Genomic DNA, 144,179 nt, shown 5'->3' on the forward strand with positions numbered 1-144,179 from the left:
TGCTGACATGACTACTCAGGTTAATTTCAGCTTTCCACTGTCAACTCCCAATGCCCACATTTCTGTCGGCTGCTTTGAAGTAATGGAAATGCTTAAGAAAAATAGCTTTGCAGTTTATCTTGATGATAATGGATTTATGATGTAATCCAATGAGCTTTACTGAGGGTAAACGTAATAACAAATGCTAAAACATTAACCTATTCAACTAAAATTAAAGGGTTGGTTCACCCAAATTACAAAAAAAAAAAAAACAGCATAAAACTTAAACTATCTGCATGGCTACAAAAAGAAAAGAAGAATGTGAAATGTGCTATCTGAAGGCTTGTTGCAACATGATGCATGACTAAACAGCTTGACCTAAAATGACTGTAAGCAACAGGCGGTCTGTCAGGTAACAACATCTGAGGAACTGGGGGAAGAAATAACAGGCAGGCCGCAGGTCGCACACAAGTAGGCAAACAGGTTTATAGTAGGTAAAAGGCTAGTGGTTAAGAGACAAAAGAAATGAAGAAAAGGCTCAAAGACAAAGTGGAAATATACTTCAGGCAATTTGGCAAAGAGCACTGAACTGCATTTCTGTGCGACTGTCTTTTTGCTTGTACTGTGAGACTCTTATATTGTCCTTATAAGACTGTTTTAAAAGGCTGAAAATGACAAAATTATCTAGCAAGGCATGTATTCTATATGCTGTATATATATATATATATATATGTTAGGAAATGGAAAATGACCTCGCAATGTCAAAAAAAACCCCATCATATTTCATTTAATGTAAACAAATATCTGACAATTAACAGCTGACAACAAAACACTCTCATCATTTCCAGGTTTATTGCAGTTGTAAAGCAATCATGAAACAAACCAGCACATACATATAACAGTTGGAATAAAATTAAAAAAAACAAAAACAAAAAAAAAAACATTTAAATACAATTACACGCAGATGAGGAAACAATCATTACTACATTAAGAACATAAAGGAAATGTTACACACCTAATAAATAACATGCGTACACATAAAAAGGCAGTGAGGTGGTGGCAGTCATGGTGTGTGTGCATGTTTTAATAAATTATATCAGTGTGGCTACATTGGTTTTACAAAATTTAAGGCTTTTTAGCTGAAATTTGAAAGATCTGTAGGACAGTAGATAGTTTTGGAACAATTATCCAATATGAGTTTGAAAGACAAAACCCAAATGCAAGATTGATAGATAGGTTTGTAAAAGATCTAAGAAACCATACTAGTGATTTTGCATGTTTTACCCAAATTCAGTTTGTGTATACTTTACACTATCGCTGATACCTTACATTACAGATAGAGAGTTGGTCATTTAATTTGCAGTTTTCCTCTTCAGAGAGAACAGAGGTTGTGAAAAAAAAGTATCGAAACGTTTTTTTTCCAAACCACTTTTGCAGCATTATCAGCAAGCATGGTTTCTAAACAATGACAGAGCCAAGAGGAGGACGCTGCCACGTGTGCGGGCAATGGTCAAGCACTTGAGTCACGCTTGAGGAGCGACACAGAAGCAACGTAATCATATTTTGGCAAAAATGTGACTATGCTGAGAATCTGGATGGACAGCAGAAGATTGGACGATGCTACAGGAGCGGTTTCAAAACGTTTTATAGATATTTTCATACTTTTTTGCATTGTGAACACCTGTTTTCTCTGTGAAAAAAAAAAAACAGCCTTTTTCTAGGCTGAATACATGTTTGAAAGCCATCAAGCACAAACATATTGTGGCACACATACACATGTAAATGCACATAAAGATACACACAGTAGTGCCTGCACTAAAGCGCTTTGGTCTGGTCAAGTCTGACTCTGTATGGAGATGCACAGTCGAGCAAAAGATTCAGTCGGTCAACATGAAAAGGCACTAAGACACTCTACTACCTCACCTGCACTGAGAGAGACAGAGAGAGACAGAGAGAGAGAGAGACAAGTATGCAGGACTGGTAGTGTGTGGACGTGTGCGTGTTTCTGCAAATCTTCCATCGCTGGGGTCCATCTATCCCGTCATGCGTCTTCTTCCGAGCGTTCGTCGCCCCTCAGCCTCTCGCGCTCTCTGTGCCGCTGGATGGCTCGCCAGATCCGGCAGAGGACTCCACCCCTGAGAGGAAGAAGGCTTATCAAGACTCTTTGATATATGATGGTTTAAAACATTTCTCTTTCAGATAGGAAGACGTACTTCAGCTACTCTTGGAAGCCTTTAAATTCATCATATACTCGTATTTTAGGTCTTATTTTAATTCGTTTTTAGTTTAGTTCTTCCCTTGATGCTGCGGATGCTATAATTTCTGCAGTTCTGTTCCTTTTAAAATCTCTGCAGCCTTGCTAAAAATCTGCAAGCTACAAGTAAAAACATGCCAGCTCCCATAAGCACCTGCTGATTTTGCATTGAGATAGCCTGAAGCTTTGTGAGACGTGATCTCTCCAAAATACCTATTTAATAAATCATGAAACCTTTGTTGAATTGAAGCGATCAGAAAATAAGTGACATGAGATTTTTTGTTATCCTGTTCAAGGCTGTATTTCTGTTACTTGTCTTTCCTGTTCTATTCTGTACACGCGACATCTGATGCGCAACTGTCTGTCGGTTTTTTAGGGAGTTTCTCCTTATTGGAATCGAGAGTCTAAGGACAGAGGATGTTGTGTTAATGTACAGATAGTGGAGGTCAGTGTCAAGGAAGCAACAGTGAAAAGTAGCTTGTCTTGATGTTCCTTCCTGTCAACTTTAGTCATGTCAGGACACACAGATACGAAAGAGAAGATACCGTAGACGTAGACAGCGGAGGTCGTCTTTGGTGACGTCGTTGAGAATGTCAGTCAGCGTGTATTCTTCCAGCACAAACTGCCATATAACAAAGAGAAAACAACTGCTTTCAGTATATGCCCGGGTGGTATGCTCAGAAATAGAAGCTGTGGACAGAAAACCAACAGATATTCAACCTTATCTATAGCATCAGGGTCTGCCCCCTGCTCTTTCAGCCAATCGGTGAGCTGCTTGTCCGGCTCGTGGTCAGCAGGGATGTGGAAGATGGAAGGAGGGGAGATGTCTGAAAGAATCAAAGTCGGAGAATGAGACAAACAGAAGGCAGACAGAAGAAAAGACTTGTCTGTATACCAGTTAGTGTTTACCTGGTGGTCTGTGTCTGACTCTGACCAGCTCCAGGTCGTGTGTTCTCTGCTGCAGTGTGGCCTTCAGGACCTGCTGGTACTCCTTCTCCTTTTGCAGCAGCTCCTCCAGCAGCCTGCGGGAGCCACCACATCATCAGTAACGTTTATCTCTCACCGGATAACATTTTGACATGTTAACGTACAGGTAGTATATAATAAAATGAATGTCCTTGTGGGGTCCAGGTTTTTGTTGACCGTCACGCTGTCATGGCTTTCTGGGACACTTGAATAAAACATCAACATGTTGTGGTGAATGAGTAACAGGTGTGTGGGTGGAAGCTAAAAGGCAGCAGGTTTATTTAATTTAAAAACGATACGCTTCAACCTACAAAAAGCACATTTCGAGAGACATCCTACAACTCTAATGTCATTTTTGAGTCTACCTCCCTCTCTAATGGACTCAGGGATTATCTTAAAGCCAATTTAGGGAATCAGGGTTAACACCATGTGTAGTTTTGTGATGCCTGGCCATGGAATTTTTATGTACAGCGTTTATCTTTTTTAATTTCAACATAAACAAAAAAGATCTGCAGGGACATTTCCAGTGGACAACAACAAAACAGGTGTCGCAGTTAATGAATCTTTGTATTTGTAACCAGCGAAGACTTTGTTTCATATTTCTGCTGCGGCTGCCAAAACATGATCATATCTTTTAGGTTGGTGGGAGAATGTTTCATTTCCAGTTGTCCAAGACACAACAGACCTCTCTTTGAAAATATTCTCAGTAATATTAAAGCATTGTTCATTTCTGTGGCTCCGGTACTGAAACAATTGGACCCCCCCCCCCCCCCCCCCCCCCACATACACACACACACAATAAATCAAATCTGCTTGTTTTTGTATTTCAACTCTTTTCAAACTAGAATCTTGGCAGCATATTCTCAAAAATATAGAAACTGATCTTGTGTATCTTTAAGGTTTTAGGCCTTTTGACACCATTTGTCCAAAGTATAAATCCAGATAATATCCTAATTTACTATTCCAAATGTTGAATCATTTCTATGCACTTTTGTATTGTTCTGTATTATTGTCCTACTTCTGTTTTTTTCTTTCTTGTCAAAGCTCTGTTTTTTTCTTACTCTTAAATATTTAAATCATTTACTGGGTTAAAAAAGATGTATTAATAAAAATACATCCTACACATCTTATTAAAAGTAATGTTAAGATAGTAGATTAGTGCTTAAATGTGCTAAAGTAAACTTTTCCTGTGGAGGTTTGCCACTTTCACTTCACTGCTATGTGTCATCACCCTGGAGCACTTATGACACAGCCATCTATTATATGCAGCTCTCGAGCAACTGCATTCGTAGCGTGCTTGTGGGTGTGTGTCATTCATAACTTCCTGTCTGAGATAGAAGTGGAATTTATAATCATGTGCTCCAACCACACAATGGAGCGTACGTGCCAGTACGTGTTGAAATCTTTGAAAGACACTTCACCTCTCCACGAGTCATAAGTGTTGTCAAGTGTGTGTATTACTGTGTGTGTGTTCGTGCGTACCGGTTGGTCTCCTGTTTGAGCCGTCCCAGCTGTGCTCCCAGTTGATGATGGGAACGCTGGTGCTCCTGGGAGAGGGTGGAGTTCAGGGTGCTGATGGTGGAGGAGATGGGGTCGGCTGTCGTTCCGGAGTCGTCGGTGCTCGGAGCTAAGACCGGACCGAACTCTACCTCCTCTTCATCCACCTCGTCCTCCTTCTCCGCTCCCTCGCACTCTGACGCCGGGCCGAAGTGGGTCTGCAGCTCTGGGGGTGACAGTTTGAAGGTCAAAGCTATGACCGATACGAATCTATAATTTCTCATGACATTATATGTATATTTAACCCTGATTTTTTTATATATAAATGTGCAGCAGGAGGAGGACAGGAAATTATGTGAGCCAAAACGCTGCGTGTGTCCACTAGATGGCGGTAAAAGCTTGGTCCAGGCCGCAGCCATCTGACCGGCTCACCTGGTATGAGGATGGTGATGGCGGCCTGCACGGCTCGGCGGATGATGTTATCCATGGCAAACATCCAGTGAGGTTTAATGTGATGATTCCTTAGGACTTTGTTCACCTGCGAAAAATCACACGTCACGATGACGGATGCAGATATTTAGACTCATAAAGATACAGGATACAATACGGGATAAACTTTAACACGCAGACAGTCAAATCAGCTCTGCTGTATGTGTGAAAAAGGGGTGGAAGATGTTTTATAATTATTGGCATTTGTTCATAATTCAATAAGTTATATCTGAAACGATTTATCCTCACATCAAAAACAAAGGTTTGTCAGTTTTTAAAGATTATTCCTACAGTTTAGTGTGAATCACTGTGGATGAGACTGGAACATTCTGCTGGGTTTTCATTCATAGTAAGACACATTTGGGTCGAAAATACAAAATAAAAAGCTTGATACTTTATAGAAAAATCAGGATTAGATAAACAAATATATGTCAGTTAAATATGTACTTAAATCAACTTCTATTTAATTTGTTTTAAAGTGTCTGCTGTGGAAAAGCTTTCTAATATAAACTCCTCTTTCATTTCTATTATAAAATCAGTGTAAAATTCAATATGTTGCCAAATTGTTAAGATAAATGAACACTAATTTGTTATTGTAGTGCAAAATCTTTTCACTTTTTCAACTTTCCTTGCACTTAGTGTGTCTGCACTGCATTCAACAGCTCTTTAATCAAGCCAATTTCCTTGTATATCAGTACTTATGCCTGTAAATACTATGTGTGTTTTCCAGTTGTGTGTATGCGTGCGCACACTCACCGAGTCCTGGAAGCCAAAGAGCACCAGCTGTATCTGATTGATGGAGGTGGAGTCGAAGTCCAGGTCCAGCTTGAGCTTGGAGATGGTTGCCGCCATGACGCGCCTCTCGGGGGAATGGATGAAGTCTCGGAGGATGCAGATGATCTGCTTGATGTGTTCGACAGACAGCTGGAGCTCCTCGCTGCCCTACATGTTCATACACAAACACATTTACAAAGAAATCCAGTAGAATTTTAACAAAGTTTTGATTTGAGCTTAATAGGACCATAAGTATCAATATCTCAAAGTAAAGTCTATTAGTCATAAATATTTATGTAACTGAATGGGTTTACTTTAGATTCAGTACATCAGAACACAAACTACAAAGTTGAAGATGCTGCACATGAAGCATAAAATGTCCAAAATGTGACTTTAACGCCATCATGTGGCAGTAACAGTAAAAGACAGTGATGGACAGCAATACCTACTATTTTGCTTACATACAAGTTTCACATAGGTTCTTTGAATCAGATTATTTACAGTCAACAGTGCAAGTAAAGTGTGCTAACGGGTTAGGAATCCCACTGGAATTGATCCCGAAATGACTCTGATCTCACAGAAACTGGCTGCATTTTACCTAAAGTCATGTAGTCACCACATGCAATGTTTGACTTTTATTGTTCATTTCCTTCATACTGAGGAAAACAGAGCAGAGGGCACTAAAATCATAAAACATCACCTTTTGTTGTCTGATATTTTTAAACAATAAAATTTAAATCAGGCCACTAAAAGTACAGAGAGTGGAAGAAAATAAAATTCCCAACCGTAAAATAATCACAGATCTCTGCCAGGTGTGTAATGTCAACAAAGCGGCAAGATAACAAAAGCAGGTATTTATTCATCTCATATCGTGCCTAACTTTTGAGGATCATATCGGATATGGAATTAATCTGCAGATGCTCTGGTTCAAGATGAGACTTTTCTATGGATATCAGTTTTTGAGCCACGACAAAGGCTAAAATGTGACCTGCAACAGACTAGGTTAGCCTTGGCTTTAGTTTAGCTGATTGCCAAATATGCCTTTTGCTATGTTGTGACACACATTGTAAAATGGTGAGGACTGCCAAAAAGACAAAAGTCTAAGCTTTATGATAGGCTCATGAGGAACTTATCAAATTTTATTTGAATTCACAACACAACTTGCTGTCAAGGTAGCAAAATTTGGCACCGATTGATCTAATTGTGTTGTCCCTTGTGGAAACAAGAGTCCAAACTGAAGCAGCTGCTGATCACTTGCAGCCCCTTCTGGACGGTTAAGACGAAAATAAAATAGGTTTTTCAAAAACTGTCAATCACCGCAACCATGAGAGATCCTTGAGCATACAGTCATCAATATGCACGAAATATATTAGGCTGATGGGTGCAGTAGTATGCCAGAATAGCTGCGGATAGATACACACACGACCAAATGCATGATCCCCTCCAGGCTTACGACAATAAGATGAAAAGGGTGAAGTAATCAAGAAGAAGAGCAAAACACTCGGATCCTCAGGCAGGGAGTTTCAGAGCTGAAGGGCCCTGACATCAAAAGCACCTTTTGTCTTGAGCCGAGAGTTAGGAACAGCCATTAGAGCTGTGCCTGATGTGCTCTGGCTGATAGGGGAGCAGCAATCCAGCAATATAAGTAGGAGAAAGCCCTTTAAATGCTTTAGATGTGATCAGTTAAACCTTAAAACCATTTTTAAAACTGAGTGGTAACCAGTAAAGAAGGCCAGAACAGGGGAGATATGATCTTGTCTTTTTGAATTTGTTAGAAGCCTTGCAGCTGCTCTGCTTTGTACTTTTTGTGTAATAAATTCATGACTATAATTAGTCAAATAAGTGGTTTTGTGTAGAATTTGTATGTTAATAATTCTGATGGCATTCCTTCATTCCTGTAATAATTGTTGTCTAACAGTGTGTCTCTCTTTCATACTGTTAGGAGTTGCCGCAGTTGGAAAATCCTTACACATAGGAAGAAGACAGCTTACAGATCAATTTACTCACAATTTATTTACTTTAGTGTATTTATTCAGACACACACACACACCTGGATGTGGTTCTCCTTGAGGTTGGAGATGACCTTTTCCTGGTCTTCATTCAGGACCTTGAACAGAATCGCCCTTCTCTCGCTGTCCTTCTTCAGCAGGAACAGACCGCCGTCTCTGTCCTCAGGGGAGGGGGGGACACTGCGGTCCTCTGATGCTGAACCCTCATCTGGAACACTGCGACACACACACACACACACACACACACACACAGAGAGTGATCTCACAGGGACATAAAACAAGGCATGGAGTACACAACTGATTTACAACAACTGTTCAGTCTATTTACAGATACAAGCCTCTCCTGGCTACTATGTGTGCCCAGGAAAGTGCAGAGACAGCATGAGTCAGCGCAGCATGCCGCGCACGCATGTTCGCTCGCACATGTGTGTGTGTGCGTGTGCAGATGTGCGCGTGCTGGTGCGTGTGTGCTCAGCCGCCAGCAGAAGCTTGTAAAGTTATCAGACCTCATTATATCAGTGTTATAAAGAGCAGTGGAGCGCACTGTGAGTACAATAAGGCCACCTGCCATCCAAACACACACTCTCTCATACACACACACACACACACACACGCACTGCACATTCATTCACATCTTTTCACATTGCACATACTGTCTCAGTAGCATTTTGTATGCAGCGACAAGAGTTTTATGTTTGGATTTTATTTATCTTGAATAATGACAGATGTGTAACTCAAATGTAATAAATGCAAAAAGTCTAAAGTGTAAAAAAAATACACAAACTGGGGTTAATACACACCTCAGGTAATTGGAGTTGGGGGGTTTGAGCAGGTTCCCTGAGCCAGAGCTTTTCTTTTTCTGGAAGAAAACGTCGTGTTTGGAGTCACAGTCTGGGCTCACTGAGCCGTGTTCACTGCTGCTGCTGCCGGTGGCCTCGCACTGTAGCTGCACCGGCAGAGAGACGTTGTGGATGTAGTCTGGCCAACACACACACACACACACACACACACACATTTAGAAAACACACACATGAGCAACTGACAACTCAAATTTATGAAATGCTTTTCAGGCCGTATCACATACATTTCAAAACTAATCGCTGAATTTTTAGAGCACTGTGGTTTCAACTTTATACGATAGCGACTAGAAACATCACTAAGTAATAAAAACTAGCCTTGAACACTGAGCACTTTTATCTACTGTTTGACCATGATAATCTGTTTTTCAACTTAAGTTAAAACATGAAAATCAACTAAATTAGACAACAGCAACATGTAAATGTAAAAGAAACAAATATGTTACATCATTGTTGGGAGGGTGCATTGTATATTTGTGTGTGTGTGTGTGTGTGTGTTTGTGTGTGTTTGTGTGTTTGTAACCTGATGGTTTGAAGGCGATCTTGCTCTTCTTGCCTTTGGTGTTGTGTCTTACAAAAGTGTCTCTGAGCAGGTCGGAGGCGATGGCTCTCTTGTGAGGGTCCGGCTCAAAACATCGCAGGATGAACGACTTTGCCTCCAGCGACAAAGACTCTGGGATCTCTGGGTGGATCTTAAACATACCGACCTGTAACACAGATTTACACCAAGGAATCATGGCCTGGATGCTCGTTAAGAACCGACTGACAGACAGTTTGGAGATCAAACAAAAGATTTACAGGATGCAAACCTTAAACATGGCCGCCTGTGGTTCCCCCAGCTCATGGAACGGGGGTTTCCCAGTGGCCATTTCTATAATGGTACATCCCAAGGACCAGATGTCAGCCGGGGCCCCGTACCCTCGAGGGCCTTTATCAATGATTTCTGGAGCCATGTACTGCAGAGTACCTGCAGACAGAGAAGCAGAGAGTAACCTTGAAATCTTTCCTTATAGATAAGAAGAGGCAATCAGGTCATTTAGCACGAGTGTCAATAAATCTTACAGTAGATGTGTGTCTTTCTGGACAGGTGGCTAAGACTGGAGCTTTGCTTATCTCACTGGAGGTCTATTCCAAACTTGGACCCCTAAGGGCTAAAACCAAGTCAAACCAAGTAGATATCTTTCAATGTTGCAGTCTTTTTAATGCCAAAGTCCCTGTTTTTGTTACTATGCATCCATCGCAGCTCAACAGAGAAACTCTGTCCGAGGAAACAGAGGGCATTTGATGCTAGAAAGACTGTAAATGTGGCAGATATCCACTTGATTGACCACTGAAGCCTCATTTAAGCTTCAGATAAATGCATTTTTTACCCAAAATGACTGGATTTTGGCCCCCATCACTTACATTGAAATCACATTTGAAGGGGATCTTTTAATAGACTGGATGAACAACATTTTTAGTATTCATAAGGACACCTGACTGCTGTTTTAAGACACACTTGAAAAAACTGCAAACCTGTCCTTTAAAATCTGGAGCTTTAACAGAACAGGAAAAAAAAAAAATTCAACAAATTTTGAAGTAGATCAAAAGACTGAAGAAGAGATGTTACGTCCCAGGATGTGAGCTCTCACTCATTAAATAATTTATGTTTCCTTTGGTCTCTAAGTATTTCGTCTGCAGTCAGTAATTCTGAGCAGATTTGGCATTCGTGGTCTGGCTGATGTAAATAGTGAGAGACAGAGAGAGCTATAAAAAGGAAAAGAGGAGTGAGGGAAGCAGCAGAGGAGAAACAGATAAGGACATACACACACACACACAAACACATACACACACACACCTGCTAATGAAAGATAAACACCCTTCTGCCTCTGCTTGATTAGATAATGTAATTACACACCTCACTGGCAGCTGGAGAAGACCAGATGGCCAATGAATGTGTGTGCCCCTGTGTGTGTGTGTGTGTGTGTGTTCGTACATGCAACCTCTGAGTGTTTCCATAGAGGCTGATAGTGCCTCTTGACATTTTGAGGGTCATTTGATATTTACACTCATAGTCTGAGACGGGAGCATTTCTATGATTCCATTTATGCAGCTAGCAGACTGAATTACTGTCTGCTTATGAATGACGGCACTTTATCAAACTGGATTTGTCATGTGTGTAGTTTCTCTGTAATCCATTACTGGAGCAGTTTATCCATTTTGTTTCAGACAAGTTGTTTAGTAAAGCTTCTTGAGGTGTTTTTTCCCCAAATGATTTAGATAACTTTCCCTTTGTTCCCCCCCAAAATTTTAGGAATTTGATGTCAATTTAATTTTCACCAGATGTTCCTTAAAGTTCTAGTAGGAAACATTTCACTTGAGCAGTGTGTTCATGAGACATTTATGAGTAGATTTTTAAAGGCCACTCTTGGGAAATGCTGCTAATAAGGAATAAATGAACAATATTTGAAGAACACCAATGGTTGTGATTGTAGCAAGAAGTGGTCACAAGTTACCAGTGAATGTCTCTGTACAGGGGTTGACTCCAGCCAACCGCTTAGAAGTACCAAAGTCTGAAATCTTCAAAATGCCGCTATAGGTGTTCACCAACACGTTGTCACCCTGATGGAGAAACAGTCAGACAGACAGAAAAAAAAGAGAAAGATGGATTAAATTATAATATTCGGACTATAAACTGGCCAGAAGTGGACTTGTTTTGTGTTTTAGCTTCTTATTGTTTCCAATAGTGGAAGAATGATGGTTAAACATCAGCGTTGGGTTTTGAAAGCTGCACTTTGTACCTTCACACACAGGTTAGTGTTCCCGGACGCCGGTGTTCAGAAATCTTTGCTCTTGAAAAATCAAAACGTCCGCATACAGCAAACATTTGACTTGTCACAGCAGGAAGAACACAGGTGTAACTAATGAGGTTACTGATGGCTCCCACCCAGCGAGGCTTTGTACTGAGCCGACATTTTGACACGTCATGGTAAAACAGGTAAACCACAGGTGGAATTAATAAACCAGCTCCAGGGCTCAGCTATTATTACTATTATTAGCTATTACTATTTTTATACTAGTCTATGGCTATTATGCATGCTTGCTCGCTGGCATCGCTTACTGGGACTTACTGGGACTATCATTAATATAATTATAATTTATACCTGAGTTTTAATTGCTATGACATGTCAGAATGTCTGCCAGGAAAAAGGCCGATTGTCTGGTGGAAGGTCTAAAAGGAGAACATACAGTCATCCTCCTCCATACAGCTGCACATCATGATTGAACTTGATAACACAATTTGTTAGTTCCAAAAGCCCATATTTATATAACTACAACTGCAGCTATTTTTGAACTATTACGATAATTGATTAATCATTTAATCATCATATGAAAGCAAAAATGTCAAAAATTCCCCAGTTACAGCCAGTCAATTGTGAGAATTTGCTGGTTTTCTTAGTCTTATGTGCTAGTAAATTGAATATATTTGGATTTTGGACAGTTGGTTGAACAAACCAGGCAATCTGAGATGCTATGATGGACTTTTTTCGCTGTTTTCACATGTTTTATAGACCAAATGTCAAACTGAAAATTGAAAATTGTTGAGAAAATTATCGGTAGATTGATCACAATTGAAAATAATCGTTAGTTTTAGCGCTTTATATCTCATTTACCCTTCCATCAGGTGTCCCAAATAAGTCAGGCGTGTGTGTAATTTATTAAAATCTTGCCTGAAGCTTCAATGAAAAGAAAGACTCATCCCTACATCACAGTGACCATGCACCACAGATGTGTTTGTTGTGAGAAGGTGTTGACCTCCGTCCAACAAATTTCCATGTACCTTGATGTCTCGGTGGACGATCTGGTTCTCGTGCAGGTACCGGAGCCCCTCCAGGATCTGTCTGGTGTAGAAGATTATTGTCGCCTCCTTCAGTGGACCCCATTTAGACCGAAGCAACGCTGACAAGCTTCCTGGAGAAAGGAGAGACCTATCATGAAATGGGAAGATGACCAAGCAGTTAGAGAGACCGCCCGGTAACCAAGAGGTCACAAGAATCGATCTCTGTAATAGAAAATCTGTCCATCATCGTCTCTTTTTGTTTCTCTTTGAGCCTCAACTGAATGCCTTTTATAGCATTTATAGTGTACTTTATATAGCAAGAGACAATGAGTAAACGGTTTTCTTTCTTACCACACAAAATGATTGTATTAGTACATATAACTCTGTCTGTTCCATGATCTCTTTTCCCTCTCTTGTACAAACACACCTCCAGGCACTTGTTCCATGAAGATCTTGATGTATCCGTTCTCAGAAACAGAGCCCAAATACTGAACAATGTTCCTGTGCTTCAGGTACTTGTGAAGGGCGATCTCTTCATGAAGAGGCTGAGAGTACCTGATTCACAGAGAAAGAGAAACAGAGACAAAGAGAGAAACACTTTTTTCCCTTCATTTATGCGGGTAAAGTTTGATAATCGTGCTTAATCTGTTACGGCATCAACCTGCTTCACATTATCATCTATACACAGTTGTCTGGTACAAGCAACGTCTCTGAAGGATTTTGTGAAGTATCAACTATCTCTTAACCTTTAATCTCATCTGGTTTTAAGTTACTCTTTAAGCTACTGCCAAGAAAACAATATGACACAAGGTTGACACTATGACACTATCTATCATAGTGTAGGGGAATGTTAGCAGCTCTGTCCTGCTCTTTATTGGATTTAGGGGACGTTTACACTTGAGCAAAAATGTTACCCAAAGTAATATTACCATTTTTAAACACACTGGTTAGTCCTCACCCTAAAAGCCTTTACCCTTCTAATGTTAAGAATGAAAATATAGTGTTTGAAATATGAAAATACGAGCAAATGTGAGCTAAACAGTTAAACAAATAACATATGATCTGATATTTTTCCTAATCACATTTATAATATCAGAAGAACAAGCCTTGGTCTTTTAGTTATGTGTTTATTAAAGATCCTTTTATAAGATTCTCATTTTAAAACAAGTCATCTGGAAACATTAAAAAGTCAGCCAGTTCTCAAACAACTAACGTTATCTTAATTCGCTAGCTAGCTACAACTGCCAAATCTGCCAGTGACATTTCAGCCGGCAAAATCAACCATTAACCGATTGATTGACTAAGAATTTCAAGTACTAGCATTAGCTAAACCTGCCAGTTATTACTGCGAATGTGCAAGAACGGGCAGCTTGACAGACGAAGCAACGGTAACTGAGGAGGTGGATCTTAGCAAACAGTCAATTCTGTAATAAGAACATAGAAGAAAAATTCAACAGCTTTTTGAACGTGGAACAGGCTCAACTTTGGCCAGGTCAGTGTTGCCAATTTAACGTCTTTCTCGCTAAATTTGATGATTTTTAAGACCCCATTAGCCACTTTTTTTTTCTTTTTCAGAAAAGCAGCTAGCATCAAATCTAGCAAATTTTTGTGCAGACCTTAACTCCTCTCCTTGGAGGGAGTCACCAATAGTGCTGCAATGAAAGATTATTTTCATAATCAATTAATCTAATTGTTTGGTCCATAAAATGGCAGAAAATGGTGAAAAATGTTGATCACTGTTTCTCAAAGTCCAAGATGACGTCCTCAAATGTCTTGTTTTGTCCACAACCCAAAGATATTCAGTTTACTGTCATAGAAGACTAAAGAAACCAGAAAATATTCACATATGAGACACTGGATCAAAGAATTTGGACATTTTTTTCTTATAAAATGACTCCAAATGATTGATGAACCAACTAATGGTTGCAGCTCTAGTCTCCAATATTCCTCAGTGAATTAGTGCTAATGTGGCTCTCTGGACTGACTGTGTTCAGTGGGTGAGACAGAGCAGCAGCACATTCAGTGGTCCAATCATCAGCCAGAGAGAGACATGAATGAGCTATATATATATGGCGTCACAGATATGCAAATTAGCATGTGACATCATCTAGCAACTTTTCAGGCAGGTTTTAGCCACTGAAAATAGTTGGTAACACTGGACCATGTCATCATTTTTCCACACAACCACACACACACCTACCTGCTGTCTCTCTCAGGGATTTCTTTGATGGCGATTCGGACCTGGTTGCTAAGGTCTCTCCCAGCGTACACCACGCCATAGGTGCCCCGCCCCAACGCCACCCTGTCCCCTGTCTCATTGGTGTCATACTCATACTGTAACACACACACACACATAACGATGAATACCCAAACATAGTCAATAATTATAAACTATAAAGATATGTATTTACTGTACACACACACACATCCTGACCTCAAGTGTATCTCCGTCTCCTTCCCCTTCTAGCTCTACAGCATTCCCCGTACCATCAGATATCATCTCTTTCACCATGGAGCAGAACCTGAAACGCACAACCAGACATACGTATTACAACATATTTATTTCTAGTTCACGGCCATCAGGTCATGTTGCGATTCCATCACTCACACGATACAGTACAAAACACAAACACAGACAAACACACACACCTACACAGACACATCTAGAGGTGTGTGTCCTCACCGACCGCACTGCTCCTCAGTGGAGAAGTAGATCTGGAAGTCGTCGGAGTTATCGTGGACGTAGAGGAAGCAGCAACGCTCATCAAACTTACTGATACTACAGATAGAAGAGTCAGGTTAAATTAAGATGGGTTTTTTCCCTTTTCTCGCTGTTTTTTGATATATCTTGTCACATTTGAAAAGAACTACAGTACGTCCTTTTCTGTGTGATATCAACTTTGAATTTACTCTAAAACCCTCAATTAAACGTTTTACTGTACAAGTGATAACAGTTTTTCATGTATTTTGGTCTTCTGAAACAGGATATAACTCTGACATGATGATGATTAATTTTAAAATTCATGTGACGTTTTAGCTCATAATTAAGAGTTACCATAACACCTCTTCTGCTACAATTAACCCAAATAAGGGGTCCCTCTTCTCTCTCTCAGTCAGGTAACTTCTAAATATTTAAGCAACTACACACAATCTGTCCAAAGTGACTTGCATTTTCATACCTTATGCCTTTGATGGACATTGCAGTGAAGTTCCACTCGTGGATCCCTTTCTGTAACACATTATTCACATTTACTCAGATGGGTCACATGTTCAACCAGGACTGAAGTGTTAGAGATCACTATTATAGTCTCATAGTCTAAAAATCTAAAAATGGATGAGGAACAGAGGTAGGGAGCATCACTTTTGGATAAATGTGCATGTGTGCAATGCTATGAAATACTGTGGTAAAGAAGAAGAAGGACAGGTGGACAAGAAGATGATGCTCTGACCGTCTCAGCCGGAGAAACATGCCAGATGGAGACATTCTTCTCTTCAGCCTCATTGTTAATGGACACATAGGAAGGCTGGTACACTTTAGTTGGCTCCAGAATCAACACCTGAAACAGAAAGAGAAATACAATAACGGACAGATGTGTTAGCATGAATCTCTGAGTATCTAATCCAACATGTTTTAGTGTGTATGCGCGTGTCTTTGTACAGGAAACCGCAGTCGATTGGTGGTGCCCTGCGTGGCCTCAACGATGATGTCCATCCAGAAGTTGAGTCTCTCCCGCTGGGGGGAGTGTTCGACTGTCTGCTTCTTGAACCTCTGGATCAGCTGCAGGTTCTGCACCACCGACCGCAAATACCTGAAAGAAAAAACACAGAAGGAAACAAGAGAGGAACTGGTTAATAATATATCATATCTTGTGGATCTAACTCATAAACGTGTCTGCATTAAAAAAAAGGGTATGATGATTATATATCCAAATCATTGTTGGGGATTATTTGGATTTTTGTGTCATTACTATACATATAACCAGGCAAAATTATGGGTTTTTCAAAATGTGATTTGGCTACCTGGCAATTATCGGAGCTTCCTAAGTGCCCCAGTGGTCAACTAGCCACTGGTATTTGAAAATGGAGAATATAAGACTGGCTAAAACACAATTATTTTGATAAGCTATTACATATATTTAATTTATTAACTGGGTTATTTAGGAAATAAAGTAGATTAAATATATTTTTCAGACCGTAAAATGTTTTTTTGGTCAGTACCAAGATGTACCACACTACTGTATAAAAACAATACAGAAATATAAAAATGATATGAACGTCTTTACCAGAGAGGTGGCTTGAGTTTGAAGAGCTTCTCGGCAGCCTGAGTAGCTTTAGGGATATCGTTAGCTAGCATGCTAACAGTGAAAAACTGGCCCACGTCCCAGTAGTTATTCATTTTCTCCAGGGAACCTTTGCGCCCCAGCAGACTGTTCAACCTCACACCTAAGACATACGAGTGGGGAAAAAGTGTGAACATATACTGTAACCAGGCTAACAGATCTATTTTATTCTATATTGATTAGTTTAGCAACTAAGTACCCTTAGCATGCTTGCAGTATATCATTCTTCAACACACAACACAAACAATGAACATATAAAAACTGATCCAATCCAATGAAACTGAATCCCTTAAATTTTACCTTAAAATTACAATAATTTACCAATTAATAATGATTGAATTAAGGTATTTATTAATAGGTTTTTAAGGGGATTATTAATGTATTTAAATAGGTGTTTTGATGGATTATTTGCACAGTTTAAGGTGCTTTTAAGGGGCAAAACCTCTTAAATTGTTGCAAAAGCCATAAAAAAACCTTAATTTATACCTTAAAATGCCCTAATTTTCTAGATTTAAGGGTTTTTAACCCCTTAAAACTAAACATAGGTAAATTATGGAGTAATTAATGGTATTTTAAGGGATTCTTGCTTCATAGTGAATCACAAGTATGTATTTGAACGTCCAACATACTGTCATATACGGTATATGGCAATAGTTGAAATTTTTAGACATCTAGATGTAACTATTGTTTCAACAACATTTCAGTGACTATATTTCAAAATGTATTCCTAATTCACATTGAAATATAAACACTTAAATGCTGTTGAAACAATGTTAATAGATAACTTAGACGTGCACATTTATGCTGGTTTTAACCTTGATGCCGACACACACACAAGTTTACAGTCGTTCCAGCTCTTTAAAACTATTCAGCCGTAAAACAAATCGGCCACTCTGCTCCATAAAACTGAACCCAAACACCTCTGAAAGTGAAATGGAGCTCAGTGTAAGTTCAAACACGAAGACTATCTGTTACTCATTCATTCATCTCATTCCTCTCTCTCTCTCTCTCTCTTTCTCCCCCTCGTTTCTCCTGCTCTCGTATCAGCTGATATTCTCTCTCACCTTCACTTCCTCCTTTATAAATATGATGACATCACAAGGGGGTCTAATCGACAAACACTTCTCACTTTCATCTACCATGCATGTTCGATAAAAAAATAATTGTTCACTTTTAAAAACAAATCAAAGTCTCTCCTGATTGAAGTGAGTTTGGCGCAGACAAATGAAGCAAAGGCTGTGAACAATGGCCCATTGAGGATATGTTGACTGTTCCAGCTGGACTCGGTGCCTGTGTGTGTGTGTGCGGCTGAACAACGATCAAAGGGGTGTCAAGTTCAGAAGGACCCTCTCACCTATTTTCCTCAGTTCAATGGAGCTCTCAAACTGTTGGCCAGCAACTATGAGGAGGACGGCCAGGTTGATACCAGAGTAGAGGGTAGGCTGCAGCTCAAAACCTTTCCTGTACCTAAGAGGTGATAAACAAATAAATGGATGGAAATTTACTCAGAATTAACTCAAACCGCACCCTTTGCAGTGAGTTCTGCTTGCAAAGAGGTGGGATTTAATTATATAAAAAGCATCAAGTTGTTATGAGAGGAATCAATAGGAGAAGAGCAAAACATGAAGAGGCATTCAGGTGCATTGTGTGTGTGGTTTTTTTCACCACTGTATAGCGTTGTCCCTGTTCTTAGTGTCTTTGCAGTCCGAGTCGAGGAAGATGTCCTTGTAGATCCGTCCACAGAGGCAGAACATGTCTGGCGCCGGGTGTTCGCATGACTGCAACACCTGCAGCATCACTCTGAGAGCCTGCTCCCTGTCACCAGGACTGTTTCTCCTGCACACGTACAGATTTATACATTAAAACCTGCTGTGTCACATTTTATTTCTTAAGTTATAACGAAGTGACTGTGTTACTTTTGCTTTGGGGAAAATTGTGCCAAAAACATTTAAAGAACCAAAATCTGTCATATAATGGTTTGTATTTTGGCTTCAGCTGCACATACAGAGGTATACATGTCTGGGCACAGCCGTTATTGGTTTTTGACTACAAGTGAGGAAAAAATTAATAAACCTTAAGTGAGGGATCAATAATGTTTACCTTATCAAAAACAGAGGCTGTGCTTAAAGTAAAGTGGCTGATTCAAGCAGTGGAAAGGGAATGTGACTTTATCATTTGTGAATTTAAAGGGAAAATAGTCAAGATATTATTAATTTTGCATTAAAAAGAGACCAGAATATGAGTTCATTAAAACCTAAAAATAACGGGCACATTCCTCTTTCTTGCTCATGAGGGAAAATTAGTATATTTTGGCTTGGAGCTTAAAAGTTGGCAGTAAAAGCTTCCTCTTGGCAGAGTATTCTTGGATCCTGCTCCAGACTTGAGCTTGAATCCAGCGGAGGCATGACGTTACCTGTTGAGAGCAAAGGAGTAGTGGAACTGGATCATAGGCTGAGTGGCCAGATCACAAGTTGGCAGCATCTCCAGCGTCTGCACCAGTTTCACCATGGCGTCATAATCCTAAGATAAGGACAAATAATGTCACACCTTTCACAAATATACGCTGGTATGATTTCTGACGGTGCTGTTTATGTCAGTCGTTCTGCTAATTAAGACCGCGTCATGTGTGTTTGTACCTGTATGTCTCTGTAGGAGAACAGCAGGTTCATGACGATGTCCTGCGTGAGGACCTCGGTGTTGTCGATGCGGAGTTTGATGCGGGAAAGCTCCTTCGCCAGCTCCTCTCCTTGGTACTTCTCTCTGGCCTTCCTGATGTCATTCAGCAGGGTGTCCTTAAAGGAGGCACTGCAGCAGACAGACAGAGAGGAGAGATAGGAGGAGGAGGAGGAGGAGGAGGAGACAGACAATTTAAAGGAAGAGATAAAAAAGTCTCATGATGACATTGATAATCGTGATGGTAACGATGACAGGTAAAGACATGAGCTGCTCGTCAGTTTCAAGACTGATCTTTAACCCTTTTCATATTTTAAAGAAACATCTACCTCATGACACTAAAGCACTGCAACAAAAGAGCCACTAGTGATCCAACATGCATTAAGTTGTTTGGAAAAATTTAAATACCCTGCACAACTATAATCCACCCACACAGGTGTTAACACTGTACAGACTGCTCTTATATTGCACCTGTCAAGGAAGCGAAAAAAAAAGGTAATACTGCATTCACGTCATAGAGGTAGAAAAGATTCTTATGTTTACAGCTTACGAGCGTTCACGTCACAGGACAAATAATATTTTCAAAATCCAGTTTTCATTTGTTGAACACAGAAAAATTCTTTTTTTTTTTTTTTTACAAATAAAAGACAAAAATCTAATGAGACTCAAAAAATATCTAATGAGATAAAAAAAGAAAAGTGTGAATTCTGTTTTTACTTGTGCATGACAGTGTATTTGTGTGTGTGTGTGTGTGTTACCAGGATGTGACGTGGATGTCCTTCAGCAGGCTGGTGAAGCGGTCGGTCAGGGGAACGCACAGCGGCCCCAGCAGGTTGTCCCAGCTGGGCTGCATGTACTCGCTGGCCCTGCGCTGGGCGTCGCTCTCACAGCACATATACTCATGGTTAGGAGTCACTATGTAGGGGATGAAGTAGTAGTTACCACTGGATGCCTGGACAGAGAGAGGAGGAGGAGGAGGGGGAGGGTGGTGGGGGCGGGGGAGTTAGTTTACATCAGGAAAAAGATCACTTTGATTTCAGTGTGAGTACCGGAGGGACTTTTAAAAGCCTGGTGTCAGTTTTTTTCCGGCTGTATATCAGATAAACACACACATGCTGCAGGATGATGCCAGGCGTAAAAGGAGTCCAGGCGGAGAAAGACAGTAAGTGGACGAAGGGAAGGAGAGAGTAGGGATTAGAATGATTAATGAGGATCAGGAGGAGCGCATCGGCACATCACTGAGATTGTTCGATGGTATCGTGATATCAGCAAAGGTTAGCACAAATGCTACGGCTGTTAAATATCCAGTAGGGCGGGAACTAATACACACAAATACACACTGCAACTCCACATCTTTGTATTGCTTCTTTTATTCTCTTTCCTTCTGTTCTTTCTCATCAACTTTCCTTCTGCATTGGACGATATGATTCTTCATCCAGTCTTGTGTTTCTGATTTACAGAGTTTTATCTGCACAAATAATCCATATTGTTGTTTTCCATGCATACTAAACTGCATTGTGGTTAAGAAAATGAAACTTATTCACACTCGCTGTTTGTCACACAGGATAAGTATGATTTATTCTTGTCTGTCACCTTCATTCATGTAACATTATTTTTAAACTATCAGTAATTCTTAATACAAGTGTTGAGATTACCACTCCTATAATTACATAGGTTGCTTTGGTACAGGTGTTTTGAAACATCCTTCAATCTGGGCTGAGGTACAAAATATTCTGTCATTTAATGAATTTTAAAAATAGACTGAATTTTCATAAATTAAAAGAAATATTTCTGGTTCAGGTACATGGTTATTTACATACAGTGGAACAGCTTGACAAAATTCATCAAAATCTAACAAAATGGTAAAAGTCAAGCAATCAGTAGTACACAGGTTTAAAGGGAAGCAGCTGAACTGAACAAACAAGCCACTGCACTCATATTCATGCTATTTTCCGTTTCCTTTTCATCAAACACAGGATTAAGTGATAAAGATGATCTACCTCTACCAAAGTTCAACCTCGCTTTGAAGTTTTTTTTCTGAATGAGGGAAATGTGAGCACGACGTCCTCCTTGGCGGAACAGAGCATCATAAATTTTCATGACCCTCTGCCCGCAGAAGGTCAAGAGTGTCAAACTCGTTTTATCCTTTGGCAGTTTGTGAGTTGCACATTGTTAAGGGGGGTGGGGGGTGCACTGGTTATTCACACAACATCCCTCAGGCGGGTCAGTCTTTAGCCCCTCCTCTCTCTGGCAAACTGGGAGGAGCTATTTCAGGTGCCTCTGGTTCCAGAAGTAATGGCTCACAGTTGGAGCATTTCTACAGGTCAGACCATCAGTACAAAAAACGAACTGCGTTAGAAAATATCTGGTTATTTGATAAAAAGTTGAAGCCAGTGTATGTAAATATTTCGAGGTAGCGGTTAACTACGACCCCCAAGGTGCATTTTTGGCAAGAAACATCCAATAACAATGCTTGAAATTCTGTGATGTGCGTCACTAACTGCCAGCAGAAGCTAAAGATTAATGTTAGTTATTTTCGGCTTAATTAAAATTTTTCATTAATTAAAATTCCTAAACAAAAAACAAATTTCTCTGAGCTGATTATCTATATCAAACAATTCATTTATTCTATAGCTGAATGTACTAACAAAAAGCTGTAAAAACATATAAAACTTGTAAGTTTCACAACATTTTCATGTAAAAACTTCTTTTCTTTCACTATTTTAGTATCATTGGCGTATTTATATATATATATATACGAGTTGTATACACGAGATGTTTTTTTACTTGATGTATACTTGTTGTCTATCTCAAAAAAGTTCTTTTAAATAATAAATAAATAAAGATCATATTATTGAGAAAACTGAAAACAGAATCTGCAGCTTCAATCAGTTCACTTGTTTTCAAATTTTGGTTCAATTCTGGATGAATTCAGCAACTCAGGCGCCGTGTTTTGTTCACGACAGCAGCGACGAAACGTTTTGAATTTGCTGCTGACTGGCCTTTGCTCCATAGCAACCATGGCCGAGGCTCATGGGTATTGTTGTATAATTGAGCCGTCCGAGCCAAAACGATGGACAACGGAAAACAAGACTACTTATAAACAAAGTGGAAATAATCAAAACTGATGGCCATAACTTAACCCATATCATTGTTACATTATCTGAAAGACTCAGATAACGTTTGAGAAAAACACTTCCAGGAACCAGCGGCCCCTCCCGCTTCTCCTCTCTATTAATATTAGTCTGTAAGGAAATCTCCCAGCATGCTTTGGTGCAGCATGGTACCTACTTTATTGCGCAATCCAGAGCCTCTGTATTCTGGAGGCAACTGAATCCAGGGAAAACCTAACACTGGAGGACAAGTGGCCTACTCCACACACACACACACATACATACATACACACACACACACACACACACACACACACACACACACACACACATATACACACAGAAACATCATACGTACATTCAAATCAGTTGCTTGGAAGAATAGCTGCTTATATTACAAGACTCTATTTCAGGAGCCTGTCATGTATGTTTTGTGTGTGTGTGTGTGTGTGTGTGTGTGTGTGTGTGTGTGTGTGTGTGTGTGTGAGAGAGAGAGAGAGAGACAGAGAGAGAGAGAGAGAGAGTGAAAACATGTGCATAAGCATTCCTGCATGCATTTGTGCTTGAGATGACGAACGGCACTTGTCACAAATATAATTCCAAAAATAGCATAATACAGTGTGCGCACACAAATCACTTTGGAACACACACACACACACACACACACACACACACACACAGAAACTTACTGTGTTTTTCTGTGCAACCATGTCCTGTTAGGAGATCAAACAAAGAGCATGTAAGAATGGATTTCAGGGCTGGACAGCACTTAACACTGCCACATTACTACATGAAACAGCTGTTTCCCTCATGGCAGCACAGCGCAGGACTGTACCACACACACACAAGTCCGTAAATAACTTAGTGGATCACTTTGTTCTAAGGAAGCGCGAAGGAATGGCATCCAGGAACTCTGATTACAGATTCAAAAGGGATGCGTGGGTGTGTACCTTGAGTGACTGGGCAGTGTCGGGGTCAGTGTCGTGGTACAAGATGACGTTGTTGGCCATGTCGAAACTCTCCCTCACGCCCAGATGGTAGAACAAGGAGGGCTGTCGAAATACATCGCTCATGTCCACAACCGCAATGTCTGAAGGGAGGGAGAAGAGTCAGATCATGGGACAACAAAGAGGACATACATGGTGGTGACAACAATCACATGTCTCTAAGGTCACATTTTGACATAAATACAATCTATTTCTTTGTGCAAATAAGCAGGAGACGTCCTCCTTCAACCACACAGACTTTAGCGAAAGTTTTGCACGCTGAGGTCTGTAGTTTTATTTCTCAAATCATCTGTCATTCCCACCCACCCCCCCCACACACACATACTTACTCATAATTTCCTGGCTGTCATTGCACAGGGTGTCAATTGAGACGTCAGCTGTTCACATCAGCTGGTCACATCTATCCAATTGCACGGTGACACACCTTCATTGTCGGCCTATCATCTTGCAACTGTCTCTTTAAATACGTGTTCTCCCTCTCTGCCTTTAGTGCTTTAATGTTGCCGTTATGTGGGCCCCAACACTTCCCCCCATCACTGCTCAGCCTTTGCAGATTCATCAGTTCATCACTTCATCAGCCTTATCAGTCTCAGTGGAAGTCATTAGCCACCACCACCACCATCAGTGTCTGGACTCCATGGGGGGATTTATCTTGCTGCTGCTCAGGATTGATGTCCCTCAATTAAGCCAAAGACCTTTAACAAGACTTAATCATCTGTATAATAAACAATTATCTTGCTTCATTCGCTTGTGTCTCCTTATTAAACTTGCACTACTAGACCCGGGTGTGCTATTATGCACCTGACCTCATTAAAAGTGGCAATGTCAGCAAAGGATTTCACAACAATAAGAATATAAATTGTCAAAAAAAATATTTTTATAGACAGATTGAAACAACAAAAACACAGCTGGCAGCTCTTTGCTTGCAAAATGTCATAATTTATATTCTCTTTTTGTTGTTTCTACCTTTTTCCCCTAACTGCATTTTACATTCTTAAAAAAGACAGTTGAATATAATCTTTCCCCGGAGGTTGTATTTTTCAGGTTTTGCAGACTCCAAAGGAGAGACACAACACTCAGCATAGCAGCAAATGATGTGTGTAAAGAAAACAAGAATTGGCTGGTGTGCAGAGATAAAGAGACACATTTTCTTACTGGGGCAGCCTTCATCTCAAGGCAATAATGATATACCTACAATCTACATCCAAGTATAATGTACTTAAAGTGTGCATGAGTAGGCATAAACATCCTGTGTTTTACAAGTGGAACAACAACATATCTATTCCAGGTGGCAATGAAGATTATTTTGATTTTTGTCAAGTCTAAATTGAAAAATATTTTTGGTTAAAGCATCTTCACAAGACTACAACCAAGCTAGCAGCCCTGTGAGGCTATGCTATAGCTTTGAGCTATAAAAGCTAATGTGAGCATGCTAACAAGCTGGTGTTTAGGAGAAGTGAGGTCCACCACATTTCCCCTCTTAGTTTAGTGTGTTAGCATGCTAACAATTGCTAATTAGCACTAAAAAAGCACAGCTGTATTGATGGGAAGGTCATTAGTTTTGTAAATGTATAGTACAGAGTGAAATGCTGACCTGATGATGGCGCTACAGTCATTTTTTAAAACTTTATTTGTATTTATGTTTCATAAAAGCAATTTGCGAGTACTGCTACATGCAGATCGCAAAGGGTGTTCATAAATGATTGTCACTCACAGACTGCAGATAAATTTGTGTGTCCTACAGTCCTCACACATGCTTATCCATGGGTCGCAAGTGTATTGTTTGTTTTTTTTGATTAGTTAAACATGTAAAAATTAACACAAGAGGATATTATCTCAGCTTGCATGTTGTGAATTTTGTGAAACAGGCCACAGTATCACAGATCACTTGTTTTTAATGGGATTACCTAAGTCATTAGGCTTCATCTCTGGGGACCATGAATGTCTGTCTGTATCCAATTTCATGAGAATCCATCCAATAATTGTTAAGATATTTCAGTCTGGACCAGTGGTGGACTGACAACCAACAGATTGGCATTGGGTCCATCCCAGTATCCACACCTGATATTGAGCTCTTAAGTGTGCAGCTATCACGTAATATTAATTAATCTGTTCTTCTTGGGACTGATAAGACTAATATCGCTTATCTAATACTGTCAATATAAATATTAAAATTCATTATGTTCCATCCTTAAATGTTATCAGACAGAAACCATTCAAAATAATATTGTGTTATGTCTCTTTTATATACAGTAAACCTACATCCTCTTAGATAGTCTAACTCTACTTAATTACTTTGTATTTTTCCTCTCAGCTCCTGAACGTACATTTTTATGACTAACATTGTTTGGTTGATCCAACTCCTACTTCAACAAATCATCTGAACTTGACAGCACCATGTACAATCAGTGTGTCCCAGTGAGCTCTGATAAACCTCCACACCCTTGTGGTTTGAACAGGCACTCAGGTACTGGGACAAGAACTGGAAATATGTCACACAAGTAGTCACTTGACCACTTAAAAATACTGCCATTGCCATCCCTAAGGCCATGTCGCTAGCATGGCTATGAATGCATTTGAGCTCAGCAATCTAATAATCAGATATTAGATTAAGATGGACGTATATACTTTATTTACACTTAAATACAGGATTACCACTTCCAGCCTGCATGCATTTTATCAACTACACCTGTGCTTTACCTGCTCTGACAAGTCAAAATAATGTCTGCGGTGTGAAAAGATTCAACTCTCTAACAACTGGCTTTTTCTTTTTTCTCAAACTACCCACATATTGCAGTCATGCTTTGGCGATACATCAAAACAAAACCTGTAATATCTGATCTTATGGCTCTTTGGCTCCACTCAGTTACTGGATTTAACTGGTCTAAGTATTTGTGAGACTAAAACTTGTATCAGCAGAGGTGTGGACAACATCATAGCCTGATATAAATAGTTGGCAAATACAAACTTTTGATAGAAGCTCTAGTTTCACGGCTCCAATCAGAACAGGAGCTATAAAATGTGTCGGCAGCTTTTCATGAAGGTGACAGACTGATGAAATATGTGAATGAAACACACTACTATCCTGCTCATGTCACATGCACTATTGAACTTTAAACATCATAACAGCGATGGAAAGACTAATTTACCCATAATCTTAAAACATACCCAATAATATAACTTTATTTTGATGCTGGTAATAACTCTGCAGCTTTGCTTAAGTAAATTTTAAATGCAGGACTTTTACTTGTAAAGAAGTATTTTCACACTGTGTTATTTTTACTTAAGTAAAAGATCTGAGTGTTTATTCCACCACTGTATTGCTACTTTTCTCTAGAGCTGCAATGATTAGTCAACTGATCAATAACTTGGTCAGTAGAAAATAAACTGCCAACTACTTGCCAAAATTGTCTGGTTAAGCTTCTTAACTGTGAATATTTTCTGGTTTCTTTAGTCTTCTATGACAGTAAACTGAATATATTTGGGTTATGGGCTGTTTGTCGAGACAAAACAAGACATTTGAGGTTGCCCCTTTAGGGATACAGTGATTTTTCACCATTTTCTGACATTTTATAGACCAAACAACCAATTGATTCATAGAGACAACCAGTAATGGAAATAACTGTTAGTTGCAGCCCTACTTTTCTCTTTGACATATTCTCTCTCATGCACACCACTATTCTCTCATTAAAATTTCTTTTGACATACCTCAATTCTCTCAAAATCATTATATTTTATGCACAGCAGAACAGTATTACATACACTGTTAGGTATAATGATGTATGATGGTGTGTGCGAGGTTCGATGATCAGGTAGATATAGGTAGTATGTGTGGGATTATGAGAGAGAGCAAACAAGTCCCCTGACGCTATTTGTTGAGTTTATAGTTTGCTTATATTGAGTTATAGTAGGATAAGTTAATATAATAATAAGCTTATGATAGTAGTGCAGAATAGACTTATACGTCCAAACATTTTTTACATTCCCAGCATGACTTTGGTGACTAAATGGTCATGACATAGGTTGCATTCAGTGAGTATTTCCCATTGTTTCAACAGCATTTCAGAGACTATATTTCAACATGCAGTTGGGACTTGCTTCCCTGATTTTGAAACAACTTTTGTGTAACCGAGGCGAGTAAAAACGTTAACTTCTCTAACTAATTTTAACCTCCTAGACGGCTGGTTCCTTTGCAACAAACTACCAAAAACACACCTGCGTCGTAGAAACTATCCAGCACTGATGTTTCTCCAAAGTCCAGCCTGCCGAAGGTGACGGTGGTGAGCAGTGCGCTTTCTGCGTCGCAGGCCCTCTGCAGACACTGCAACGCTCCGGACTCCGGGCTGCTGGCCATCACGGACTTCAGCCCGTCGTTCAGGACGTACACGACCCGCAGGGAGCGCTGCTTGGCCGGCGGGCTGGGACTGGACATCTCGCCCCTGTCCCGCTCCACCACGCACACACCGGCGGAGTGCTCTCCTCCCATGTCGACGACCTGTGCGCTCTGGCCCGTTTCCATAGCGAGAGCCTGGCTATTGTTATTGCTTTATCTCCTTCCTTCTCCGGTTACTTTCCCCTCTCCCTCCCGTTAATTCCCTTGCTCTGTTTTCTCCTCCGTCTTGTCCTCCTCTCGCTCACTCGTTGCGCACCTGTCGTCGGTGGAGAGGAGCGCGTCTGAGTTTGTGCCCCCGCATCTCCGCCTCATTAACTCACATCATCTGCCGATTATCTCGCACCAAGAAGTCCGCTTCACTCAGACTGGATCCGACTAGATTACTGATCCCCGAGAGAGGAGGAGATGTGGAAAGAGGGAGGGGATCGAAATGCATCCAGAAGTTAAATTATTCTCTTTTGGTTCTTGCCAAATGGGAGATTTCCACCTTCATGTACCGTCCACCGTCTGAAATGCTATCGCCGTCTCTCTTGGTTGTCTAAATATAAAACTGTGTGTCCTTCTGGGTCCCCCCTCTACCCGAAGACACATGCAGCCAAGTTATTCTCAGTTATTTCCACTTCACAGCAAATCAAATCAGCAAAATTATTTCTTTTCATGGCTAAAATGTCACCTGAAGTGGAGAAAAACGGAACCAACTCTCAAGCGCAAGCTGTCTCAGAAATCAAATTTAAATCACAGCCAGAAAACACTTTATTTGTTCTTTGTTTCCATTGCATATTCCAGCAGAAAAGGGGAACCGTATCTCCATACAGCCTGGATCCGTTACGCACTGGCAGCATGTGCTGCACTGACTGCCAGAGGCCATTTATCTATCACACCCTGACAGATGTGTCCATGCGCTCCCAAAACAGGACCAGTAAATGCACTGGTTCTTACTGGACAGAAAGGGTTTTTAATGTTTCTCTTCTACATCATCATAATCACCATTTTTTATATTGGAGTGTCTCCCTTCATTTCTATTCTGAAGTGAGAGAAATATGTAAATGATTTGTTCATGGTTTAGGATAAAAATGATGCTTTGACTGACTTTACTTAAGGATAAATGTATCTAAAAGAGGCTGAATAGACTTAAATCCTCACATGTAGTAGCACTGGACTCTGATTGGACAACAACAGCTAATTCACATGAGCTACAACTGCTGAGTGGAGCCTTTCTAGATTAAATAACACTTATCAGATGGGAGGGATTGAAGTATCCTTCAGTGAATAAAGATCAAGTCTTCAAACTTCTTAAAAGGAAAGGAAGAGATTTTAATGTTCACTTCAGGATCTTCAGTTGTAAATGAGGATTTGTAATGTCAGTCCAACACCCTCCAGAAAAGCTTTGAAAATTGTTGAGACCTTATTTCCTACCATGTATCTTAAAATAACTTTTGGTTAGTAGTTGATTGATGATTTAAAGTGGCACTCAGCCAGTTTTACACATACAGTGTTCTGCAGCTCTGCAGGGATCTTTCCATAGTTCAAAATCAGGGTTATGTATGTTTGAGCTTGAGAGTTACAATTTTTAACAAAGCTGTCATCACAAACTAGAGCTGTGGGGTTTAAATAAGTGAGTTGCATTATGGGAAATGTAGGATCCAGTTTTTTTGGGAGCTTGACTTATACTAGGGACTCAATCCTGCATTAACTGATTTTTTGGCCACTTGGAGGGCAGCGGAAAAACAGGTAAGAACACAACACTGACATATCATCACCTTTTAAGTTGATATGTTGAACTTGTTAGCAAATAGTTGCTTATTTACACATCTAGGTGTTAGAGAGCAACATTATCATCTCATTAGGAGTTGAGCGCTGTTTGGTCTCTACCAACCGTTTGGTACTGAGCAGATAGTGTACAGTGGGTTTTTATAGCTTTTTCTCTGAAAACAGCTGCAAACAACACTATGAGTGATGAGAGTGAACCAAACCTGCTATAAATTCACTATAAAGCTCCGTAAAGCCCAGGGGAGCTGCAGAGTCTGGGTCTTGTTAAAGGAATAGTTTCACATTGTGAGAAATAAGTTGTTTTTTGCTGAGCGTTAGATGAGAAGATCAATACCAATCTCATGTCTGTAGTTTATGGAAGTGCAGCATTAAATTGCTGGAGTACCCCTTTAAATGTTTTCTTATTTTCCTCTTAAGTCAAAGGCTGGTGATCTTGATCTTACCTCCTCTGGTTCCACTGTTGTTTCCTGTTGCAACATATTTATTAAGTTGCTCATAATGTCTTTTCACACTTCTTATGCTTATGTTGTTTCACACCGACACAGAATCAGGCTCTAATAGGCATTAATACAGCTGGCACTTTTTATATGAAAATGTAAAAATTGAAGGTTTTTCTAAAAAGATGTTGTCAGTATCAAACCCTTAGATGACTAAAAACACTCTTGCAACAGAACGGTTGATTGAAATGGTGTCTTGTTACACATATTCACTGGAATTGTATTTGTTTTAAGTTACATAATGCTGAAAATAATGTTGTCATACGAGTTCTGCAGAAGCCGTTAAGACTGAATCAGGACTTTCACTACTCCTTTTGTTCACTCAGACGCTCGCTGACCTGAAAATGTCTGGTTTCAAGCTTTTTGTTTTTTTGGTCTCAAACACACATCTTACCGTTCAAACATGTTTGTCATTTTAACAAAATATACACACATACAGTACATAATAGCATCTTTATTACACTGAAATATAAAAGTATATATATTTATCACTATCCTGGAGAGAAAGGACCAAGTCAAGAAAACAACTTGTCGCCTCAGTTGTAGCAGTTTTCTCCTTGTCATACGAAAAGACAGAAAGAAAGAAAGAAAGACAGAAAGAAAGACAGAAAGAAAGATTTGGAGTCAGAAACAGGAAGGCCACAGTGACGGGTTGCCATAGATTCTGTGCACATTTAAGGAAGGGAGGCAAACAGCCGTACATGCTACCTCACATACAAACGCACACACACACACACACACACACACACACATTTTTCTCTTCCTTCACCTGTGAGGACTTTTCACCGACTACATTCCTTAAACTCCGTCCCGAACTTTACCCTTCACCCTACGGCCAAAAGAAGCACCGGAAAACATCAGGTGACCTCGGTTTGAGTGTTTTTTTGGGGATGTGATGCGACCAGCACAGCTGTTTTATAAGATTTCCAGAGGTGGCGCAAAAGTGCATAAGTCAAAAAAGTAATACGTTTGTTGTTGTTTTTTTCCCAGAAGGCAGCATTATTAAGTTGATAATATCATAAATAGGTGTATTCATGCACTGATTCATACTTTAAATACATTTTTAATTTGCAGTCAAATGTCAAATGTGCAGTCTTGAATATCAGTCCGTCATTTTGTTTGTTTTTTCTTAGAGTCAGATGAGAAGACACTATTAATAATCTCATCTGACTCTCAGTGAGTGTATTTTCCAAAATGTCGGACTATTCAGTTAAATAGCACCTACAGTATCACAACTTTACATGTTGGTTAGATTTATTTAAGCTAAAAGAGCTAAAGAATCCTGATGTGCTTATGGGTTAAAATGTTCATTTCTCAGCAGGTAGAATATTTGACTGCAGATTAGAAATTTATGACATGAAGAAGAGAGTGAGATATTGTCTAAGATTGGGGAAATATGCCTGAATGTCAGTGGCTGATGCTTCAAAATCACCCGCCTGCAGTACACCATAGAAACATCGAGCACAGTGTGTCAAACAGTTACCGTAATGCTAATGATGTGCCTCAAACATCTGGATTTGATCATAATCTTACATCTAAACCCAAATCCTAAACCTAAACTAGACCGTGGAAGAAGTCAGGACCAGCCAAAACAGTCTCACGTTGCAAAAAAAAACAACAAAAATTGGTTATCACATGGATGGAAATTCACACACATGCACACACACACACACACATGCGTGCGCACGCACACACAGATAAGAGGCGAAGGCCGCAGAGTGGACACAGAACAGCACAGAGGTCGTCTGAACCAACCGGGCTACGGAGGCCGAGTCCCAAGTTTCCTTCACGCTCAGAGAACTAAAGTACCAGTGAGGTCACCACGACAGCCGCAGCTCCGTGTCAGCGCTCTGTAACCATGGCAACGCACAGCGACAGGCCCGAGGTCAGCCAGTACCAGTGGCACAGCAAGCTCCGACAAGATAGCAGTAAACGTAACAGAGAAGCCTCTTTGAAAGAAAAATAAAATACTGAAGTAAACACAGGATAAGGCGGCGTCATGGGGGAAGGAAGGTGGCTGATTCCATGGTGCTGTGTTGTTGCTGATGCTGTTCCTGATGATCGTTTGGCACAAACTTTTGTTTTGGCTGAAGTGACCCGGCCAGCAGTGAGAATGTTTTCGAGTGCTGGCCTCAGATGTGGTAATCAGAGTGCGACGATAAGGATGCTTTAGCTTTCATTTCCCCAGGTTCTTCTTTATGTGCTCTACTTCCATCTGTAAAAAAACACAAACAAAACAAAAAAAACAAAAAAACAACTGATTAGTCTATAACATCTCAGAAAATATTGAAAAATATGCATGCAGAAACCAAGATGACTTCAGATCGCCTTTTTGGTCCAATTAATGGTGCAAACCCCCCAAATATTCAGTTCACAGTGATATTAAACCCAGAAAATTTGGCCTTTTTTACTCAATAACTGACTTAAATGACAAGTGTGTAAGATTTAGTGCCATCTAGTGGTGATGTTGCATATTGCAACCAACTGAACACACCTCACCCTCCCCTTCCAAGCATGTAGGAGAACCTACAGTGGCTGCGAAACTTGCAAAACACACTTAAGGCCCTCTCTAGAGCCAGTGTTTGGTTTGTCTGTTCTGGGCTACTGTAGAAACATGGCGGTGCAACATGGCGGCCTCTGTGGAAGAGGATCCGTTCCCTACGTAGATATAAAGGGCTCATTCTGAGCAAAGAAAACACAGCAATAAACACAAAATAATCTCAAACATACATCTACTCTGTCACGTCTCACCTGTAAACTAAGACGAATCTTCTTCTCCTCGTCCAGCGCACTGGCCAGCTGCTTCATCTCCTGCCTGAAACACACAAACACATCAGCGTTACGACTTACACAGTCACTGATGTGTATCACACAAATACACACATGCAGGTGGTACGTTTGGTGTACCTGTGCTGGTTCTTCAGCAGCTCTACGGAGGCCCTCAGGTCTCGCAGCTGATTCCTGAGTTCCTCCAGCGTTGGCGGGGTCACGGGCGAATGCCGGAGCTCGGGGGAGGGGCTTAGACCCGAGGAGGAAGACGGGGAGGCGGGGCGATGGCCGGAGCTGTTTGGCGGGCTCAGGACAGAGGGTTTGGTGGGCAGAGGTGCTTTAGTCTCAGGTACCTGAGGACAAATGGAGAAATAAACACGTGTCATTGATTTGAAGAATTCTCCTCATACATCTCAGATCTAATCAGGTAGTTTTATGAATATATAGCTAAAATATATGTGTATATGTGAAACTGTCATTTCGAAGGTCAAGAATGAACTTTCAGTCTCATTTTTTAAGCCAACATGTAGAAGAAGTCTCTTAAAGCACTCAGAAAAAATGGAAATCTACAATTTCATGACAACTGGGCAAACTCTATATGCTGAGGAAGATCATGTGATATAATTGAAAGCTCCAGAGCAGCTACACACTTGTGGTGAGATTGTTTTGCCAACTGAAAAACATGCACATTTTAAAGCTTGAATTTAACCCAGAAAAACTGTATTGCCTATTGATTATCAGTGAATGCTTCTTTACTGAAACTCCTCTGTCGGCATGAAATATAAACTTAACCTTCTAAATATTGATTATCTCCATCCATCTTGTCATTTTGTCATCTGTCTACAGACAAATTAACATCTACTGTACCAGAAGGCACAGTCTGTAGTTTTAGCTCTGCTCAGAAGCTTGAATTGAAAATCTGTGGTGTGGCGCCCTCTGCTGGACAAAATCAACACAGCATGGAGGTGCAGTGCAGGTGGAGGTCTTACAGAGTAGATGGGAACGCCTTTCCTCAGGGAAACGTCTACAGATCTGGTATGGACAGACTCGTGCTCGTCCTTCCGTCGGTCCCTCTCCTTCCTCTCCTCCGGGGCGGGGACGTCGAGGTCGATGCTGGCCAGAGAAGACTGCAGGAGAGACGGACAAGAGGAAACGTGTTCTGACTGTGTGGGCGTCTTCGGTCTTCAACAGACAGATACAGACTCGATTTAAGCTGAAATTAGCTGATTAATGTGTAATTTTCGTCATTGAGGAAATGAAACAACCACAAAACATCAACTGACGGATATCTTTCCCCAACAGAGCCAAATAACTGAATGAAAATTTATCTTAGTAAAGAAAAGCTATGAGACAGATGAACTCAAACTGTTCTCAACCAAACAAAACACACGGAAATAAACATAAATCCTACAATTTACATTCAGTCATAATCCATTAAAGCAGCTTCCTCCCACCTCCCTCTGCTCACATGAAGAAAAAAGGCTTCACTAAGCTTCATGTCACAGTGATTAACAGCACAATGAGTTTCCCACACATGCATAGTACACCAACATGTCTCTTCATCATCACCCAATGAGCATCTGAATACTGCAGCTATGTCCCAGTTCTATACTACAGATTGTGAGAGTTTGTACTACTGTAAATATACATTCATCTACATTACAGTTTATGAAAATGTATTATAGTCTACTGTCTCTGCAGGTAATACACAGATATCATATATCATCATTGCACTTCATCATTTTGTAAGAACAGAAAGTCATGCAAATGTGATCCAACGGACATCAATCAAACCGCAGCTTTCAACACAACAAAGATATGTTTTTTCTTCTTGTTCCTTCAGTCGGATGTTTGAGCTTCGCTGTGCACAATGATGTTTGTGCAGAGTTCGTTTTCACATTCATGTGCTGAGAGTTTAAGGCTTGTTTACCTGCAGGGATGACGTGTGACATCACAAATAGTTCGGAGCCAATCGCGGTCCAGTATACAACTTACACAAGTGTGATGTGGAAACTTGAAGCCTCCAGTTCACAAACACTGGGAACGAACTTTTCAGTGAAGTAGGAGACGTGTTGTGTCCTGCAGTTAAACTTCTTAAATGAACAATATTTACATATTCATAGATTCTGGTTTTTTTAATGAGGGAGAAGGAGGAGATGTATTTTTAAGGATTTTAATGAGGTAATTGAACATGTTTGTAGGGGATCTTTAATTATCCTGCAGCTGTTTCATCACTATTAACAACTTTTAAAACTGTTTTTCACCTGTAATCTGATTCATTTTGTCACATTTCCAGTGTGGAGACACTAAAAACTCAGTATGACTCAGTATGTCATGTAGATAGAATTGGGACACGGCTACAGCATCAGATTATATATAGCTACGTTATAATGACACACTCACAGGTGTGATGATCTGTGAGCGAGGCCGGCGGTCTGTCACTCTCGGCCGTGACGCCGTCGGATGACTCAGCTTCTCCGTTGACGACACCACGGCGTCCAAGTCCATATCTGCAACACAAAAAAAACCACCTGATTCTCAGCTGCTTCAATCTCACCGATGAGAGAGAGCGCTCTGACAGCTACTGAGGCACCATATCCTGATCTGATTGGCCGATGCTCCCGACTTTTCAAACTCACCAGCGTCATGTGACCTGTCAGGGGCAGAATCGGGTGTCGAAGCCCCGCCCTCAGACTTTGGGCTTTCACACCTGAGCAGGTAAACCATACAACAACGTTAGCCTGTGTACGCTCAGGGGTTATGGCTGTTTTCTGACTGTGTGTGTGTGTGTGTGTGTATAAGTGTGTACTGACGCTAGAGTGGGTGGTCTCTCGGGGCGCCGCGGGGGTTGGGAGGAAGAGGAGGAGGAGGAGCTTGTCTTTGGGGGGAGGGGTTTCTTGGGAAGGATAGACGGGAGGGAGGGCTTGGGGATGTCTCCAACCTTCACCTCTTCACCTACACACACACACATATATATATATATAAAAAAATCATACACAAGGGTGTTCAAAAGGAAAAACACACGTCTACGGGAACGTGCACACACACACACACACACTCACAGCCATGCATGAGGCAGGAGGAGTACAGTGATGAAGGCAGGAGCCACAGCGGCAAAAAGAAACCGACCCAGGAAAGTGGGCCGAAGCAGGTTGGAAGGAGAAAGAAAGAAGAAGAGTCCTGGGTCGTCAAGGTGTTGCGAGGGCGGAAAAGGAAGGAAAAACAGTTCTACAGAAGATCAGGCATCGAGGGGGCGGCGGCAGTGTTTGGAAGCATCGTTATGGCCTGTTCTTGTTTTATGAGATGCAAGAGATGTGATGTTATGATTAGAAATCAAATATTTCATTTTCCACAGGAGAAAAGCTGCCAATAGGATGAGAAAATGTATTTATTTATATTAATTCATTCAATTTGTGAAGGTTTTTAGATTAGCTGCTAAACACAACAGGAGTTTATACTTGTTTAAAAAGAAAGAAGAAGGATTATTTTAGGGCTGCACACTTTATCATTATCATAGATGATGCAGATGACAACAAAATGTCAGTGTTGACTCATGAACTTAATCAAAATATTTAGGAAATTTGACTTTTTTGTAGAGGAAGCACAGCTCAGGAACATTTGAAAACTCTGCTTTCAGTTTTAAACTTTGTAAATGTTTAAAACTCTGAATAAAGTGACTTCCTACAGAGTTAAATGATGTGTTTGTCATTGTCTATTCAAGTGTGGATTACTCAGGTTGGAAGTATGGCAGCATTTAAAAAATTTAAATAGTTAAATAGGGGTCATGATTATTATGTTAAATGGCAAAAATGGAAATCATTTATTCCACATCATTTATTTATTAAATGATGAAACTGCGTACAGTTTTTGCCCTTTTTTAGTCATGTTCATGTGTTTACTCAAGTGCAGCCTCCCTTCAAAACCACTTCTTTTGAGTTTTTATTTATTTATCTGCTTCTTGCTCCACCCTTCCCCTTTGCTTTTCTCCTTTGTGCTTTTATTTATTTCCCTTTTTCCCTCATTTTCTGTATGAAATAAAAGCCTAATATACAGTACACCCATGTGGAAAATAACACAAACTATAAATTGCAAATAAAAAGTAATTATTTCGTAGTTTTGTAAATAATAAGAGCATCGCGGAGACAATTGGTAACTTCTGTCTGAAAGCAGCTGTAATGTCGGTACCAGTGTCTGTCGAGATCGAAACCACAATGCCCATCACTTCCTGTTACACACAGACAGATGTCGGCACCGCTTCTTCAATCAAAGCTTTGTTCTATCAACAAACATGCCTCAAGTCTTCTTTCTACTGGTCTTGCACTTGTTTCTTGACAGAGACCTAATGTTCTGTAGTTTTAGCTCAGTTTGCAATTAAAAATAAAAGGTCAAAAAATGAATATGAAGTGTGTTAGTTGTAGTGTTCTGCCTGTCGTCAGGTGAACAGTACAATCGGTAGAAAGCTGAGAGAAGCTGAAGTGAGTCGAAGCAGATCGCGGTAGGCTGAGCGGGGCCGAAGCGGTCTAGAATGTACCTCGATCCTGGTCTCTCTGTGGCAGGTGCTCGGGCCGCTCAGGAGGAACCTTCTTGACGTCCGGCCTTTTCTCTACAGGTCAGAGTTTACAGGTTTCTGCTTTGTTTGTTTGTTGTTGTTTTTTAATAAGTCTCTGTGTTTCTCTGTCAGTCAGAAGATATAAATACAAGAGAAGAGAAGAGGAAACGCTGGATGTTACCTGTTGTGTGTTTGGCTGACGGTGCGCTGGGAGGAGGCGGTTTCTTTGGTCTCTGGAAAGACACGAAGACACAGAAACGTTACGAAACATCACCTCAAGAATGAACTGTATCTTCGAGACTTTCTAGACTTCCAAACTCACTCCGATCAGACAGCTTCTCTGCTAAAATTACCTCTTTTTCGGCTTCTAGCAGCTTGACAAAGTTATCTGGGAAGACACCTTGCCTTCCTCCGATCTCCCCCATCCACCAGCCTGCGTCAGCACAGTCCTGGACAGACAATGTTTGGTGAAATGTAATTTAAATGCTTTCTAGGTGTGTTTAGTGAGCACCTGGATGCAAATTGTGCCAGCACAAACAAATCAAATGATGCAAATGATGCAAACATACAGCAGACACACCTGCATGGGGAACAAAATAACACAATAATAAATATACTGACTGACCTTGGTGATGATGTTGATGATTTCCCCTTCTTTGATTGACAGCTCATCTTCATTTTGTGCTTCATACGGAAAGAGGACTTTACACAGCTCCCGCCCTGAGAGCCAATCAAATTAAAGACGAAGTCAGACAAAACATAACGAGAAACTTCAACACAGACAAAACAAGACAGTAGAGAAGTAACAAAATCAATGTTTGCAGTTTTTATAGATGTTCGTGGAAATCAAACATCCTTTTTTTTTGTGGGAAACACTCAATTGTTGTGCTTCCTGTTGCAAGGAGCTGATCACAGTAATTTACAGTAAACAAAGTCGACTTGTGACGACATCTCAGAAAATCTTCAATTAATAGAAAGTTAAGAGAAAATATACAGAAATATAGAATGTTTGTGTTAAATAGGTTTTTTAAAAGCAGAATTTTCCCCTGATTTTTTTTGTTTGTGTTGATTTTTTAGATCACATTTGACACATTTTTTTGAATATTACAAATAAATCTTGTCTTTTGAGACAAAAAATAAATAAATGAATAAATAAATAAATAAAGCTCAATCATGATGTATTCAGTAAGTTTGGTTGCACAATAATGTGACTCATATTCACACTACTGTATGTGTGTTTTGGGACCTCATGGCTTTTATACAGCTTGTACAATACATACAAAAAGAAGCATAAAAGATGATTAAGTCATTCTCTGGTTTGATCCCATTTACTTCAAATCACACACAGCAGAGACGACTGAGTTCACATTATCAAAATATTCATGTTTGTGTGAATTTCCACTTCCAGCTCCCAGATCTTGGATAACAAAGCTTTCCACCAGCGCCTGAAGGAAACGTTTTCCACAGCGACATTACAATAGTGTGTATTAATAACAAACAACAGTGGAATGAAAGGAAACCTTCTGCATGAAAGGTAGGAAATGATGAAATTACTGTGGTATGCTTTGTGTTAGTTGTAGTTTTAAAGGTTTCTTTGGCTTTTTATCGGACTGTTTGATTTGAGGCTGTTGATATGTAACTCTTAGTGTGTGTTTTGTTTTGAAGATATAACCTCACCTTTGGCTTTGCTGTCAGGTTCGGTCTTCATGGTGTCAGCGGTGACACTCGCTGTTTTCCCCTCGTTGGTCTGAGTGACGGACAGAAAGATGTTTAGCTTTAAAACCTCACCCTCACATGCACTTATATCATTTTGTAATGAGTGGTGTTTGTCTTTGGTGTGACCGTTCTGATTCAAACTGGGACTTCCTGAGTGTAACATGCAACCTCTCTAGAAAATAGCGTGTCCCAGTTTGATTGAGCTGTGGTTGGTGTGGAGGTGGAGAATGTGATAAACTGACATCTTACGCAACAGATTTCTCCCTCTGTGATCACTCAATGAACTGTTCTTACACTAAAACCTGCTGCTGCTTCAATTCCATTATAGAAACAATTTATCACAATACAATTGCTGGTAATTAGCTGGAATTAGAAGTGAAAAGATACATCACTAAACTGATCTCAAAAATGCAACACTGCCCCAGTTCATGCCTCAAGCTAAACATCCAATTTTCCAAAAATGAATTACCCTGTGATCTTTTAAAGACCCAGAGGGCCAAAGTTGTTCTTTGTTATTTCAAAGATTGCCAGGTTTATAATAATTGGATGCTTGGATCTGTGACTCCAGTGTAATGTTAATACATGAGAGGCAACTTGAATAAAAATGAGCAAAACTGCTGCATACTGTCTCGCTTGTGTTTTCCTCTGATGCACCTGTCACATTTTCAGGTGTGCAGAGACTTTTTTCAATTTTTGTTATTTAACGTTAGTTAAGGCAAACACAACATTATAACATTTTGTATTTTTTTAAATGTCCTTCAACAACCTTTTCTTTTTTTTTAAATCATATTTTCTGTTTATTTGGATTCTCATTAGTTTCTACAATGTGGTTGCTAATCTGGTGTTCACATAAAATCATAATAATAAAAAATAAAACAGCAATTACTTGAAAATCTTAATAAATGAAACAGGACGAGTCAAACAAAAACGCGCTAAAAATGAACCAATTTCACAAATAAAAGGGTTAAAAAAAAATTAAAACCCAAAAATAAACTCTCATAAAAACAACAATTTAATGGAAATAATGACTCTCCAGTGAACAGCGCGTTGTCCCGCAGCTCCAATCTAACCGGCTAATTAGAGAGAAGATGAGATCGGATTTAGCACACAAACCAACAAGCTGACTCGATGATGGAGTGTGTGTGTGTGTGTGTGTGTAGACGGTTTAAAGGGGTCGTTGTTTTCCGGCTGGAGTGGATCCCTCGACGGTGTTTGTGGAACCGGGGTGGTTCTTCCACAGGAAAAACACACACTCAAAGGGCCCAGTCTGTCCCGAACACACACGCAGCTCTGTTCGGCCGGGAGAGAGAAAAACCGCACCGCCTCCCCCCGCCGGCTCCACTACTCTCCTCCCTCTACACCCTTTAGCTGCTCTCCTTCTGTCCTAATGAGACCCATGTGGTGCTACGAGCGTCGAGACATCATTACAGCATCGCAGAGAGGATCACATGCTGCTGGGCCTCTTATAGCTTCTAAAGGCAAATAGTGACGCAAAGTTTCATATTAAAATTAAAAATGCTTCCCTTGAGAACTATTTCTCCCCCTTTCTAACCCCTTTGAGATATCTTGAGCATGTAGGTTTATATATTGTGACTCCTAGTGTGAAATGAGAGCCAAACCTTTATTGACATACAACACAGTGGACAAGGATCTCAATAACACAGCAGTAAACACAGCTGTGGTCAAGAAATGTAACATGTCACCTCACACATGGTTAAAACTGTAAACCAGCACAAAAATGACAATGTGTGTGTTCTGAACCGACACATTAACAAATCTGAATTTTGCGACATAAAAAACGACCCAGTCCAGCACTAGGCATGATGGGAAACGAGGGCCATGTTAGGAATAGGTGCATAAACAGAGGAGAAACGGTGCAAATGCGTCAGGGAGATGCGGTGATTAGCGACAGCCTCTCGTTTCCTGTCGTGCTTCAACCATGTGTGAGGTGGCTGTTACATTTCTTTACCACAGCTGTGTTTACTAGTGTTTTGGAGATCCTGTCCCCCTGCGTTGTATGTCAATAAAGGTTTGACATTGCTGAGAGCCGCTTCCTGTCTCTCATTCTGCGCTGTTCACCACAATAATGTAACAGACACTTATTTGAAAAAGTAGCTAGGTATCTGATCGCTTGAATTGCAAAACTAACACGTTACGTTAACTCGATACACGCAGCTGTTTCAGTGTCATAATCCGAATCTCCACCTGCAGAGCAAAGTGTGACCAGAGGCAGGAAGTTTAACGGAGTGGTGTCACTTTTCTGAAGTCGCCCTACTGTAGCGTTCACAAGGAAGTGAACATCAACCCGTTGAAAGTGCAGCGTCCACTTGAAACAACCCACTAATCTAGCCACTTAGCGACGAGTTGTGACATTTGCTGATGTATATAAAGTAACTTTTATTGATTCTTTTAGTTGTCTAACCTTTTCTTGCTCGTGCTATGACATTAAAATGCAGAAAACACAAAATTATTCAGCCTTTTTGATGAGGAAACAAGTCCACATCCTCCATATCTCGCAACTTTAACCCAGTAAATGATTTATGTATTTCACTTCCATAAGCTTGTGAGACACAGATAAAAAAAAAAGAAAAGGTCAAAACTGACGCAGCAGAGGCCGAGACAACCTGACTTTTAGTTCCTAGTACGCGTCTAGACTTACACACCTTGGATCCTACAATTCCCACAATGCAACTTGATAGAAAACTCCATACACTATTATACAAAAAATTCCCACAAACACACAGCAGTTTCTCTGCATACAAATATTTCCAATAACTCAAACCATAGGGGGATTTGATGAGACTTGGAGAGTGGTGATACCTCCCTTACAGGGTTGGAAAATATGAAAAGTTAGTTAAAATACTCCTTATTGGTAGTGACTGTAAAAACTTGTATGATGAAAGTTTCTCACTGCTAATCACCAGTAAAACGTTTTTCTTTGTATATTCTTCATTTTTCGCGTTTGCGACGTTTGTTCTCCCAAGTTGCGGTCAATAATCCGGCCTTAAGGATCCACTACCCCCATTTTAAATTACACAGTAGACCTTTTTTAAACTGTAGACTCAACTGATCTCAAGGTTGAGTGACTTTGACTCACTGCAAAAAAAAAGTCAGGTGGAAACACTGAAAACTTCTCCTTTTACTGTCATGATAGCTACGTATATGATTTATTTGTGGCTTACAAAACATAAAATTCTATGTTTCCCTGTGTGTAAAAGGATAAACACAAAACCTAGAGAAAGATGCTGAATACGGACACGAAATCAACCCCCGAAGAATCAGTATCAGCACCCACAATATACACTTGAGCATCCATGCAGAACACTGCTGTAGCTGCAAACTGGGAACTCACCCATGCACACACAGCTGACCTTCTAGTTTAAGTATAAGGTTGACGTGGCTTCGCATGACTCAGGGCCCCCCCGCCACCCACCCACCCACACACCCACCCCACCCCACCCCCCACCCCCCCCATCCTGAATGGAGAAGCTCTGCTGTCACCTCCTCCAGAGCCTCATTAGGGAGCAGAGAGACTAGTCTCACCGTAAAGCAACATAACAGCCTCACGCTCAGCAGGACAGGCTGCCAAACATCCTTCAGAACAAACATATCCCTCACATCTGTCTGCAGGAGCTACGGGACGTCTGATGACTGATATAGCAACATCATGTGTCCCCAAATTGGTTGATTATGATTTTTTTTTGAGAAACTGAAGAAGAAAATGTATCTTAAGCTAAATAAACCTGTTAAAATCCCATTGGATTAGCTAAAAAAAAAGCACACGTCACAATGCGAGAATAAGGGCTTTTCTTCTTTGTTGATTGAAACTGTCCATTGTGTTATTAAAGGGTTAGTTCAACTTAATTATAAAGACGCTTCAAAGAGAGATACCTTGAAAGTTCTGCATGGCCAGAAATCCCTACTGTAGTTGTAATTTTGGTGAACTGACCCTTTAATTTCATATCAACAAACTGGACTTTTTTTCATGGGGTTTCCCCCCAAAAATCTACCCTTGGTAGGATGAAACAGCCTCTGAAACTGTATTTTCATCATCAAGAGACACAAAATGTTATCAAAACCCAGACTCCTTCTTATTTTCTCTTTATTATTAGAAAACTTCACCTCTTAACTAACACAAACTACACCAAACCCAAGACTCTCATCTCACCTCGAGGAGCCAGACGACGCTACCCACAACATTTACAACACTGTCTCGTTTCACACTCAGCTCAGCGCTCGTGAAGCAGACAGAAAAGAAAAAGAGTGAAAGAAAAGTGAGAGGTTGAAAGTCAAATAAATGAAGAGAATGAAAAAAAATGACATGAGAGCAAGAAAGGGAGGAAGAGAAAGCTTGACCCTACCGTCCTCTCCTCCGTTTCCAGTTAAACGCAGACAGACGGACGAAGCTTTTGCTATATCAGCGTAGGCAGCAGGAGACAGTGTGTGTGAATATGTAAGCGTCAGTGAAAAACTGTATTACCTCCCCTTCTCTCTCCCTTCTCTCTCTCTCCCTCTCTCTCTCTCTCTCTCTCAGCCCCGTGGAGCTCTCACTTCTGCTTTGCTTGCCAAATCTCTGCAGGGTGTGTGTGTGTGTGTGTGTGTGTGTGCGTGTGTCTGCCAACATTAAACCACTTCCTGTGCTGTAGAACTGAAACAGAGGAAGGGGCGGAGCCGTGACTGGGAGTTTCTTACCCCACAATACAATGATTACTGTATCAAAAAATGTGTGAAGAAAGAGCAGTTTGTGTGTGTGTGTGTGTGTGTGTGTGTGTGTGTGTGTGTCTCACCTTGTCCCCCTCTGAGTCCGCTTCCATGGAGCGAGGTCTGAGCTTGATAGGCTGGTCTTTGAAGATGTCACCAAAGCCGAACCCTCTGATCTACAGGTGGATTGAAATGATGAAGTGAAATTCAATGTGATATTTAAAGGAAAACACCACCAAAAACACCTAAATTTTGAGCTTTAGTACATTTCAAATGCTCATATTGTCCCAAAATCTTCCTTATCTGAAAGAGAAATATCATAAATATTCTTATTTTAAATATGGAGTACCCCAAGGTTCTGTTCTTGGCCCTTTGCTAAGGGTCAAGAGGGCTATGGGCTTTTCTCTCTTTATATTTCCAAATTATTTGCAGCCATAGAATTAATTTCCATTGCTACGCAGATGATACTCAGCTGTATGTGCCTAAAACAGGCTGATGATTATACTCTGGCCTGCTTGGCTGCTGTGAAAAATTGCACATAAAGAAATTTCCTGCTTCTAAATTCTGATGAAACTGTGACGCTGGTCTTTGACCCGCCTCGACACAGACACCAGTTTGATTAGGTGACAGTAACTCTTGACAACTGTGTAAATTCATCCAATAATCTTATAATCTATAGCCTCTGTTTGGACAAGCACATCACAGATTATCACCAAGGCTCCCTTTTTCCATTTCCGCAACAGAAAAAAACAGTCTTTCCTGTCCATAGCTGACGCAGAGGATCTGTAATCTATCTATAGTAAGGTTTTGTTTTCAGATCCTTCAGAAGGCATTTTGACCTTATTTGGTGCTGCTGCGATTTGCATTTTGTTGTCTGCGACCTTGAGCAAATGTGTGCGATGAGCGTAAGCTGCTGGCTGCATTCGACAAACACATGCCGTGGATTTAGCTGTATTGTGGCTGCTGAGAAGTCATATACAGACAGGTGACGAATTAAAGGAAAAATCTGAATAAATGCATGTTACAATCTGCGGCATGTATAAAAATGCTGAGCAGGTCCAGTTGATTCTGATTGTGTATCAAGATGGCAAAAGGAAAAGATCTGCTCAACTGTCTGGTGATTCAACAGGAACAGTGACTAAAGTGACATCTACATTTAGAACAATGGGACAGACGTCAGTAAATATGGTCAGAAATTGTGGTTGATGGGGAACATCTGATGCTTGTGCATTAGTGCGATGTGTAAGGAAAAACAGAAGAGCAACTTTTAACTCCTCAGGTGACCGAGAGTGTCGACGCAGGACAAACCGCGTCAGCAAGAACAGTCCGTCGACAATCACATAGAGAGGGATGTTATAGTAGGGTGGCAAAGATGAATGCACATTTGAGAGTTCAGTGGTGCAAAAACCTGCACTGGTCTACAGAGATGTGGGAAAAAGGCGATATGGGCAGATGAGTCATCTTTCATCATATCCTCGACAAGCGGGTGAGTGCATGTGTGGCGTTCACCAAGAGAACAGAACAGGCCTGAATGCTTGACCCCTACAGTGAAGGGATCCAGTGGCTCTGTTATGCTGTGGGGGGCATTTTCCACTTGACCCCCTAGAGCAGGGGTGTTCAATTAAAATTCAAGTAGACTATATATATATATATATATATATAGCATATAATAAAAGTGGCCTAGTAGTTGTATTAATGTCTGTAGTAAACAACTGACTGTCAAATGAAATAAAGAAATAATATTTCAACAATATTTATTGTCAGTTTTCACGTTGAACTGAAGAGATTATAAATAATAAGTATTCTAATAATAAATAAATGTTCTTTTCTCATTTAAAGTTAAATAGGGGCTGCATTTAAAATACAATACATAACAGAGAGCTTATGAAAAATGTGCATCTTAAAGTAAAGTGCTTGATTTTATAAAAATGAAATAAAAGGTGCAGCTTAAGTTTCCCTTTTTCTTCTTTTTTTTTTTTTTAGCTCCATTTCACATCTGAACAGTCTCAACCAGTTATATATACAGTTATAATAAACTATCTCAACACATCTTAACAATTGAACAGCTTTAACACCTCATTTTTCTTTCTTTCCCTCTTAATATCTCACACTCCCCCACTTTCTCTTGTTCAGTGGGAGAAGTGAGCTCTAGTTTGTCCTGCCAGGATTTTAAATCTGAAATGTGTTAGGATTCTGGTGGATTGATCGTTTATTTTCATTTATTATCATTTTTATTTTTCTGTGCCTTTAGTTCGGATTCGGGTGGGTATCTTTGCTCAAAAGATTTGTGCTTTGTCTCATAGTGGCGCTTCACAATCGCCACGGTCTGGGAACATATGAACTGGTTTTGAACTGTCTGTGGGAAGGATGAACATATAAGAGTCTGTCCATTCTTCGCTGTCTACTTCTCTCTTTTTAGAGCACGCCATGTGAAATTACTTTTCTCTGACTCACTTACAGATTTGATTGGCTGAGTAGCATCACATGAAATGATTTACAATGTATGCAATTGGTCTGTGAGTTTCCTGGACCAGTAAACCAGTGCCGTATAGACTAGAAAAGCTGCACCAGTTAAAATAGAAACACTCTGTTAAAATTTAATAATTCTCAATATTTTATCGGTAATAGTTCCAAGTCTGGATAGGACGGCGTCTGGGTTCAGACCCGGACCGCCTATTAGTGATCTCGACCTTAGAGGGAAGGGTCACTGCAAATCAAAGTTGTTCTGAGTCATCACCTTCATCCTATGATGAAACATTTTCTATCCTGATGGGAGTGGTTTCCTCCAGGATGACAACACCCCCATCCATGGGGCACGAGGGGTCACTGAATGTTTTGATGAGTATTAAAAGATGTGAATCATACGCTATGGTCTTCACAATCACCAGATCTCAACCCAATGGAAGATTTTGGACCGGCGTGTTAGACACGCCCTCCACCACCATCATCGACACCAAATGAGGGAATATCTTTTGGAAGAATGATGTTCATCCCTCTAGTAGAGTTCAGAGACTTGTAGAATCAATGCCAAGGTGCACTGAAGCTGTTCTGGCAGCACGTAGTGGTCCAACACCTCACTAAGACTCTTTATGTTGGTTTTTACCTTGTCACCTGTCTGTATATAATATAGATAAGTATATCTCAGCTCACTCCTGTATTTTTAGCCAAAATATCACTAAATACACAGCTTCCATTTGTCTGTCTTTGTACACTATATTTTCTCACTTTAAAAGACTACTCCACAGATTCTCAGACCCTTCATTCAGGTCCTTTAACACTGTCAGACTCATGTCGGACTTTAACACTTTCATACATATTCAGTAGTACTTCCTGTGACCTTTAAACAGACTTTGATGTGTAAAATCACTGGGAATGATTACCTTCTTAGGCTGGATTTCTCCTGACCCCATTTCTGACCGACTGTCCCCTCCATCACTCTCACTGCCTGGGCTGTCCTTACCTACACACACACACACACACACACACACACACAATACATGTTAGTTTTCAGCAGCACTCCACAGCTTTAGTAGGATAAATATTTTCATTATTTTTTTACTAAATGTCATAAAACCTTATCTATCATTAACATTGTAACCAGCACCAGTCCCTTGTTAATTCTTTTATGTGGGTGGGTGACTTCCCACCATCTGACTGGCTGAGACTCACTGGTGCGGCTGCTGCGGAGCTCCTCCTGCGAGGTGGGCGTGTCTACAGAGGGCGTGTCCGACTCCAATTGGATCTCTTTGGTGAAATTGGAGGGAAACATGCCGGTCTTCCCATTTAGAAGTCCCTCCCACCAGCCCTCCTCTACCTAAAAACACACACATAACATAGATTTATACAAAGAAACAATGATTTACATAGATATCCATACAGATAAATACACATACAAACATACTCTGACCCCAAAATGAACGCCTTGCACAAATTCTCTAAAGGGCAGGGAGAAAAAAAGTTTTACTTCTGCTGTGCGCAGGGTCACGTTTAGGTTTAGGGTTCATTTGGTAAGAGAGTCGCAACAGAGTGTTGCTAAATGACGGTTTTAAAACAAGGGCACTTCTGCATGTCAAAAGCATGTTGTTTTCACAATACTGATCAATGCTCACTCTGTGGTGACACATGCACAATAAATATTTCAACAGCTATTTCCAAGGTCAAGAAAAAACTTTCAATCTCAGCTTTTAAGCCAATATGAACGAGAAGTGCTCAGAAAATATGTAAATTTGAGTATCTTCATACTACGATGGCATCTTGGCAACTCAATCTACTGAGGAAGATCCTGACTGGACCTCTACTGAGTGGACCTTGTGGTGAGAGCGTTTTTCTCAAAGTTATTTTCATTTTATCCATAATCTCAAAACTTTCACTACTGATTTACACACTGCCTCGTGTGAATAGAACGGTCTCGTCTCTATCAGCAACCAAGGAGGCAAAACATCTTCTACATTAAGAACCACTCGTATGAACAGATTCATTCACAAGAGGCACCCATGAGTGATTTAAGATAATTTTTTGGCAATTTCCTTATACATGGAATCTTTCTCTTAAGTACAAACGAAATTCAGGAGTTGTCGTTAGAGTCATGAACAGACAGTCTCTGCTTTTCTTCACAAGACTGTCACATCCATTGACTGCCTCCCATCACAGAGCGCTTTGCTCCACAAAGATGTTTTTTACCATCTAACTCCATGTCAGCGCTGCTCTGATCACATGTCGTTGGCAGCTGTATTAATATTTTATAATTGTTTTGGGTTCCCTGCTACTGGCACTCTTATATTCGTTATGTTTTCATTTGTTGATTTCTGAAAGCAGAAGTCGAAGCTCTGCAGCGTGAAATTCTTGTTTTGACTTTTTGGGAACAGTTTTTGAAATGAAACTCGTCAACAAACGGAGCGGAACGTGTAGCTTTATGTGGTAATTTTAGGGGCATTGATTATGCTAATGATCAAATCTCACTACTCTTGAAAAGGTGACCTTTATCAGGCTGAAACGAGCAATTTACGACAAGTTCGGGCACTTAATGGAGTTTGTTTGCTGAATCTGACTTTGAACACTTGCACGAGTAAACCTCACAGACAAAAAGTAAGTAAGTAAATGTTCTTGCATGAGGCCCAATGTCTACTATAGCTTTCATAGAGCCTGAGGATCAATATATCATCAGATAACGATTTGTGTCTCAAATATAAACACATACCATTAACAAACATTTTTACAAGGAATCCTGCAATTGAAACTGAAAAAGAACTGAGACCAAGATATAAACATATCAGTGCTCTCTGTTAAACAAACTATGTGATGACAACACTCTTTCCAAATTACTCATCTTTGGCGCTGCTAATTGTATATTTGTGGTAACCAACATATCTCATTATGAAACAAGACAAACACATTAAAAACACGTACGTTTGTGCGGTTTGGAGGCTGATTTTTTTTTTCCCCACTAATCCCACAGGTTCAGTCCAGTAAAGTGTAATCAATCTTACCTCTGATATAATCTCAATGATGTCTCCTATTTTCAATTCTAGCTCATCTTCATGTTGAGGCACGTAGCTGAACGCCGCTTTACACCTCCGATTACGGATCTGCTCTACTGTAACGCACGCACAAACAAACACACACACACACACACACAGAACAAGAGCACGTACATATTTATGGCTTACATGTGGACATAATTAGCTCATGCACTTATCCATAATCCATGACTTAACAGTGAGCGAACAGGTGGTCACTGACTTACTCAGGGTCTCATGGCTAAAGACTGACAGGTTGACCTTTGACCTTTCAATTGGTGGGCAGTCTCATTAACCAGCTCTGACACCAAATGCTTCCCGCTGGCCTCCCTGTTGTTTGTCTCACACTCATTAACCTGCTCATTACTCTTGACTCACTCCACACCAGCTGGGGCATTAAGGGCTGCTGTACCCTTTGTGTCCACCAGGTGTCACTCCTCCTCATCTTTAATTTAAGGTATCACATGTATGTTGAATGCACGTGTGTAAACAATGAGTGTTAAGTACACGTAAGGCAGTAGAATAGCGAGGAACGCTTGACCCAAATCCTTCCTCACACTAATAGGATATATGTTTAAGCCTGAAGACTTAAAGCAGCCTAATGATGTTGTATGAATATATGAGTGTGTGTGTGTGTGTGTGTAAAGTTCAGTACCTCTCTTGCTCGGCCGTGCGCTGGGGTCGGACACAGGGCTGGCTCTGCCGTTGGAAAGGTCAGATCTCATCATGCTCGCCTGTCCTGCTTCTCGCTTCCCTTCTTTCTTTATCTCCTGCAGAGAGAGAAACGGTAGATGTTAGAGATTGGAGGAGGAGGAAGAAGAGGAGGAGGAGGACGAGGAGGAGGAGGAGGAGGAGGAGGAGGAGAGGTGAGAGAGGTGGAACAAAGGTAGGTTCAGGTGAGAAAATGTAAGTTACAGGAATAGAAATGAGAGATGAATGAGACACAAGGAAACAAAGAGGGGAAAGGACTTAATGAAAGAGGATTAAAGCTGCAAAATGTTAACACATTTTTAATGACCTCTCAAGTGTAATGACTTTATGTATTCATATAACTTGGAGTGGTACTTGACCCATACAGGAAAAAAGTGTCCACACACTGGATTATAGCTCTCAAAAGTCTTTTTTATTATTGACTGAAAAGGGCAATGTTTCAACCTTAAGAGGCATATATAGACACCAAAGTAGTTACATCATGCACAAGTGCCTGAGCAATGGAGCAAGTGGAGCAAATGTGTCCCCATTACTCAGATAGGGGGGGCAAAGTTAAACTTATCATCATACAGTCCCTGCAATCAGGTGATTATATTTAAGCAGCTTCTATCAATGATCATTTTACTATTTTCAGCAGCTGACAAAATCAAGTAATAAGAAAAAAAAATCACACATTTTTGGACCACCCTTTGAGTTGATTCAGTCGAACTCATCGCTGATTGTTTGCCACAGCAAGTCTGACTGTTCACAAAGGTGAGAAACAAGTCATTTAACCAAACTGGGATCATATAAATAGAACAAAGGAAAAGATAGGCTAGCGTATGTTGAATGAACCTGCTCGCCCTACTGACCCCTGCCAAACTCTAAATTAGCTATAAGTGGGATGGTACTGTCATCAAATCGATTTGCGAGTCAATGTTAGCTAACTTTGCCAGCCTGCCCACCTAATGTTACCTCACTGATCGGACAGGATGCAGCTGTGGGACGTTCATGAAGGAGCCGAATTAGAGTCGGCTCTTTTAAGTGTGGCTACATGGCTATTAACAGGGCTGCCAACTCTCACACATTGACCGTGAGACTCACACCATTGACACTTTTCACATGATCTCCATTTCCGCATGCAGCGAAAAATAAATTCATAACGTGAGATACTGTTCTTGATGCATTCTTGGTTTTCATAGCACCCTCAATCTAAATAATCTAGACTAGTGCAGGTGGCTGTTTCTTGACTTAAATCCAAGAGGTTAGGTGGTGTAGAAATGCAGGAAACCCTCCAGTCAGGGTCAGGGTTAGGGGTTAGGGTTAGTCAGTTATGTATCTTTCCAGGTTTCCTCCCCCATTTTAAAACTTAAGCAGACACCCATGACATCATGTCGACATCATCAAAAGGATCTATAACATGGAATTAGCTCATTTAAGCACTTAGTCAACATAAATGATCACAGTTTTATAGGTAAGATTAGCAAAATTGGTGACGAATACGATATATTTTGGACAGAAAACAACATTACCATGACATGAATGTGTCATTAATGAGAATGTAATGATCAATTAAACAAAAAATGTGACAATATCTAATCTATTTTAAAATTAATTTGGCAAAAACAAGTCACTTTCATAACGAAAAGGCCCACAGAGAAAAGACATAATGATAAAGAGATTATGATGCATGAACACACATACTGGAAGTCACACGTCCCACCCAGCTACACACTTCCCCTGCTTCGTTTTCAATTGCAAAGTCAATGTTAATGTGTAAAAATGCTACTACCGCATTACTTTTAACATCAACACCTCTTATATAATATGATGAAGAAACATAAGCTGATCTCACATCTAATTATGTGCTTAAACCTGTGACTAAAATTTGAATAAAATGTTGTTAATTGAATTAAGTCATTATGGAAAGACTAGACTAAACCAAAGATTTTATAGTTTTTGAGAAAACAGTCAGTAAGCCTGTGAATAGTTAGAATATGAATATAAACCTTGAATTTATTAGATTATTTGTTATGCAATAAACTTGCTTATGTATTCATGCAAATGAAGTCTCTCATTCTGTATTTGTTTATCAGGCACTGTGCTCTGCTGTGTTGCGCTACAGATGAGGCTGTGGAGCAGCAGTATTAGATGTCAGTGACCCAGGTGACTCTGACTGTTTACCTGCAAGAGCTCGGACAAGCACATACACACAAACAGAGAGGCGCCCCCCCCACCCCACCCGTCCTTCTGTGTTGCAACCCCTCCCTCTGTCTCTGCTAACTCTCCATCCCCGTGACTTTCACTTGAATCACAAGACGCCATGCGAAACTGATCAAGAAAACCGGAGAGAGGCAGGAAAACAAATACGCTGAGTGACAGAAGAATCAACAAGCAGGCAGATGGGGAGACAGTAAACCAGCAAACATGGAGACAAACACACACACAGACATACAGACGTTCACATTCACACGCTGAGACCCAGAAAACCTAGACATGACGGTTCACATCTCTCCACCACATTCATCATGACACTGTTTCGTAAGCTCTGGCCTGTGGCGAACGCAGCCCAGTGAAGCAGACAGGCCCGGGTATACTGACTCACAGAATCTAACCCCTCACACATTCTCTGGTTGTGTATGGCCTGGTGTGGCGTGAAAGCCTTAATGAGTCGCCAAGGTCCAAAAATATCAACAAGAAAAGATGTTTCCTAGACAACAGCTGAAGCTTATTTTAGGTTAAGAACCATTTTAGGCGCTACAAAGGTTGGGCTCTGGACATTATGCTGAAATAGGTATGTTTTTTGTGTAAAAATTTCCCCAATAAATCAGGCTTAACCGCAAATCTGGCATTCAGCAGGGAAAAGATTCACACTCCCTGTAGTTGAGAGGTCAATTCAGTTCTGACATGGTGGGGTTTGTGTCTCCTCTTCCAGCAGGAAGTAACAGATCATTCTCATCATTCTCTGAACTGCAGAGAAAACTGGACCCACCAACATTAGGTTTCTTGCCTTTCTCCTTGCTGCATTATAACGATTATAATCTTTTGCATTATCATCATTACATACATATACTGTACTGTATATCTGAATATAGGATTTAAACCTGTATTAATTGATCTTGTGGCTACTTGGGGGAACCACAACGAGCTGTAGACACAACACTGACTTTTTAAGTAGTTCTGATGAATGAGTATACAAATATTTGCCTATTACACGCTCAGCAGACAAGGAGCAACATTATCATTCATTTGGAGTAATTTCTGGCTCCCTGATAAATTAAAGTCCATTATTCACTCTCCATTAGGCTCTCTATTAACTCCTGAGGGAAATATCTGCTTATTTAGCTGCTAAATGCTCCACTGAATGTTCAGCAGCTAGTTGCTAACTTTGTCTGCCTTTCTTTAACATTGTTGGGCTCAGACACACACACCATCCAACTCTAAGCCCAAGTGATTCCTGAATGTAGGTTTACCCACCAAAAGTAGGCAAAACTACAAAGCTAGCTAGCAGCTAAGACGTCACAACATGTAAGACAACTTTGAAGTTACCGTGAGGCTAATTTTTACTCATTTGATAAGTGGCTAACTGCCTCCCCACATCTCCTGCACCAAGCTAACACGTCAAGGTAAGACAACCGACAAGTCGACCTCCCAAAATGTAAAAGTAATAGATTAAATGTTAGCTAATGGACTGTTCCATCGATAGAAAGTTAATTATTCTGATAATCAATAAATCAGTCATTTCAATCATGCAAAAGTGCCAAAAATTCACAGGTTTCAACTGTGCAAATGTGACTGTTTACTGGTTTTCTTATGATGAGCTAAATATCTTTGGGTTTCTGACTGTTGATCAGACAAAACAAGTAATTTGAAGACATCATGTTGGATTTTTTTCTTATATCCGACATTTTAAAATCTAAAAAAGCAATTAATCAAGAAATTAATTGGCACATACATCAATAATGACATTAATTGTTGGTTGCATCCCTATTACTCAGATTAGTAAATATAATATAATTCCTGAATTTCAAATTGTAATACCTTATACTACTCTTTATTGAAACAAAGTAATCTGCACATTAATCCATTACCAACAGTGGTTGTTAAGTGCTGGGCAGGAGAACGGTCGGTTTATTAGAGCATTTTCACTGAAAACAGCTGCCTGCTGTCAGAAACAAGAGTAATAAGAGCAGTGAGAGTGAACCAGAACAGTAAAGTTGGGAACCGTGAAACCAAATAATGAGCTTGAAAGATGCTAAAACACTTTATAGGACTGAGGGAGAACTGCTGTGTCGGATGATAATTCTCTGTGAGTTTGTCACTACAAGCCCCTTTCACGTTACACAAAGATATTTGATCTATTGTAATGTAAAAATATTAATTAGTGCAGCTTTAACGTACAGATAATTCCATTTTAGTGCAATTCGAAAGTAGCACCTCGCTGTAGCAGTACGTGACATTATCTACTTGCACAACTAATGCGTGGCAATGCTGGCAACAGATTCATTTAATGTATTAATGGTATGTTATAGGATGTCTGTTAACTGAGGTCTGGTCGGTCAAACTGTTACCTTTCCCTGACATTTGGTGTTTACAAAGTAGGCTAATGCAGCGTTAATGCAGAACCAGGGAAAAAAAAAGACATTGATTCTGCAGCCTGAGTGGAGAATGTCTCGCTCTGACTCTGTTTGCCACATGCCTTCATGTTTCTGCAAGATATAGAAACACATTCATTCAGAAACTCACACGAACAGACTCAGACCCACAGACTGACTAGTGAAGAAAACAACACTTTTAACTTGGAGACTCCACAATGCACAAACCAACCTACGCAAAAACCCACAGCGGCCATTTGTTAGCAGCCTACAGCTTCCCCTTTTTTATGAGTAGTGAAGGAGAGGCGATGTTTACTGCCTGTTAAGCTCTATGCTTCATGAAAAAGCAATGGAACATAACTTCTTATAAGAAAAAAAAAAATCTAAAATACATATGTTACCCATTAAGGCTGCTTGTTTTAAATGATTAATATATTCGAGTTTGAAACTGGAGCCTAATGATTGCCTGGTTTTGCAAAGGAAATCAAGGAAAAAGCAAACTGTACTTTGCCTTTGTAACTACTTGGACTCCGTTCATGCTCGACTGCAATTCCTCCCGTGGGGATATGGAGGTAAACCAGAGTTAAAGGAAACCCAGCTGAAACGAAGGGAGGAAGACAACATGATTCATCATATCTCAACAGGAAACACCTGCATAATGTACACTGCACTGTGTTGTGTGTGTGCGTGTGTCTGTTTATCTGTGTAATGTGTATAGGCCTGACAGCAAGTATGTAGTTTACAAAGCACCGCTATACAGCCGAACGTCGCCTGTGCATCCCCCTGTCGCCAGACCTCTTTGACCTTTTCCGTTCTCCTGGTCACAGATAACGGAAAAAAAAAACAACGTACTGTGACAACTAACTTACACTTTGTACACTTGGTACTTGCTACAAAAAAATATAAATATAGGAAGAGAGAGGGAAGCGAGGAGAGAGCTTACGCCTGTAAAAATCATTGTGAAATTCAGAAAGGAAGAATGACACAACGTATTATTTCCCGTCTTTCCACAAACCTCCACAATTTCACAACTCTTTTCATTGGTCAAGCTGCTATAGGAAGACGACACACAAGCTGATAGCTTGATATGAGAACACACACAGTCAACGTTATAGGTCATGTTCAAATAGGGTCACCCAATTTCATAACAAATACACCATTAAATAAAATATACATTAATTTCAATTTGTTTTTTGCTAAATTGACCAACTTTTCAGACATTCCCTGTCACTTTACTTCTCAAGACTGACTACCAGCATAGCGCTTTGCTCCTTTGCACCATGAAAAACGATGTTTAGCTTGACTCCGAAACCATTTACTGTCAAATCATGAGCATGTGATTCTGATCAGCAACACCTGCTTGTCTAATTCACAGAGATCACATGAACATAAATAGCAAAGCCCTCACTCTGTAGAGCTATTCATGAGGAAATTGGGGAACTTCTAGCAACCTTTTGTGCTACCAACAGCTGATTTCCTTGGAAAAGTCTTTTGAGGTACTACACTGCATCTAGCAGCCATATCGAGGCCGTCGTTCTCATGAGATAGTAGCTAAGAACAGCTGATTGTGTCTCAACATGTGTGCGGTTTCTGATATAATTTGGCTTTAAGATAATATCAGCTTAGCTAGTGGGTCAGACAGCAGCTAACGACTACTCTAGGCTTTGAGAAAACATCAGATTTGCACACTGGCAATGCATCTTGAATAAAGCCAGCAGTTGTAAATGTGGTGCATCATGATGTTATCTGTAACTTTGCTAAATTACCCGACTGATTGCACTAACAATCTCCGGGGTCATCAGTTTGTAACCTAAACTGATTCTTCTCACGCGTTTCACTGATACATAATTAAAAGGAGCCTAACGCTCCTTTCAAACGGCATTTTCTTTTACTGAAAATTCATTGACCTCTGGCATGACTATCTCAATGAGTTATCCGTCACGGTTGTCATGACCACGCATCAGAGGGGGGCTACTTGCATACTGTCACTTCCTGTTGCTTTTTCAACCTGTCGGCCCACATCTCTCATTTCCTAAACACACACACACACACACACATGCATTAATCAGCATTGCAAAGCTTAATGTCACTGATTCCCATAACTGCAGTCTTGTGACAGGCCAGTCTGGTATTACTGCATTACTCACAGTCTCCCTCTGTCTCTCTCTCTCTCTCTCTCTCTCTAACACACACACACACACACACACACACGTAAACACTGTCAGTGAGGCCCATTGTCCAGCTCCCCGGACAGTGAATGAGAACTGTGACAGTCAGTCAGCACAAATAAAGACCCGGCTGCACAGCGAACCACCTGACAATAAACCGACTGCTTTAGTGCTGTCAAGATGTCAAAACACTACGCTCCACTGCCTTTGGCTTGTGGCACTTTTTAAACTTCCCTTCATCGTACATTGAACAAGATACTTCCTTCTTCTCACCACCACAAGCATATGGTATACTATATATATCTACAGATTTTGCATTGTTGATTGTCATAAAGTACCTACACTATGTATCTGATTGACTTTGAGCCTGGAACTTTGACCCAAATTGAATGAATCTAGGATTTTAGAATGACGTCTCTGCAGCTTTAGGATCATAAAAAAATCCCTGTCTCCTAGAAAAAATGTTCATATATGACTAAAGTGCAACTGCAAATATATTTTGCTAGAAAAGTAATGCTGGCTGAATTATGTTGACATAACGGGAACATAAAGGGAATATGTTGTTAAAGCAATTTGGCAAGTTGCAAAAATGCTGATACTTTTCCTGTCAGAATATCTGATCTTGCAGTACAATAGAAACTACAGCAATGTTATACTTTTTAGGGTTATGTTGAAGTACTGGCAGCACTCGGTTAAGGTTGGGGAAAGATCGTGGTCTTGGAAAAAGTCAGCAAAGATTTGAAGCGTAACAAGTTTATTAACATTTAAGAAAAACCACCGTCCACAATCATTTACTAACTTAAACCAAAGTGCTTTTGTTGGCTAAACCTTACCACACATGTGATTCAGGATGCGGTCTCCCATGCCAGAGTCCTGCGGCTTGTACTGAGCGATATACGACCGTAGCACTTACTTCGTTGGAAAAAATACGGCCTTTGAAAACAATCCAGGCAGCGATTACACAACGTAATTGGGAGAACAATTTAGTAGTATATTAACGTAATTTCTGTTTACAGCCTCCTGTTTTTTATTTCTTCATCTGGTCACTGCGGGTGTTGAAGAATTGGGAGTCACAGCTTCAGTACCAAACATTCGGCCTGAAATAAGATGTTGGCGATGGCATACGAAAGACAAAAATGACCAAAAGTATCAAAAGTAATGTTGATGATGTGAAAAACATAGACTTGTTAGATTTGCTTTTTTGTCTTTTGGCTTTATTCTTGCCTGTGTCAGTGTTGCTAGACTCCCCTCAAACCAAGGATAGACTACCAACTAATGGAGCCCCTGCCCCTAAATACACATAGTAGGATTAGTAGGATAGTAGCAACATGACAACATATAAGATGAGATTTCCATCAGAAGACCATCAGAGATTGTGGAAGTTATCCTTTTAATATCTCTGGTTCTATTAGACCAATGGTTCCCAATGTGTCGTGACCCATGGAAACTGTTGCAGGACAAATCTTAAGGGGTTACAAGATGATTAGTGGGACAGGAAATTAAGAAAAACAATGTTCTTCTTGTCAAACTGACAAATGAAGATATTTCTTTTCTAACATTTGTGTGACCTTTTCTTTTCCCCTGTGAAATACTGTATAGTTTTACTTTTACTTCAGGCCTCTAACAGTTGTTCTGATGAGATAATGTAAGAGGTTTAGAGGAAATAAAGTAGACAAGACCATATTCAACTTGTGACAAGGAACTGCAAGTAGACTCTGCTTCATTTTAGGGAACTATGGTATTAGACCATTGCAGACAAAGTTGCAAAACAATGAGCAGCACTGCCTTACGGTAATATTGGATTTACAGGATTGCTGCATTAATGTGAGTACTTTTACTGGTTGGTTATTTAATTTATGCTTACGTTTTTAGTTGAGTTTCCAGAAAATGGACCATCATGATACCAATATTGCGACATAAAATTATATATCCTGGAAGCATCATGTGAAAAAGTAAAGAATGTCATCAGACAAGAGAAATCACACAAACCCAAAGTTCAGACAGACTCAAGTTCAGTTTACTACTTCATCAGTCCGCTGCCTCGTCCAAAAGAACAAAATGATAATAATGATGATAAAGTCTTTGAATGTTGTTGAAGGATTTGGGGTTTTTACTTTATGTGGACTGTGCCTGTTACGAAGATAGGACGACAGTATGAACAGATGGCAAATTAACGGAGTGGAAAAACATTAACGAAATGCATATTCAGGACACGGGAGGTCAGTGAATGGTTTGACCTTTGCAGTCAACACATCTCAACCCAACTGGACACCTGAACATGGGAGACGGTGGAGCCATGAGTTACACACTGCTCGTCATCCCTCTGGTAGAGTTTCAGACAATACTGTATAATCTATCCCAAGGAGAGCATTTTATGTTGGGTTTTCCTCTAATGTGTCTTGATGTTATATTTGGATATTAACAACACGTCCTATGTGTTCGGTAACAAAGAGAACACACGAAAAGGATATTTTACATTTAGACATTGACATTTACATGTCAAAGGGAGGGCATGATTAAAAAATGTATTTGGTTTCCAAAGTTGGTCAGAACCACTCCCTAAATCCATTCTTACTGCAACTAACAATATTTTTGTCATCGATTAATCTGCCAATGATTTTCTCGATTAATAGTTAAGTCTATAAAATGTCAAATGCTCATCCCAGTTTCCTCCAGTCTCTGGTAACTTCTTCAAATGTCTCGTTTTGTCCGACAAACACTCAATACAATGAAATAAAACACACAAAAAGCATAAAATCCTCACAGTTGAGAGACTGGACCCAACACATTTTCATTCAACTTTTATTTTATTTTGCCGACTAATTTTCTGTTGTTTGACTGATCGATTAATCAACTAATCATTGTAGCTCTATTTCTTACCATGGATGTATCATAAGAATTGGATACCAGACTCAAATATGGTGCCTGTTCACTCAAATGAAAACTGCTTGTCTGGTACATGAGCCAAAAATGTTTTAAAGCTTCTGGGTTTGCTTCCATGTTGTGCTGCCCACTCAATATGCACAGTAGTGTCTGCTTGGCCCGTATACTTTACATTGGGATGACCTCACTAACTCTAAAATTATTTTTCTAGGCTCTTCTGAAGCCAGAACAGCGACAGTTCAATTTTATCATCGAAAATAAAATTTGGCATCGAAAACAAAACCTGAACTGAAAAATGAAACATCAGCGTTGAAACACTTGCACTGGAAAAAGTTATATTGGCACTGAAACAAGTTCCACTGAAAAATAAAACACAGGCATTTAAAAAATTACAATCTTATCCAGTTAATATGATCTTTTTGATATTTTTCAATGTCAATCTTCAGATATTTTCTTCATGTCTGTCTTTTTTCAGTGAGTTTTTTTTGTTTTTTTACACTGTCACAGTTTTTTTTTTTCAGTGTCACTGGTTTTCAGTTTCAACTTTATGTTTTTCAGTTTCAACTTTCTGTCACTGTTTTGGAGAGAGAGGAGGGCCTCTGCTGGGTCTACATTATCTAGTATGCCTTGCGGTCCGAAGAAGATATCTGAGGGTGACGGCAACATGGCGGAGATTTAAAACGTTTTCAGGCCAGGAAGTAATCCTGTACGTATATTCCCCATATGTGGTCAGTTTATCCATATAACACCAATTTGTAAATCTGCTGTGATGTTCTCAGAGATGTGAGGAGCTGCTGGCTGGATGAGACCAGATCCATCATCCCGGGAAGAAAATGATCTGATGAACTGATCTGTGCAGCTCTTAAGTGATTTACTGCTGGCTCTAATGTTTCTGCAGCATTTTAATATATGATATAATTCCTTTTGGAAGATAAATGACATATAAGACATACATATAATGGTGGTCTATGGGAAAAAAATGCCTTTTGGGCCGCAGGGGATTTTTAGTGCGAGAGGGCACTGGGGGAAATTTGCAGCATCGTATCCAACTCTCTTATTACATCCAAGGTACTTACCTGAAGATTGAATCAATCTGTGGTAAGTTTCCCTGAACCTCCACCCTAACGTGATCTTAACCGCCTCGATCTCAAGTCAAATTCTGAGCACAAACTGACGCTTCACATTGCAGTATCTCTTCCTCTAATCTAAATGTATTACTCATTTTAACCTCACAGCCAAGGGTTCAACTAGCCGCATGTGATGTAAGCATCAATAAAAAATCAAACACCTTAAAAGACTGTAAACCTGTCAAACGCTTATCTGTGTAGGTGTTACATTGCACTGAAATAGCAGATTAAAGCACAAACAAACATCCAAAACAAACTGTACCGCAGTGACACAATGGAAACTGCCTGTTTACCCTGTTGCTATCTATAGAGGGCCTCTTGTGGGTTTATAGAGCGTATAAAAGAGGAGATAAAGAGAAGATAAGGTGAGGATGGGCTTGTGATTACTCACCCTGACAAAGTTATCGGGGAACAGCCCCCTCCGTCCTCCCAGCTCACCTTCCCACCATCCTCCGTCATCTCGCCGTATGTTCACGATGATGTCACCCACCGTCAGGCTCAACTCATCGTCCTGCTGAGCCTCATAGTCGAACTCCACCACGGCTTCCACTGGACAGACAGAGCGAGAAACACAGAGAGTCGAGTGTGTTACAATAAAACCACACTGAAAAGGTGAAACATCGCAGAGGTGTCACATTCTTCCATATTTACTCTGAGGCACGGCGGTTTTAATTTTGATGATCGTAGTAATTCTATTTATTTATTTTAAAAGTGGAACTGAAAAGGGAAGCCACAGACACAGCTAACCACACGTAACCCTGCTACAGCAAAAACACTAATTTCAACTGATATGCAACACTGCAGAGAAAAGTAAACTGATTTAACTGCTCGTTGGTGCAATTTCGACTCTGCTATGTCACCTGGGAGTACCCTTGAGGTCTGAGAAACTTGTTGAATTCATTTCCTTCCTCATAAAACACTTGCAAACCAGCCGATTTGAATCTAACATTGTTCACATCCGTGTTTGCTAACATGCAGTATTCTTTTATCTTCCCCTTATTAGAACATTGCTACGCATCTTTGTGCATTACCACCACTAAATGTCAATCAGCAAAATAATGTGAAACTGGCAGTAGGACTGTATAGTGCGTCATGCATGCCCAATATAAACAAAACGAGGACGCACTCATGAATGCATAGTGGTCAGAACTCTACTCTACCTTTAATTCCCAACACAGTCTCACATTCTGTGTACAAATAACACTTTCAAACTGCGTGCAGGTGATACGCCAAAGTCCAATTTTACATGCAGGTGATACACCAATTTAACGCTGCATTTTTTACCATTTCGTGTCTCATTTAACACCGTTGGTTAGATTTAGGCACAGAAACCACTTGGTCAGGGTTAAAGAAATATCATGGTTTGGGTTAAAACAGTAAAATGTCGTAAAAATATCCGGACGTGATGTAAAAATGTTTGGTTAAAATGCCCAACGTGACGCTAAAGATCTCTGTGGTGGTTGGTCGTCTCGGACAGTGCTCTCCTGCTGCTTTTGCAACTTTTTGCCAACAAATTATCTACACATCCACCAAACCCGCCTCCTCCTTAGAAGCCAGAAATCACCTTATAAAATAAAAGAAAATTACACTTCCCTCGGAAGAGTTTGCGTATCATCTGCACGCAAAATTGAACTTAGGTGTATGCATCGCACGCAATTTGAAAGTGTAAAGTCGTGTTACTTGTAGAGACCGGGCTGTAATTCCAGTCAGTTCTGCTTTGCTGGACTTTCAATCAGTAACCTACCATCAATAAAACACAATACTTCCTGATAATATCTCCAGGAAACAGACGGATTACACCGTCTGAGCCACTGGGACACTTTTAACGTGAAATATCTGGGTAAGAAGCATTGAGTTTTACTGACGGTAGATTAACGGTGATCGAAAATGGCAAATTTGCAATTAATTAGTGAGTTAAAACAGCGTTTCTGTTCAAAATGATAGAAAATCAGCAGCAGACTGTTGAGTATTAGAGAATACAGTTGAGGAAATGCCAAATTTATCCAGGCAACAGGTAAACATGGAGGAGGTTTTGATCAAACTGCATCAACAGCAAATTAAAAGATCAGAAAACAGGGAGACTTCTTACTAAAATATGATATAAAAACCCCCCCCAAATGGACAAGAAGTCTCTCTCTAATAGTTTTTTTATATTAAGAGTCTGGTTCTCCAAGCAGTTAAGGTACAAAAGACCCCGGCAAATATATAAGAAATTAGATAAATAAGAAAAAAATAAGATGTAAGCTGCTATCTAGAAAAATGCACACAAACACTCTCTTGAACATCGCACACACCAACCCATTCAAACAGACGTCAAAACACCTTGTGACAGCTCGTGCAGCTGCTAATACTTGTAAAAATGTACTGAATGTGTGATATCACATATAGCTTTCTTATCCCTAACCCTTTGAACGCGCACACACACACACACACATACACACACACATATCGACTGCCGAGGCCTGATCCTTGTCTAAACTGTGTGGGCAGCACAAAAGGGGGTAGGGTGGGGGAGTTTCAGGGGTTGGGTAACCATGGGAACAACAGTATAAAGGGGTAGCTATGACTCAGACACACTGGCTTCCTCCCCAAAGTGAGCTCTCCCTCACACATACACACACACACACACACACACACGTACACATATATTCAATACAAAATACACATTAAGTCACAAGTTTTGAGCACCACAACAACATGATGACACTGACCACAATAGAGTATATGACCACACTTATTGTGAAAGCGGTTGCGTTCAAAGTGGAAGGTCAGGGCGTCGCTGACAGTTTACACTGTGGAGAAAGAGGAAGAGTCGAACTCTCACCAGACATCAGTATTAAACAGACAAAGCAGATGACTGTAGTCCAAGTTGGCCTGGTGCTCAGATGGGGAGGATATGATTCTGGCTTGAGATAACTAGTGAGATTAGCCTGAGACGAGACAGCGACGTGGCACAAATTCCGTTTTTTCTTTCTTTCTTTTTTTTTTTTTTTTTTTGAGCCTCAGCTGTGATGTTTGTGGGGAAGTGGCAGATACCATGAGAGTGGAAGTGGAGAGAGGAGTAAGGCGGGGATAGTTCTTCAGTAAGGAGAAGTGAATTGATAGCTTGTGGCAGCTCTCTTGTAAACCACATACTGTACATCCGACTGGCAGAGCAGGACAACGCTGCAGTCCACCCACCCACGTCAGTCTGAAACACATACACTACCGAAGAAGACGACAGCTTGTGGCTCTGCACGGAACACGTATCAGTGAGTGCAAAGGGTGCAAAGAAGGGTGCAGGTTAAAAAAGCGACGCAAAGGTAGTGCCAAATAGGCTGTCGAGAGGAGCTCTGTCTGGTGGGAGGTTTTGCAGACAGAGTGGAAACTTTGTCTTGCAGAAGATTTACACTGGATATGATTTTGTGAAGCAAACAGTTTCAGTTTATTGTCTATGAGATGTCTAACATGACGGGATAGATGAAGACACATCCTGCACATTTCCAGGTTTATATTTATATTCTGGGGCTCTACTGGAATATCTTTGCACGACTTACAGTCTTTATTTATCTTATACTGGCTCTTAACGCGGCTCCTCAGTTCAGCCTCTGTCTGAAACAGGCCGTTTTAGCTCCTGTCTCTTTAAGGCCTCCCTCTCGATTAGCCCAGCCTGTTCTGATTGGTTAGCTTCTGGTAGCCGCCCCTCGGCAGACTTCCAGCGGGTCAAGAGGCTACTTAAATAAACAGTAGTAGCAGGATTTCACCTCTTTTTCTTGTTGTTTACTCAAAATGTCAACTTCTCAAATACATCCTACATGTTTGAGCCAAAATCTGATTCAAAATATGCATGTGAACACGAACACAAACAACTCTTGGAGCAACGCTAGCAACAACGGTTTGGAAAGGATGGCCTTTTGTGGGCCTGTGCGAACAATCTGACGTCAGTTTGATGGGGAAATAAAGGAAACACTGGCAACATCAGAGCAGGCTGGAGCCTCGGCTTCTAGCTTTCAGTGAGCATTTTTACTTATGTTCACCTCAAGTTTCAGAACTTTGACAATGTTTAACACAGATATCCGTTATAACAAAATAACAAAATAACAAAAATTATGATACGTCCCCTTTAAGAAATTTAATATTCTGCAAAGAGAATGCTGGTCGCAACAAAGGAAACAATCTTATTTGTACCAGAAGCCAGTTCACAATGCTGAATTAATTAAAAAGTAATTAATTTGTAATTAAAAACCTTACAGCAAGATTGAAAATTAACAAACATAGAATACAATTTGCTTATAGTACTTTTTTGATTCTTATTTAAATCTTTGAAAGTTGCTGTGCAATTCTCAGACAATAAAATCCCAGATGAACAGTAGTAATGAGGAGAAAGCATAAATACTCTGTTTAAGAAATAAGCGAATGAGACGTTTTTTCAGTTAAGACTAGTGTCCATTAATATTCTTAATTTTAACATTGGATTGAAAAACACTAAATAATAAGTTACTGTGTAATGTGGAAAAGGTCACACATCTGCCCCATTTACACTGCATATTAACATGCAATCAAAATATCTTATCTGTATTGGAAAATGCATGTCAGTGGACTGCAATTGGATCAGCAAGACCACATCCAAGGGTAAATGGGCCGCATTTATATAGCGCTTTTAATCCAGAGTGCTTTAAAAGGGACACTTCAACGTGTGAACAGGAAGAGCCAGTAATCAAACTACCAACCCTGCAATTATCAGACACCTGCTGAGCCACCTCATGGTGGCCTGACCTGTGGCCGGCTCTCTACTGGATACAAGAGCAATATGTAGAGTTTGACCAATAGACTGTATATAAAAATGGACGTAGCGAGACGTGACATCACCCATTGGTTTGCATTGGAGCTGGTTTGAAGCCCAGAATTGCTGCTTACAGTCGGTGCCATCTTTTCCATTTGCTGCCAGGACCTTCCATATAATGAGTCTGGAAACATGCCCCGCTACCTTGGACCGAAGCTAACACTAACTTTCAGGGAACACCGAGTGGTGCAGACTTGGGCTAATGCTAGCTAACTAGCATGGCAGGTATCATAATTAAGTAACATTAAACTTGGTGAAATATTGCGACAAAAGTCCAACTCAGTACGTTTCCTGGAGCCGATGAAACAAATGTCAATCATAGCTGTCAATCAACGCCCACATGGCAGACAACAAAGATACTATTCGTCTTTATTTCTTATAAACAGAGCAATAATTTCTGAAATGACCACCAGCACGTTTATAAGAGGGCCAGAATTTAGCGATTGAGACCATAATGACTCATCATTATTGACTTAGCATTTAATGAGAGAAGTTGATGCTTTTTGAATGTAAGTCTGTTGGAGCCAGGGACCTAGCGGCTGTCAGTGGTATCGCACTTTAAGGGACTTCCGCATTGCCTTCAATTTCAAGCTGTGGTTGTAAGAAAAAAAAAAAGTCTAACAAGTTCAAAGGTCATCCAACACCACCTTTACCTGCTGTCTCAAGCCCTGCAAAAACACGACCCCTTTTCTGGGAAAGGAAAAATAAGTAGAGGCCCTACAGCTGAATCATTTCCAATGCAATCCCATGTGGGCAGATTTGAGATAAAAACACTTATTAATGCCAGGTGTAAATGCAAAGGTCCTGTCATGATGTAATTGTCCAGATAATATCCAGATACAGATCTCATGCTAATACAGAGACAAACCCACAGAGAACCCATCTGCAGCTCTAAAAGGCCTGTTAGCCTGTTTAAGCTCATTGTTTTAAATGATATGGCCAAGCTTGTTTACTGTATGATTCAATCAATACTTTAACTGTAAAGTTGTTTCCAGAAAAAAAAGCTCTAATAAACCCATTGTATGCTACATGCCTAGCACCAAACAGCAGACAAAGTTAGCAACTAGCTTTTGAAGAAAGTCATACACCTAACAGCTTACAGTAAAAGACATTGAATAGTGGAGACCAAAAGACAGAGACAAAAACAGAGATAAAAATAGAATAAATATTGGACATACATTCATCAAGTAGACACAAACACGACTCTAAATTATGCTAACGCTGCTACATGTCTAGTGTGTGAGTTGGCAACTGCTTGCTAATTTTAACTTCTGCAATTTTAAAAGACAGAAAAAATAGCTTAAAACTCAAATATAGCCTCATAGCTAGCCAGCTAGCTTAGTTTCAGGAACATTCTCTAAAAATATGTGGACTATATATTAGTATAATAAAATAGAATTAAATGAAAAATATGTACACATTTACAAGTAATGTTGAATAAACCTGATGCTTAACCAAACTTGAACTTTAACACTCAGTGTTGGTGGTTTTACATTGCTTTTGTGCGCAAGGCTAAAGATGACAGATAGAAAGAAGGCCTTGAAAAGATAGGGGACGGAATATTTTAAAGCCTAAAGACAAAACAAAACCACTCAAGTGGTCAAGACACACACACACACACACACACACACACACACACACACACACATATACAGGAACTAAGACGAGAATGTAGCCTCCTCTGAACAGCTGCACTCAGTTTAGATAAGAGGAAACTACACACACTCAACTCTGCACAGCCATGCTGACATTTCACTGGTTTGCAGCAGACCTGTGTTTAGTTGTGGGTACATTTCAGTGCTGTCGCTGATGATGTCAAGAGCAGCTGTGTGTTTCTGTCTGTAAAACATTCACGCTGGACCGGAGCCCACTGGGAGTGAAACCCACCCACTCAAGCTGTGGATCAGATCACAGACTTCAGCAAATTCTCCCACATTAAAGGAAAATTCCACATGTTTTCTGCTCATCACTGTGGTGTTCGCTTCATGCCGGGAAGTTATTTTGTGACAAAGAGTTTGGAATTTACTGCACTGCCTCAAGCTGCATTTTCTGCATCTAAATCCCAGAATGCCTTTGGATAAGAACTTTGTGCATTCATCTCTTTTCAATGTAGGTGGAGAGAGCAGCAGAGGCAGCGGCAGCACAGCAAAAGCAAGAGAGAAAGTGAGAGTTTTTCAGTTCCAGTTGAGAAAAGTGAAACATACAGGCTCATTGTATTCTCTTCTGTTAAGGTCACTGTCAATAGAGAAACTAAATCTTTAAACTAAATCAGTATGTCTCTTTTTACATGAATGTTTGAGCAAAATGGTATATCTCCAATGACCATTAACTTCGGAGGGACTGAAGGTCACATTTTTAGATCTGACACTTTTTTCTCCTCGAAAACTGCAGGTGTGATGTGTCTTTTAGCCTTTATTTTTTGAGTTATCTACGGAAATAGGAACATTAAATCACCAAAACAACAAAATGCAAGTCTACCATTAACAGTCCTACCCTCCCCAGCCAATATAAAAAGGGCCTCACTGTTTGCTAATTAGATGTCTTTCACGGCATGTAAATACATCTTAAATAAGAGGTTAATCATAATAAATTCATAGCAGTAGGCAACATGGCAATAGACCATTGCTCTTGTGTGATTGTCATATATCCCTCTGCATTGTGTAGGCTTACGCATATCCTGTCACTTTAACGTAACACAAATTAAACACATTTATATTGGAATATGCACCATGTGGGGGCAATTTTAGGTTATAAACAGGCCCTTTTCATTTCCATTTGAGTTGGTAGTAGTGTAATTAAGTGATGCTTATTCACAAACAAATTTGCAATTCATTAAATTACCACAGTGTTTACACACTGCCAATCTGGGGCTTTTGAGGCCCCTAACAGTCTTGGGCCCTGGAGCAGTTGCCCACTTTGACCAGTTGGTAATCCAGCCTTGAAGATTGCGTGTACATCGGCTAACTGTGTGTATGAGTGTTTACCTTGAGGCGGCTGTGCATTGTTTGTTTACATAATGAATCAGTGCTGGGAATAAGAAGGAAGTGAATGATACAGGCCTATTTTGCACCAAGTGCTGCGACTATCTTCACTAATAAGGGCATCCAACTGGTCGAGCAAACATTCATTCACGTTACAAAATGTCAAGTGCTTTGCAGAGCAAGTTATCAGAGTCCAAAGGAATGTCTGAGCATCTGATTAAACAGACAGAAAGTAATCTGAAAAAGAAAAAAAAGGAAGTACCCCCTCCTGAATGATATCCGTGTAATCTTTAGGCCTATATGCTCTGTTTGGTCAATTGCTCGACCATTAAATCTGCAATCAGCTCATTTCCATGTGTGCGGTAGCGCATTGCTGTAGGAACTGATGGCGCGATGATGAGGAGAATGTCACAGTCAGGCCTGTTTCATCGAAGTCAAGAGAGCTCAAACACTGTACAGCACAATGGACAGACAGACAGTGAGTGAATGTAAACGTGTCAACATCTGCAACTCATCAATGTGACCCTCCTGAAATCGCACCCGCGCGGCCGCGTTGCACACCCACGCGCAGAGTTCTAATCTATTGAATAAAGCATCGGAAACGTGCGAAAATATTGTCCAACGTCAAGCCTGAGTGCACCCTTAACAGCTCGGCTATGCATGCAGCGACGTCAGGGGAGGTGAGGTGGAGAGGAGAGAAGAGGAGAGGAGAGGAGAGGAGAGGAGAGGGGGAGGAAGGAGAGAGGCTGAACCCTGCGCGCATCTGGACCGGGCGAATTCCTGCCCATCCAGATGCGCAGAGGCGCTGGAGGCTATTTTTGGGCATTCTCCAAATTAGAAGCTGAAAAAAAGCGTTGCGTCTCACCCATTTATGTCTCCCGGTGCGCTGGTAGTGCTGCTGCGGGCTGGTTGGTAACGGGGAAGGTGGTTGTTTCAGGTATATAGAGGGGGTTTGTACCGGATCGAGCCCCAGCCTCCTCCTCGTACTAGAGATCCGCTACAGCAGCGCTGAAACGGGAGGAGCGTCAGATGAAACCATATTCCTTCCTCTTTTTTTTTTTTCTCTCCGGTGACACGACAGAGGAGGCAGAGCGAGTGCCCAGAAAACGGAAAAAGCGCTGATGAACAAATCTCTCTCTCTCTCTCTCTTTCTCTCTCTCTCTCTCTCTCTCTCGCTCTCTCTCTCTCTCTCTCGGTGCCTTCAGGTGCTGCGCGGAAATTCCGACTTCCCAATTTGCAACGTCTGCGTTTTGGTGACGCAATTTGTGACGGATTTAGAACAGATGGTGGTGACACAATAACCCTCAGTTATGGGGCAGCAGATCTCAATATTGAAAATAAGCTGCTTCATAATGAAAAGTTGTCTTTAGGCTATTGGTTATAATGGCATTTAATTTAGATTTGTTACATTTAGGCTCTTAGAGTGGATGGAAATTTTCTTCTGAAAAAAATGCTAAAATATTGGATAATAACAGCAGAGCAAGGCAGGTTTATATTTACTGTATATAGGCTGTAGGCCCTTTGAAAAACTTAAGAATTCAAAGTGCTTTACTTAAGACATAAAGATATTAAGACAAGATGTAAAAGAAACAAATTAGTCAGAAATAATTACAAGGGCTTATTATTTTAGAAATCAAAATGTTTTACTTTTAAAATATGAGGTGAACAATTAGGCTTATAGGCAAGCAGTGTACATAGCTTTATGATTACGAGGCCTACATGATGATTGATAAATACAATAAAGACTTGAGAGAATTTCGGTAAGTCTCACAGATTAGTCTTCTCTATAAATACAGTATAATATAGTTTATTTTGCTCTCTATTGTTATAAAGTGACTTCTCTCAAATAAAATGAACCAGTAAATTTAGTATCAGTAACTTCTATAACTTTTCTGTGAGGTAGTTGAAGTGAGTTTCACTAAGAATGCCAATATTTCCAACAGCCTTTGAAGGTAGCATCTGTCTGAACTCAAATCCTCCCACCTGTGTAGCTCAAATCTCGCGATAGCCAAGTCAACGTGTACCCAAGTAGCAATAACCACGGCTTGAAATGAAATGAATGTAGCCAAGGTGGAAGTCCCTGAAAATGCAATACCACTGACGGTCACTGGATGCTGCTTCCAAGAAATCCCTGGCTTCAGTAGATTCAAAAAGCCTCAAATTCTCTCATGAAATACTAAGTCAATACATTTTTTCAATGAGTCATTATGTTCTCAGTCTCTGAATTTGGGTCCTCTAAAAAGTGTGCTAGTGGTCATTTTGGAAATTATTGCTCCTTTAATAGTAGTAATTAATTCATAAACCGAGTCACAATATTTCAGTAAGTTTAATGTTACTTGATAGCGATACCTGCCGTGTTAGTTAGCTAATGTTAGCACAAATCTGTACCGCTCGGTGTACCCGGCAAGCTAGCGTTCGCTTCGGTCCGAGATAGCGGGGGCGTGTTTCCAGAGCGTGAAAGGGAACAACCCGCACTCTTTATTTGGAAAGTCCTGGCTCCAAACGGAAAAGATGGTGCTGACTGTAAGCGGCAACTCTGGGCTTCAAACCAAGTGGGTCCATTTTACTACATGACACACCTGCTTGGTTAGGTTTAGACATTAGCAGAGACATTAGCAGTGAGATGGTTAGGGTTTAGGGTTCAGGGGTGTGTGTCATGTAGCATGCTGTTACTGTGACAACATCCAGGAGGGGGGGGGGGGGGGGGCAAATGTCTGATATACACTTCTCCTTTAAACTGGGTCCAGTGCAAACCAGTGGATGATGTCACACCTTATACAGTATATGCGTATACCCAAACTTTGCACTGAGAAGGAATTACAGTAGTATCTATTCACCCTTAACTCACATTGCCTAAATACATTTTTTAGTGTATTATCAGTGTAAACAGATGGTCTAATTGTTTGGTAGTGCACACGCAAAAATACTTTTGAATTTATAGAAAATCTCATCCAACATACATACATACACTCTCTCTCACACACACATACGCACACCATGCAAAGCCCTGCTGCGTTGTCCCCTCTGGATCAAACCACATGCAGGGGAGAAATGTGCTGGTGGCAGCAGAAAGAGGGCGATGGAAGGATGCAGCGATAGGGGAAAAAGATAGATGAGGAATTTAGATTTTTTTTCACAATCCGCTGTCACTGGGTGGAGTACAGTGAACAGGACAAACTGCTGCCGCACAGACAACAAAGACGATCTGATGTGATAAAATAGTACAGCTCAGGAATGTCGTTCATATGACCTCAGATAGTATTTATCTGTAAATGCCTCTCAGGTATCTATATGACGCAGGAGAGAGCTGATACTTGCCTGACCTTTACTTGAATATGTCAATGATTATGTGAACAATATTGTAAATCAATATCTATAGCAACTACCTATCCATTGTGTTTCTCCTTATCTGTTTGTTGCTAAATCCAGTAGCCAGTTAGCTTAGCTTAGCATAAAAACTGGTCTGGCTCTGTTGAATTCCACAAAATACACCTACCAGCAACTCTAAAGCTCACTGATTAACACATTATATCTTGTTAATGTAACCCACACAAAAAGCTGGGTGTAAAAATGAGGTTTTACGGGTAGTACACTTTTAATTTGCAACCATACATTATGGGGCAGCTTTAGATTTTGTCAAAGGATTTTTTTTTTTGCTGAGACATACATAAGATTATTGGACCACTCTCATGTCTGTACGGCAAATATGAAGCTACACCCAGCAGCCAGTTAACTTAGCTTAGCATAAAGACTGGAAAAAGGGTGAAGCAACTAACCTGGCTGTGTCACAAGGTAATAAAATCCGTCTCTATTGTACAGATTAAACAAGCAAGAGATAAAGTGCTAATTAGTGAGTTGGCGGAAGCTCAACTAATCTAACCGTCCCCTTAACAAACAGATATGAGAGTGAGGGAATGAGATCATATAACTCTCTGCATAAAAAAGCCAATAATCTTACTATTTATGAAAATGTTGAGCTATTCTTTCAATTCCAACATTGGATATAAATCATTAAACCACAAAAATCATACAACTTTACTGTAAATTCCATCACAATTTGTTATTAGTGCTGCAAAAAATTTCTGTCCTAAATTACTTAAATCCAGTGTTGGAAGAAATATTCAGATATTTTACCTAAAGGACCAGTATGTAGAAATTAGGCATCTAGAGCCAGTGTTTGGTTTGTCCGTTTTGGGCTACTGTAGAAACATGGCGGGCTCCATGGAGGATGACCAGTTTCCTCTGTAGATATAAAGGGCTCATTCTAAGGTAATGAAAATACAACAATTCTTATTTTCAGGTGATTATACACTAATTAAAACATACTTATGAATATTATATTCATTTCTGCCAAGTCCATTCCACTAGATGCTACTAAATTCTACACACTGCATCTTTAAGTAAAAGTACCAATACAACAATGCTAAAATACTCGATTACAAGTAAAACTCCTACTTGAAAAATCCCACTGAAGTAAAAGTACATAAGTATTAGCAGCAAAATTTTTATATATAAAGTAGCAGAAATACTCAAATAAAGTACCTTAAAATTGTACTTGAGTAAATGTATTTAGTTAATTTCCACCAATGCTTAAACCTCTGGAATGCAATGTCTGCAATGTCTTTGCACCACTGATGCAAAGTGGCATCAAGGTGGACTGATGGAGAGACCATCCTGTCACCAAAATGTCACAGATTTGATCCCACAAAAGCCAACAAATCATTTCATTGCTCCCAAGTAACACATTAAAACCACTACCCGCAGACACAAGTGTAATCTAAAATGTGGGGGAAAAGCAGTATTAAATGTGGTAACTGATCACACAATTCTGCTTCTTCATAGTTGCCATCATGTCCAGTATGTAAGAGGGACAAATTGTTTTCTCATCCAAGGATGGAGGTTAACTCTCTCCAGAGATGAGAGGTAATTTTAACACAAAGCACCAAGGTGACACCATCTGGGACGGTGTTGCTACTGCATGATGTGCTGAGCCCTAGTTAGATTTTGCCACCTACTGTACATGTGGAAACACACCACAAACACACCACAAACGCGCACATAGTGAGAAGTCTCTGTAGTGCAGACACTATTTCTAGCTCTTCTCTCCCTCCCTTACACACATTTGTTGTTCCAGGGCATCTGAAATGTTGTATTCAGGTCAGGTCAAATTAATTTTAGTTACAGTAACTGACTCAAACGGGTGTACGTTCCCACATTTACCACATTATATAATGATTTCCTGCACTACAAGTTTGTACTGACAGATAACTGGTAGGAAACCATCTGCGGGTGCCGTTTACAGAGAATGAGATCAAATCTTTTCCTCCTTGCATACTTACAGAGATGTCTCTTTCACTTTCATCTTCTCAATGTATTGTACATCTCAGCTGGATGTACATAACTCTTTGTGGTCCTGCTGATGAGTTTATTCGCCTGTTTGTCAAAGAGGAGTGGATTGGGGGGGGGGGGGGGGGGGGGGATTAAAGAAGAATGAAGGGTATAGTCAGTCAAAAGCCTTTACTAAACAGGATTTAACATCTTGTATCAACAATTCAGTCACACCTCGAAGGATTTGTGTGAGAAGAGGGTCACAGGTATTAAACAGCTCGTCTCAAACTCCACCCACTGCGCGAAACCACTGCCCACTTCCCCTTTTTAACCGCGAGTGTCCCGTTTCCAACCGCGGGACTCGGGTCGGTTTACTAAAAAAACGGTTACTACTGTTGCCATGACGACGGAGGTTGCCTAGTAACCCACACCACGTTTCAAGTGATCATTTAACCAAAACCATGATCTCCCCCTCTCTGTATTTCACATTATACAGAGTTTTTAAATGTCATGTCGGGAGGGACATTCCCGCGTTGGCTGTTTGAATGCGCACCCAGAGACTTCCACCATCCGAGCCGACTAACTTCCGGGTAGCCCTAGCCTAACTTTAATGGGGATAAAATAATTCTGATAGTGAAACGAGTCATTTCGCGGGGGTTGTGTGACGCTCACGGCACTTTCTCCACCGTTTTACAGTCATAACATTAGTGACGGAGTATATGCAACCATGTAATCTATGACACAAGCACGTGTAAACAGTGTTTTTGTAATTTTACTCTCACTGCCAGAAGGGGAAGACAAAAGTCCCGCACTCCAGGTTTGACCACAGCGTTGCCACACCATAAAACATAAATATTTTTTAACAGTGATGCCTAACAGTTTTGGAAAGTACAGACAAATGATGTTGTCCTGCCGATTAGAGGTGCCAGATTAGTAAAAAGCGTGTCCATGTACACAAATCTATAGATTAAATTCGTGACTATTTCACGAACAGCCGTCGCCCACTGCTGGTACTGCACTTTCATACACACGTATATGTACTTTTTTTCTTTTATATGCTTTAATATTTTTCAATGTAACACTGTATTCACTGACTTCAAAGACTTGTAGGTGAGCTATTTATTATTAGACCAAGTAGGCAAGTACCTGGGGCCCTTAACTACTAGGGCCCATATTGGATATACTATGATGTTTATATGTAATACATAGATTAAATTATGTTCATATATCTTGCATATGTACAGTACTGCAGTAAAAACTTAAGTGAGGATGCTTTCAAAAATTATGTCATGAATAGTTTTTATATATCAATTTATCCACTAAATTATGAATTATACTTGGGGTCTTTGTCATGCTGTGAAAGAAGTACTGAGATCTTTTACTTACATTAAAGTAGCAATACCACAATGGAAACACCACCCATCTCAAGCTCTCCTTTGTCCTTACTACCACAAGACTGCTGAACAAAATATATATGTCATTTTTTTTAATCTATTGGTGGTTAGTGTTATGAACTAGGATGTATTCCCAGTGCAATATGGTTTAATGTGCAATACTGAAGGTTAGTGAGTGCAATACTAGTTAACTTGTTTTATTTAATATGATATTTAATTTATGGACTTTGCCTCCTTTGCACACCTTTGTTCTTTTTAAAAACATTTTTGTTCTTATTCTTTTAAAATATGCTTTGACACTTTATTGGCCACAGGTCATTGTGTTCTATTATTTTAGAAATAGTGTAAACTCTTTGTATGTGTCTGTACATATGGAGATTATGTAACTATACTGTGTATACCTTGTATTTTATGCATATGCAGCTGTATGCACACTTGAACCTAAGACAAATTTCCCCTCAGGGACAATATAGTTTATCTCACCTCTTATCTTGTAACAAATTATGATGAAATTGATAAATAAAATAAAATAATCAGAATAGGTTTTATTGGCCAAGTATCTTCACGCATACAAGGAATTTGACTCAGGTTTCTAATAGCTCTCAATGTACTTACACACAGCAATGTTCAGGAGATACACATGGACATACAGCCAAAACAAGACAACAAGGCTGACAACTGTGGGCCCTCGCCGCGGGTATGGTGCAGGGATGGTGGCGCGGTCCTGTTGGTGTCCTGGGGTCTTCTAGGCTATTGCTGCTATTATTATCACTAGTCATATCTCTATTATTATTGTTATTGTTATTATTGTTGCTGCTTTTCTGTGTCTCCTATTCTGGGTTTGGGTGGCCTCCTGCTTGGGTTTGTCCACAGCCCCCAGATGAGTAAGTCCGCCCCTGCTTCAAGGATGCGTACGTGACAAATTACGACGTGACGAAGGCGGAAGTGCCCCGACCGTATAAGGAGTAACGTTATAGACACCGCTGAGCAAATCTACTAGCAAGAAGGCCAGAAGGCGCGGTGCGGAACCTGCGGCCAGGTGAGATAATTGACTCCAACCGACTATTTATCAATTTACATCGTTTGAATTCCGACATTTGTTGACCTGTATTGTCTTTTACGTAACGGGACAGACGTGCAAGGTGACACGTTTTGCTAACTAACGTTAGCTTAATTAGTGATGCTGCAGTTTCACCTGTTAGCCTGATATGTTGCAGGAAACATATGCGACCGCGTTTCGTCTGAAAATCCATATTGGTGATACAGTAGGGTCCAAAAGTTTGAGACCACTTCCTCATTCTTTTGGACCCTACTGTATACTGACAGAATAACCGGCTTTTTGTTTTAATATGAAACTGATGTCTCCTGGTTTGCAAGTGTGACTGAGTGTGGAGGAGGATTCCTGTCCGAGAACATAAAATCTCCTTCTCAACAATAAAAACTAAGATATGGTCAAACATCCAAAACTCTCCAGATGTGTCTGCAGAGGATTTTCTACCTTCTTTACAGAAGATGCCTTATAATGTGGAGTTATATAATGATGCAACCTCATGTAACCACTCCCAAAACGGTTTATTTCCAATTCATTTCCGCCCAGGGTTATTCCATCAGTTTTTAAGAAAAATAACTTATTGTTTTCGTTTTAGAAAAAAACTTTTGGCTAATGCACATAAACAAACAAGCAGAGGAAATTCTGGGACTTTATCATTTGCACTTAATCTAGTTTTTCATAACACCAGGACTTCAAGGGTAGTGTGACTGACCTACAGGATGATAAAGAAAGAACAGGAAGAGAGACTGATGCAGGATTTTGAAGCCGATATATCTATGCTAGGGCTGCAACTAACGATTATTTTCATTGTTGATTAATCTGTCAAATATTTTCTTGATTAACCGATTAGTTGTTTGGTCCATAAAATGTCAGAAAATGGTTAAATACGTCTGTTTCCTGAAGTGACGTCCGCAAATGTCTTATTTTGTCATCAGTCCAAAACTCAAAGATTTTCAGTTTACCGTCATAAAAGACTGAAGAAACCAGAAAATATTCACATTTCAGAAGCTGGAATCAGAGAATTTGGAGACTTTCTTTAAAAAAAAATGACTCAAAATAATTGATGGAAAAGTCGATGTTGCAGGCTTATAAAGATCAATCTGCAGATTATTTACTCGTACAACATCATCACATTTATGCATTTTAATAACCAGTACATTTAAATTATTTAAGCAAAAAACAATTCTGCCTTTTTGTCTTTTACATTTGTATATTTCTGATTTCATATTTTTTCCCTTTTTTGTAAATAACTGTTGGGCTACTTTTCACAAACTTCTAACATTTTATCATTTAAATGATTTCTTTATTTTGTATAATTTTTTTAGGGCGTTTTTATACCTTTTTTTTTCTTTTTTTTAAATTATGGTGACATTTAAGAGAGTTTACAGGAAACAAGGGGTTAGAGAGAGGCGGGGGGCGCGTAACTGAGCTGTGGAAGTTGCAGTTATGTGCCATGCGTCTCTACCAGCAGGCTACCGGGACACACGTATCATCTAAATGATTAATCATAACAATAACCTACATATGAATCACAAAGGAAAGTGATGGTGTAATGTAGCTCTTGTACTGGCGGCACTCTTTCTGCTGCCATGTAGCTAATATCATACTGGTTTATCTGCTGAGCTATATTTAGCAAAAACCCAGAGGAGAGTTTAGATGATGAAAGGAAGCATGACTGAGCGCTTCAGCTCTGGTATAAAGATGCATGTTCGATTTGTACTTTGCATTGAGGAAATACTCGTTTTCAGATTGTTTTAATCAGTAATAGGCCTAGATAGTGAGTCCAATCAGAACAAACAGATTTCATCCAATCATCAGAGGACGAGTCAACGGTTTCCTGGTTCAGCGTAATAAAGGTCGGTCGGGTGTGTTTAACTGGTCTTGGTGCATTTCTCAACGGTTGCCTCCCCTGCAGCGCTATAAGGAAGAATTCCCTTGAAGGAAGGGAAGTTGTGGGTTGTCAGTTTTAAACAAACATTTCCTTCTCAAGTTCACCTGTGACAATCCTCCAACTGACATATTTATAAAGGAAACAAGCTTAAAATGGCCAAAACAGAGTTATCTTTTGTCATGAGACGCGTAGGTCATGTTTTCTTCTTTTGTTGTGTAAGCATGTGTGTGTAAAGTAAAGGTCAAACCAGTTATTAGACGTCATTTGACATTTTGTATGGAGACAGTAGATAATCCCTTAATGGCAATGAGTGTAGAATTCATTGTTTTTAATCTTTTGGTCTATAAAGTGTCCAGAACAAGTTACCAGACAAAGTGAGCAAATTTCATAATTTCAATGATTTATAACTGTATATTTATTTATTTAAATAAATAAAATAAATTAAAGGAGTAGGACTGAGTGATCATTTCATTGGCTACCAGTGGGATTTATTCAATTATAATATGAAATCATGTTATTGTTTATAAAAATGTGTTTTCCAAATTAATGATTGCAAGTAAAGTTTAATTACTCTTGATTTATTGGTTGGTCTACAAAATGTCAGAATATTTTGAAAAATGTCTAAAACTGCAACAATCAGCAGAAAATGAATCAGCAACTATTTTGATAATTGAATAATTGTCTTATTTTAGTAAAAATGTAAAACATTTGCTGGTTGCAGCTTTTTTAAATATGATTTTGATGTTTTTCTGTGTTATAAATGATAGTAAACTGAATTTCTTTTGTATTTTTGACCACCAATAAGACAAGACATTTGAAAAAAATATTTCACAATTTTGTGAGATTTGATAGACAAAGCAATTAAACGATAATGAAAATAATGGTTTTTGTCTTTCCTGACCAACAGTCCTAAACATTAACAAATAAATGCATCAAACTGTCACAACAGAGAAGCTAGAACTTGACAACTTTTGGTATTTCTGCATTAAAAAATGACTTCAACACTTAATTATTTGCTCTTCAGTCGCTTTATTAGAAAAATATTGTTAATATGTTTTGGCTTAGTTACTTATAATGTGATCATAATATTGGTTTATTTTGTGATGTAGTTGTGTTTTTTGTAAAGGAAAGTCTGTTTTTGTCTAATTTAGCAAATTAAATATCAGACAAATGAATAATTCTTGGCAACAATCATATAAAAATCCAATATTTCTGTAAATCAGTGTTGTTTATTGATTTGCAATGTTGCAGACAGTGACTCAATACAGATGTTAATAGGAAAGATATCTTGGCTCAATGAAGCATACATAAACACACCCACACACTACTCATAACGTGTATAAAGTAAGTCCAGTTTGAGTTTTCACTTGAAGGAAGAACAGTCTGCCTGTTAAAGGAGGAAACACTTCTGACCTGGCAAAAACCCCTGAATACCAGCTCTGTTTAAAAATATGACTCACCCCCTCTCCCTCCCTCCCTCCCTCCCTCCCTCTCTGTCTGCGTCTCTCTCTCTCTCTCTCTCTCTCTCTCTCCCCTTTGGTCTTTTTCTATCTCGCTTTCATCTCCTTCTGCATTCGCTACCTTAATTTGCGGCACACAACCTCACAGTCTGGTTTATACTCTGTCTTCTTAGAACAGGACCAACGGCAGCGATGGATCGATTGAGGTCTGCGTTCAACAGCATGGTGAGTGTTTGTGTTTTCTAACTGGAATTTTTTTTTTTTTTTATAGAAATAGAATAATTTGTCACCTGCATTTAGATTTTTTTTACCTGTTTTTATTATTTTTGTATATATTTTATGGTCACTTTATTGAACAATTTGAATAGAGAGTACAGTGTCTTGCTCCATTTTTCAGCACCTTAAATCAAAAACTTTTTTTTATAAATAACTTGACCTTTGTAACCACTCTGCCGCTCCTGCAGCTGTGGAATCATAAACACGTCGCTCTCCTCATTCTTTGTTTCTTTTGTTTCTCTCTCGTCCAGATTAAAAGCGAGCGCTACAGCAGGTTCACTCTGCAGCACGAGGAGGACGGAGAGAGGCACGTCGAGGTCAAACTGTCCGATGACGCAACAGATGACGCCACGGAGGTCGGCCAGGCGGGGGGCTCGCCCAGCTTCCGGCCGGCACCTCCGCGTCAGAGCCGTAGCTCCCTCTGCTACATGGCCGTAGGAGTCCTGCTGGTCTTTATTATCGGTATGATCTCTTAAGTTGTCTTTCTCTGTTTACTAAATATTAACAGTATTAAACATTTTCTCCAAGGCCAGTATGATAACTTCACATCACTTGTTTTGTCCAACTAAAAGTCCAAAACCAAAAGTTGACAATAAGAGCAGATTTTTACATTTGAGAAGCTGCACCAGTGAATTTTTTGGCATTTTTCCCTAAAAATACTTATACGATGATTGATCTATTATGTAAAATTTGTTGTTTATTTCATCTATATGTTTGACCTTCACTGTTCAGTATGATGATGATGATGATGATGATGATGATTTGAGTTTGATACTATAAGGCTGTTTTGACATTCAGTTGCTAAAGAGGGAAAGTCTTTCTTCTTCCTCTCTTCTTCTTTGGAAGCAATTGTGGTCTGGTGCACTTACACAAGTGTGATGTGCACATACACTGAGAATGAACAACAGCAGCAGCTTTAAACACTGTAATTGAATGTTTTTGTAGGAAAAAAAACAAACATATCTGACACAAATTATTCAAAGCAGGCTATATTTAAAATGTCTTAAAACATGTCTGGAGGATGTCTTTTAATGAAAGGCAAACAGAAAAAAGTTCTAAAATTGTAGATTTTGAAAGGAAGGAAGGGAGTTGAAGCAGATGTAAAATCTTCTGTGAGTTTGTTTTAAATATGTGGTGCCTATAAACTGAATAATGTTTTATAAAACAACAGTAGTATTTAAAATCAGATCTTTTGACACACAGGAAGCCAGTGTAAAGATCTGACAACTGGAGTGATGTGTCTTTTGTTTTAGCGAGGTCACTGTTGGCAGAATTTCATCACTGTTATAAAACTTTTTTTTTGAAAAAACCACTTCTGCTGTCTGCGCCGTGTCTCCAGGATACTTTATCGGTTACATCAGCCACCGTAAACCTCGGGTGGAGCCAGCGGAGTGCAGGACAGGGTTGGAAGGGGAAGAAAGCACACCAGTATATCCCGAACAAGCTCCAGTGGACGCCGCGCCAGCTCCGGAAGCGCAGCTGGACTGGAAGGACATCACTCAACTTCTCACGCAGAAACTCACCACTGAGACCTTCGACAGGACTCTGAGGTAAACTGTTCACCTGCACACAAGAGAGAACACGCCTCACCATGCAAACACTCCATAAGCCTAATAAATAACTAAATCATTTCTAGTAATATTAAGGGAAATATCCCAGTTAAAAGAATAAAAATGGTCCTTCCAAAGTTAATGTTAAATTGACAGACTTTTACTGGCAGGATCAGCTTTCTGTGCAAAGAAAATGAATAACAAATATGTAGCTCAAGGAGAGGGATCAAGTAGAAACTTTTTTTGTTTTTAAACTGATATTTTTGTATAACACTGTGAATCAGCAGGGATTACAAAGGAGACAGGAAGGTTACAAGTGTGAGTGTGCTTCTCCTCAAAGCTTAAAGGATAAAGCTGATGTTATTCTATATTTTTGTGATTATCGACAAATCCCATGAAAAAATCAAAGTTAGCCCATCTCTCAATACTCTCTGACTTCTCTACTCTGTCTGTAGCACTCCGCTTCAAGCCCATTTGTTCCAGCTGAATACAGAAGTTTATCTAGTTAAATGATTATTTTTGATACTAATAAATTTGATTTTGAAGCACCTTTCATGTAACTAGAATATTTAGACTCCAAATGAGTTCAGATTAAGGCGTTTATGATTTCAGGTCAAATTAGTGTTTTTTTATGCTCTGTGGAGAAAGGCAGTCACCAAACTGATCTGCAGAACCACAAAATCTATCTTCTGTCTGAAACCAGCGCTTTGTATCGCTGTGAAACCGGATCAGACTCGTCATTTCTCGTAATGTCATGACATTTTATAATAAAGTACATTTTGTGTTCGTAAGAAGGCTTATGACTCATCTCGAGGCCTTTTCTTAAAAAAGGGGGTTGAAATGTGCATGAAAAAAGTCATTTCAGAAGACTGAAGGGAGACAAACATGGCATAGAAATTTAAATTTTGTTTCTCCGCAGGGACTTTGATCTACCCAGACGTTCAGCCGGCAGCCAAGAAGATACGAGCCTGGCAAACCGCATGTTTGAGGAGTTCAAGAAACTTGAGATGGAGCCCTGGACCGACATCCACTTCGTTCAGCTGCAGATGCCAGACAGGTTGATATATTTTTTATTTTGTACATGATAAATTGTTTTATTTGAGAGATATTGGTAAGTTTGAAACAACTTTTTAGCTTTAACGTATCATTATGAAGTAAATGCTGATTGCACAGTGTAACGGCTGTAGAATAATGACACCGTTAGTGTTCAGATTGGTTCCCTATGAGCCTCGCTTTCACTATGCAGTTCAGTCTGCTATCGGGTACGATCTCCTGGGAAAAGGAAGGATCAATTTACAGCACAAAGGAGGTGTGTCAACCACTGTGCAACCAAAAGTAGTTTTCCCTGGTAGCTTTATCTCATAATTGTTTTATTGCTACATGATAAATGTGGAATATTGCACAAGCAACACATTACTTACATGTGCGTAAGCTACATTTTAGTTGCATTGAGTGCACTACCTGAATAATACCTTGTCTTTTGATTTCTAGAGGGCTTTCTTCCCGTTAGCTACGGTAGCTAAAGGGAAGAAAGCCCTCTAGAAATCAGTTAGCTAAGCTAGCAGCCCTACAGCCATAGAGTACTGGATCAGTATCCAGTCAGGCTGATCTACCCGGTTCACTTTTCTCAACACAAACTAAAGAATTTCTATCAGCTTTCATGTCTCCATTATAGACTAAATTAATGAACAAACTCTCGCTTTCTCTCCTAATTTTTTCTTCTAACGTTACTCCCTCCTCCACCCCGACGCCAACCCCTGCTGCAAACCATGTTATTACTATTCAGTGCACATCATTACAGTAGCTTTTGCTTGTTCCCAAATTCAAAATAAAATTGTGACAATTCAATTCACCTCTTCAGTGAACATGTCTTTCTTTTCTTATTTCCAAAGTGGTGTTGATTTTATTTCTGTTGAAAACGGAAAGTGATCAGGTTGTCTTTGCGACAGCGATGCAGACAATAATACTACATGGAAACACTAGCGGAGGAAAGTCGAAAAGTTGTCTGTTACCACTTTAAGAGATGCTTAAAAACATGCTGGTTTCTTTAAAATGCCACAGTCGGGCATTAGGATGGAGCTATAATCCACTGACTGTAAATGTCTCTGGATCAATGTCAGTTGTGAAACAAAACAAACAAACCAACAGTGATATCCTGACAAGCTTTTGTCCTCTCATCGGCAGCAATCGCCCAAACCGTGTCCTTTTTGGTTCAGACGTCTTCAAGCCTACGGGTTATCTTGCATACAGCGCTACTGGGACAGTTCAGGTGAGTAAAAGGATAAGTGTGTAAGATTTCATGGCATCAAGTATTGAGTTGGTTGCAATCTGCAACCTCACCACTAGATGTCACTAAATCATTCACACTTTTCCTTTAGTATAGTTGACACTTAAATAGCCAAAACTTGAAGGTGTCTGCCTCTTGTTTAAATGTACTCATCACTTACCTAACTTTTATGTATGTGTGTAGGGAAAGCTGGTGTATGGCAACTATGGTCGACAAAAGGATCTGGATGTTCTGCAGAAGAAGAACGTTGAGCTGAAAGACTGCGTGTTGCTGCTCCGAGCTGGAAATATCAGTTTTGCAGAGCAGGTATCTGTGTGTGTGTGTGTGTGTGTGTGTGTGTGTGTGTGTGTGTGTGTGTGTGATTTGACACCTTGGTATGCCTCGTATCACTCAACTAGAAACTTGTTTTAATGTTTGTGATCATGTTTCTTCAGGTAAATAACGCTGCAGCGAAGGGGGCCTCTGCTGTTCTAATCTACCCCGACCCTCAAGAGTACACGTATACAGCCGACACAGAACTCTACGGACATGTAAGTTTGCACACACAGCCTGTTGGGTTCACAGCAAGTCAATTAACCAGTTAGCCAGAGCCAGAATATAGAATTGTATTGCTTTGTTTTTCTTTTTTCTCCCTAATTTCTTGATATTTTGTTTGTTTCCCCCCTTCAGGTCCACCTGGGTTCAGGCGACCCCTACACCCCTGGATTCCCCTCCTTCAACCACACGCAGTTCCCCCCAACTAAGTCATCCGGTCTCCCCACAATCCCAGCCCAGACTATCACCGCCAACATGGCTTCAACTCTTCTACGGTAAGAAAATGCTTCACACCTTGTTGGGGTCACAGTGTAACTCTCAGTGTAAAATGTATTTGGATGCCACTCATATATACTACTATAAATGTACAGCCATGGTGCTAGAAGTCACTTTGGATAAGGGCATCAACTCAAAAGCATATGTTTATTAGATATTTCAGTAGAATTTTCTTGGAAAATTAGACTTGAAGGTAGACTTTAGAGTGATATTACAGCATATATTTGTACATAAACTCTATATATCGCTATATATTGGTTTTGCAAAGGTTTGTCTTTATGATATCTTCCAAAGACTCAGTTTATATGATGTGATGTTTTAGTTAAAGTGGCTGTAATCAATATTTTTTCATATATATAACAGTGTATTAAATGATGTGTAATGAGAAGCATTGTTCGTAGTGATGAATCTACGGAGAATTAGTAGGCAGCTGTTTTCAGTGACAAACTCACTGTACACTACCAGCTCAGCAGCAAACAAGAGCAAAAACAGAGCTAAAAGAGAGTGAATATTGGACTTACACTCACCAGGTGGACAGAAACACGACTCCAAACGAATGATGACGTTGCTCCATAACTGCTGGATGTGGAAATAAGCGACTGTTTACTGCAACATACCCAAACATCCTGACATAACTCTAACCACTTCAAGTGGCCAAAGAAATAGCTGAAGCAGGTTTAACTAATTCTGTAAACGGATGACTGGGAAACAGGCCACAGCTGTAAACCTTATGTAAGTTCTAGTGTTATTTCACCCAATTCCTCGCCTGCCTCTCCGCACCCTCTTCCAGGAAAATCGGTGGCCCCGAAGCAGATGCAAGCAGCGGCTTTAAAGGCGGCATCAGGTCACTGTCTTACAGCCTGGGAGGCAGCGAGAACGTCACCGTCGAGGTGAACAACGTGCTGGTCAACAGGGAGATCCACAACGTGTTCGGAGTCATCAAAGGATTCATAGATCCTGGTAGGACTAAATAATATGAACCATTTTCCCTTCAATAATTCAGAATGGTGTTTTTTGGGGGTTTTTTTTGTTTGTTTTTTTTTGTTGCATTGTACGTCTAAGATATCTTGCACTAACATGTTTTGTGTCTGTGTATGTATCTGCAGATCGCTACGTTGTACTGGGAGCCCAGAGAGACGCCTGGGGTAAAGGTTACGCCAAAGCCACTGTTGGCACCTCCATTCTGATGGAGCTGGCCAGGGCTATTCATGAGATGGTGAAGAAAGGTAACAAATGTAGTACTTTGCATACAGTATAATCACTATCCTAGAAAACATGTATCCCTTAAATGACCACTTCAGGAACACAGCCCTGAGTTCGTAGATCAGGGAGGATGTAAGGCTCTCTTCTTGGTTGTTTTTTTTCTGTATAATTTGAACACTGCAGAGAGGAAGGTGTTTACAGTTACAGTCCCACATATTGTGATTTGTAATAAATCTCCAAACATTCACTGATGAGCTTTAATAAACAGATTTAACTGTTACTCCTATGAAATTCTCCTATTGCAGTCATATTTGCAGTATCAGTAGTATTTGTTCAACTGTATGTTGTAGACTCCCAGTTACTATAAATGTGTAATGTGTGTTTCTTTGCTATTGTTGGTGTATTCTGCAGGACATCACTGATAATGCACCATGTGTGTATCCTTTATTCTTTAGATGGATTCAGGCCCAGGAGAAGCCTGGTGTTTGCAAGCTGGAGTGCTGGAGAGTATGGAAGTGTTGGCGCCACCGAGTGGTTGGAGGTGAGAGCCAAGTAGCTTTTTTTTTTTTTTCAAGGATCTTAAGGAAAATACATGTTTTCTGTTCTGCAAATGTTCTTTCTTATGTCTGCGTTTGTTTTTAGGGTTATATGTCCTCTATTGACAAAAATGTTTTGACCTACATAAGCCTGGATGGAGCAGTCATGGGTATGTACAGTACACACAGTACATCATACATGCATCACACAGCACAGACGCACATATTTCTGTACACAAATATTCAAGGTTGTTGCTGACTTGAGTATATTTTCTCACAAGGTCGTGGGAGCTTAATAGCCTCAGCAAGTCCGCTGCTTTACAGCCTCCTCGGGAGCACAATCAAAGAGGTAACAACAACAAACCACTTCAGATTATAATCTAGTCCTGATTGTATCAGTTGAGTTTGTATTTAGTGCAATTTCACTTTACTGCACAGGTGAAAAATCCTCTTGGTTCTGGTGCTGTGTACGATATGGTGGGGAAAAGCAACTGGGAGGCCAACGTGTAAGTATTAAACCAGCCTATACAGACAGTCTTTCAAGAATTTTCAGTGTCAGTTAAAGTAAACCTAAAACTACATAAATCTAAGGCTGGATATCATTGGAAAAATTCTTCTAGTGCTGATATGAAACCTGAGTTTCAATACTGACAAGGTGCAAGTTCTTAAATGTTACATTTTCTCTCTTCTGTTTGTTGTAGAAAGAAGGAGTTGTTAGACTTTCTTGCTAATAGCTGTGTACGATGATTTTACTCTGTCATGTGTGCAGACTGAGACCGATGTCGGTGGACGACCCTGCTTATCCGTTCTTGGCCTTCTCCGGGATTCCCTCCATCTCTTTCCACTTCATCTCTCCCAATGTGAGTCTTCATTCAAAACAGAAGGGACACTGATGTTACCTGTACAGTGTTTATGTACATTTACCCACAATAAGTAAAAATGAGAATGTTTACATGTACACAACTCTACTGTTGGAGAAAAGTTTCAATGATTTTAAATGAACAAAATATCTTCAAATAAGTCAGCTGTCTCTTTTAATCTCTCTATCTATCTAAGGGATGAGTTAATAATAGGATAAAATTACATTAACTTGCACAGACATTTCGGTTAACTTGTGTATCCTTGTATTGAAATTGCATATGTGTGTGTGTGTGTGTTATGTCTGAAGACTGAAAGCTACGCCTACTATGGTACCAACCTGGACAACATGGATCATCTCAATTATCAAACCAACCAGCGCACAGGTGAAATGACCGCTGTCGCTGCACAGTTTGCCGGTCAGATGGCTCTGCGACTGGTTCACGACCACCTGCTCAACCTGGACGTGAGCAGATACACCAAACTGATCACCAAGGACGTGTCCCTGATCCGCAAACGCATTATTCAGCTCACTCAGGTCCGTCTCTCCGCATCTTTCTTACACGTCTTGCACTCCAGTTTTTGACTGAACTTCTTTTAAGTGTGCTATGAATTTTATAGCTACAGTATATGGACCAGAATATTTTGTGATTTGCTGATGTTAATTTGACTTTTTGTCCTGTAGTCTGGTCAGCTGAAGGGTGTGGATTCCAACTGGCTAAGCCGTGCACGTGGCTCCTTCCAACGAGCCGCTACCAGCATCAGCAACGCCATCGTCAACACTGACATAAATGACCAGGAGGCCTGTCGCATCCTCAACGACAGGATCATGACAGTAAGAGTAATAAGTATAATAATAATAATAGTAGTTGTTAATAATTTATAAAACGACTCGATGGTAGCGCCGTCACCACCTCGGGGACACATGAGTTGGTGTTGGATGTTTAATGGTTATAATTTTTATCGTCCTAGGTCGAGCACACCCTCCTCTCTCCGTACGTGTCCCCCATCGACACTCCTTTCCGTCACCTCGTGCTGGGCCGCGGCTCCCACACTTTGGCGTCCATCACCGAGGCCACCGACATGGAGCAGCTCCGCATCCAGCTGGCCCTGGCCACCTGGAACCTGCAGGATTGCGCCAACGCCATGGTCGGAAACATCTGGGAACTCGACAACGAAATCTAAAGCGGAGAGAGTCGCGAGCGTGTGTGCGTGCGTGCGTGTGCGTGGTTGTGAAATTGAGCAAATGTGAGTAACGAGACACAGGTGGTTGTTCAAAGCAAGCGAACACACAATAGAGCGAAAGAAAAATAAAAAACCGAAGCAGAGGGCGGAGCTCCAATATCAGCACTTAAGCACAAGCTGTCAATCAGAGGTCAAAGCCCCACGCTTTATATACAGGTTTATATTCCGTTATTTTGGGGGGATCTGACTGAACCTGAATCCCACAAAACACCAGGAGGAGAAGCAACAATATTGAACTTGAAGCTAAAACACGTTAAAAAAAAAACAACAACTGTGAAACGGCACCAAATACTCGGAAGAAACTAAACGACAGATCTGCCTCCTCCTCCTCCTCCTGGCTGCACCCCAGAAATGTTGAACCAGTCGAAGCCTTTGCTGTGACCTCTCGCCATCAAAACGCTGAAGACCTTATTTATACTTAAGTTTTTTTATCAGTGGCAGTGCCCACTATAAATATATATCGTTTGTCTTTTTATACGACGTTATCGGAAGCAGTGCCTTCCATAATTATGACGGTTATACTGTCTAATCCTACGGCAGCATCTGCTACACATATTAACTCCTCAACTGTTGCTGACAAAATGGAGCCCGTGATGAAGTTTAAATTTATTCTATTTCAAGTAACGCTTTATTTTACAGGTCTCTTAATTTTGTACTAATTTCCTGGAATTTTACAGAGAAATTTGCAGGTATTTAACACTTAATTTTAAGGACATTTTACAATTGTACAAATTATTTTAAAAAATGGGAAAAAAGTGTTAAGATGGTTAAATGGCATGTACCCACTGAATATATTTAGATTCAAATGTAGTTCTTAATTTTAATAATAACAAAAATAGATTAGATTCTTAACAGTAGTTTAATAGAAAGAAAAAACTTAGTTTTCAGTGCGTAGTTTTGTGTCAGTGATGTATTAGCATATTAGGTAGTTTGTTTAAAAAAAAAAAAAAAACAACTTAAACTTTTTTCTATTGCTTTTCTAATAATTTGTACCAAATTACACCACCCTTTCTGTAAAATTTCCTAAAAATTAACAGTTTAATACCTGCAAATTACTCAGAAATTGTCTTGTAAATGTGTATAAAATCATAGGACCTGTAAAACAAGGCGTTAAATTCCCTCTGCTCTTCATGTCATGCCTTCATGAGATCTTAACTGAAGCAGCTACACAAAGAAAAAAAATTACTCCGGTGGGGCTTCACGCCGCCATAAAATGTTTGTTTTTAAAAAAAAAAATTGAAAGGGAGAAATGAAGAGTTTTTCCTGATTTGACGTCAGGAACTATTTTGATTCGTCTGTCAAAAACCAGACTAGGAGCAGAGAGACATCAGGCAAGAAGATGTTATTTACACACCACAAGCCTAGAAATAAATTAATTGTGTAACAGGGGGAAAAATAAGTAAAAAAAAAAATGAATGCACAAACAAATAACACATTATAAACCCCCCCCTTTTATCACAATGAATTGGTTACATAATTTGCAAGAAAGCCATTTATGTTGCACAGTCTACTTTTGGAGCACTTAATGATACAGATAAGTTATCGGGAGCAGTGCCTTCCATAATTAAAACTCATTATCGGGAGCAGTGTCTTCCATAATGACAAGCAGTGACGGTAGTTTTTGCCTACCAACGTGTGTGTGTTTGTGTTTGTGTGTGTTTTATGTGTGTATTTATCGGGAGCAGTGTCTCTCATATTTCACTTGAAGGGTGGAACAACTTATCGGGGACAGTGTTTCCCAGAGTTTTATACTTGATATATTTATTTGTTTTCTCTTTATTTTTGGATTATATATTTGTGTGTGTGTGTGTGTGTGTTTAGGCACAGTCCTCCTGACCTCCAGAGTGTGTGCGTGTGCTTCTGATTTTTTCCTTTTTTTTGCCTTGAGCTAAAATTTCTGTTTCGCGCTGTAGTTTTCACACGACAGACTCATTTTTAATTTTGTCCTCGACACTCGGGACTGTGTAAATGCACTGTACTCATTATAATTAGCTGCAAACCTGATTTGTCTGTCTAGTTATAGAAACAAGAGATTTCAAGGTAGGTAGCAGGTAGCTTTTTTTTGCGTCGGTGGCTTCATCAGTTTCACAGATCATGTACTACATACATATGAATTCACTCCTGTTGCTTCCCTGATCACAGACCACATGTGTTACCATAACATTTGTCACTGTATGCATGTTACTCTACTGCTTTACAGGTGTAGCTCAACGATCTTACTATACGGATTAGAAAAGATTCAAATATTTCGATTGTAGGGTTTGACAGATGTGTCCGTTTTTGTTTTTAGATGCAGAATAATATTTTTGTATCTAAGCTACTATATTATCTGATATATCTTTCTTCCCATAAAAGTTAGTGTTTTTCCCCTAAATTGTATGGATCTGGATGCAAAACGCTAGCTCATGTTTCAATTGAAGCTCTTATTATGAATCCCATATAACCATATTAAAATTCTTTTTATTTCAACATCTACTGTAGAGTCAATAAAATGTCAGTTCATCATTATTCAGATTATTGGATGTTTGAACACGTTTGGTTGTTTCCTTAGCAGGTCGGTTCTGTTGAGTTTGTTACATCTCAGTTTCAGTTTTTCTTGTTTCTTCCATCTGTTCAAAGAATTAAAACCGACTGAATCATCACTTTAAAAAAAAAAAAACATACTGCAATTGTTTCAAAACCTGCTCAGTTTTCTGTAATTGACAAGTTATAGAAATTATGTTTCTGTGATTTCCATGTTCAACAGAAAGACTAATAAACCCTCTGGTTTAGCATCCATTCATGTTTTGTTGTGATTTACAGTTCATCATATTTGATTCCTACTGTTTGCATCATTTTGTTTGTTTGGTTTTTTTTTTTTAATGTCCAGAAAACAGGAAAGTTAATGAGAATCTAATTGGGAACCAGTAGGATCTCCAATGTTTCATCAGAGCCAGTTCATTTAAGCAACATATATATTTGTATACTTATGGTGGTGATTTAAAAGCACCATTTGCACCCAGTTATACCATTCACCATGTAAAAACAAACAAAATAGTTCAAGAGTCATACTGGGCTCAGTCATCTTAAAACCAGTATGTCAAACAATCCTTTCTCAGAAATATCCGAAACACATATTGATTATCTATCTATCTATAAACACATTGATTATCTATTACTATTTATCACAACTTTGAGGTCTTGTAATCAGTAGGTAAATAAATAGAGAGAAATGGCCCAAGAAGTTTTCAATCAGTGCAATGTGTTGAGGCTTTGCAGCTAAAAATATCTAGTACAGCATTTCTAATTTAATTATCTGAATTACATGTTATACATTAAATACATGAAAAAATAAGAAATTAATATTAAAATGAGGCCTATATCAAAAGTTTAAAATAATGTAAAATTTAAAACAACGTTGTATGACACTTGGTCTGTATTGGGCCAGTGGTTCTCAAATTTTTTCACGTCAAGGACCCCTAAACTGACACAAACTAGACCACGGATCCCAATCTGATTAGACCAGGAGCCCCATCTGATGAGACTTTTGCTTTTAGATGTTTTATTACAGAAAGTACGTGAAACCAAAACAGTCACACATGCTGTCATAGATGGATTTATAATGAAAATAAATAATCCTCCCTTTTTGCTGGGGTCCCCCTGAAACCCTCTCAAGGACTCCTTAGAGTCCATGGACCCCACTTTGAAAAAAAACCTTTATTTTGAAGCCTGAACCTCCAAACAGGAAGTGCCATTATTTTGATAGTTCCAGCTCAGCAGCGGAGCGCTCTGGTTGCGCGTGAGGTTACGCACAATGACGCAGGCGCACTTGGGAGAGTCCCGGAATTATTGGAATAGAGGGAGATAACCATGGAGATAACGGTTCCGCTGAATTTCACTGATTCCCGTTAAACTGCTCGGCTTCACGGTGAAGGACTGACCGGAGGAAGGGACTGTTTTCCCCCCGGAGCTCGTCTTCACAGGTCGGTATGCTTGTGTTTGTTTTTTCTGGAGCGTCTGTAGCTCGTTCTCCTAAAGATGTGCGACATGTTGCACCAAAAACCAAATAAATGAATAACTTAAACCAAATATTTGATCAAGTTTCAACTGTTTTAACTGAAGATGTAATAGTGAGATGTTTTCCAGCGTGACAGACAGGACGTGACTGAGGCAGGCTAATCAGCTTTACACACTGACACTGACTGTGTGTGTGTGTGTGTGTGATCAATTAAAACCTATTCTGCTCTATTCATTACAATAATGGCTTCATATCCTTCCTCCCTACATCCCAGTCTTTCTCTCTGTGCTGAGTGTTTTTCCCCTCTTTTTTTTCATGGACAGATTCAAGTTCAATTAACTTATTTCAAATAAACACATAACAATAATTTAGCTATAAGATAAGAATTCATCTCCCAAACATGATAACATACAATCTTACAATCATTCATACATTAAAAAAAGAGAATAAAAACACTCAATATGACCAATAAAACCTCTACAGCTCATAAATCCAGTAAAATAATGTTGCGCTAGTATTGCACAACATATCAGAATATTGCATGTTTAACATTAGACCAATGGATGATCAGACAAATGAGTTTTTATAACAGTTCAATCTGCATTTTTGTAGTTTTAAACAGTGTCAAATAGTCACAGTGTAGTCAGTTGTCAGTATCAGCATGGTAAATATCCCAGCAGATACATACATGTGTTTGTCTTTATTTAATTAATTAAATATGATGATTATTTCAATGTGGACTTGAGTTGTAGACTTGAAACTTGAGTCAGACTGAAGTCACAAAAAGATTTTGACCAGACACCAAAAATAAAGTCTGTAAAATGTTTTTATTTATTTGAATGTCTCTGTTTTAATCAATGCTGAATCCAATGGAGCCCTGAAAGATAATATTTCTGTGTCTTGTGTGCACAAAATAATAAACTGTGCAAATAAATCATCATCGTCTGCACACAAGATTGTAAAATATCATCTTTCAGGACTCCGGCGGCTCTGTAGGATCCCTGTTTTGTTTTTGTTGGTCTAAAAGTAGTCAAATTTAAATATACTGGTTCCAAAATGACCTCACTGGCCTGATTGAGATCATTAATTATAATAAACTAATGATCTTTGGGTTTCTGACTGTTGGTCAGACAAAATAAGACATTTAGGCTAAAGATATCACCTTTGACTCTGGGAAAATTTAACAGGCATTTTTCACTATTTTCTGACATTATATAGACAAAATGATAATCGATAATGAAAGTAATCGCTTGTTGTATATTTGTAATATTTCTCATGCAGTTTAACAGTGTTGACTGACATGAAAACACATAATGCAAAGGATAAAACTTGACTCTTCTGAGACTTGACACACTGGAGACTTCACTTCAAGATTTGATCTGACTCTAAATTCTCAAGTTTTGACCTGTTAAAATCTACATCAAACGACACACACCTGCATGTTTTTACTAGACGTAAGCATTGAGGGGAACTTGGTCTCAGCTAAAACACTATCAACACAGCTTCAAATGAAAATATGTAAATACTTTGTTATTCTTAAGATCACTGACTTGACTTAACTTGCTCTCGAGAACTTGAAACTTGATTTGAGACTTTCTTTTATTTGACTTGGACTCCTCTACGTCTCTACAACAACGGCTCTGTCTCAGCATCGCCGTGGTGACGGTGTGGGCACAGCCTGGGCTCGCTGTGTGCTTCTGTTACTGTACTTCTCAGTTATTCTCAGTCTGTCAAAGCTGTGTCTCTATTTCGGGACAGATTTTTATTTTTTTTTGGTTTCTTTAAAATTTTGTTGAACAAGATTGAATTAGGGGCATCATTTCTATCATTTCTGTATTTCTTTTGTGCGTTCCAGGTAGTCAATACCTTCTCTTTCTCTCTCTCTCTCTCTCTCCGTGTGTGTATGTAGATGTGGGGTTCGTCCATCCATGGCCCTCCCCAGGTGACCTCCAGTGACCCCAGTCACTCCTGACTGCAGCCGTAATCCCTGATCCACCAGAAGACTTGTGCAGGGTGAGACCAGTCAACATATTAGATCAGACCAGACCATCAACCAATCACAACTGTGATAAATGAGTATTTAGTCTGTACGACCGGCAAATATCTATATATGAACAGATAGAGGATAATACCACTGATAATGCCAAATGAGGTATTATCAGTTCCTCTTTGCAGTGTATCCATGGATGTACAGACTATTATCACTGGTTTATATTGATACTGAGGAAAAGGTGAAAACGTGATGATTTTCAGGCAGGAGTTAAAGGGAAAGTCTTTTTTTCTGTATGATGTCTAAGCAGAATTATGTTTATTCATGATACAAATGAGAGATGATGATATCCTCGGGATGTGTAAGTCGCGCTGAATCTAAAAATATGTGTATCATGTTGGTGTGTTTAGATTTAACTGAGGTGTGACTCCCACCCCCCCTCTCCCTCACCCCCGTCAACTCCCTTACATCCTCACAGTGTGAAAATCTCTGCTGCAGAGAAAACTGGCCGCCTGCCTCTACTGGACCGATCCAAACATACTGTACACGCACTCTGTTTTCTCACTTACTCAGTAAATGATGTATCCATACCATCATCACCATCATCATCACAACAAAACAAAGCAGAAATCCAGAGGTTTCTACATGTTGTCAGTTTTCCAGCAGTGAAATGAGGAAACATCTTCGTAAGGACAGGAAGCTCAAAAAAAGAGTGGATGTGTCACAACACTGGCACTTAAAGGATCGTTACACAATTTTTCAAGTGTGTCTTAATCAACAGTCAGTCATCCATATGAACAGTGAAAGAGATTTTCCAGGTTGTAATCATTCCTCCTGTTCATACTGGCTGTTAAATCCACAGTGTCTGAAGCTTATATGAGTCTTCATCAGTCTGAGTTAGTCACATCAAGTGGATATCTGACACATTTACAGTCTTTCCCTCTTTGTGTTTCCTCAGACAGTGTTTCTCTGTTGAGCTGCTGTGGAAGTATAGTAACAAAAAGAGGGACTGTGGCTCTAAAAACACTGTAACGTTGAAAGATATCTACTTGATTTGACTCATTTGGACGCTGAATCCTCAAATTAGCATCAGATACATTTTTAAATACATTTTTGCACATAAGGAGGCTGCCCAACTCACAGTGATCACCCACACGTCAAGACGTGTGATTGGTTCGCTCACACTACCTAAAAGCATCTTTCATCAGACAGACTTAACCCTTTACGTGCTTGTCCCTGCAACAGCCATACCGGCATTTTCCTCTAGATGTTACTAGGTCTTGAGGTGGGAAATTGGCGGTACAGATTTCCCTGAATATCCATCCCTGCTCCCATTCACACATGACCCCGTGCAGGAAATGTTCCTGAACATTTCAGGCATCGACTGCATGTGTGAAAGGGGCTTATTTTAGCAAATTCTGCAGCCTTGCATCTGCAGAGGTATTGCATATCAAGAGTAAAATATGCTCAACCTTCAAAGAGGACATACTGGAATATCTTTGCATGATTAAAAGTTCAAAAAACACCTTATTTATCTTATACTGGCCCCATCATGAAAGATATTTTAACAAATTTCCCTTTTACCACTCTCTTGTCACACATATTTGAATGTCAGCCGCTGTTGAATGTTCCCTCTCGTGTTACTCTCTGCTTTTACATTCTGATTCAACCCTAAATGCACCAAATTATAGGAATGCGGTTCTCAAAACTGCTGTTTCATGGCTGTCTGTAATTAGTCAGCGGTTCAAGCCTTCAGCGGTTCAAGTGGACAGTAAATCCAGAAACCAGCAGATCCTACATGCAGACTGAATCCACATCTGACAGTAAATCATCAGCGTAGGCGTTTACAGCTTTGACTGAATCTCAGGTGTCTGATGTGAAGATGAGGGGAAAGTAAAGCATCCCTGTGTGCACCACTTCAATTTCAGTCTCCATGCCAGTGAATGTAAGCTAAATATAGCTTCCCTATATTTAGAGCATCGCCCTCGATTAAACACGTGCACACGGAGAGATGAAAGCTCTGATTTTGTGCTCATTTAGGCCACCGATGCACACACACACACACATATAGACATTTATGAAATATACACACACGACCATCGCCACTGCAGTGTATGCACCAGTTAGCCTCTCTTTACTGTTAGATGTCATTAATGGTAACAGCTCAGCCTCCCACTCTTCCTTTATTTCTCAATCTACAGTATTTCTGTCACCCTGCTTTTCTAAATGTCAAATACATTTTAGTCTTTAACAAAAGCTCAGTGCAAACAGTTGGAAAGCTTTCACCAAACATACTGACCGAGGCTAAATTAACGCTGTAATGTCACTCAGATCCACTGTGTACTTGCTCATGTTATCATAGTTAATCTATCCTTAAAGGGCATCACCTGTCAAAGCCCAGCAATGATGTTGATGTGATTTCGGCAGCCGACAACAACCTGTGTCAATAAACTGGAGGTGAAATATCCATAAACTATTATCTAGGATTCATTTTTACAAGATTTAGATAAAGAGAAGTTGAGATGTGGTGAAGAGCCTGCACATAAATATCCCTGATATCCAGTTCATTCAGTCAAGGCCACATCTGTAGCGGTCCTGCAGCTACTAGAACAATCAGCATCCAGAAGTGGTCCTGAATACTGAGACCTATTTTTCTAGCCACACCCTACTGACCTAAAGAATCTTTGACAAGCCACCAACCAAACTCTCTACATTTTCTTTAGTATTAAAAAAAAATCACAAATTAAATGTTTTTTGTAAAGTACCTTTTATTTTAATTCTTGTTCATTTTCTTTAAAGGTACACTATGCAGGATTTTCCTAAACATCAGTGTATAGACTCAGACAAGAATAATCCCTCTCAGTCATCATTTATAACCCACTAGAGGCGTGTGACGGTGTATTTATCTGCAGAGACTCTGCCCTCTGCCTGTATTTTCATATTTTCTTATTATTTTTCTGTGTTCTGGACGTTTCTGGGCGTCAACCTTTGGGCAGTGGGTGTGTAGCCCCCAGCCAATAACAGCGTGAAGGGTGTGAGGTCAGGATTTATAGCGAAGCAACCAGGTTACATCATTGTCTCCGTCTCTCTTCTCTGCTCCTCTCTGCTCTGCTCTCTGTCTCTGTGTCATGAATGTATAAAGAGCTGCAGGTCTGTGTCTGTTTGACCGAGGGTGGGGCTGAGCTACACACACACACACACACACACACACACACACAGAGCAGAGACGCTACAGCAGACAGAATGAAGTTGCATTCACACAAAATTGGGCGATGCGGCACCTTCCTGCAGGGTTGTGTGGAGGTGTGTGTGTGTTAATTTGTGCTTTAGAACGAAACAATCAGAAAATAAGGTTTTATTGATCTGATTCACGGCTTTGTTCTCCCTACCGCTGCTCCCTCTAGTCATTCACTCTCTAGCTCGCTCAACCAGCTGCTCTCTCTCTTTCTGTCTCTCTCTCTTTGGCCAACTTTGAATGTCGTGTTTACACACAGAAACCAACAAATCCTGCTTAGTATGCCTTTTTTTGGGGGGGGGGGTCTAATGTAAGAAGCTATTGAGTTGCTTATGGGAAATGTAGGATCCAGTGTTTTTGGAGTTTGACTCATACGAAGGACTAAAAGTCGGAGTTCTTGGCCTCTACTGCTTCAATTTTCTGTTTTTAATCTGTCTCCTCTGAATGCTAAATTGCATTAGTGCCCCTTTAATAGCTACTTCTAGGCTATAAGTCTTAATATTATATCATAAAAGTAGCAGTAATCTGATAAATTGCCTACCCAATACAATACAATAATAATAATTCATTTGTAGAGTTTTGATACAAGGCCATTAATACGACTCTCATACAACTTGTAAAGCCATAAAGTAGCAACAAGCTGTTTGTAAAACAAGGCTTCAAATGCATCATACAATTATGATAATTACATAAGCTAATTAAAACATTTAACTGCCTCCACTCATAACATAATTAGATACAAAAAAACAGCACTTTATGCTCCTTGAATCCCATTTTCCTTTGAAACACATCCAGTCATTAGTTTACTCTCAGCAGTCACAGTACAAGCCACCTAAAAGTGCCAAAAATGCACTTTATGAATCACTTGAACACCCTTATCACTGAAAAACCTTATTAATGGTGATTATGATTGTTATGTTGATTAACTGATTAATGATTTACTCCATAAAATACAAAGAAATATACACTTAATACACTGAAAAACCTAAAAATATTCAACTGTCAATATAAAACAGATTAAAACAGCATTTGAGACACTGAGATCAGAGAATATTTTGCATATTTGCTTGTTATATAACTTAAATAATTAATGTGGGGTTGTGACTAATGGTTATTTAAATCTGTCGGTTATTTTTTCTTTTATCTGATTAATCATTTGTTTTATAGAAAGTCAGAAAAGCATTAAAACACTCTCTGTATTAGTGAAGGAAAGCATCTCTTCATATCAGTTCAAAGCAGCATTGATGTGACATGATTTGTATTTTATCACTTCATTTCTTCCCTCCTTTAGAAACGTTCTGCTTGTTTAGGTTCATGTCAAGCTTCGCTACCATCTGCATCTATCAAATACATGCCGGGAAACTCTCTCCCTGTCGTTCCTCTTTGGCCTGACCATCCATCCATTTACCCATCCATCTGTCCGCCTGTTTGTATCTACATATCCTTCCCTTCTCTCTCCTCCAAGATCTCTCTCCCCCTCTCTCTCCCTCCCTTTCATCCTCTCGACAGAGCTGCTGAATTATTTAACATCAGACAGTGGGCTCAGCTGCTGAGCCAGAAGGAGATGCAGAAAGAGATACACTAGCTGGAGAGAGAGAGAGAGAGAGAGAGGAAAGAAAGGAAGGTGGGAAAGATGGAGAGAGTATGGAGGTGTCCGACACCGCAGGAAGTCGTGAGTCAGCAGGGAGAGAGAGAGAACCGGTGGGAGGGAAGAGTTTATAGATAGATTTAGGTGATATGACTGGATGGCGCGAGCCGGGAGAGCGGCGTCAAATGCCTCCCGGTGCGTTCCGTGAACGTGTGTGTGTGTGCATGCGCGTTATCGATCGAGAGGAGAAGGTCATGGAGCCGAGAGGAGATTAGCAAACTAGAGTCGCAGCCAGAGGAGAGCAGCAGCGGCGGCGGCGGTGGCGGAGCTAACGCCTCCTCTGAATAGCAGCTAGACAGAGAAGAGAAGAAAAAAAAAAGGGGGGGAGGGGGGGAGAGCCAAAAAAAGAGAGACGAAGCGAAGGACAAGAGGAGCTGTTACAGTATGGGGGAGAGCTATATGTACCAGAGACTCCCCTACACCAGAGGAGAGGAAGAGGGGGAGGATGAGGATGAAGAGGAGAGAGACGGGAGGATGAGAGAAAGTGTCCGGGGACAAATGGTAAAGTCTGAAGTTGTGGGTGGCTGCGGTATGTGTGTGTGTGTGTGTGTGTGTGTGTGTGTGTGTGTGTGTGTGTGTGTTTGTGTGGAGATGTGTCTGAGGGTTCACATGAATATATTTTTTGTCAGATTTTGAGTGGGTGTTGGTGTATGATGATGATGATGATGATGATGATGCAAGTCTTATTTGCATGTTCCAGTGTGTTGATGTGGTCTTACAGTATGATTAGAGCTGCAACTGATGATTATTCTCATCACAGATTCATTTTAGGATTATTTTCTCGATTAGTTTGGTCTTTAAAATGTCAGAAAATGGTGAAAAATGTCGATGAAGCCCGAAGATGCAACCTTAAATGTCTTGTTTTGGCCCCAACAAACAGACCACAACCTAAAGATATTCTGTTTAGTGTCATATGAGACTTAATAAACTAGAAAATATTCACATTTAAGAAGCTGGAACCAGAGAATCAGTCAGCTTGTTCTTAAGAAATGACTCAAAGTCATTATTTGATGATCAAAATTGTTGGCGATTAATCTTCTGTCGAGCGACTAATCGATTAAAGGACTAATTGCTGCAGTTCTAGTCATGATTAATTACATTATCTATTGGTCTAGTTCTTTTTTTTTTTTTTTTGCTTTTTGAAGTGCTTTTGACATTTATTCATTGTATAAAATGTGAAAAGATAGTTAAAAAATAGAAAAAAACAAATAATAATGGTCATCACAACTTAGCAAAATCCAAGATGACGTCTTCAAATTGTTTCCTAAAGGTTTTATATTTATAGGCATGACTGCTTGATTCATGACTTAAAGGATTCACTAATGGTCTAAACTGTTGTTTCATTTTCACCACTAGAGTCATTCTTTATTTATGAGAATCTGATGTTGTTACAAAAAAAGAAAATCCCCAAAAGTGAGAACAAGGCTGCTTTAATGAGCTCTATTAAGGTGAATGAAACGCCAATTAAAACATCATGTGAGTCTTCATAATATTGCATATTTCTTGCATATATTAACGCCTGCTGGCAGAACACAGCTGACTTGACGTCATGTTGAGATATATCCGGCTTCGAGTTTTATTCCATAAAATGTTTTAATGCTTTGAAACATCAGCTGTAAATGTCAGATTCTGGTGTCAACCCCTCAAAACCAAACGAGGACCTCGAAGCTCAAAGCATCTTGGAACATGTAGGAAATCACTACCTGAGGTCCAAGCAGAGAACGCAAAGAAGGGAAAGTGGTTGCAGTGAAAAGGTACATTTATAGTGTTTCATCACAAAATAAGTCTTAGAAACAGGATAGAAGAGTCTGAGGTTACTTTCAACTAATACTATTAAATATATTTATCTTTATAGAGGACTAGTGTGGTGATTAATTTACAGGAAATTGCGGTTGAATGAACATGAAATGCAGACGAGGTTTGACTTCAGATCTGTCTTCAATTTCAAATTTGAAAGCTGCAAAAATAGCAAGTTTTTACTGGGCAGATGCTGCAGAAGTTGCACTGTCATCCAACATATATATATATATATATATATATATCTAGCTGAGAGTCGCTCCCTTACACTCTTTTAGGGGACATAACATGCACACACATGTGTAATGTTGTGTTTTTTATACTGTTATGATGTCAGATGTCTGTGTTAAACATAGGAGTGTAAATCAGAGTCGGTTTAAGTTTGCTGCTCCTCTCCGTTAATGTTAGTCTCTGAGTGACGGCGTAAAAGTATTCACAATATACTTCACGTAAAAGGTGATTATTTAGTTATTCAATCAAAAAATGCTTCCAATCGCTGCCTTTTCTGAAGATGACCTGCCAGATAACTCTAGCCGTGTGCAGGCTGTGGACTGACCAGGTGCTGTGCTGCCTTCACAGTTCAGTTCCGCCTTTTTCGTTCCAGCAACATCACGTTATTAAGTAACATTTAGAAAATCGATTTTTGACATTTGTGAATCGATGCAGAATCGTCTACGTCTGCATTGCAATGCATCTAACGATCCCCCAAACCTAGTTAAACATAGTCAAAGGTCTTAAAGAGACATGAACTGTAAATCATGCAAAGATATTCCAGCAGAGCCCCAGAATATAAATATAGACCTGAAAATGTACATTATATGTCCCCTTAAATAATATATGTCAGGGTGAACATAGTACACACTTAACACACAGTTAGAAACTTAAGCCAGATTAGCCAGTTGTTCTCACATGTGAAACGTGTGTGTGTGTCTGTGTGTGTGTGTGTGTGCAGATGCAGTGTGAGGAGGGGACAGAGTGGCTGCTGGAGCTGCTGACAGATGTGCAGTTGCAGCAGTACTTCCTGCGGATCCGCGATGAGCTCAACGTCACCAGACTCTCCCACTTCGACTACGTCAAAAACGAAGACCTGGAGAAGATCGGCATGGGCCGGCCGGGTAGACTCCCACAAGCTTTTACTTCAACGCTGACACTGTTTTCAAGCATTACCTACTGCATCAAACCCTAACCTTTAAAATTCATCTTTACATTTAATATTTGTCCAAGAAGAAACTGAATTGTATGTGTGTTTTTTGTGATTGTGTCGGTGAAGGTCAGAGGAGGCTGTGGGAGGCAGTCAAGAGGAGAAGAGCTCTTTATAAACGCAAGTCGTGGATGAGCAAGGTGCAGCACCACTCCGTCACACTGCATACAAACATAAACACACATATATATATGTCCTCCCTCAGTTCTTTAACCAGAGCTGCATCATGTCTAAACTATCACATCGCTTGTATTGTCTCTGACTCCCTAACCTCGATATCTTACCACTGACTGAACGAAAGTTTGAATAACAAATGACATATCTACCATTTCAAAAGAGCTACATGTATTCAAATTTTAAACAAATTTCTCTGTAAGATCATTTCTAAGGCTGACGAAGTGGTCACACTTTTAAAGGGTGACTATGTATATTTAAAGAGCATTATAGAGGCAATAAATCTATATATTTTCGTTTAAATGGTCTTAAATAATCAAAATATTTTATTTTAGCTAAACAGCATAGCAGCTTGTTAAGCTCATATTTCAATAAATATCCCTGTAGTTGTATTTGAAAAGAAAATCTGCATTTTCATGACTCTAAATTAAACTAATAAATTAATAATTACACTCTTATTTAAAGTAACATACAGTGACAATGCAGGGTTTCAACATTTTAAAAGGACACAAACACCATAAACCTCTGCTTGTCGTCTGTGACTGAGAAGGAAACCCTGCTGTTTCTGATTCTGGGCCCCCGCAGGTGTTTCCGGTGAAACGGCCCGACGCCGCCGACCCCCAGCAGACCCTCCCTCAGGGGGCGTCGTCCGGCGCGGTGCCGGCCAACAGCGAGTCGGCGGCCTCGCTCACCTGCCTGATCAGAGAGACGGAGCTGCAGCTGTTCGAGCGGCTGGGAGACGGCACGTTCGGAGTGGTGCGGAGAGGAGAGTGGACCGGTCCCAACGGCAGAGTGGTGAGACGCAGAGGCGCACAAGTCAGGAAATAAACATAAACCAGAATATCTCTGTCGATAAGCGACACCACAGACTCAAAGTTAAAGAGTCTGATTTCATACGAGTCATGAACAAACAGTCTGCCTTTCCTCACAAGAATAGACTTGTTTGATTTAAAATTATAATGTCTTAATAAATATGCAATAAATATGATACTGAACAATCAGTCATATTTCGGTGCAGCAACAAACATTTCAGTATTTATTAGGAAAGCTGCCTCAGGGTCTTTCTGTCTAGTATCATGTTGTGTTGCAGCTGACAGTGTAACATCACCTACTGGAGGCTGTAATATTCTCTCCTCTAGTATCTCTGTAACTGTCACATGACCACCTCTCATATCATGGAGCACTTTGCTTTAGAAATACATTTCTAGCACCTAACGTCATGTCAAAGCATTCCCTCTTTATTCCTGTCACACCACAGTGCTGCTCTGACACGTCGTTGGCAGCTGGATTATTAATATTTTCTCCTATATTTGATATATTTTTGTCTCCTAATTCGTGTTTTTACTCTTTGGTAACATTTTTGTACATGAAACTCACCCAAAAACGGAGGGAAACATGTCGCCTTATATGACAGTTCTAGGGGCGTCGATTATCTTAATGATGAAATCTCATGAACGCACGCCTCCTCATGAACATTCATCAGGCTGAAAGGAGCAAAATACGACTAGTTCAGCCCGATTTGGAACATTTATATGAGCAAACCTCACAGAAAAAAGTAGGAAAGGTTCTTTCATGAGGCCCAATATCTAAGATACAACTCGGTTGTATTTTACTAAACTTTTAGAGATGATTGTCTATTTTTACATTGTTGTAATAAGTTGCTTGGTGCTGGTGCTGCAGTTAAAGTAAAAAAAAAGTTTGAATTATTTTAGAAAGAACTGCTCTTCTACACCACCTATTTTGATGAGCATCCTCTTGTCAACTGGCTCAAAGACTCTCAGCATCATTTGGGAATTCGTTCATGCTGTTATTAGCCGAATACGTTCACATATATACTAATATTTGCTGATATTCTCCGTCCCTCTCCGTCCATCTAGCTGTCGGTGGCAGTGAAGTGTCTGAAGGCCGGCGTGTTAGACTCAGACGGTCTGGACGATTTCATCCGAGAGGTGAACGCCATGCACTCCCTCAGCCACCAGAACCTCATCCGCCTGTACGGGATCGTCCTCACGCAGCCCATGAAGATGGTGAGACACGCTCGCATTCTCAAACACGTACACGCACCAACACACACACAGCCTGACTGTAATGCATGTGTGTGTTTATGTGTTTAGGTGACTGAGCTGGCTCCTCTGGGCTCCCTGTTGGATCGTCTGAGGAAGCGTCAGGGTCACATCCTCATCTCCTCGCTGTGTAACTACGCCGTGCAGGTCAGTTAACACCAAGAAGAGAAACAAAGAGGAAGTTGCAGTGATTACACACTCGTTCTTCTCTTTCATTTCATCACATCTTTGGTGCAGTGCCCAGAAATGTGTAATACTTTGTGGCCGGTGCTGCAATGTTTTCTTCCTCATTCTGTTTCAGTTGAAGTTTCTGTATTTGGAAACGATGTCTTTAGTTCTGTGTAACACATCACTCTCTGTAAAAGTCATCACAATTTACAGCCAGTGAAAGAGAGACAAAGCTGACATTACTTATATGAAAATGTTGCCCATCATGACTCCTCTAGAAGAACATAAACGTCTCCATTTAAAACGTCATGTAGTCATTAAGAAGGTTGTTGAAGATTCAAACTCAAGCATCAGAGCCGAAGTCGTGACATCTCGTCCAGACCTGCATCTGTTCCACCAGCTGCTGTTACTAAAAGTCTCTCATTCAGCTTTTCTTTATCAAGCATGTTCCTGCGGTTTACTTTTGTTATTCTGAGACAAACTGGCTCCACTGCAGCATTTGCTTTTAGTAGTTGAAACCTTTTAGATAGTAAAGTAAAACAATGATTCATTATTGATGTCCCACAAGAAATCTGCTGAGGCTGCTTTCTGTTTCTCCGATCGCAGAGCAACAAACCCTTTTATTTTTTAAAAAGAAATTATATACTAATCTTTTTAATTTCATCTTGTTTTGTAAAGAACTTTGGGCTGCATCTTTGCATGAAAGGTGCTATACAAATAAAGTTATTATTACTTTTTTGCATACAAACAACTACAGCTCCCATATCTTTCAAATGATGTGCTGTAATCTGTTCTGTCTACACTGTTCTCTCCTCTCCGTCCTGCTGTTATTACAGACATGTCTGAACTCATTCGACTCTCTCACAGTCTCTGCGCATCAGTTGAGCCGTGATTTTTTAGCCGGCTGTCTAGGGCTTATGGGAAACGCAGTGCATCAAAGGCCGTGAAAAAATCATGATAGTAGATTGTTTTTTTTAAAAATTCACCGTCCTTGTCTAAACATGCTGAGCGAATAACACGACGTATTATTGAGAAAGGTTGTGTTGAAAGGCTGCATGTTTAGTTATTTATGTCACTTCAAATGTCAGCGGGGGCTTGAATGAGGTTTTTTTCTCCGCTGTACACTTCAAAAAACTGATCATATCTGTATCGTTACCCTGTATTCTACAGGCACTGATGATTGTGTGAGCTACACAATATGTCGTAAGTGTCTGTTTAACGTAAATGTGTGTGTGTGTGTGTGTGTGTGTGTGTGTGTGTAGGTGGCGTGCGGCATGGCCTACCTGGAGCAGAGGCGTTTCCTCCACAGGGATTTGGCCGCCCGCAACGTTCTGCTGTCCACTAATGAAACGGTGAAGATCGGAGACTTTGGCCTGATGAGGGCGTTACCCACACACACTGATCAATACATCATGGAGGAGGGCCACAAAATCCCCTTCCCATGGTGAGAGAAGAGAGTCCTGGTCTCACAAAACCACGTGTGGTTTTGTTGTCTGTCGGCTCTAAATCACCAAACACATTTCAATTTTTTTACGTAAAAATCTGACGTTGTTCTCCACAATTCTTTCTCTTTGACATTCTCTCTGTCTGTCATTTGTCTCTGTCCTCGTCTCTCTCCAGGTGCGCTCCAGAGTCCTTAAAGTCTCGTACTTTCTCTCATGCATCCGACACCTGGATGTTTGGGGTCACTCTGTGGGAGATGTTTACTCACGGACAGGAACCGTGGCTGGGCCTTAATGGGAGCCAGGTGCATGCATGATTTCACACACTTCTCCTTCTATAGGATTTAGTACTTAAAACTCATTTAAAACTAAAACATAAGCTATTTAGAAAACAGATGGAGTGCCTTGCAATTTTTAAAATTACTTAATAATCAACTTACATCATTTTACTATTTGTCCACGTGTCTGTTTGCAGATCCTCCACAAGGTGGACGTGGAGGCCGAGAGGCTTTGCAAACCAGACGACTGTCCTCAAGATATCTATAACGTCATGCTGCAGTGCTGGAGCCCCAAACCTGAGGACAGACCGACCTTCATCGCCCTCAGAGACTTCCTGCTCGAGGTAGCGTGCTAGTCAGTCAGAACTAAAGTAAATAAAATATGTCCCCAAGAGAGAAGTAAAGACCGTTTGCAATTACAGATCATTTAAACACAAATAAGGTTCATTGTTGACTTTGGAAGAACAAATTTGAGAGAAAAGAAGTTGTGGTGTTGCTGCAGGTTGACTACAGACATCTTTTTATGCAAGTTAGTGTGATCTGATAATCTGCTTTTGTTTAGAAATGTGTATACCAAGTTTAACTTAATACCTGGTTTGTACTCCATCTTACTTTGAGTCATAATTTCTTCAACCAGTTGCTTTACCAGAACAAACTGTGTTCAGTTCAGTTCATTCAGTTTATTGGACCACAAAATGAAATTCTTTTTGCAAAACCCTGAAAACATAAACACAATAAAAACACAAAACCAGTAAGACAATAAAAGACATTAATAGTGTCAGTGCTATTCACACAATTCAGACAATAAGGGTGCATACATCTGGGATTATTGCACATGGAACAAATGAAAACCTGTTGCACCTGTTGTTTTTGGAAACCTGTATCTCTGACCAGGTTCTTGGTTTTGAATTTGGAGATTTTAAAAGAGGCAATCAGTGCATCATTTTCCCAACACATGAAAAGGGAATATTAATGTTCCTTTTTCATGTGTTAGGAGAAATTGTCAGCATCAGTCTGGTAAATTTGACCAAATAGATTTAATAACAAAAAAACCAAAAACCCCAAATGAATTAAATAGAGGATTAAATGTGTCCTAAAGTAATTTGCTACAAACTGGTGCAACGGGCAAATAAAGGACAATAGTGGAAAGGAATAAATCACAATTACACAAAATGACATGAGGTGATCTTCCATTTGTCTCTGTGATGCTGCTGATGAGTAATTATTCTGGTACTATAAGTGTGTGTGTGTGTGTGTGTGTGTGTTCTTGCAGACCATGCCTACAGACATGAGAGCCCTGCAGGACTTTGAAGAGGAAGACAAGCTCCAGATTAAAATGAATGATGTCATCACCATCATAGAGGGAAGGTGAGTGTTTGACAGCCGACGCATGCGGGCACCTTGAAGAATGTCACAATCCTCCGACTTCGTCATTTCAGCCTCATTCTTGTACACGAAGGAGTATTTTAATAAAATTACTGTTTTTGCTTGTGTGTGTGTGTTTGTGTGTGTGTGTGTGTGTGTGTGTGTGTGTGTGTGTGTGTGTGTGTGTGTCGGTGCAGAATGAAGGTCATTCCTACAAGACAACAAATGCATCTTTTGTTGACACTGGATTCCTTGCATTGTTGACAATAACTGTAATTACTGTCTTGTTACCGGCTCATTATAGTAATATCGTGGCTCCTGTGTGTGTTTGTCTGCAAAATGTGTATGGTGAACTCCACAAGTTAACGAGATAATGCTTATTTACCGTCATTGTTTTTAAGTGTAGTCATGTGGAGGAACAATCAAAGTCTCATTTTACTGGTGGAATAGAGTTGGACAAATGTCTGTGTGTGTGTGTGTTTCCATATGTGTGTTTTCAGGGCAGAGCACTACTGGTGGCGAGGCCAGAACAGGGGAACGCTACGTGTCGGCCAGTTTCCCCGACACGTGGTGACGTCGGTGGCCGGCCTGTCAGCCCACGACATCAGCCGGCCGCTCAAACACTCGTTCATTCACACCGGACACGGAGACACGGATCCTCACAGGAGCTGGGGACATGCAGATCGCATAGACAGGTGAACAGTACAGAGTGATTAAAGTCATCACTGAAGTTTTATTCAAAGAATGTTAGATAGCTTCATACGTAATACAATTTTTTTAAAGATTTTTTTTTGTGATTTCCAAATTAACAAGAAAAACATGCATAAGAACACAAACTAATAACCAAACAAGCAGAATATTCCAGTTTTTTGTAAGAAAATGCTGATTTTATAGCGTTTAGTGGTGATCATTTTAAAATGCAGACCTCACACTTCACCCCATACTGAACAGTTCAGTGTTTAACCTAAAAAATAAAATGAAATAACTCTGGAAGCCACTCACACTGAACCTACATTATCACAATAAAGGATATTACTACTGTCTGTGAGTTCAGCTGGTGCCAATAAACAGCAGAATAGTGTAAATGAACTACAAATAGACACAGACTATTAGCTTGGGTTGCCCTTAAAGAAGTCAAAGCAACAAACACCTGTTAATCTAGATAATTATAATACTATAAATCTAGATTTTCCTTTGAAAACTAATGTAAAAATGATTCTTATAATGCAAATTAAATCTGGTGTTCTTTAGCTTGAACCATATGTTCGTAGCGCTGCTTGTACTGTAACTCTCCACTGGAGTGCAGCAGTGCACCACATGTGGTTCCTCAACAGATGTTGTACTTGTTAAACGTTAAGACAAGACTTTTAAATCCAGAGCAGCTTGTAGCGGCTGCAGGAATAGAAACGGCCCTAATTGGAAAGATACGTTTTCACCCAGTTTTACACACAATGGCTTCATGACCTACTTTTTTTTTTTTTTCATTAAATTAGAGAAAATAAAATTTCCTCGGAGAGGTTCCATGAACAAATGTTATAAAATATTGAACCCTTTCTTAGTTCATGTTAGAGAAAAAACATCCAGCTGCCTGCTGCTCCTTAAACTGTCTAAACTGTTCTTCATCTTCTGCTCTTAAAGTGTGATGTAAGAATCATCACCAGGTCACACTTAGATGCACTTGTCACCATCAGGCCTCATCGCCTACAACCTTAACCATGTCTTTATATCCATGTAGTGAGATTTATATATACAGTTACCTATATAACTTTCTTATTTGTCTCTTTTTTTTGCTTTTTTTTTATGTTTTTTTGTTCTTTTGTTTGGTTTTTTGGGGGGTTTTTTGTAGTCCAACTATAATGTCATGCCATTACTGTCATTATCTGTTGTTCTTTCTCCGTGTTTGTATAACCAATTAAAAAAAGTTTTAAAAAAAAGTTTTAAAAAAGCAGCCTCAATGACAGATCAACATCTTAACAAGCAGTGATTACAGTTGCAGAGGTAGGTCAGTAATTAACCTTTATTTTTAGGCTGTAGCAAAGATAAACAAGATGGATTTAGTTGTCACTTGGCTCAGCCTTCAGACAAGAATGTTCCTCATATAATTCTCTTAAATCTGATTTACCTCGTCTGCTCCCCCTCTATAGTCTATATTTGGGAAACCCTATGGACCCTCCTGACGTTCTTGGAATGGACCCTTGCGCGGCGAGACCGACAAAACTCCCCAACCGTGCCAAGAGTAAATTTATCCAAACACTGAAACACACACGCTCAACATATTTATGGACTTTTTTTGTTGTTTTTTTGTATTGTGAATGTCTTTTTTTCGACTTAACTTGCGTATAATGAGCTCATTCTCCTACTGAAGTCCTTCCAAGTCACACTGAATGAAAACAAAGTGAACGTCTAAAATGTGAAATATGACTGTGATATTATTACTCTTCATCAGAGCAACCTCCCCCTCGTCCTCCTCAGCCTGCCGTCCTGCTGAAGAGTAAGTTTCTCTCTCTCCTCTCTCTGTGCTGTCTGTATCCTACAACGTAACCTTTAAATAAATCATTTTCCTGACTCCTGGTTGTTTTGCGTCCAGAGCCGTTCTACGACTCGGTGATGGACGATTACGACGACGAGGACGACGCCAGCGCTTCGTCCGGGCTGAAGAGGCTCGGAGCGTCCTTGGGCCTGAAGCTCAGGCCGTGGGAGGGGTCCGGCGTGCGGTCGGCCAAAAGCGAGGTGTCGCTCATCGACTTCACCGACGACAGCTTCAGCTCGACCACGCCCTCCCCGCTCACGGAGACGCGGCAGCTGGATGAAGACACATTGAAGGTACGATACTCAAGATGTTTCTTATTGTCAACAAATCCCATGTGCAGAGCCAAACCAACAATGAAGCCTGATATACTCTGCTTTCATGTGGGAGATATAGCACTTGTAACACATGGTGCCCAAAGTTGAGGGGTTCAAACGTAATTGGACACTTGGCTACTACATGTGTCTTGGGCAGCTGTTGTGTTGTTTATGCACAAAAGAGCTTACACTTGGCTCAGAGTTTATTGAGAGCTGACAGTTGCCATTTAGATTGACGTGGAGTTGTCTGACAATATGAGGTGTAAAGAGGTGACCGAGCAAGTAAAGAAGATAATAATGAAGCTGGGGGAAAAAAAGGCAAAAATCTATCGGAGATGTCAAAGGTTTGTCAATATCAACAGTTGGGTACATTTGAAAAGAAGCAGAACAGCACAGCACAGGAAAACTAGAAAATGTCAATTGACCTGTTAGACTGAGGAGTCTTGCGGATGAGCTGAAAATCAATTGCACAGTAAACAAAAAGAAAAAAAAAAACCCTTTATGACTGCACAGCATGTTAAGAATGCACTCCAGGACGTAGGAAACATGTTTCCTTGTCAACCATCAAGAGGAGACTTCATGACCACAACCTCAGAGGATTCACCACATGATGCAAACCCCTGGTAAGCCTTAAAAACCTAAAGAAATATTATTTTATTTCACACTGAATGTGCTGAAGCCTGAAGAGCAAAATATATGTAACTGTCTAAATACTTACTGTCTTGACTGTATCTTATTCCTCTGTGTCTGTAGACCTCCATTATCTAAAACCTATTAAAAACATGTCAATGTCAGTCACCGTTGCAGTAGGTGACACGATCCTTTGCCCTGAAGACTTTGAGTATGTTAGCTCCAAAGACTAATAACAGCGATCACGTTTTCAGTCTCCGGAGAGTAGTTCCATGTAGGGCAGACAGATGTATTTAGTACTTAAGTTATTTACACTGTAGTACAAACTCAAGAGGTCGTGATATGTAGCGCAACAAGCTAGCAAAGCTCCATAAACTGCTCAGTGGCATCTGCCATACAAGGAACTACTCTCTAGAGACTGAAAACGTGATCGCTGTAGTAACGTGACTGTAATCTATGTGGTGAAGGAACATCCAATTTAACGGTTCTCAGACAACAACAGAAGTCTACTGCACAAAAGAATAAGATATATCAGGCTTTGGATATGAACACAATACTTAGAGTAGATCAGTTCAGATCAGTAGATCAAAGTTGGGCATCAACACCAGTTACAGACTTTTCACACCTTCTTCACAAGTCATCTGATGTTGATCAGACATGGAAGGATGATGCATTTAGCCAAGATGTTCTGGCAAAATGCATAAATACATGTTTTAATTAACAATTAAAGGTCATAGGGGCTACACCAGTAGTCTCTTTTTTTTTTTTATGACAGCCGTGTGCCAGCAGAATCTATTGAGGACGCGTTTCAATTCGTTTAGCCATTTATCTAGCTAAAGTTGATGGGAAGGATGGTTTTATTTTTTTCCCCGGCAACACGCACTAGTTCACATTTATCCTTACAAACTCCCCCAATGCTGCTGCCTAGCATCAAAGCGTTGAGGGAGGGGGTTTTCTTAGCTTTCCAAACATGTTTTTCCTGCTGGTCTGGGGATTTAAGCTAGTGACCTTTTGATTCCACCACCAACTCAAACACAAAGCAATCTAACAGAGTTTCAGAGCTCTTAAAGAAATGTCCAAAAGCTCAGAACACCCTCACACTGTCTGATCAAGCATTTTTTTTTCTAAATCAAATAAACTTCAGAAGGTGTCAAAATAAAATCTGTGCCGCTAATTAACAACAACGGTTCCACGTATCCTCCAAAGGCATCGGTCCAGCAGCCTTCGGCCTAGAAATGTCAAGAATCTTCCCCTTGGATGCACTCGAGGCGGGTGCAATGTGATGAATTGGCACTCATTGATTGATTATGTACACCTTCATGCTTTAATGGTTTACTTAGGAGTTTTCACAGTAATTCCACATCATATCCTCTGGCTCCCTTCTGTCATCTCAATCAAGCTGCAACTAAATGCTCTCGGGGTTTGGGTGGGGTCTCACAGTGTTGCTTTTACCTGTTTACAACATTATAAAAATGTGGTGCAGGCATAGTTTTTGTACGTTTCTAAGTCTTCACCTTTTTCATGATGTGCTTTATTAAGTGATGTTTGATGTAAAATGAGTGATCTTCTGCCTGAAAAGCCACTTTATCTTCCATATCTTCTCTTTTCTTCTTCTATTTATCGTGTATATGTTAAATAAGTAGCTTTAAAATGTATTGAGCATCATCTTCAGCACCACGGACAGCCGGCGTTAAGAAGCTCTTAAGTACTGCTTTGGGAATTGCGTGGAGGAAACACGCTTAACTTCTAAGATTATCGGGACACGAGGTCCAGTCTTTCCATGTGTCACTTATGTGCTTAAACTGTCCATCATCATCCTCCTCTTCAGGACACCCCCTCCATCCTTGACTGGCCCCTGCCACAGCCAGCTTATGACGAGGTCGCTACAGAGCTGGAGGACCAATCCGTGGACCAGGAGGTGCGGTCTATCAACAAGGGAGTGACTGAAGAGGCCTTAGCCACCCCTGGTGCTGCCATGGCGGGCAGGAGCGAGTCACAATCAGCTGACCTCTTCCAAGAGCTACAGAGAGAGGTAGAGAAAATAGTGAAAATGTCAGTCCAGGTTATTTTTTGTGTCAAACCGACACATATTTCTCTGTCTCTGTTGATGTAGGTGATGGTGAAGCTGCAGGTTCCCATGGCAACAGGTCGCTCCCTCCCCTCCTCCCCCCTTCCTATGCCTCTGGCGCCTATAGGCCCCCACAGACAGATATACCTGCCTCCTTCCTCCCCTTCCTCCACCTCCTCCTTCACCTGCTGCTTCGAGGAGCGGCCGGTGCTGCCACCTCGCAGCCCCGTCCCCCCGCTGCGTCCCTCCAAACACAACCCCTCCAACCGCACCTCCCACCCACAGGCGCGCTCTAGCTCCATCTCACTGGAACTGGAGGACACGCCTCCTCAGATCCCGCCCAGAGATCACGCCTTCTCCCAGCCCGGCTCCCGCTCCTCCTCACCCCTCCCTCTGGTACCGCCTATGTCCTCCTCACCTATAGCCCTGCCCCCTCCTCCCCTCTCCGTCTCCCCTCGCCGGGCGTCCGGCCTCCTGGGTCCCCTCCTGTCCTCCAACTCCTCCTCTTCCCTACCTAAAACCGCATCCCTTTCCTCACGGCTCGCAACTCCGGACTCCTCCTACTCATCCAGCTCCTTACTGGATCCTCTCGCCTTTCGTGAGGGGCGTGGACTTTCCTCACTGATTGACAGCTCCCAGAGTACTGCTCCCGCCCCGCTGCCAGAGCGACCGGCTTTTCTAGAGAGGTGGGTTGCTGATATCAAACACTGGATAAAGGCAGGAACATGATTGTCTTTACCAAACTGTGTGGATCTCCATCCTGCAGTTGTCGAGATTCGTCAACCTGATGGCGCTAGAAGGAAAGTCAGAGGATCAGTGACGTCATTAGAATTCATTGTCTGGGAATGAATGTCTGTTGAGATTTTGTGCCAATATGTCAAGCTATTTCACTGCTGGTGGCAATAGAGGAAAAGTCAAAAGATCACAAAAATCATTAAAATTTCAGGGACTTTGAATGCGCCAAATTTCATTCCAATCCATCCAATAGTTATCAAGATATTTGACTCAAAACCACAAATGTGAACCTCATGGTGGCGCTAGAGAAAAAGTCAGGGAGTCACCAAAGTCATTAGGATTCATCATCTGGGGACCATGAACGTCTCTATAAAAGTTTACTAGTTTGCAACCAAACAGTTGGCTTACTCAGCTAGTTGCTTGGGTATAGGCACCAATGCTGATATGTACAACAGATAATCCAGTGGGATATTTATGTGTTTCTATGTAAATGTACATTTTCTTGGAAAGGTTTTGTACTCTCTGAATCTCTACAGCGGATGTGGTGAGTGCAAAGTTAGCATAACCTATTAGTCAGAATGGCTACAATTAGGAGATCCAGGCTGAAAAATACTAGAATTTCCCTTTATGTTTTGTCTCTAAGTCGTAGTTATATATAGAGGGTGTGGGCTAATATACTGTAAGTCTGGAAGTATTTTTAACATGAAATAGGTGAGACAGTATTGTTCTGTTGGCAGTGATTTATCTTCCACTCAATTCCTGCATGTTATGCAATGAAACAGCTGTGCCTTTTCATTTTGACATTTCCTGAAATACTAGCAAACACTAAAAGATTTTTATCACAGTTTCAAAACAGAAGCTCAGACATCACTCAGTACAAAGTGCTGTTTGACTGACAGACTGAGCTGAGCTAGATCTGTTTCCCTATGAAGTGTTGGTTTAATCCAGCTCTATATATCTATATATATATATATATATATTTTGTGACAGTGTGACGTAATCTCGTCAAGATATTTTCTGTATATATTTGTCTCCTCTCTTCAGTCTGCAGAGGGGAATAAATAGCAGGTTTAGTGGAGTTCATGTGGATTCCAGCAGATCTTAATCTTCTTGGATTCACACATTAATGATTATCACAGCAGTTTATTAGACAAAAGACTAATAAAAGTAAATGGAATAATAAACCAATGGAAACAAAATTGAAACCATAAAAATGCAATAATGAGAGAAAAACAAATTACAGTTAATAATTTTTTAAATTTTAATTTTTGATGTAAAACACTGGACTCACGTTTCAACTTCTTTATGCTTTGATAAAAAAATTAGAATTAAACATTAGTATTAGAGTTTATAAGTCCTTAATCGTCTAGAGACTGCTCACTGTTACATTTTAATATATCCTTTTTTCACCAAAATAATAAAATATGAATAAATATATTAATGCTTGTGAAAGTGAGTTCAACTGTATTTCATGTTTATGTTTAATCAGATATGGAACAGCCAATATGGCGGCAGTCAAGCCCATGATGCAGCAGCCTGGCGGAGCCAAACCCAACTCCTCCTACAACAACAACAATGGGCGAACTGCGGTTCCCAGCATGCAACAGGAGCAGAGCATCACACAGGTGAGCAAGAGGAAAAGAAAATGCACTGCAGCACTTTTTCTTTTTTTGTTTAAATATCATCACTTTGTTTTTGTTTTTTTGTTGACAATGACACATAAACAATACAAACAGTAGCATAAATATCATCTAGCACAGCGTTGAACTCGTACCAAGAACCAAATACCTTTAAATGCTACAAGCAGACAAATCAGAGTCACTCGCCACACTCCACTTCTTAATAACATCTGAAAGCCTCTGATTGGCCTCATTAATTAAATTCACATCCTTGTATCATAAAGTCCTCTGATTGGCTGAACTTTATGCTGACAAAGTCGTAGATGTTGATCATATTCAGACTTTATCTCTTGTTCCTTCGCTGTCTGCATGGATGTTTATTTTTACATTAATCATTTTAAGAAAATCACTGACTTTATGACTAATTTTTTCACCTTGTGGGAGTGAGTGTGACTACATGTTGAACTTCCTCTCGTGTAATTTGAAATTGCAGATTTGATTCATTTTTAAGTGTCTGATTAAGTTTTAAATTAAAACTGTAAATGTGCTTGTTTTGTCATTAAATGGTTTATAGAGTTTGTTTCTTTGTACTAGAAAACAATTTGATTTAAACATCATTTTCTAAATTATTGCTTTTACATATCAGTCAAAAAAAATTAGATTTTTAGCTTTGACATATGTGTGCAGAAGATCAAAAGAAAGTCACCAAACTCAAGAAAGCTTGTATTGGTCGTCTTCAGTAGTCCATATTTAGAAATAATTTTACTTTTGAACTTGAATGAATGAATGCTGAGCACCGAGCAGTCCTACTTTATCATGGTTAAGTGATTCTTCGCCAGTTAAAAGAGTTATTTTACCCCGTACAGCAGTGGAAACCATCCACAGGTCCAGTTATGCGTAAACAATCCATTCATTTGAGTTCCTGACGTGATTGACAGGTCCAAGGAGCAGTACACGGTGTCACGCTGGAGGAGTGTCGGACCGCTCTGCAGAGCTACAAGTGGAGCATCCCTCAGGCCATAAACCATTTGAAGGTACATCTGCCTACATTTTTATTTCATTTATTAGTTTGTTTGTCCGGAGAAATGCTCTCTGATCAACTGAAACACTGTAAATAAGACAGAGTTAGTCTTGAAAGCTAACTGTCTCTGTGTTAAATGTTCATGCAGTTGGCAGCACAGTACGCTTCCAACAATAGCAAAGTAAAGATAAAGAAAGCAGGAGATGCTCTGAAATTCAAGTGTAGAATAGAGGGAGCAATAAAAAAAGGGGATAGGGACAAGAGGAACATAAAAAGAAGAAATTTCCCTCTGCTGTCTCTGTCCAGAAGTTAAAAATGCATCACAAATCAGTTACAACATTTACAGGAGAAAGAACAAATGTTCAGTTCACTCTCAACAACCTTCCTGCCTAAAATCCTCTTCTCACCTCTTGGTTGCAGGTGGAGCAGTTGTTCCGTCTGGGCCTGCGGTCCAGATCAGAGTGTGAAGAGCTTCTGCAGCGCTGCCAGTGGAACCTGGAACAGGCCAGCACACTCATGCTGGACACATACGGACCACACTGCAGCAGGTTAGTAAGACTCCAGTTATAGAAGAAAGAATGTAATTACATACTGAAAATGAGAAGAAACAACTACAGTACAGTACTAGTGGCTGTTTTCAGTCAGCGCTGTCTGCAACAGCTGTTTACATTTGTGCGTCGGACTGTGTTGTTTTTGTTTCAACGTGTTGCTGAGTTTGAGAAACATAATGATGCAGCGATAGTTAGAAAACACTCCCCGAGTCTCTCTGACAACACAACCACATATGGGATAACGATGTCACTCCATCTGCTCTTCTTCCCCCCGTCTGCCCGTCGCTCTGCTGCTTCTGCTGCTTCTGCTGCTGTTTCCACAAAAAAACAAGTGTCAGAGCCCACAAGCTGTCAGAACTACTCTGAGATGCTTTACACTGAAACTTTGATCTCAGCACTGGTTGTCAGATATTTTTATTATCATTGTTTTATTATCATCTGCTGATTATTTTCTTAATTAACAGTTTTGTCTATAAAATGTCAGAAAATAGTGAAAATGAAATATAATTTACTTTTAAATGTCTCATTTATTCAGATATTCAGTTAATATCATGTATGACAAAGTAAAGCAGTAGATCATCACATTAAAGAGGCTCAAACCAGCAAATGTTTTGGCACATTTGCTTAAAAAATTATTATTTGGTAATAAAAATAGTTGCAGATGAATTTTCTGTCGATCGACTGATAAATCAACTAATTGTTGCAGTTCTAAAACAGCGTCTAGGATGAATAAGACTTGAGCTGAAATATTTCACTCATTTTTCATTTTGTCAGTTCGAGTGTGGTGTCTCAGGTCAGTTTTGTTACTTCTCATATTCTCTTTATAAGTGCTTCCCTTGGGTCACATCATCTGTGGACATGGCAATATATCCACTGTACCTCCCTGCTGATTGATATATATACATATTTTTAATTTTGGTTTTACTTAAAACAGCCATAATCAATAATTATTTTATTTTTTGCATGTGAAAAGGCTTGCTTATAGTGATAAAGTTAGAAGTCCTCAACCAGATTTGAGTAAAAAAAATGTCTTCTGGCTTCTTTTGCTGAAAACAGCTGACTGCTGCATCTGCTGATAAGTTTTTTAATGAGAGCAGAATTTATTGGCAGAACACCAAAAACAAACGATAAAAAATCTCTGTAGAGTAAAAGCTATAAGAAAGAACTGGTATAAAGCTAATCCTCTTAGGAAAGAACAATGGTGAACTGGAAAGAGTGGATCATTTAGACGAATAACTGAACTGTTAAGTTATGCAATACCTGGGAATAAGAATGTGCACATGAAAACTGACTTTGTTGTATTTGTTCACTATTGTATTGTTTGTAGTTATATGTGTGTTGTGACCAAAGCCTCTGTGGGTTCATCACTATACAGCAACCCATTACACAGTCATTTGATCCATCAATGAGAAAACAAGTCATCATCTCTCCGTGTGTCTCTCAGGAAGTGATCTCAGAATGACACGCCGAGCGGCAATCAACTACTGACGAGCCACAGGTGTCGCACCGATCAACATACCGACGCCGAACCGCTCCGGATGACTCATCTCTCCGAGGAGCCGAGACACCGCGTTGCTTTTCTTGAACAGAGGAAACATCCGGCGGCAGTAGATGTGCCTCACACTTTATGTACTGTGAATACCTGCTTCTACCTGTGTCACACACACACACACATATGCATGCTCATTATCAACTAACAGAGCAGCTTGTTGAATGAGTCACACTATTTACTTGAATGATTGCTATTTATGTTTTTTATTTTACCTTTTAAAAAAAAAAAAAAAAAAGAGATAATTTATGTTTTTCTGCCGGTAGCTGCTGCAAACTCTTACTGTGAGTGTGAGTTACGTGTCTGCTTTGAATGCGTGCATGTTCAGGAAGTGTGTGTGTAAGCTTTATGTACAAACACTGTAAATCATGCCTTTCTGCTGTTAATGAAGCGATATAAAATCAGGGAAAATGTCAGCTAACGACGTGGTTGTACTCATATGTTTTTTGTGAAAATGTACAGATAAAGATGTTGTATCGTTTATAATGTTTAACTCGAGGTGGATATTTTCGAGGTGAACTGCTGGTCAGAAAATGAACAATTTATCTAGTGAGTGAAGTAAATAAGATGTGGTCTTCTAGCATGTCAGGTATTATTAATGTATCATTTGTGTCAAAGCTTTTGAAGCTTTATATAGGCGTAAAATTGTGAAAGGATTGATGGGTTGAGATTTCTAGTTAAAAAAAAAAAGGTAATAAGATGCCAAAACAAATACGAAGACATCCACCTTCTCTCTCCTCATGAATACAGGGTATTAGAGTTGAACCTCCACAAATTAGATATTTAATGCAATTCAATGTTTCCTATAAAAGTTACTGCTGTATGATAATCATGAATATATGCTGAAAAGCTTAATTGTCAGATTTACTCACATAAGTAGGCTACTGCTGTGTGTGTGTGTGTGTGTGCGTGTGTGTGTGTGTGTGTGTGTGCGTGTTTGCTTAGTGCTGCAGGTAGTGGCTCTTCAGGACATCCGGCTTCATGTTTTGTGCGCACTTACTGATCAGGAGTGTGATCATTGATGAAAAATTAGCAGCCAAACAGAGAAGAACAACAGATAGTCCATGCTTGTAGCTACTTTGGTTTTTAACAGGCCATCAGTTATTGTTGGGTTTGGCAGTTTAGACAAAAAAATCAAAATGTCCATCAGAGATATTGACAGCACACACTGTGGCCGGTTAGCAAAGACGTTACATATACTCGTGTTTCTGTGTGTGTGTGTGTGTGCTTGTGTGTGTGTGTGTGTGTGCTTGTGTGTGTGTGTGAGACATCTCTCTCTCAGTGACTCAGCTGTGTGCTCCTGTAGTCACACTGCTGTACGTGATGCTGACTGCATTAATGACAATAGAGCATCTTATAAATGCAAATGTTGCCTGTTTTATAATAAAGTGAGATTTTTGAGTCGTTCTCTTTTCAGAACAGCTGGTGTTCGCTGGTTATTTATTTAAAAAAACAGTCAACTTAAAGTCTCCTCAAATGTCTATTTCATCATCTGCGTCATACAGACATATAAATAAAGTTTTTTTGAGAATAAACAGAGAGATGGGGTTGGATATAATATAGGAGGGACTGTTCAAAATGGACACGTTACCAAAGATGAGAAGTGATGTGTCTAAACTTTAAACTCAAGGTAAGATATGTAATGTATGGAAGACCAAAGATGACTTAATAATGGAAAAAATTAATAAGTGAATGATTAGATAACATGGTCAAATAAACTGAAAATAAATTCAATATAAGAATATTTCATGAGATTTCACTTATTTGAAACACCACAATTTGCTTTTCAAAGTGAAAATAAATCAAGCCCTTTTTTTATTTACATATAGAATTACCAGTTTAAATACAAACTCCAACTACAGAAATAAATGTAAATGACATTAAAACTTAATATAACACTATTTTTCGATACAAAATTATATGTTTTTCATTTTTATGTATATTTATGGGTTTTTTTAGTGTATTAGTGCATTTTATTTAAAAAAAACTGTTCATTTTTTGAGAATCTCAATTAAATATTGATTTTTTTTTTCTTTTACTTCTTTTTAAATAATTTTCATTTTACAATTTAATTTACAGCCGTCATTGCTTAATTTATTATTTTGAAATTTAAGTCAGTTTTTGGTCTCTATAACTGTGGACACGAACTTGAACTAGAAATACAGCCTCAAGATTGTACGCCTCGGCCAACCAGTCAAGTTGCAGTTTACACCCATGTCTGTCCAGACTCATAATATTTGTAGTGAAGACTTTGAACGAATTTAATAAAAGGTATTAAGTGTTCACATGTTTGATCAATAAAACTGATTCTCATAGAGCACAAAGTTGTAGCCATGACAGTAGACAATAGTTCAGATATGGACCAATTCTAAAACATGGACACTAGAGAAGATCTAAACAATCACCACAGTTTCAAGGTGGGAACAAAGATTAGTGTCACCAAACAGTATCTCACCAAATGTGAGGTATGGCCACAATCTCCCCTTCTGTTCCTGAGTTATGACGTTGAATAACAGCCAGAAAAGTGTTTTTGCAGAACATTATAATGTCACAGTGAAGTTGACCTTTGGCCTTTTGGATATAAAATGTCATCACTTCATCATTTTTATCCTATTAGACATTTGTGTGAAACTTTGCCCTAATTAGCATCTGAATTCTTGAGTTATGGCCAAAAAAACGTGTTTTGTGAGGTCACAGTGACCTTTGACCATCAAAATCTAATCGGTTCATCTTTGAGTCCAAGTGGACGTTTGTGCCAAATTTGAAGAAATTCCCTCAATGTGTTCCTGAGTTATCACGTTGACACGAATGGGACGGATGACCGGATGGACAACCTGAAAACATAACGCCTCCAGTCACGGCTGTCGCTGGTGCGGAGACATAAAAACCATTAAGAAGATGAAATCCAAACTCCGCCAACACATTTCTCTTTGATTACTTTGACAAATACTGACCCTCTCATGTCATTCAATATTGGAATGGTTGATAAAATGGTTGGTTATGTCTTCACTGGTAAGGTAGGAAGTAAAACATAGAGGGTTACAAAGAGTTGCAGAGTTTAAATAAACATGTTTGACTCATACTTGCTCTTTGTCACCAAACATCCTCCAAACAGCTTTGAGCAGAGTGACGGGTTCAAACAGTGCAGGAGTCCTGTCTCTAATGGAAGTCTTGTTTCTGCTTCCTCAGGGATCAAACCTGTGACCTTTCCATTATGGGACCGCCAGGACGACACCCCTCCCTCCCGCTCCCTGTCTCCCTCACTCACTCACCCAGTCACTCACACACTCACTCCCTCCTAAATTGATCGGAGCTGCAGTGCATTGTGGTCTGATTGCTCAGTGTGATCCCTGGACAGCACGGTTCAGCAGCCTGTCTACCCCCGGACGCTCGCTCTGCACTTCTCTGCTACAGGAGTAAGCACTCTGTCACTTTCACTGATGATGCAGGACACACACACACACACACACACACACGCTGTACACACGCGCACACATGCACGTTTTTGTGTCTCACACACACATAACAAGAGGTATTAAGAAATTAGACACTTGCAATCACAAGGTGTTATCATGTTGCTGCTTGATATCAAAATAACCACTGGATGACAGGTACAAATGGTGTTTTCGTGTATGTGTGATGGGGTATATTTTTGTAATGTGAACAAGATTATGTTGTATTTTCTCACAAAATACTGCTTTTTTTTTTAGTGTTTCCACTGGGCTGTCACACCTTTTCTGCCCATGTTTAAGGAATTTGTTGCACAACGAGGAAATGCAGTTCATGTACATGTAGCTCTGGAGTTTTTGGAACTTTAATATCATCAATTACCCTTACTTACCCTTTGGTAAGTGGACCTCTAAGATTTGAGTATTTGAGTACTCCTGGTCTAGAAGAACTGTGTCTGCGCCTGTGAAATTGAGGACCCACTGTTTCAAGAATTACTAAGAATTTCGAGTGGTAGATCTGTCAGTTCGTGCAGCGCTAGAAAGGAGAGCTTGACAGGTGTAGCAACACTAACTAAGTGGGGCGAACTGTCTCTTTCCTCAACCTTATTTATATCCTCAACTGGAGATAGAAGATAAAAATCATCAATGTTGGATTTATCTGGTTTTTCCACTCAACAAAATTGATATAAAACCATTCATAGTGGCCCAGAAACATGAAGATATACCTTTAAAAGTGCATGTATTTAAAATCTTCCCGTTGATACATTGATTTCACCAGGCCTTTCAGACAACCATCTCAACGTCAGACTTGTGCGTCCAATTGACTCCAACAATCGCAGGCCAGACTCACCTGCCTCTGTTCAACATTGCGATCAAAAGGATGGTAGGTCGATTGGTCTGTCAATACTATGGATTGACTAACTGGACAATTGACCTACTGATAACTCTGCCTGTCCCTAGCCTGTATGAGTCTCCTGGACTGCAGCAGCTCGGCACAAACACCCTCGACAAAAGAAATCCACTTTAGAGATGAGTCTTTTCATCACCGTGCAACCGCCAAAGTGCTCTGCGTCATGAATGGTCTCTTTTCCTCCTCTCGCTTTGTTTTGTATCGCTTCACCCGTTGACCCTGAATGACGCAATAGAACTTCATCATCATTCAGAACATACATCACATCACATACATATAATGACAAGTCTGTCGGTAAAGATGTAGTCATTTCCTCAACCGTAGACTAGCAGCACCTTGGGAAAATTACCTCCAAGCTTATCATTATGTCCTTTTCAATTTATCTTGGAAAAAAAAAACCCCCATTTTTGAGCAGATCTCGTCATTGACTACTACTGTCTGCCTCTTTGTGTGTGTGTGTGTGTGAGCAAGAAGAAAGAAAAGTGGAAAAAAAAGGAGGATTAAATATCAATTTTATGAATGACAACTCATCTTTGCTCCTCTTTATATTTTCCAACCTCTGGTATTGCTTATCAACAGCTACCTATTAACTCAAGATAGATTTGTACCGTGAGACAATGATAGGTAAAATTACACAACACTTGAATTCGATTTCCAATTGGCAAACGTTGAAACTCGTTGAACATAATTCAGTGCATACTTCTCCTCCAGGGTATGTTTATGTGTGTGACTGTCTGCGTATGTACCCATTAAGTATAGTTATGCTGCAGAAATTTAAAAAGTGAAGGTTTTTTAATAGCTTGGGTTGCGTCAACAGCATTTCAAAGAATAGCAGTCAGGTCTTTCTTATTGAAATACAGCCATGTAAATGCCTTTGAAGCAACAGTTTTTATGTAGCCTGGATGTCTAAAATACTTTCATTTTTTCAACCAAATTTATCCAATTATATCTGTAATGTAATTTAATGTGTATGCCAAGACATCTTTTGTCCTGTGTGGGTTGTACCTCTGGCTACAGCCTGGAAGAAACATTCCTACTTTCGAGCCCTTTCTGCAGTAAAAAGTCATGTCGCTTTGTTTATTTAAATGTATTGCTAATAGTTTTTTATTACTAAGGAAGGAAAAGGGTAATTGGGGAAGGGCTTTGTTGACTCACAGCAGCTGGCAGGCTGAGTGTCGGTGTTACACTGTATGGAACAAGGGACAAAGTAAATTTGCACTGTAGCCTAAATGTCATGGCAGTGGTACTGAAGGGTAAAGGCCACACCAGCATCTAACTGGACCAAAGGGGCAGTACGTTAAAATGCTGTTTAATGTGCTATCTTGCTGTTAACAAACATTGGCAGTGCCCTTTTCCCTGACGAATGTTTGTTTGGTGTCTCGTTGAACAAACTAAGGTGCAGGACAAGACGTGTTTTCATGTTTGTAAGTTAGATATGAAGGAGACATGTGGGTGGTTGTGTAGCAGGATGCTATCAGGCTCAGTGTGACAATCTGCTCTGCCTATGATAGAGCTGATGTTACTGCTTTATGCAAAGATTTGAACTAATGTCTCCATCTATGTAGGTGGAATTAATGCAATATTAGAGGGCAACATCATGAAAAAAATATATATAACATTTAAATTTCTCCCTTATGGCTTCTGGGTTTTTTTTCTCAAAGGAGAACACAGGATGAGTGTGTTATAGAGTTAATAGCTACGCTGTAGCAGACCAAAAAAAAAATTAATTTAATTACAGACTATGTGACCACCAGTTTTGGCAGCATCCCAGTGTTTTAAACTTTCTCTCTAGTGCAGTACAAATCCTCCCCAGTGCTTCCATGACAAATGGATCGACTTCAGCACCTCATGGCTGGGCTGCCACCCAGTTGGATTAACCTACGGGCACATGAGCAAGTTGTTCCAGCACTGTTTGACTCTATTCTGTCCTTATAGTCAAAGACCCCATTTATACTTGTTATTCCACATGTCTCATATTCTGATCAAATCCAGATGTGATCTAATACAGTTTTGTTTACACTGTGCCACAAACAAACAGGTGACAAATTAAGGAAAAACTGGTATAGGTCTGAATGGTTGACCCCTACAGTTTGCTGGCATAGTTTAGGTCCACTTGTCCCCTTAGAGGGAAGGGTCACTGCAAATCAATCCAAAGTTGTTCTGAGTGATCACATGATGAAACATTTCTATCCTGATGGGAGTGGTCTCTTCCAGGATGACAATGCCCCAATTCACAGGGCACGAGGGGTCACTGAACGGTTTGACGAGTATGACAATGATGTGAATCATATGCTGTGGCCTTCGCAGTCACCAGACCTCAACCCAACTGAACACCCATGGGAGATTTTGGATCGACATGTTAGACAGCGCTCTCCACCACAATAATCAAAACACCAAATGAGGGAATATCTTCTGGAGGAATGGTGTTCATCCCTCCAGGAGAGTTCAGAGACTCGTAGGATCAATGCCAAGGCACATTGAAGCTGTTCTGGTGGCACATAGTGGTCCAACACCTTACTAAGACACTTTATGTTGGTTTTTCCTCTAATTCGTCACCCGACTGTATACGCATCTCTGTTAGCTAGATCACAAATCTGATTAAAATCCATCATGGTTTTCCCAGGCTACATGTAAATCAGGGTCAGTCCTCCTCCTGTTCAGGAGGTGGTAATGCAACTGAAGTCTATTGTCTTTTTTCTCCTTTGAAATGCAGAACACACAAAGTAATCGGCATCTGTTGAAATAAGAACGAGGAATACTTTTAACAACATCCATTTTTGTTGTCAGCTGCTTTGCTGCAGTGTTGTTCTCACTGGTTAAACTCACTTTAGTCTCAACTTTAGTCTCTAACCTCAATACGAACTTTGCTAGATTGTCTCGTTTGTTTCTGTCAGTCTTATGTGTCCCCGACTAACCTGTCTGCTATCTTGAAAAGACAACTTGAGAGAACCGGTTGCTTCACAGAGAGTAGGTGCTGAGTTTGAACCCCTCTATGGTTGATGTGAACCTGTCTATGTTAAGTTTGGTTGTTTGTGATATTGTGGACAGTAGTTTAATAAAGGGCTACTGAACTTGTGTTTGTTTAGTCTTTCTTTAGTTCTTCAAAGCCTCCGTATTCCTGTTCATCTGTTGCCCTTTCTTCTCCCTCTGCCGTCTGTTATCTGCTCTTGGGTCCAATGCACTCAATCACAAATGTGAGTGTCAGAGAGAAACAAACTGTAGCCAGCCCTCCCTGAAACCATGTCGTCCTCTCTTTTTTTTTTTTTTTGAGCCAATTGTTGTCGTTTCTGAACTGTGACTTAGAGGGCACACAACTTGGAGACAAACAGGGTTGCCAGACTCTTTGTGTTCCTGCCAAAGCTCACCAATCACAGTCTGGCAACCATGCCTGACTAGGGCACTAATGAGTGTACTTGAAAGGGTCAACATAGAGAAAAGCCACACAAACACAATACAATAATATGCGCACACACCATCAGAAGTTCAAATAAAAGCAGAATGACTGCACTTATTTAGGATCCACTGTAACTTGTACAAAGAGACACAGACTTCATTATATGCACAATTATTCCTACAGTGATACTCAGTGTTGAGCAACTTTAAAAGTGTAACCATTTACATAAAAAGTTATTACATTACATCATTAATTACTCAACAGCAAAAGTGATACATCACTCGTTAAAGATTCCCTTTTAACAACCTCAAAGCCTCCACATCCACACGTGACATCGTCTCTGTTTAAAACAAGACGTTGTGGTTTAACAAGCAGCCAGCCTACAGTTTTCTTGTTGGAAGATGAGTTCAAAACCAAAAAGAAATGACATTCGTATCTTTACGAAATGTGTGACAGTAAACTTTCATCAAACTTCTGCATACAGGAAGTGCAGCGTAGTCTAGCCAATGTGTTCACGACGACAGAAAAGTATTCATATAAATAGTTGGATCATAGTAAGAAAGGATAACAGAAAATTGGTTTCTTGTCACCATTGAAATCCATTTTAACTGGTGTGAAACCAAACTGAACACAGCTGCCATTCAAGTATACATGGGGTAATACCTCATGTAATTTCTTTGATCAAAACATACAAACAACTTCCGATAAAAGGGAATATTATTTCGAAGTTGCACATTTTCAAAGTGGTCTTGAAGAGGCAACTTTTGTACATTTAATTAGTGGAAATATTGCAACAGATTTCCAAGACATGCATCCTTGAAATAACAAGAAAAAAAACCTACTGCTTTGTCTTGATATTGTTATTATTATTTGCAAGCTATAATAATAGCAATAAGAAAACACAGCTGCAAAAAGGCGGTATGAAAAATGTAGGGAAGATGACCTTGTATAAGAGAAACCTTGATACAGTATGTTTATGTTATGATCTGACAAAACTTCTCCTTTCTGCCACCTGCTCCACTTAAGTCAATCTTATTAGCAACATAATGTTGCTAATAAGCTTCAACCCTGTCATTTTAATTTGCCTCATGTGCATGTCTCCTTTTCTTCAGTGCCAACAATGGCCATGTCAAATACAGAGGCGCGGTGGCACTAAAATTTGATTTAATTTGATCTGATTGGATTGATTGAAGGAAGGAAGTAATTGGATAATTATATAACTATTTACAATGACAGAGAGAAGAGCGAGAGAGGTAGGCAGAGAGAGAGAGTGAGAATGACTCATCCTTGAACTGGGTTGGGATCGATTGTGTCAAACCGAGAGGAAAATGTGTTCTCCCTGAGGAGAAGTAAAAAGGAGTATAGGACGGAGAGGAGGCGGGAGGTGCAAGAAGGAGAAAGTAAAAGGATTCTCCCAAAAACAAAGCAAAAAAAACACGTATACACACACAAAAAGGTACCTACGAATGCACCTATTAAAACACATTCTGGTTTGAACACAAGTAGTGTGTGTGTGTGTACGCAGAGTATATATTGTGAGCAGTGAGGTAACACTTTCAACCCTCATGGCACCTTCTGTGCAAAAAGCTGAGACACGACCTCAGGTATGGCATTCAGGGAACAAGCAGGCCGGCTCATCTTTGTCTTCTTCAGATGCACTTCCTCTCTTTTTGAGAGTTGTCATTACCTGTGTGTTCACCTAGAGATCAGCTGTAGTGTTTTAATGTCTCCTCTGAGACTTCGAGCCGTTTCTGCACACTCACTGTTAGATTGCAATTATGCAGACTTTGCTTGAGGGAATTACCCACAATTTGTAGACTTCTAATTTTAAAAACGGTGATGATTGTGGAAGTTTAAAATCATTAAAAAGTCAAATAGCTGACTAGAACAAGTTTACACCTATACATAGCACTGTGTCTTTGTCAAATAAGGGCTTGAGCATTACTTGTTTCATCTGATTTGGTCGAACAAAATGCAAAACAGATATTTCTCCCACTAATTACAGTATATTCTTATTAACTAAGCTCAACTGTTACTACTACTTCGGTTCTTCTTTAAAAAGGACCGGACGTGTTAATTTGCTTTTGGGAGGAATTTTCACCAGCAGTAATAAAGTTGTTTAATTAAACAGCACATGTCTGAAGAACAATCACAAATTAGCTAACAACACCTATCGCCTCAAATTAAATATAATATCAAATGATCTTCTGTGACGTGATGTGTGCAGGTTCAAGTTGAGGGATGCCAGATCATCAGGTCGAGTATCTCACATATCCTGCTCCTTCACTCTTTATCATAATAGCGCACTTTTTTTGCAGAAAACACATAATCCTGGCAACTCTGCAGAGATCTTACTGTTAACATTATGTGGAGTTAAAGCAGCTAGACTGTTTGAGATTGTCACTTCCAATATTTGGACCAATGAAACAACACCTTTGGGTATGGATATCGTCCATACCCAAATCTACGCCCATGAAAGGACGTCAGACTTACTGATTACTGTTCTTTCAGTAATAAACAGCTTTGAATTGTCTGTTTCATATCTATCAGTCACATTCTGTGAGTCCCTGACGCTGCAGCAGATCTATAATCAGCATCGGAGCGGCAGTTATCAGGACAACAGGTGTTTTTCTTTGAAACTGTTGCTGTTAATTATTTTCAACACATTTCCTGGTTGATTACCACATATTTGACAGCTGAGATGAATAGCTGCGGTCTTGTCTATATGACGCTGGAGTAAGCAGTTTCTATGGTGAATAAAATTCCTCACATCTCTCTGTGACATCCCTGCTGAGCCAGTGTATGTCTTGTTTTCATCATGGACTCCACACTCATCTTCCTCCCAGTGTACATGTATAGGCTGTGCTGCATTTAGCTGTGCCACACAGCAGCCGTAATCATACAGCTTCAGGTGGTGAAGATGATTTTGTTCATTTAAATTTCATCTCTTCATAGCTTTTAGGTGTTGGCAGAGACATTACGGTACCTGTTTCCATATGGATTCAGGCATGACAAGCAGTGTAAAATATGTATTAGTTTGTGATGCTGTTTGTTTACTCGCCACACAGATCCGTCGATTCATTTCAGCATAAGCAGCGTGTGTTGTTTTGTGTGCCGAACTGCACTGTAACGGTCACGTTTTAGAGCGCACCCTACTTTACTCTTCACATTTTTCTTTCTAAGCCAGATTGACTGTGATTCCTTCGCTTTATTTATTTTTTCCTGTCTGTTCTGATGATGCCTTCTTTTTGACGTTTCCCTGCCGTAGCCCTTTAACTTTGTTTCCCTTATCTGACTATCTTCACATGCTTGTCTCTTTGACCAAATACAAACTGTTTTACCACACCACACAGTTTGCTCAATTTGCACTTGAGCACAGCTTTCTGAGTACGTCTTCAGCACTAGAGTTTTTTTTCATTGTGAAGTAGATGTAGGTTACCTCAGTTACAAGGACTAAAAACACCTCTTGTTAACTGGACACCATTGTTAATGGAAATGCTTAAGGTCTTGCAGAGGTCAAACATGTGACCTTTCACTTATGGAACATTATCTCCTGACATCGCTCCCTGCTGCAATAACCTTAGAGTGTAGTAGTTGAGGTATGGAGAGAAATAACTTTGGCCCTGATGTTTTTGATTGGCAGAGCGAGCGTCTGGTTAATGCTGTTTGTCACTGTTCTCTCCTTCAGGTGGAAGAGGAAAGTGAAATTGTATGTCTACTACACATCCTCCCCGGGAGGCAGGAGGTGCAAGAAAGAGAAAGTGAAAGGTTTTTCCCAAAAACAGAACAAAACAAAAAACCATGCATACACTCACAAAAAGGTATTTACAAATGCACCTATTAAAACACACAGAAACACACTCTGGTCTGAACACAAGTAGCGTGTGTGTGTGTGTATGCAATTCATTCATTGTGAGCAGTGAGGTAACACTTTTAACCCTCATGGCACCTTCTGTGGAAAAAGCTGAGACATGAACTCAGGTATGGTATTCAGGGCTCATCTTTGTCTTCTTCAGATGCACTTCCTCCCTTTTTGAGAATTTGTTTTCAGTTGTCATCACCTGTGTGTTCACCTAGAGATCAGCTGTAGTGCTTTAATATCTCCTCTGAGACTTTGAGCCATTTCTGCACACTCACTGTTAGATTGCAATTATGCAGATTTTGTTTGAGGAAATTACCCACAATTTGTAGCCTTCTAATTTTAAAAACGAGGATGATTGTGGAAGTTTAAAATCATTAAAAAGTCAAAGAACTGGCTAGAACAAGTTTTACACTCATACATAGCAGTGTGTCTTTGTCAGCGAGGGCTTGAACACTGTTTCATCTGATGCTGTCGAACAATATCTATGTGTTGGGACAAAATGTGAAACTGTTTTTAGAGGCAGTGCGATTACATACAAGGTCGATGCAAAGACGCTAGTGGACGCAAATTCACACTAAGACGTGTCCACGTGAGTTGAAAATGTTTCAAGTGAATTTAAATTAAATTTTATGAAACGCACCTGCACCTGAATCTTTTGAGTAACTGCTGAAAATACCAGAAGAAGAATAAATTGTGCACTTACGGAAGTGAGTTACAACAATAACATTTAGCTAGTTAGCAAAAAACTATCCATGTGTTAAAACAACCACATGGATGAATTGTACATATGAACCACAAGCTTTAACTTATTCCGCTTCCTCAACCATACAGATCATTTAATGACTGAACTGATCGGGGATTAGATAAACACTATCAACAGCTCGGTGAGCCTTCTGTATGACTGTATGTGTTGAAATTGCTGGAGCTGCTTTCCCCTGTCATTTTAATGAATATTACATCTGAATTATGAATGAATAATAAAACAATTTTGCAGCTTTTATCTATTTTTTCCTCATAAGGTAAAAGATGTTTCTTTTCTTCCTCTTTTCTTATTTTCTGTTACAAATATGTCTCGGCTCATTCAGGAAATTCATACAGTCCTATACATAACCACTCTGTCGCAGTTATTATTATTATTATTATTATCTTTATAATATCAGCCTGAGTCAGACTTACTGTTCCCACAGTGTCTCACAAACTAATCAGACTATAGACATTTATTTGTAGCTGCTTTATTTCCTCCTCGCATCCATTCTGTTCTTTCAGTAATAAACAGCTTTGAATTGTCTGTTTCATATCTATCAGTCACATTCTGTGAGTCCCTGACGCTGCAGCAGATCTATAATCAGCATCGGAGCGGCGGTTATCAGGACAACAGGTGTTTTTCCTTGAAACTGTTGCTGTTAATTATTTTCAACACATTTGATAGTTGATTTCTACATATTTGACAGTTGAGATGATAATTACAGCCTCTTCTATATGACGCTGGAGTAAGCAAGGATGTTTCTATGGTGAATAAAATTCCTCGCATCTCTCGGTGACATCCCTGCTGAGCCAGTGTATGTCTTGTTTCCATCAAGGACTCATCTTCCTCCCATTTTCTGCCTCTACTCAAGTCTGTTCGCCATGCATTTCCAAAATCTAATCTTTCATTCCACGTCTGCCGCTCCTCACCTGTCCTCTAGCTGCTGCTGCTAAGTTTCTCACTCCTGATCACCACCTGACCAATTAACCTGCCTGTCCAGCTGCTTCCTATATTAGTCGTTTGCCTCAGTGTACATGTATAGGCTGTGCTGCATTTAGCTGAGCCATAATCAAACAGCGTCAGGTGGTGAAGATGCTTTTATAAACTTTAATCTTTTCACAGCTTTTAGGTGTTGGCAGAGACATTACACTACCTGTTTCCATATGGATTCAGGCATGACAAGCAGTGTAAAATATGTATTAGTTTGTGATGCTGTTTGTTTACTTGCCACACAGATCCGTCGATTCATTTCAGCATAAGCAGCGTGTGTTGTTTTGTGTGCCGAACTGCACTGTAACGGTCACGTTTTAGAGCGCACCCTACTTTACTCTTCACATTTTTCTTTCTAAGCCAGATTGACTGTGATTCCTTCGCTTTATTTATTTTTTCCTGCCTGTTCTGATGATGCCTTCTTTTTGACATTTCCCTGCCGTAGCCCTTTAACTTTGTTTCCCTTATCTGACTATCTTCACATGCTTGTCTCTTTGACCAAATACAAACTGTTTTACCACACCACACAGTTTGCTCAATTTGCACTTGAGCACAACTTTCTGAGCACGTCTTCAGCACTAGATTTTTTTTCATTGTGAAGTAGATGTAGGTTACCTCAGTTACAAGGAATAAAAACACCTCTTGTTAACTGGACACCATTGTTAATGGAAATGCTTAAGGTCTTGCAGAGGTCAAACATGTGACCTTTCACTTATGGAACATTATCTCCTGACATCGCTCCCTGCTGTAATAACCTTAGAGTGTAGTAGTTGAAGTAGTTGAAGTATGAAGAGAAATAACTTTGGCCCTGATGTTTTTGATTGGCAGAGCGAGCGTCTGGTTAATGCTGTTTGTCGCTTTTCTCTCCTTCATGTGGAAGAGGAAAGTGTAATTGTATGTCTACTACACATCCTCACCGGGAGGCAGGAGGTGCAAGAAAGAAAGAATCTTCACATGCTTGTCTCTTTGACCAAATAAAAACCGTTTTACCACACCACACAGTTTGCTCAATTTGCACTTGAGCACAGCTTTCTGAGTACGTCTTCAGCGCTGTATATTCTTTTTGTTGTGAAGTGACCTATAAATAGCTTATAGGTAGGTTACCTCAGTTACAAGGACTAAAAACACCTCTTGTTAACTCAAGGTGAAACCGACTGGCCGGGACACAACTGTTAATGGAAACGCTTAAGGTCTTGCAGGGATCAAACATGTGACCTTTCACTTTTGGGACGTTGCTCCTGACATCGCTCCCTGCTGCAATAACCTTAGAGAGCAGTAGTTGAGGTATGAAGAGAGATAACTTTGGGCCTGGTGTTATTGATTGGCAGAGCGAGCATCTGGGTAATGCTGTTTGCCAGGTTCTGTTCTCTCCTTCAGGTGGAAGAGTAGAGTGAAATTGTTTGCCTACTACACATCTTCTGGGAGGTCTAAGGCTTTATTTATCCCCTGTTAAGCCTTTATCTGACTCTGCCTCTCTGTTTGCTTATTCAAACAAGGATTCTCATGACCCAGTCTGCGGCAGCGATGAGCAGGACAGCCGATATATAATTCACAGACGGCTCAAACACATTAACTGGACAGGACAGGGAGGAAGGTGGCTGGCCTCATGCAGTACTGACCCCCCCTATAAGCAATATGGAAGTCAGGTCGAGTGGGAAATCTCAAGGTAAAGCTCCCTTACCCTCTCCACTGGGTGCTGATCCACAACGATAATATTCAGAAGGAAGATTTCAATCCCTCAGGTACTCAAATGCGTTATTAAGAGGAATATTGAGAATATGAAGTCATCAGAAGGAAAGTAATCATATTCTTAGTGACCTAGAAGAAAAAAACATTAATGTGAAGCTAATATAAAACGTGACTGAATCTAATAAGCTGGGATGATTTCCATTAAAGTCAATACAACCTGAGTTAAATGAAAGATAAGATTTCCTCCTCGCCTACTAACCAGTGTTATAGAAGTAAGTCCGGTATGTCAGGGGAATTTGAAGAAAATTGAATATTTGTACACAAATTAGTAATTTACGCTCTCAAATCAATCATTTATATGTATGAATTAAAAGAGCATAAAACATTTAACATCTTAACACACAGTTGAGGGATATCAAAGATCATTTTAACAGGCACAATCCAAAGTATATCAAGGTATCTCTGTCCAACATTAAAGTAAAGGTGTGCACCTACTGTAACTGATAGAAAACAAGCTGGACAATATTGCTGCAACAGCATCTGATAGAGCATCACACAAGTTAATATGAAAAAAAAACATTTAGAGTGAACGAAGGCAAATGTAATGAATGTGGTGAGGAAGCAGTATTATTATGAAGAAACAAAGGTACTATTTATAGTCACCTCAATAAAGAAACACAGCTGCTAGCCAACACTATTGCTTCTCCCTGACTGAGCTGAGTAGCCACAACAACTTGTTATTAAGTTTCTGCTGAAAGAAGAACTTAAAACAGCAGGAATTGTGAATTTCTATGTCATGCACCTTAATTTTTTATTCCTTTTTTTTCCTGAGACTAACTCCATAAAGTGCTGCTCAGAGGCATCACATTGAGCACTGACGTAGGAGCGTAGATAGTTTTTCTTTTTAAGTTTCCTAGTAGAGTGACCTTTCAAGAGAAATTGTGGGTTGGTAGATTCAACATCCTTCCTGTAACAAACAATAGCAATGACAGAGTGACTGAGATGTTCAGGTTTCCTGTGATACCCATCCAGGACTGGGATTCATCATATGACCATCCTGGATATGACTAGTAACTGAAGTCTAAAGATTTGTACCCATGCATCCATTAGATAAAATGTACCTTCATGCATAATACCAAGCATGCAATATGCATATACAGTACATATTGTGTGTTGTACCATATTGTACCAATGAACAATGAACGTCAGCTAAGAGTGCACCTTTCAACTGTTGACATTTCTCAGTATTAACATGTTAATCATCTGAACTCAGAATAACCTTGAATCCATCTTCGGTTCCTGATAATTCCACAAGGTCGCAGGTGAATAGAGCTTCTCTCAGCACGCACTAAGTAAAAGGAAGAGAAACATTATAATACTAGACAATCTCTCAGTTTTTCACTTCACCTGATTTGCATGTCTTTGGGCCGGGAACTAGAAAAACCTGCACAACCCCCTGCACAAAAGGACCCGGACAATGATTCACACGCACAGCTTTGCCAACACTGCCGAAAAACGTTATTTTATGTTATTGTGTGGTGCCGGGTGCTCTTTATTGCTTCAACCTATTCTCTCAGTTATTTTCGGATCAAAAATTGTTCCATTTCTCTCACCCGGAATGAATAAGGAAAGAATTGCCCACTTCATGAATCACCATTGATGGCCCACAGGGGAAAAGAAATCACATTCATGCATGAATATATGACAGCTCCACAAAAGAAATCTGAAAAGGGTGAAATAGAAAAAAAAAAGAGTATTTCCCCAGCTTATTATTAATTTCAGGGCCTGGGGCAAGAAGTGCCCCAAGCCCTTATTAATTTCTAACCCTGATGTTAACCCCTACTAACATTTAATTGGCTGTGAGATGAAGAACCTGCAGATTCTGCAAGGAGAAGTTGAAGTGGTTTGAAGTTTTTCATCCTCCACACTTACAATTACACAACCGCACCTGGTGTGCTGCTCAGGAAAACACTCAAACCCTGTAAACGTGGAGAGAGAGCAATTTCTTGCCGCCTCTCTGAAAGCCTCTTACCTGTCACATATAGAAACAAGGAAATCAAATAGTCCCAGAGGGATGCTAGTGTCTCCGCAACCGTTCGAGTGAGGTTTATGTGGAAACGATATCCTGCTTGTAATTGAGCATGTCGGTAGTCTTATTCCTTAGACGCTGAATGAATAATCCAGCTCGGTTGTAACCTCTCCTTAATTGTTGCCATGGCAATCGAAGCAAATGTGTGCATTTTGGTTGCGTCATAGACTTTTGAAGTGGGGGGAAAAAGGCTATAGAAGAGCTCTTTGCTATTGTAAATTGTTGCTTAATTGGTTATGATGCTTTTGGAAACAACGGTCCGTGCATGAAGTGGAATTCATTTGCAGCTGCTCACGTTGTATAATGAAAAACCCCATTTTTCGGAGTATTTCCAGATTTCATTGTCTTAAGAAGTACAATACAATTCAGCGCGCTTAAGCGTCCGCTTGTTCCATTATCCAGCTTGTACAAGACAACAGTCGAGAGCTGGAAACAGAGACAGCTCGCCTTCAAAGTAAAAGTTGCGCGTTTTGAAGCGTGTTGGCCGCAGATTAATTTAAGGAGAGCTGAACTAAATAAATAAAGAAATAGCCTAAATAATGAACATAATTCATAACTTCTTTAACACACTTTGGAGATAAAACTATATTTTAAAAAAAACATAGTTGCTGCTCCACCCCTGGCTTTTGCACATCATTTGGATTATTTGCTGTGTGAAATGTCGATATATATGGGAGAAGTGAATTAACTGGACCCTCTTCAGTCCTATATGTAGGGATCAGGGGTGTTTTGACATGCATTATTAAGCTCACAAATGTTACCAGCAATGTGTTTGTGCATGCAGACTACAAAGTAGAGACATATAAATAATATAATAAATGTCATGTGTCCTATTTGACAGGTGTTGGACCTCCATTGGTATGCTGATGCATAAACTCATCCAGTGAGGATAACCTGGAAACAGCCAGAGGAAACGAGCAGCTGGTGAGTAGAGAGCAGCCATCATTCAGACAATGAGACATTTAAATTGTTTTGAATAAAAGTGCTGACTTGGTTTTAAGTATTTAATTTTTTGTGTTTACATCCATATTGGGTGAACAATGAAGCAACTGTAGTCCACTTTTTTAGGTAGTCAGCCAACTGTAGGACAATGCAGGAGGAGGATGATCTTGAATATACAGCAAATGCAGCCGGGGAGTTTTTTATGACCCAGCAGTGGGATGTTCTCCACTGGCAGTGTCATTTACCTGACCTCAGTCCAGCTGAGCAGGTGTGTCACTCGCCAAAAATCAGACCAAAGGCAAAAGTCCAGTTTATAGTTCAGGTCCAACATAGAATCACCAGGGGAGATAGGGGGGGGGAAGTGTCCTCTAGGATCTAGGATCTAGACAGTCAATGATGTTAGACATCATGATAAAGTTTGTTTTAATTGGCCAAATGAAATCAATGAAATTACAACACAACTAACAAATATGTGTAATGGTGAAAATGGTCTTTCTTGAACAGTTTTAGCAGTCGTATTACAGTTCCCTTATTAAACATTTGCTGGTGCACAACTTAGCTTTACATATATGGCTCTACTGGAGTAGACAGACAACATGTTGGGACTTTTTCAGGGAATTTTGCCTCAATGTTTTTCAGGTCGACTCACTCGCACCACCACACTGACTTCCTTTACTTTGTTCAGCTGTCACAGGCTGGCAAGACGTACCAGCACTCAGATTCACACTGAATTTACTTAATTTATTTAAGACATTTGTTTTAAACTTAAAACATTTTCTTTTATTACAGAGTTCCCAGAGGACCAGAGTAGAGAGCTTGTGAGACACCAGGGAAGACGTCTGTTGATGGAGTGTCGCTCACCTTGAATGCTTTTACTGTGGTTTCATGTCTGCTGTCTGAGTCTCTAACTGTACCTTAAAGACTGGCTTTCACAGCCAAACATACACTCACCGAGCACTTTATTAGGAACACCTGTGCAATCTAATGCAATCCTATACAACAGCTCTGCCATAATCCTTCTACAAAGTCTGTACATATTCTGTCCACCTTGAGGCAGTAGACAAAATATTAGGAACTCTTTTCAAAATAATACACTCCAGCACACCACCACCACCCACTACAACCTCATGTAAATAAGCAGAATTACCACCTTTCTGACAATGTCAACAAAAACTGAAAATGAACTTAATTGAATTTAGGAACTTTAAACTATAATTTGCAACCTTTGTTTGGATGTAAGACTTAATGTTTCCAAAACAGCAACGTCACTGAGTCACTACGGATTAGTCCTTCAGGTGAATGATGTGTTTATTGATAATGTCAGGTATTTTATGAAGTGATCTACTAATACTGGCAGTCTCACCCCGATTCTTCAAGATTCATAACATTAAGTTGTTCTGGTAGAAGGCCAAGTTCGGCAGAATTTAACTTACTGGAAGTGAAATGTGGTAAAAGAGAGTTCAGACTTGTTTAACCCTATCTGGGCTTCACCAGACCCATATATACTGTCAAGAGAATTATTGCAATTTCAAAGCCTTCCTAATGGAGTATGAGTAGCATGTTTGGAAACAAATTTAACAGGCAGATCACACATTATTAAATGTATCATGGATCATACAGCAGGCCTCAAATGTTGCAAACATCCTTCATTTTCTAATGAATTCTTTCTCATCTCCACTGGAGAGGATCAACAAGAAGGGGCTAGTGTAATACAACTGGCCTAATGTTCACCACATAGAACTTTAAACCAGTTTGTCATATAAATCAATTAATCATTAATTCATAATCATCTTTTTTTTTAACAGACTCTGTTGTTTAAATTCACAATAGTGGAAGGTCACAGTTCCCAGTGAAACATTCTACTGTACAACATGTCGGACCTTTATGTCATTAAGACTCAGTGAAGTATTGACACAATTCAATATATATGTGTACATCACACATACAGTAAGTGATACTATCAAACAATTTGGATGTTTTTTTCCCTTACATTGAAACAAGGTTAAATGTCCCTGTCAGTCCCAACCTCACTGACCTGCACTGAGACACTCAGCTGGTTGCATCTTCACAGTGAAATGAGATCAGAGTAACCGTCTCTCTCTTTACTCGACATACCAGACTATACTGGGTCACACTGGACTGGCTCTGTAACTAACACATTGTTCAAATTCATCACTTATTGTAATACGTTTAAAATACTTTAAATCTTACATCTGGTCATGTTCATTGGGTTGTATTTATATACAACCAATTTGATAAAACCTAAACAACTGATGACATGTGATACAAGGAATGCTGCTGTGACTGTACTGTAAACTGAAGACCTAGATATGGTTTCATATTGTGAGCGTCGCCTCAAACTGAAACATTAGTATGCACATTGATAACCTAAAGTCCCTTAAGAGTTTCAAAATGCCGTAATGTGATACCGAGCTAATTTAGTGAAAATTACAAATTACAATGAATAATTTGCGTACTTACTGCAAATGTGTTGCATTTAATTACCACCCATGATTCATAACAATACACATCCTTTATTTGATTTTAAGGAGGAAAAATATCATTTAACACATTATTTCTTTAAGTTAGCAGGTATTTATAACTCTCAGACATTCAGCATTTTAACAGACTTATAACAATTTGTTTATTTGTTTGTTTATTTAACAGGGACAGTGCACATTAATAAACATTGCTGTAAATGCGCCAGAGTTAGCCAAGAGGCTATTTTTCATCTGTAGTCCCTGGACAGATGTTACAGAGTCACCCTGTAATATAGATGGGAATATATAGACGGGAGAATGGCAGAAAGGAGGCACAATACACAAGTAAAATTAACTTTACTTCATGAATTGTTGCATTTTTTTACTGACAGGATTTGATCATGTTGTGTACATCATCACTGGTGAATAAAAATCCGACAAAACAAAACCACAATGATTGTGTGTGTGTAATCACTAATTAATATACATTCATTTATTTTTAAATTTCCAATAACTGCAGCACCATGTGTGTCTTAGTCCTTTGCACTGAAAAGCAAACTGTGTTTGGCTGTGAAAGCCAGTCTTGGTAAGCACAGTGTGAGACTCAGACAGCAGACATGAAACCACAGTAAAAACATTTGAGGTGAGTGACACTCCATCAACAGATGTCTTCCCTGGTGTCTCACAAGCTCTGGAAACTCTGTAATAAAAGAAAAACAGATGTCTTAAATAAATTAAGTAAATTTAGTGTGAATCTGTCAACTTAAACTTTTACTACACATCCCTCCATGCCCCCGAGTGCTGGTACGTCTTGCCAGCCTGTGACAGCTGAACAAAGTAAAGGAAGTCAGTGTGGTGGTGCGAGTGAGTCGACCTGAAAAACATTGAGGCAAAATTTCCTGAAAAAGTCCCAACATGTTGTCTGTCTACTCCAGTAGAGCCACATATGTAATGTTAAGTTGTGCACCAGCAAATGTTTAATAAGGGAACTGTAATACGACTGTTAAAACTGTTCAAGAAAGACTATTTTCATCATTACACATATTTGTTAGTTGTAATGAAACCATGACTACGAGGTTAATCTTTTCTCTTTACCTCGATGGTGTTTACATCCACAGATGAACAGTGTAGGAATTGTAGCTTTAGTTTTTACTTGTAACTAAAGTCCTCTAATTCTAGCAGACCAAAGATCATTTGGCCAATTAAAACAACCTTTAACATGATATCTAACGTCATTGACTGTCTGAAGTCTGTGATCCTAGAGGACACTTATATCTCTCCTGGTGATTCTATGTCGGACCTGAACTCTAAACTGGACTGGCCTTTGGTCTGATTTTCACCTGCTCAGCTGGACTGAGGTCAGGTGAATGACACTGCCAGTGGAGAACATCCCACTGCTGGGTCATAAAAAACTCCCCGGCTGCATTTGCTGGATATTTAGGATCATCCTCCTCCTGCATTGTACTACAGTTGGCAGACTATCTAAAAAAGTGGACTACAGTTGCTTCACTGTTCACCCAATATGGATGTAAACACAAAAAATAAACTATTAATAACTATTGTTAACATAGTAACATTTCACATTACTACATACAAAAAAATATTTGTATGAAACAAATATTTGTAAAAAGCCCACTATTTGTGCTTTGTCGAATAACGTATTTGTATTCGGGCACACCCCTATTCAGTACACTGAAAAGAACTGCTTTGCCCGTAGCGACCTGTAGCTGACGTTAGCTAAGGGTACACCTCCATTCAGCAGTCACCTGACGCTAGTTTAGTTCAGAGGTGGAGGTTGTGTGAATCGTGCAGCTGACGTTGGGACTTCTGCAGTGCTGTGTGCAGTCACTTTAGCTGTCGGATGGTCAGTAAATCCCTCCAAACTGTATCCTGCCTGCTTGTCAAACCAAAAACGTCTCATTTTCTATTTCTACATGTGTTAAATACAAAAGATGCAACATGTGGACGTGGAAGCTTGATTGTTGAAAGGCAACTTTGACAGAGCTGATGCCTGAGTAAATAAAGTAAAGTAATGAGTAATGTAACACATTACTTTTGCAATGAATAATGTTTAATCAGTAATTGATAACAATTTGACCAACACTGGTTTGCAGTAAACTGATTGCAGAAAAACAAAATTATACTGAATAACAGATCACAAAACAGCTATAGTAAAAAACTTACCTTTGGATAATGCTCCAGTGATCACATCTGGAGAGCAGTTAAAAGATGCCTGTCAATATTTGCTCGGTCAAATCTGACAAAACGGTGGACGGAACAATGTTGAGCTTTAATCTGCAACTATTAAATAAAACAGTTTTTCTTACAGAAATACTAAACATTCTCCAGTTCCTATTCTTCTTTTTATGTGTTTTGTATAAATGTAACTTGCATATATTTTATTTTGGACTGTTGGTCAGACAAAACAAATTATTTTTAAGCTACCACACATTTGGCATTATGGACATGTGATAAGCAGGTTCAGCAGTTTAATCGACAATAAAAATAATAGCAAGTTAGTTGCAGAATTACTTTGAGTGCAGGTTTGTTGCTCTGCATTGGTTATTTATTGGATTATGCTGTGAAGCCATAAATGCTTTCAGTTATACCAGAAACTTAATTTAAAAAATTGAATTATTTACCTTATTATTATATATATGAAATGGTAAAAACCTCATGAACATAATTTTGGTGATTTTATCAACAAGTTCTGATTTTCTGTACAATAATAAAGAAAATTCAACAACTTTTACATTTATTAAAGTCTTTCAATGATAAACTGAAACATCCATTTGCTGCTTCTGTCAGTTACAGCACATTTCACCCAACAACACCAGACTGTGAGTCTGTCTATCTCCTCCGCTGCTCTTCTGTAATCACATGCCAGCACTCGCCAGAGGTCAAGGTGTCATCTTGTGCACTGGAGATTGGAGACCAAAGTGTGTCTGTGTGTGTGTGTTTGTGTGTGTGTGTGTCTGTGGCGGTGGTAGATGTGGGTAATGGTGTGGATAAATGGATACTGATGCTTTTCCCGACTCAGCCACTCACTCATGGCGAAACAAGTCCCCTGGCAGGGCGAAAGAAAGAACCCGAGAAGGACATACAGAAAGAAAGAGAGCAGAAATAAACACAAACCAACTCCCTTTCATCTCACTCTGTCAATTTCACTCGTCTCCCTCAATGAGAGTTGATCAAAAAAACCTTTGATTGAAGGATTTTTAGTTCACCCTCGTCTCCTGTTGTTCTTTTTCCCTCGCTAGCCTTCCTTTGCTCCCCTGTTCAATCATCAATTTATCGGCCTGACAGCAAGAAACTCATCCAAATGGAACACCAAACACATTTCTTTTTGATCTCTTTGATGAAAGATGTCTTTGGTCAATCTCAGTTTGATGCCGGGCTGTTTTGATAAAGTGGTGTGTGAGACGATAGGATCCATACCCTAAGGAAGTGACTTGCATATTGACTTTTGCATCAGTGAGCTCAATGTTATATTATTTTTTTATATGGATATAAACATCTAAATCACTCAGAAATGATTCACTGTCTGTCCTTTTAAAAAAAAAAAAAAAAAAAGATATAAGATATAAAGAACTAGTTTTAGAAAAGATTTTTTTTCTTTCTGACATTGATGCCACTTACAAAAAGTATGATACACATTGAAGAGGCAATAAAATAACTTTTTTTTCATATTTCTTAACATGTTTTTTTCAAATATGGTCCCTAACAAAATATACTTCCCTCATAATCCCTGCTTTTCTGCTACATGTCCTCAATCCCTTCACTCCCGCCCACCTACCCAAACTTCTCTATAAGTGTCGAACCACATATACATATATATCCTGTTAAAGAGTGGAAAAGATATAAGAGCTTTTATTTTCCAATGCACAGCAACACAAAAGTCAGCAGTAGTGAAAGCAGTGAAATTTGTTCCTATTTAAGTATGTAATATTTACAATTATTTAAAAAAGGAGAGAGAAGAGAGAAAGATAAGAGAGATGAAATAAAAAATATATATTTATATATACATTATATTGGTGCATATGATCACCAATTTAAAACTGGTAAAAAAAAAAAAAATTCAGCTTTTCCAAACCTATAAATAGATAAATAGCAGAAGCGTTTCATACTACATTACTTTGTGGGGTTACAGGTTGTTTGAAAGCTCAGTTCACAATACACTGTGTAGTATTATCTCACTATATGAAACCTGGTCCTGGATGCTACATAACGATAGCGGCTGTGTCTCGCTCTTTATTAGATTACAATCCAGAGTAACTCCGGAGATGGCGTTACGTTCTCGTCCTTAAATCCATTTTCATTGTCAAGTCAAAAATGAAACATGCTGTTTGAAAACATAAAATAAGAATACGTCTAACCTGTCTTGCTTGTCCATTTATGTATAAGCTAATA

General features: G+C 39.8%; 4 protein-coding genes across 13 annotated transcripts; 2 read left to right on the top strand and 2 right to left on the bottom strand.

Moving 5' to 3' along the window:
- Positions 1–815: 815 nt before the first annotated feature.
- On the bottom strand, positions 816–28,662 carry map3k15 (mitogen-activated protein kinase kinase kinase 15). Of its 3 annotated transcripts, XM_042399871.1 has the most exons (30): positions 27,994–28,662; positions 23,722–23,861; positions 23,461–23,484; positions 22,950–23,027; positions 20,417–20,610; positions 19,622–19,790; positions 19,399–19,505; positions 18,651–18,821; positions 18,340–18,452; positions 16,929–17,088; positions 16,304–16,454; positions 16,095–16,202; positions 15,825–15,874; positions 15,329–15,424; positions 15,080–15,167; positions 14,846–14,979; positions 13,073–13,200; positions 12,646–12,776; positions 11,321–11,426; positions 9,635–9,792; positions 9,349–9,532; positions 8,769–8,946; positions 8,010–8,184; positions 5,942–6,127; positions 5,129–5,234; positions 4,682–4,922; positions 3,143–3,255; positions 2,954–3,060; positions 2,779–2,855; positions 816–2,114 (listed from the first exon to the last, which is right to left on the bottom strand). In XM_042399871.1, the coding sequence occupies exons 1-30, from the start codon at positions 28,295–28,297 to the stop codon at positions 2,021–2,023; spliced, it is 4,071 nt and encodes a 1,356-aa protein (XP_042255805.1). In that variant the 5' UTR covers positions 28,298–28,662; the 3' UTR covers positions 816–2,020. The 3 variants fall into 3 exon arrangements, with proteins under 3 accessions (XP_042255805.1, XP_042255806.1, XP_042255807.1); XM_042399872.1 differs by lacking the exon at positions 22,950–23,027 and having other exon boundaries at positions 27,994–28,661; XM_042399873.1 differs by lacking the exons at positions 22,950–23,027; positions 23,461–23,484 and having other exon boundaries at positions 27,994–28,661.
- Positions 28,663–31,560: 2,898 nt separating this feature from the next.
- On the bottom strand, positions 31,561–70,105 carry sh3kbp1 (SH3-domain kinase binding protein 1). Of its 5 annotated transcripts, none has more exons than XM_042398860.1 (19): positions 69,821–70,105; positions 61,544–61,701; positions 50,345–50,459; positions 49,660–49,763; positions 47,843–47,987; positions 47,554–47,633; positions 44,260–44,349; positions 39,434–39,503; positions 38,382–38,476; positions 38,110–38,205; positions 37,938–37,989; positions 37,739–37,810; positions 36,021–36,162; positions 35,847–35,917; positions 35,611–35,717; positions 34,197–34,334; positions 33,346–33,560; positions 33,190–33,253; positions 31,561–32,653 (listed from the first exon to the last, which is right to left on the bottom strand). In XM_042398860.1, exons 1-19 carry the CDS (start codon positions 69,822–69,824, stop codon positions 32,615–32,617), a joined length of 1,857 nt encoding a protein of 618 aa, XP_042254794.1. In that variant the 5' UTR covers positions 69,825–70,105; the 3' UTR covers positions 31,561–32,614. The 5 variants fall into 5 exon arrangements, with proteins under 5 accessions (XP_042254794.1, XP_042254793.1, XP_042254795.1 ...); XM_042398859.1 differs by having other exon boundaries at positions 49,660–49,766; positions 69,821–70,104; XM_042398861.1 differs by lacking the exon at positions 37,739–37,810 and having other exon boundaries at positions 49,660–49,766; positions 69,821–70,104.
- A 6,414-nt stretch (positions 70,106–76,519) lies between these two features.
- Positions 76,520–91,622, top strand: tfr1b (transferrin receptor 1b). Of its 2 annotated transcripts, none has more exons than XM_042398858.1 (19): positions 76,520–76,716; positions 80,258–80,304; positions 80,607–80,817; positions 81,695–81,905; positions 82,825–82,962; positions 84,090–84,174; positions 84,376–84,498; positions 84,627–84,722; positions 84,862–85,001; positions 85,793–85,962; positions 86,109–86,228; positions 86,661–86,746; positions 86,848–86,911; positions 87,023–87,090; positions 87,180–87,247; positions 87,511–87,601; positions 87,910–88,137; positions 88,285–88,434; positions 88,572–91,622. In XM_042398858.1, the coding sequence occupies exons 2-19, from the start codon at positions 80,272–80,274 to the stop codon at positions 88,782–88,784; spliced, it is 2,295 nt and encodes a 764-aa protein (XP_042254792.1). In that variant the 5' UTR covers positions 76,520–76,716; positions 80,258–80,271; the 3' UTR covers positions 88,785–91,622. The 2 variants fall into 2 exon arrangements, with proteins under 2 accessions (XP_042254792.1, XP_042254791.1); XM_042398857.1 differs by having other exon boundaries at positions 76,522–76,716; positions 80,253–80,304.
- A 1,016-nt stretch (positions 91,623–92,638) lies between these two features.
- Positions 92,639–119,438, top strand: tnk2a (tyrosine kinase, non-receptor, 2a). 3 transcript variants are annotated; one of them, XM_042399732.1, is made up of 21 exons: positions 92,639–92,810; positions 94,751–94,854; positions 102,464–102,626; positions 102,782–102,852; positions 103,472–103,681; positions 104,764–104,913; positions 105,001–105,096; positions 106,380–106,561; positions 106,738–106,864; positions 107,035–107,181; positions 108,111–108,205; positions 108,703–108,897; positions 110,347–110,438; positions 110,649–110,693; positions 110,790–111,025; positions 113,505–113,708; positions 113,790–114,430; positions 115,969–116,104; positions 117,037–117,132; positions 117,540–117,667; positions 119,115–119,438. In XM_042399732.1, exons 3-21 carry the CDS (start codon positions 102,464–102,466, stop codon positions 119,119–119,121), a joined length of 3,021 nt encoding a protein of 1,006 aa, XP_042255666.1. In that variant the 5' UTR covers positions 92,639–92,810; positions 94,751–94,854; the 3' UTR covers positions 119,122–119,438. The 3 variants fall into 3 exon arrangements, with proteins under 3 accessions (XP_042255666.1, XP_042255665.1, XP_042255664.1); XM_042399731.1 differs by having other exon boundaries at positions 92,639–92,806; XM_042399730.1 differs by lacking the exons at positions 92,639–92,810; positions 94,751–94,854 and adding an exon at positions 100,056–100,215.
- The last annotated feature ends 24,741 nt before the right edge of the window (positions 119,439–144,179 follow it).

The sequence above is a fragment of the Thunnus maccoyii genome, chromosome 21 (assembly GCF_910596095.1).
Source record: "Thunnus maccoyii chromosome 21, fThuMac1.1, whole genome shotgun sequence".
NCBI lineage: Eukaryota > Metazoa > Chordata > Actinopteri > Scombriformes > Scombridae > Thunnus > Thunnus maccoyii.

Excerpts from the sequence above, each read along its gene's own strand:
- map3k15 (XM_042399871.1), bottom strand. The coding sequence starts at position 28,297 with ATGGAAACGGGCCAGAGCGCACAGGTCGTCGACATGGGAGGAGAGCAC. Across the intron at positions 20,611-22,949 it reads GCTCTGGATTGCGCAATAAA|GCATCCAGTGGTAACTACTA; the intron begins GTAGGTACCATG and ends CTCTCTGTCCAG. Across the intron at positions 18,822-19,398 it reads TACTCCTTTGCTCTCAACAG|GAGAAACAGTCCTGGTGACA; the intron begins GTAACGTCATGC and ends GTACGTGTGCAG.
- sh3kbp1 (XM_042398859.1), bottom strand. Across the intron at positions 35,918-36,020 it reads GAGAGACCACCCACTCTAGC|GTGTGAAAGCCCAAAGTCTG; the intron begins GTCAGTACACAC and ends TTACCTGCTCAG. Across the intron at positions 33,561-34,196 it reads AAGGCGTTCCCATCTACTCT|GTACCTGAGACTAAAGCACC; the intron begins GTAAGACCTCCA and ends ATTTGTCCTCAG.
- tfr1b (XM_042398858.1), top strand. The coding sequence starts at position 80,272 with ATGGATCGATTGAGGTCTGCGTTCAACAGCATG. Across the intron at positions 84,175-84,375 it reads GCGCTACTGGGACAGTTCAG|GGAAAGCTGGTGTATGGCAA; the intron begins GTGAGTAAAAGG and ends GTATGTGTGTAG. Across the intron at positions 87,091-87,179 it reads TCGGGAGCACAATCAAAGAG|GTGAAAAATCCTCTTGGTTC; the intron begins GTAACAACAACA and ends TTTACTGCACAG.
- tnk2a (XM_042399730.1), top strand. The coding sequence starts at position 100,099 with ATGGGGGAGAGCTATATGTACCAGAGACTCCCCTACACCAGAGGAGAG. Across the intron at positions 111,026-113,504 it reads TGGATGAAGACACATTGAAG|GACACCCCCTCCATCCTTGA; the intron begins GTACGATACTCA and ends CCTCCTCTTCAG. Across the intron at positions 113,709-113,789 it reads TCCAAGAGCTACAGAGAGAG|GTGATGGTGAAGCTGCAGGT; the intron begins GTAGAGAAAATA and ends CTGTTGATGTAG.